General features: G+C 45.8%; 1 long non-coding RNA gene across 1 annotated transcript; it reads left to right on the top strand.

The window, feature by feature from the left end:
- The first annotated feature begins 35,681 nt into the window (after positions 1-35,681).
- LOC141989582 (uncharacterized) lies at positions 35,682-141,384 on the top strand. The gene is made up of 3 exons (XR_012640008.1): positions 35,682-35,828; positions 45,677-45,896; positions 140,830-141,384. It is a non-coding gene; the product is annotated as an uncharacterized LOC141989582 (long non-coding RNA).
- Positions 141,385-144,179: the final 2,795 nt, after the last annotated feature.

The raw sequence follows: 144,179 nt of genomic DNA, 5'->3' as shown, positions 1-144,179 counted from the left end.
CAGAGCCAGGAATCGCACCCAGATATCCTGCATCCCAGTACAATGCCTTAATCCAGTGGTTCTCAAACTTTTATACTGGTGACCTCTTTCCCATAACACACCTCTGAGTGTGACCCCCCCTTATAAATTAAAAACACTTTTTAATATATTTAACACCATTATAAATGTTGGATGCAAAGCGAGGTTTGGGGCTGACAGCTCGTGAACCCCCATGTAATAACCTCGTGACCCCCTAAGGGGTCCCGATCCCCAGTCTGAGAACCCCTGCCTTAATCCAAAGGCCATCATTGCTCGTGGGAAGTGTGCCATACCCCCATTTCTCACTCACTGCTGCTGGTTGGAAAAGGAGGAAAAAGTTGAAGGGAAAGTCCCTGCCCCCCATTTAAGGGATGGGTCCTGTGCAATGCTTTGAGGCAGTATAATATTTTGCCTATTTTTCTCTAACATGAATATATATTACACACACAAAAACTACATTAAAAGAACATTGTTGAGGTGCTAAGTCAAGCACCCAAGGTCCGGTAATGCCAAAATTCAGGATTTCTGTGCCGCCTTCATCCCCCCACTTGTGCATATGCATTCTGACAGTCTTTAATAACATGGCCACATACTATATTTTCCATCTCAGTACCCTCCCCATCTCTCCCCCTACTCCCCATGCCTCCCAGAGGCCAGCTCTTATCCCCTTTGCATTTGAATCAAGAAGTTCCTTATCTCTGGTACCTGGGCCTACCAGGGGGTCATTGATAGCACAGGAGTGCTTGGCTTGTTTAGCCTAACTAAAAGAAGGCTGAGGGGAGATATGATTGCTCTCTATAAATATAACAGAGGGATAAATACCGGAGAGAGAGAGGAATTATTTAAGCTCAGTACCAATGTGGCACAAGAACAAATGGATATAAACTGGCCACCAGGAAGTTTAGATTTGAAATTAGACGAAGGTTTCTAACCATCAGAGGAGTGAAGTTTTGGAATAGCCTTCCAAGGCAAGCAGTGGGGGCAAAAGATCTATCTGGCTTTAAGATTAAACTCGATAAGTTTATGGAGGAGATGGTATGAGGGGATAACATGATTTTGGTAATTAATTGATCTTTAAATATTCATGGTAAATAGGCCTAATGGCCTGTGATGGGATGTTAGATGGGGTGGGATCTGAGGGTATGTCTACACTACGGAATAAGGTCGAATTTATAGAAGTCGTTTTTTTAGAAATCGGTTTTATATATTCGAGTGTGTGTGTCCCCACAGAAAATGCTAAGTGCATTAACTCGGCGGAGTGCTTCCACAGTACCGAGGCTAGAGTCGACTTCTGGAGTGTTGCACTGTGGGTAGCTATCCCACAGTTCCCGCAGTCTCCGCTGCCCATTGGAATTCTGGGTTGAGATCCCAATGCCTGATGGGGCTAAAACATTGTCGCGGGTGGTTCTGGGTACATATCGTCAGGCCCCCCTTCCCTCCCTCCCTCCGTGAAAGCAAGGGCAGACAATCATTTCGCGCCTTTTTTCCTGAGTTACCTGTGCAGACGCCATACCATGGCAAGCATGGAGCCCGCTCAGGTAACCGTCACCGTATGTCTCCTGGGTGCTGGCAGACGCGGTACTGCATTGCTACACAGCAGCAGCAACCCATTGCCTTCTGGCAGCAGACAGTGCAATACGACTGGTAGCCGTCATCGTCGTGTCTGAGGTGCTCCTGGCCACGTCGGCTGGGAGCGCCTGGGCAGACATGGGCGCAGGGACTAAATTTGGAGTGACTTGACCAGGTCATTCTCTTTAGTCCTGCAGTCAGTCCTATTGAACCGTCTTGTGGTGAGCAGGCAGGCAATACGGATTGCTAGCAGTCGTATTGTACCATCTTCTGCCGGGCAGGCAAGAGATGAGGATGGCTAGCAGTCGTACTGTACCATCTTCTGCCGAGCAGCCATGAGATGTGGATCAAAACAAGAAATAGACCAGATTTGTTTTGTACTCATTTGCTTCCCCCCCTCCCCTGTCTAGGGGACTCATTCCTCTAGGTCACACTGTAGTCACTCACAGAGAAGGTGCAGCGAGGTAAATCTAGCCATGTATCAATCAGAGGCCAGGCTAACCTCCTTGTTCCAATAAGAACAATAACTTAGGTGCACCATTTCTTATTGGAACCCTCCGTGAAGTCCTGCCTGAAATACTCCTTGATGTAAAGCCACCCCCTTTGCTGATTTTAGCTCCCTGAAGCCAACCCTGTAAGCCATGTCGTCAGTCGCCCCTCCCTCCGTCAGAGCAACGGCAGACAATTGTTCCGCGCCTTTTTTCTGTGCGGACGCCATACCAAGGCAAGCATGGAGCCCGCTCAGCTCACTTTGGCAATTCGGAGCACATTAAACACCACACGCATTATCCAGCAGTATATGCAGCACCAGAACCTGGCAAAGCAATACCGGGCGAGGAGGCGACGTCAGCGCGGTCACGTGAGTGATCAGGACATGGACACAGATTTCTCTGAAAGCATGGGCCCTGCCAATGCATGCATCATGGTGCTAATGGGGTAGGTTCATGCTGTGGAACGCCGATTCTGGGCCCGGGAAACAAGCACAGACTGGTGGGACCGCATAGTGTTGCAGGTCTGGGACGATTCCCAGTGGCTGCGAAACTTTCGCATGTGTAAGGGCACTTTCATGGAACTTTGTGACTTGCTTTCCCCTGCCCTGAAGCGCATGAATACCAAGATGAGAGCAGCCCTCACAGTTGAGAAGCGAGTGGCGATAGCCCTGTGGAAGCTTGCAAAGCCAGACAGCTACCGGTCAGTTGGGAATCAATTTGGAGTGGGCAAATCTACTGTTGGGGCTACTGTGATGCAAGTAGCCCACGCAATCAAAGATCTGCTGATATCAAGGGTAGTGACCCTGGGAAATGTGCAGGTCATAGTGGATGGCTTTGCTGCAATGGGATTCCCTAACTGTGGTGGGGCCATAGACGGAACCCATATCCCTATCTTGGCACCGGAGCACCAAGCCGCCAAGTACATAAACCACAAGGGGTACTTTTCAATAGTGCTGCAAGCTCTGGTGGATCACAAGGGACGTATCACCAACATCAACTTGGGATGGCCGGGAAAGGTACACGACACTCGCATCTTCCGGAACTCTGGTCTGTTTCAAAAGCTGCAGGAAGGGACTTTATTCCCAGACCAGAAAATAACTGTTGGGGATGTTGAAATGCCTATATGTATCCTTGGGGACCCAGCCTACCCCTTAATTCCATGGCTCATGAAGCCATACACAGGCAGCCTGGACAGTAGTCAGGAGCTGTTCAACTACAGGCTGAGCAAGTGCAGAATGGTGGTAGAGTGTGCATTTGGACGTTTAAAGGCGCGCTGGCGCAGTTTACTGACTCGCTTAGACCTCAGTGAAACCAATATTCCCACTGTTATTACTGCTTGCTGTGTGCTCCACAATATCTGTGAGAGTAAGGGGGAGACGTTTATGGCGGGGTGGGAGGTTGAGGCAAATCGCTTGGCTGCTGGTTACGCGCAGCCAGACACCAGGGCGGTTAGAAGAGCACAGGAGGGCGCGGTACGCATCAGAGAAGCTTTGAAAACCAGTTTCATGACTGGCCAGGCTACGGTGTGAAAGTTCTGTTTGTTTCTCCTTCATGAAACCCCCCGCCCCTTGGTTCACTCTACTTCCCTGTAAGCTAACCATCCTCCCCTCCTCCTTTCGATCACCGCTTGCAGAGGCAATAAAGTCATTGTTGCTTCACATTCATGCATTCTTTATTCATTCATCACACAAATAGGGGGATGACTACCAAGGTAGCCCAGGAGGGGTGGTGGAGGAGGGAAGGAAAATGCCACACAGCACTTTAAAAGTTTACAACTTATTTACAATTTATTGAATGCCAGCCTTCTTTTTTTTGGGCAATCCTCTGTGGCGGAGTGGCTGGTTGGCCGGTGGCCCCCCCACCGCGTTCTTGGTCGTCTGGGTGTGGAGGCTATGGAACTTGGGGAGGAGGGCGGTTGGTTACACAGGGGCTGTAGTGGCAGTCTGTGCTCCAGCTGCCTTTGCTGCAACTCAACCATACACTGGAGCATACTGGTTTGGTCCTCCAGCAGCCTCAGCATTGAATCCTGCCTCCTCTCATCATGCTGCCGCCACATTTGAGCTTCAGCCCTGTCTTCAGCCCGCCACTTACTCTCTTCAGCCCGCCACTTACTCTCTTCAGCCCGCCACCTCTCCTCCCGGTCATTTTGTGCTTTCCTGCACTCTGACATTATTTGCCTCCATGCATTCATCTGTGCTCTGTCAGTGTGGGAGGACAGCATGAGCTCGGAGAACATTTCATCTCAAGTGCGTTTTTTTTTCTTTCTAATTTTCACTAGCCTCTGGGAAGGAGAAGATCCTGTGATCATTGAAACACATGCAGCTGGTGGAGAAAAAAAAAGGGACAGCGGTATTTAAAAAGACACATTTTATAAAACAGTGGCTACACTCTTTCAGGGTAAACCTTGCTGTTAACATTACATACATAGCACATGTGCTTTCGTTACAAGGTCACATTTTGCCTCCCCCCCACCGCATTTGGCTACCCCCTCAACCCTCCCCCCTCCCCGTGGCTAACAGCGGGGAACATTTCTGTTTAGCCACAGGCAAACAGCCCAGCAGGAATGGGCTCCTCTGAGTGTCCCCTGAAGAAAAGCACTCTATTTCAACCAGGTGACCATGAATTATATCTCACTCTCCTGAGGATAACACAGAGAGATAAAGAACGGATGTTGTTTGAACGCCAGCAAACATACACTGCAATGCTTTGTTGTACAATGATTCCCGAGTACGTGTTACTGGCCTGGAGTGGTAAAGTGTCCTACCATGAAGGACGCAATAAGGCTGCTCTCCCCAGAAATCTTTTGCAAAGGCTTTGGGAGTACATCCAGGAGAGCCGCGAATGCCAGGACAAAGTAATCCTTTCACATGCTTGCTTTTAAACCATGTACAGTATTTTAAAAGGTACACTCACCAGAGGTCCCTTCTCCGCCTGCCGGGTCCAGGAGGCAGCCTTGGGTGGTTTCAGGGGGCTTCAGGTCCAGGGTGAGAAACAGTTCCTGGCTGTCGGGAAAACCGGTTTCTCCGCTTGCTTGCTGTGAGCTATCTACAACCTCCTCCTCATCATCATCTTCTTCGTCCCCAAAACCTGCTTCCGTGTTGCCTCCATCTCCATTAAAGGAGTCAAACAACACGGCTGGGGTAGTGGTGGCTGAACCCCCTAAAATGGCATGCAGCTCATAGAAGCGGCATGTTTGGGGCTCTGACCCGGAGCGGCCATTCGCCTCTCTGGTTTTCTGGTAGGCTTGCCTCAGCTCCTTCAGTTTCACGTGGCACTGCTTCGGGTCCCTGTTACGGCCTCTGTCCTTCATGCCCTGGGAGATTTTGACAAAGGTTTTGGCATTTCGAAAACTGGAACGGAGTTCTGATAGCACGGATTCCTCTCCCCATACAGCGATCAGATCCCATACCTCCCGTTCGGTCCATGCTGGAGCTCTTTTGCGATTCTGGGACTCCATCATGGTCACCTCTGCTGATGAGCTCTGCATGGTCACCTGCAGCTTGCCACACTGTCCAAACAGGAAATGAGATTCAAAAGTTCGCGGTTCTTTTCCTGTCTACCTGGCCAGTGCATCTGAGTTGAGAGTGCTGTCCAGAGCGGTCACAATGGAGCACTCTGGGATAGCTCCCGGAGGCCAATACTGTTGAATTGTGTCCACAGTACCCCAAATTCGAGCCGGCAAGGCCGATTTAAGCGCTAATCCACTTGTCAGGGGTGGAGTAAGGAAATCAATTTTAAGAGCCCTTTAAGTCGAAATAAAGGGCTTCATCGTGTGGACGGGTGCAGGTTTACATCGATTTAACGCTGCTAAATTCGACCTAAAGTCCTAGTGTAGACCAGGGCTGAGTTACCCAGGAAAGAATTTTCTGTAGTAGCTGGCTGGTGAATCTTGCCCATATGCTCGGGGTTCAGCTGATCGCCATATTTGGGGTCGGGAAGGAATTTTCCTCCAGGGCAGATTGGAAGAGGCCCTGGAGGTTTTTCACCTTCCTTTGTAGCATGGGGCATGGGTTACTTACTGGAGGATTCTCTGCTCCTTGAAGTCTTTAAACCACGATTTGAGGACTTCAATAGCTCAGACATAGGTGAGAGGTTTTTCACAGGAGTGGGTGGGTGAGATTCGGTGGCCTGCGTTGTGCAGGAGGTCGGACTAGATGATCATAATGGTCCCTTCTGACCTTAGTATCTATGAATCTATGAATCAGTTCAGGTGTCTGTTCCTGCACCTGGCACAACACATAGCAGCTCAGAGCTACAGTTGCAGGGAAAGCCCTGCTCAGCCCCAAGCTGGAGCACGCTCAGTGTAGACAGAATCTTCCGGGAATTTAAAATACAAGAAATCTCTACTGAGCATATGCAAATTGGAATTTTTGAAAGACTTATGGGAGCATCAGGCAACCTTACTAATAGGCCGTGCTAATACTGTTGCTCTATACATCTCAAAGGATTAATTATAATAATATGCCTCTGTCTCTGTTCCATCCATCGCCCCCACACATATATGCCGTCTCTCACTCCACTACAGATGTTTGGAGTAGTCTAGTTAAGCACAGCAATAAACCAAGCTGCTTGATTGTCCTCAAATCCCCAAAGTGTTCTTTGTATATCTAACCAATTAAATGTGGGAGGGACAGAACAAATGCTTTATGAACAGCCTCACATCCAGCAGAGATGTGGGTTTTTTTCCCTTCCCCAGTGAGAAATGATCACAGAATTACACCTTGTGTAAATAGAGAACTGATCAGGAAAAAGGGCTTGAGACGGTTTAGCAGAAGAGATGATCATATATTACTGAGGTACTCAGCTGATGCTGTATTTTCATACAGATACCATTTTAAAATAAAGCACTTAGTTTTTACATTGATGTCTTCATAGCATTTAGGTATTTTAAGGCTATTTTTTCAACTCCATTTACATTTCTACTGTTCAGAAGAATAAGTGAAGCTGTGTTCATATAATATTTTACGTAGAGCTGGTGGAAACTTGGAGCTTCTGTTCCACAGGAAATTCTGACATTAGGAAATTTGTTTTCATTCCAATTTGGACCGAAAACTAAACATTTCAAATTTTTATTTTGTGGAAAATTTTCAAATGTTCTGTTTGGATAAACTTGAAATGATTTGTTCCGATTTTAACCTTTTAAAATTTCATATTATAATTTGATAAAATGTACACTGACCTTCAAAGCGAAAGCTGTTTTGAAATGAAAAGTCAAAACATTTAGTTTCAATTTTTTTCTAAATTAAACTTTGAAATTGACAAGTTCCCGCAGCAAGTTTTAATTGTCAACAACACTGCATTTTCTGATGGAGAAACATGCCACCAGAATTTTTTGCTCGTTGTAACTTTACATTTAGAGCAGTGATACTCAGATTGAGGCTCGCGAGCCACAAGTGGCTCTTTCATGTGTCTCCTGCAGCTCTTTGCAGCACATGATATTAAATTATTAACCATTCAGGATGCTTTTATTATATTAGTAAATGAAACAATGACTTCACACTACTGTGGCTCTTTTGGGTAATGCTGATCACTAATTTGGCTCCTGAACCACTGAAGTCTGAGTATCACTGATTTAGAGCCTGATCCAAAGCCCCTTGAAATCAATGGGGGTGTCACCATTCAGTGGGTTTTGATCAGGTGCTTATGGAACTCCTTCCATCTAAAGAGCTCAAAACATGAATCAGTTAAACCACATGACAGATTGGTTGGTGGGTGGGGGGAGGTTACAATTGTTATCCTTGTTTTACAGATGGGAAAACAGACATCAAGTGACTTTTCCACAGTAACTCAGAAATCCCCGGCAAGGCTGGGAATGGAATTTAGATCTCCTAACTTGCAATCCCATCTTTTAGCCAGGGTGTCTTCCTCATCAAGTGGCCCCTCCCCAAAAGTGACCAGCAGTTTAATGACTCATTTTTACCAAGAAAAACAATAGCAGAAGGAAATATTGCTCCTTTAAAATCAGAGCCCCTTGGAAGATGTGGCCTGAGTGGGTCGTGCATTCTTTGGCTCATAAGACACGCATGGGTAAAGCCCTTTTGATGTAAGAATTTTGCTCCCTTTTGTGTTTTTGTTCTTTTTTTTTACATTTTGCAGCATTAACCCTTAGATTCTGCTGATAACTGTTCGGAATTGTAGTTACAAATAATAGTATTTAGCTCTTGTATAGCACTTGTCAGCAGTAGATCTCAAAGGGCTTTACAAAGGAGGTCAGTGGCATTACCCCATTTTACAGATGGGGAAACTGAGGCACGGAGTGGTGATGCTATTTGTCCACGGTCATCCAGCAGGCTAGTGGCAGAGTTGGGAATAGGACCCAGGTCTCTTGAGTCCCAGGCCAATGCTCTAAGCACTAGACCACATTGTGTCAAAAAGGGCCAGCAAACAGGTCCCTGGCATACTTAACCCTCTGTCGGTGCTCCAAATACCTGCTCTGACCATAGGTAAACCTAACAATGAAGGAATACTGGCCTTCTAAATCCTTATGCTGGTCTTGATCCTGTCCTGAACTCCAGGTGGGCAAACCCTGACACCCAGGTGGAGTCAAGTACAGGACAGAAGCCTCTGTTTGCAAAGAGCTGAGTCCATCTGGCACTGCGCAAGTGATTTTTAAAAGAGAGGCTAACATCAAAGCACGGGCCAGTTAGCACTGCCCAGTGCTGGGACATCCCACTGTCCATGGAGTAGTAGACTCAGCAATGTAGTTCAGGGGAGTAAAATCATAAACATGATTTGACCACCGGGAAGGGCATTCTTGTTGCATGCCCGGCAACGCGCAGGTAGCCATGTTTCACTAGTGGGCTGCGTTTACTATGATTTATCATGTGTATTACAGTAGGTCTAATAGCCCCAGCTTTGATCAGGACCCCAGTGTGCGAGGTGCTATACTTTCACCTAACAAGCAACAGGCCCTGCCCAGCAGGGTTATAAAGAAACAGTCCCCAGTGGCCATTGCCAAAGGCAAGGTGCCAGATTAGAAGGACCAGTACACCGATCTGATGTGGCTCAGGATGGCACTCACCAGTTTCTGTTTTCTTTCATTCATGCAGCATCAGCGTCATGGGCATTTAAGTCATTTTTTAAAGGATGACAATTTTGCTGCGTGTATATGTGAAATCTCCCACGTGCATGTGCTCACAGATAAACAGTCCAGGGCTTGTCACAGCTGGGAAGGAGATTTGTGCCAAATGCATCACACCGTGCTTAAAATCACAGCTTCTAGAAAAAGTGAATCTCGGCAGGGGAGCAGCAGGGAAAGGAGAAGGCAGAGATGCTAGGAGTGCCCAATTTGTCCGAGTAAGACTTGGCCTGCAAGGACCATAAGAGAGCTTGTTTGGGTGGAAGGCCCGAGAGAGAGAGAGAACATATCAGTGACTACATCACAGGTTGAATGCACGAGATCTGATGTCTCTGAGGAAAGAAAGGGAGCAACAGATGTGAAGGGGCTATGGCAGAGGTAGTCAATTATTTTTTGTCAAGGTCCAAATTTCTTGGTCAAGGTATAGTCAAGTTCCAGAGTAACTAATAAAAAACCCAACAATAATGATAGTATAGTAAAAGCTGTTATCTGGCACTTTATCAACCAGAAAGCTCTACTAACTGGCATTTCTGATATCTCCCAATACAAATCTTCAATCTAGTAACCGGGACTAGTATACTGCCCAGGAGGTTACGCAATTGGACATTCTGCAGTCTACTTTTAGGCAAAAGAGGCAGACGACAAGTAAACAAGCTGATATCAGGGATTTATTCAAAAAAGTAGCTCCCAGGGTGTGTCATAGGGTGATGACGGATTCAGCCCAATCTCCTACACCTTCTACAGCTACAGTGATAATTGATGTTGATAATGATGACCCTGAAGCACTGCAAGATCCTGAAGTGCCTTGTGAATCATCAAAGATTAAATTATGTTCAGCACAGTTTTAGTGTTAAGTGTATTTTTAGTGATCTGAGTGTACGCCATGCACTGCCCATAGTGATATGTAGCGTCATAATATAACCTACTTGTAGAAGCGTCCTCGCAGGGCCCTCCTGGCTCCTACCCCCGCTGGGCTGAGAAAGTCACACAGAGACCTTTAGGGGCAGTGCCCACCTGGTGCTTTTATTTACAGGCTGTGCTCCCTCCACCTTTCCACCACACACGTAGTCCCCTTCTTACAGTCCCCTGGCAGGAGAGAGGGCACAAGCAAGCTCTCTCTGCTGCCCCTCACTGCCTTTCCTCTACTGCAGCTTCCCTCTTTCCAGCTCCCCCTGGCTTCCTTCCCTGGGGCTCTTCCCTGATGAGGCAGCAGCTGTTCAAGCTTCCCCAATCAGGGCCAGGTGATCTACCCAGCTCCACTTCACCTCCCTTAATTGGAGCTGGAGCGATAGAGGGTTGGCTCAGCAGTTTTCTGCTTAGCACCTTGTCCTACTACTGTATTGAAAACTTTACCTGTCCACACCTAAGTGCTTCAAGAAACCAACCACTTTGCAGGGCAGTCCTACTACTGGATTGGTGAGTACCTGTTGACTACTTTATACTTTATTCATTTTATTGTATTCTAATTCTTTGAAAATTGGTATTCCATTGGTAAGTGTAACTCTCAGTTAATGGGAATTTTTGACTAACCAGCAACCCCCCCCCCCATTTCCCCAACATTCTGGAAAACAAAGCTTTTACTGTAATAAGTAAACAAAAAGATTTGGGGGTCTGTTCAAAAGCATCTGGTGGTCCGGATTTGACTTCCTCTGGGCTATGGGGTGAAATGAAGTTGACTGGAAGGGGAGGGAATGGGACTCATGAAAGGAAGGGGAAAGGAGGCAAGGAGAAGTGGAGAAACAATGAGAAAAGAGGGAGAGGGAAGAGAGAATCCAAAGGAAAGGATTCAGAGTAACAGCCGTGTTAGTCTGTATTCGCAAAAAGAAAAGGAGTACTTGTGGCACCTTAGAGACTAAACAATTTAAAGGAGAAAGACGAACCAATATTTTCATGACCAGTGACTTTGGGGGCGTAGGTGCCTAGCTGGAAACCCTCCTGAGAAGATGCTGCTGGACTTTGTGCTTGTGCTTCTTTGCCTTTTGCAAAAATCTGGACAGTTTTTTTTTTTCTTTCAAGTACAGCTTGTATTAAAAGATTGTGTTTCCTCTGTTATAAAGCAGGTGGTTAATCTAAAAAAACAGCGCCAGGCTCCCTGAGGGTCCTCCTGACATGCTGGGCATTCAGCAAGAATGTTGCCTCGTCCAATCCCCTTGGGAGCAACCTCAGGAACAAAAAGAGTGTTTCAACTGTGTGAGAATAATTAGGGGCAGGCATGCCCCCAGTTGGGGGCTGCATGCTACGGAATGGGCTAAACATTTGCTTGCAATATATTTGGGGCATGGTAAATGTTTGAGAAATAAATCCCTATTTGGGCAAGAGGCCTTACCAACAGCTGGGAAGCTTAAATGGAATATCCTGCGAAAAAGAAAAAAGAAAACAAAAAAACCTTTCCTTAACTACTAAAACGTACACACAGATTCCAGGAGTTATAGCCAATGGATTTCATCCCTGCTCAGAAAGTTCCCTTTCCAGATGCAAAATGTCATTAGGAGAGGAGTTTCATTATTACAGGAAAGAAAAGGTATGCATCCGATGAAGTGAGCTGTAGCTCACGAAAGCTTATGCTCAAATAAATTGGTTAGTCTCTAAGGTGCCACAAGTACTCCTTTTCTTTTTGCGAATACAGACTAACACGGCTGTTACTCTGAAACCTGTCATTATTACAGGAGTGACTGTAATGATGTTCTCTATATGGAGACTAGGTTCTTTCTTTACATACAACTTCCCTGCGCTGGAAAACACTAGGGTGTGTGATCTCAGGGAAGAATCATCTCCTTTCGGTTGTGAGAGCAAGAGCAGGCATTAAGGTTATAATTGCTGAAACAGCTGGATCGTAAATAACCCATGCAGAATTTATTTTAATTGTTCCCCTGCATAGGACGCTTCTGCGGATCTGACAATTATTCACAGTGATCCCTGTTTCTGTATAAATATTTTCAGATACATTCAAATAATTGGCTCTTGCTCTTTTCAAAACCTGAATCAGAAATTCGGGCTGGAGACTCAACATTTATTTAGTACCTGGGTATGAATGGCACGTATTGAAAAGGCGAAGTTACCGTGTGGTAAACATCTCTAGAAATCTGAGTTTGAAGGCCACAGCTGGGATTTCTTGAAAATATCCTTGCAGCTGTAATGGCATTTACTCTGCAGGGGAAAGGTTTTCCAGGTGATGCTGCTTTTATTGGCATTAGAAGCAATATGCATTAAGTGAAAAGGTTGGATCTAGCTTAAAGAAAACTTCCCTGATGTCCAGTTATGAGACTTAATATTTCCATAGAAGGTTCTCAAGAAGGCCTCTGGCTGCATGCAGTTACACCCTGTGTATGGATGGACAAACTGACACAGAGAGAGGTCACATCTGCAGAAGCGTCCGTCAGTTTTGGGTGCCCAACGTGAGACGATTGGGTTGAGTGGATAACCTGGGAAACCTCTCTCCACTGGACTACGGAGACCAAAAGCCTTTTGGTTATGGGCAGAAGAAAGCCACCCAGTAGGTGGAGAGGGCTAGAGGAAGGGAGCATGTGTAAGGAGCCCCTTCTCCTTGCTTCTCCACACCTCTGGGGGCTACCAGAGTCATAGATGAAGAGGTCTCTAGTGCAGTGCGGCATCAGTACTGGTAGCCCCAGAGTGAAATGGCTGAGCATATTATGACTTTGATAGGCAGAATACTTTGCGGGAGGGGCTGGAAAGTCCCCGCAAGACACACCTGTATAGAAAGTATAACCAGAGCTGCCTCTGACACAGTTATCCCCAACCCTGATTTTCTCATTGGGGCTGAGCACCCACAACTCCCGTTGACTTCACTGGGAGTTTGGCCTGAGATGGATTTGCTCCCCTTCCTCAGGCAGGGAGGGCCGAAAGAACTCACTTTGAACCCCATTTTTAAAAAAAGAGCTGAACACACCTGAGTTCCCGGGGATCTGGCAAGGCATGAGTTCTGGGCTGCTGTTTGGGGGTTCCTGTATTTCATTTCTCCGGGCATCCTAGAAAGAGAGGAAAGAGAATGACTTTCAAGCAAGAATCTCTGTAGCGTGCATGGCCCTGTCTTCCATTTGGTTAAAAAATATATGATGAAATGTCCCTTTCACATCAGTGGTTTTGAATTCAGCTCTTCAGGAAAAGTTTGAAAAAACTTTGAGAAGCCCTAAACTTTTCTTTAAAAATAGGAAGGGAGGTTTCACAAACCACCACCCAGGCTTTCCCAGCCCAAGCGAAAAGATCAGGAAGATATTCATGTCATCCTCAAAGGCAAACACTCGGAATTTCAAACGTAAAATACCGGCATGAATGTTAATGTGCCATTATATTTACATTAGCAAATACATTTAGCCTGGGGAAATAGTTAGCTAAGGGCTTGTTAATATTTTTGTCTCCCTGGCCTGGAGCTTGTTACCATTCTTGTCTGCTTCGGCCAGTAGTGCTGCTCTTCCTGTGTGACAAACGCGGTTATTATGCTTGACATTTGCTTTGCTTCTATGAGTATCAAAGTAACCCACCTGTCTAAAACAACCCTTATGCAATCTTCATAGTCCCTACTTCCTGATGGGGAAGGTAAGAGGAGGACGGCCCAGGACACGCTTTGCACTGGATTCGCTTCCTTGTCATTTAATTAAAGAAAGAGTGGGGGTGGAGAAGATTGAAATAACTGGGAGAGACAGGTATGGGCTAGTGCTAATTGTTAATAATGGAGATAGTGCTGTTGAATTACATGGTGCTTTATTAATGCAAGTGCAGATCTTGCTCTCAATAAAGTCAATGGCCAAAATTACTTTGGTTTGACCGACAGCTTGCCAGCTTTCCCGTTTCTGAGCTCTTGCCAGCTAAGGCGAGATCGATACTAGAAGAGGCTTGCTGGTATAGATTTCCCCTGCAATGGAACTGCAGCTGTTCCAATATCTCACTCTTACAGAGCGCTTTTCTCATTTGTCCAACTCAAAGCGCTTTACAAAGGAGGACAGCCTTGTTAGCTTCATGTTACAGATAGGGAAACCAAGGCACAGAAAGTCAATGGGACTTGCCCAAGGTCACCTAGCAGGCCAGGGCAGAGCTGGGAATAGAACTCAGGTTGCCTGAATCCCCATCTAGTGCTGCTAGGCCAACTGTTTCCCTAGGCTCATCAGGAACAGAGTTATACTGTGGGGGCCCAATACCCAGTAGTGGAAATGTCCCTCTGAGACCATACCCTGTGCAGGCGTCCGTCTGGCAAGTGAAGAACTAGTGTAGGGACCCTGCTCCAAGCCCTGCCATAGCTTTTGCATTCCAGCATTTCAGCCATTCTCTAATTCCCAGTGCCCACAGGTGCCCTGAAAGGCAAAGCATAAGTTAGAGCAGCCCTGGGACTGCTCCTATTTACACTAGGACATAGGTAAGACCCTAGCTGCCTCTTAAAGCTACATTCTCTCCTTGCTTTCCCCCTCAATCCTGTCCCAATATCAGGGCTGGGACAACTGAGAATTGGGGCATGTGTGTTCAGAACAGAATACAGGTTTCAGAGTAGTAGCCGTGTCAGTCTGTATCCACAAAAAGAAGATGAGGACTTGTGGCACCTTAGAGACTAACCAATTTATTGAGCATAAGCTTTTGTGAGCTACAGCTCACTTCATCGGATGCATTCTTGCATCCGATGAAGTGAGCTGTAGCTCACGAAAGCTTATGCTCAAATAAATTGGTTAGTCTCTAAGGTGCCACAAGTCCTCATTTTCTTAAAACAGAATAGCGAACACAGCATATAAACCAAACTGGCATAGGTGAATTAACAAGTGAAGTGAAGAGAGTGCTAAATAATCCTTTCAGGAAGATGTGATATTTTTACACTCCAATATTTTACTTTAAAAACCAGCTAATCAAGTCCACACAGGGGTTTTATATCCCACAGAGAAACTATCATGTTTGATTAGCCCATTAAGCTCCTGCTGAAACTAAATAAGGAGCAGTTAGAAAACGACCCTATCAGGAAGCGAAATGTAAGCCTTCTGAATGGAAGTTTTTAGATTTTGTGTATGATTTTTGGACTGAAAAGGCTACATTTTCCTTCCTAGTCTTTTTTTATTTATTTATGTTTTGCTCCCCTCATTCACTTTTGCGCTGGCAGCTGAGTGAAGTTAGAAATGTGGCCTGCGCCTGCATTACACACTCAAATATCCAAACACCTGTGCAAATATGATAGTTATACAGTTACTGTATGTACTTGTGTACGTGTGGGCTTATGGTGCATGCAGAGTGGGGATGTGCAAAATTGGATGCTGACTGCAAATTTGGTTCAAGGTGGCATTTGCTGTACATGAAAGTTTTGGGAAAGGAGAGGAAATGCTAAGTGGCCAAGAATACAAGCTATCATGAAGAGAAGATTAAAAAATGGAATATAGCACTTTGCCAGTGCCCCTCAGGGTCCTGTCCACACCTCACTATACTTGATTTTGCTATATCCTTCCTCTCCTTTGGTGACCTTACGTGGGTTCTGTTGTCATAATTCTGCCACCAGCTCCCCTGACATCTGGGCAAGTTCTCCACAGTTATTAATTGAATATTGATATGTGGCAAATGCTTTGCAGCAGGAGGGTCGTGCTGTGAGCCTCTGAATGACTGAATGTTGAAAAGAGTCAGACCTGAAATATCTTGTCAGACCACAGAGCAAAGTCCTTCCTCTGAGAGAAGGAAGGCCTTGAGACCAGCCTTCAGCCTGAGCCCAAATCACAGAGGTTTCTCTCCAGCTGTCTGAGATTTGGCAGGCCATCAGTGACCTGATTCTCTAACATGTTGAGCCATTCAGTGAGGGTCCAGGGCACTCAGTGCCTCAGAGGACTGGGAGTGGGATTTTCAAAAGTGCTCAGTGTCATGGACTTCTGACTGTACCAGATATGGACTGGCTACAGAGCTTACTTATACACACTAGATGTGTTCAGTGTAAGAGTCCGTAATGCTCGGCAAGGTATGGCTGAGGTGGCTGAACGGTATAATACAGATGAGCATTCTCCCCTTTAAAGTCTACGTTCCTACCATTTACAATATTTACACTATCACGTTGTCTTTGAAGTTCAGTATGTATCAGTCTGTTGTGTCTCTCCTTCACAGTGGTTTTCTAATTATATGACCCAAACGCGTAACAACTTGGTCATTAGGCTGTCTGTTAGTTGCAATGACTGGCTGTGGTCGGTTTGGTATCCTTGAGTCTTCGTTGTCGTCTTGTTCTGCATCCTCCATCTGTAGAGTTTGCTCTGTTGATTGTTCTTTCTGAGGAATAAACTGTAGATGTCAACGGTTTGTGCTGAGCTCTCCACTGTTGGCCTTGATCACATATAATCTGGGTGCTGAATTCTTTTTCTTTACGAGAGCTGGAGTTGTCCATTCTTTTTCTCCATCCAATTTGACATGAACACGGTCACCAGGTTCTAGACCCAGCAGTTCGCTGAGTGATGTTTGTTGTAAAAGTATCCATAAGCTACTCTCGTCATGTTTGGCCACTTTGAAAATAGATTCTTTTCCGAAGTTGGAACAGTAGTTCTGAGCTGTCTTCCCATTAGGAGTTGTGCTGGACTATATCCAGTACCTGCTATGGGTATTGATCTGTAACTCAGAAAAGTAAGTGTGATAAATGAAATGTGGGGGTAGCCCCCTTTTATGAACACTCAGCCAGCCAGTTAGCTGTAAAATCCCTCTTGGTGTCTGTTCTCTGCTTGCTTTACCTGTAAAGGGTTAACAAGTCCACAGGTGAAAGAAAAGGAGTGGGCACCTGACCAAAACAGCCAGTGGGAAGGCTAGAACTTTTAAATTTGGGAAAGAAACTTTCCCTTTGTCTCTTGTTCTCTGGAGAAAAAGACATGGGGAGCAACAATGCTATAAGCAGGAATTCTGTGTAAGGCTTGAACCAGGTATAAAACGTCATCTTCCATACCTAGAAGAAATTATTTGGATAGGGAATGTTTAGTTAGACACAATCAGGTTTATTTTTTATTTTGGCTTGTAGATCTCCTCTGTGCTACCCCCGATGCTTTTGTTTGCTTGTAACCTTTAAGCTGAACCCGCCAAGAAAGCTATTTTGGGTGCTTAATTTTTATAATTGTTTCTTTTAAGATCTAGCAAAAAGCCGAAGTTCCAGATGTGTATTTTTTCTTTTTGTTTTTAATAAAATTTACCTTTTTTTAAGAACAGGATTGGATTTTTCGTGTCCTAAGAGGTTTGTGCATGTTGTTTGATTAGCTGGTAGCCACAGCTAATTTCCTTTGTTTTCTTTCTCGGCTCTTCCCCGGAGGGGGTGTGTGTGAAAGGGTTTGAGGGTGCCCCACAGGGAGGAGTTCCTAAGTGTTCCTTCCTGGGCTCAAGGGGGGTTTTTTACATTTGGGTGGTGGCAGCATTTACCAAGCCAAGGTCAGAGAGAGGCTGTAACCTTGGGAGTTTAATACCAGCCTGGAGTGGCAAGTATTAATTTTTAGAACCCTTGCAGGCCCCTACCTTCTCCACTCAGAGTGCCAGAATGGGGCTTCAGCCTTGACAGCAAGGAATGGATCTTCCTGCTGTAGGATTTTCTTGGCCGTTTGTACAGCTCGCTCAGCCTCTCCATTCACTTGTGGGTAATGTGAGCTGCTAGTAATATGGTCAAAATCATATTTTGTTTGGAATGACTTAAATTCTGCTGCAGTGAATTGTGGTTCATAGTCCATCATTAGTTGTTCTGGGATACTGAAATGAGCAAAAGTGCACTTCAGTTTCTCAATAACACCACAACATGTTATGTCTTTCAAGTACATTATCTCTATATACTTGGAAAAAGAGTTCACAATGACCAGGTAATGTCCGCTGAAGTTGCATAAATCTGCAGATAGTCTCTTTCAGGGTCTCTCTGTTTGAGGTGTCTGTACACTGTATAGTTCAGCATTGTCTTTTAAGTCGATTTGTACTTGGTCTCCTTTTGAAAGACCAGTATAATCAAATCCTCCATTGAGTTCTTCCACTTTTCTCATTAAACCCATTGTGGCTACCACTCTGCAGCTGAGAAAGTTGTTGGTCTGTGGTCCTTTGATTACATACACTGAATGCATGGCTTTTGTCTTTGTAAGTTGTTTCTGGGGAGAACTGGCCCCAGAATACCTCCAGGCTAGTCAGAGCTGTGTCAGGTGACTTCAGATCTGGAAGGGGTTGAAGGTTATTGTAAGTCCCTTCTGAGATGACTGTGATGTCAGCTATGGAGTCAGTTTTAAAGTCCATAGTCTTGCCATGAATATTCTGTTTCACTCTCCAGGTAGGCTCTATATAATCAAACTTGATAGATCCCAGAAACAACAGCTCTTGATTGTCCGTAATATGAGTCAACTCCCTGACTGCTTGGGTATGTCAGACAGCTGCAAAATGTCCATATTTCATGCAATTATTACACCATGAGCCTCTGATTCACATACATCATCTCTTGGGATATGATTTTTTTTCTACATCTTGTGCATGTCACCTGGAATTTGTCTCTCTTAGCCCTGGTCTACACTGTAAACATATCGGTATAACTGTGGGCAAGTCTACACTACAGAAATACTTCATTATAACTATGTCACTCAGGGGTGTGAAAAATCCAAACCCCTAAGTGATGTAGTTATACTGACCTACATTGGTGTAGACAGTGCTCTGTCGACAGGAAAGCTTCTCCTGCTGACATAGCTACTGCCTCTCGTGAAGGTGGATTAACTACACTGATGGGAGAGCTCTTTCCCATCAGTGTAGAGTGTCTTCACTAAAGTTCTTACAGCCTTTTTAAGTGTAGACCTGCCATATGTCGGTAACGGGTGTAGAAAATCCACACCCCTGAGCAATGCAGTTATACCAACTGAACTCCCGGTGTAGACAGCGTTATGTCAACAGGAGAACTTCTTCCATCAGCATAGCTACCATCTCTCAGGGAGGTGGAGTACCTATGCCAAAGGGAGAAGCTCTCATGTCAGCATAGGTAGTATCTTCACTAAGCACTACAGCAGTGCAGCTGCAGCGCTGTAAGTGTAGACAAGCTCTTAGACTGGGAGATCTCTCTCCTTGCCTCAGGGGTTTTATGATAATGACTTTTAACACTTGTCTGTTTACAGCTTCTAAACTAGTTTCAGGTTTTTCAAGTTGCTCCTGTCTCTTGTTCTGTTGTTTGACTAATTCTTACTGCTTTCCTATCTCTATAGCTGTGGCTTGGGTTAAATCTCTCTTCAGTTGTAGCTGCTGTGAAAGGGCTTTACCTGTTAATCCAATAACTAGCCTGTCTCTGATATTTTTGTGTTTTGCATTCCCAAAATCACATTTTTCAGCCAATGTATGCAGAGCTCTTATAAAACATTTAACATTTTCCCCCTGGTTCTTGAATTCTCTGGTAAAAACATTCTCTTTGATAAACCACATGTCTCTGAGGTATAGTGTATGCATCAAAGATAGCCAGAACCCTTTCATAGTCATCTTTGTGACTATCTCCAGTAAAGTCAAAGGATTTAAATATATGCTCTGCCTCCTTCCCCATAGCGTAAATGAAAGAAGATACCTGTAGATCTCCAGTTTCTTTGTGGAGTTTGTTTGCTCTTTGAAATCTTGTGAAATCTTGCCCCCAGTCTGTCCATTGTGAAAGCTGAAGTTCTCTGGGGCATTGAAGAGAGGCATGCTGGTGGGATCCTGCAACATTTGTTGCTTTGTTCCTTCTGTCTGCAACCTTTGTTCCTTCTGTTTCTGTTCTTAGTTTACTCTTGACACCATGTCATGTACTTCTGTACCACATATGGACTGGTCACAGAACTTGCCTATACACATCACATGTATTCATGATAAGATCCTTTAATGTTCTGCCAGGTAGGGCTGAGGTTTGTTTAAATGAGGTATTTTATACACCTAGTGGCTGAAGAGTATAATACAGTTTAACAGTCAGGGTTGTCCTAACTCTGCTTCCATTGAAGACAGAGATTCATAGATTTCAAGGCCAGAAGGGACCATTATGGCTGACCTGCATCACACAGGCCACAGAATTCCACCTAGTACTTCCTGCAGTTGAGTCTATAACTTTTGGTTGAGTTTGGCTGCCTTTCTAAAAGAGATGCACTTTCTTCATTTAAAGCGATTAACAGAGAATCCATCACATCTTTAGCTTGGTTGTTCCCATGGTTTAATTACACTCCCTGTTAAAAATTTGTGCCTTATTTCCCAGTTGAATTTGTCTCCATTAAACTTCCAGACAATGGAACTTGTTATGCCTTTGTCTGGTTGTAGATTGAAGAGCCCTCTGCTATTAGAAATTTTCTTCTTGTGTAGGCATGTATAGACCACGAACAAGTCACCTCTTAACCTTCTCTTGGAAGGCTAGACAGATAGAGCTTCTTTCGTCCGTCACTATAAGGAATGCTTTCCAGGCCTTGAATCATTCTTGTAGCTCTTTCTGAACTCTTGACAATTTTTCAACATCCTTTTTGAAACATGGACACCAGAACATGACACTGGTGTCCAGTAATGGTCTCATCAATGCCATACACCACCCTGTTCCTTCTCAATATTCTCCCGTTTGTACATCCAAGGATCCCATTCACTCTCTTAGCCTGTACATGGCACTGGGAGCTCAAGTTAGTTGGATTTCATCTATGACCCCCAAGGCCTTTTTAGAGACACTGCTTTCCAGGATACAGTCCCTCAGTCTGTAACTGTGACCTATGCCCTAGACTCTCAAAGGTATTTAGGTGCCTAACTCCCATTGAAAATACCGGGAGTGAGGCCACTAAATACCTTTGAAGATCTGGACCTAAGTTCTTTGTTCTTAGATGTTCTTTGCGCTTGGCTGCATTAGAAGAAAAACTCCCATTGACCTCAACAGCAGCAAAGTTAGGCCAGCGCTTCACGCTTCTGAAAATCCCAGCCTGGGTTCATAATGCCACTTTACAGCGGCAACCCTAAAGCGGCGCTCTCAGCTGATCAGCAATGATGGCAACTGAGCTTACTCTGGAACTTGATTAATGAGAACATCCACGAAAGGCAAAATCCTCCACTGTTTGTCCTTCTTTTGTGAGGAGTCAGACAACCCCTGGCAATCCCTAGTGTCTGTTGCTCTGACAGCTGAGAGCAGGGCAGCTTTTTAATCTCCGTAGGATGAATGCATTCAGAAAATAGAAAAAATGAAATGGAAGAAGAAAGTGCAACTCCTGGGTGGAGTGAGAAAAATGAACTCTATCAGCAAGATTTCTCTCTGTGGCTAACTGGTGACTTCTAGCAGCTGATGTTAGCAGCATGTTTTTTATTCTCTAACACCTTCCTTCTTTACATATTAATTAAAATATTCTAATTTTACTTTCTCTGGTCCCCATTCAGGACAACACTCAGGGGTGTTCTTACACCCATGCTTATTCAGGACAGTGCTTAAGCATGTGCTTAAACCCCAGTAACTTTAATGGGATTGAAGCATATGCCTAAAACGGGGCTGCCACGCTCATTGAAAAGAGAGGACAAATTCTCTGTGGGCCAGCCGGGTTATAAATTCAGGACTGCACAGTGATGTCAGTAAGAGGTTTGCACAGAGATCCAGGGACAAATACGACCTTTATGCAGTAACTAAATGTTTCATTATTTATTACTTGTTCAGCGCTTTCTTGTTGCATTCATCGTTCAGTAAAAAAACCTGCTCCCCTTTAGGTCACTGCTGTCTCAGCCCTTATTTATCTTCCTTCCCCATCCTCCCTTCTGTTTCTCTCTCCTTTCCCCCTCTTTGTGAATTTCCTCTGTAATTTTCCCTGCATTCCCTTCCCTACAGTAGCTCCCCATTCCCGACCCAGTGGGTTTTAATTCTATTCTATTCTATTCTATTCAGGTGTTTGTACCATATTCATTGCCATAATATCTGAAGGCCTCCCAGTAGTGCATTAAGTCCTGCGTTGTTCGTTCTCTCATCCTCTCCCAGGAGGACAAGTGTCTCGTTTTGGTAGCATCTTTTATTTTTTAAATCTAAAGATAACTGATGCTCTGTGTTTTGTTTGTAACAGGATGGGTGGCCCCTTTAAGGGTGAGAGGCCTGGGTTATTAGTGACTAGTACGAGTTAGTTACTAGGTAGGCATGCCTGAGCTGGAATCAGCTGATTCCCCTATAGTGAGCCTCCCATCCTGGGTATAGAGGCTTGTGTTAGCTCGGCTTCAGCTAGCTTGCTGACCGTAGCAGTGGGGACGTTGCAGCTCCAGTGGAGACTCAGGCTAGCAAACCCAGCTCACATGCAGGAGGTTGGGTGGGCCAGAGAGCCTGATCTGTCTCCCAAGCTGTCACATCCATGCTGCTATTTTTAGCGCGTCAGCTTGAGCTGAACTAGCATGAGTCTGACTACCCAGGCTGGGAGGCTCTCTGCCAGGGGCAGTGTGTACACACCTGAAAAGAGCAGGAAGCTGCAGGGGTAGAGGAGGGGAGAGGTTCCTACAGGGAAGACCATGACATCAGGGGACTTTGGGGGCCTGAAGAGAGGAAAGGAGCTGGGACCCATCTCTGGGAAGGAGGGCTGGGGACTCCCTACCCAAGGGTAGAGAGACACTGAACTGGGATTGGGGCCTGTAGGGCCAGTGTGTGTGAGGACTAGGGTTGCAACCCATACGGTTTTTCCACGGACAGTCTGCTTTTGGGCTTCTGTGTCCGGGTGCCATTTAGGGTTGCCAGGTGCCTGTTTTTCGGGGACCTAGCAACCCTAAATGGCACCCGAAGCAAAAGTCCAGTTACCGCAGGACAGGGGGAGGTGCCGGGTCATTAACCTGTGCCAGCCCCTGCTCATCCAGGGCCGCCTCCTACCTGCAGTCAGGCTCCTTGAAACGATCCAGTGAGTGATGGGAGGAGGTGGGAGAGGAGCAAGCGACGGGGACCGGGCCTTGGGAGGAAGAGGTGGGTCAGGTCCTTGGGGGGAAGAGGCGGAGCAGGGGGCAGAGCCTTGGGGGAAGAGGCAGAGCAGAGGGCAGAGCCTCGAGGGTATGGTTACCAGCAATTAAAAAGGTAGCAATCCTAGTGAGGACTAAAGAAATTGGACCCCAGAAGGGGAGTGTCTTAATTATCTTTTGACTGTGATCTGAAGTTGTTGAGGCATCCAGGAGGGAAGTTGAGGCAAGGTGCCACAGAACCACCTCTGGATGCACGGCAGGCAGCCAACCCTGTTTCAGTATTAGAGAAGGCAAAATCAAAGAGTGCTTGGAGTGGAAAGTGGTGAGGTTTATGATTGTCCTTAGCTCTCGGGGACGTTCATTCCACAGTCTCGGGTTGCTGCTGGAGAAAGTTCTGTCTCCCCCACAGACTCACTTGACCCTTTGTGTTGAGAGTTCCATTGCGCCTGAGGCGTGGATTTGTCAGCTGCGTCTTAGCTCTGAAGCTTGAGATGATCTTTGAGGTACCCTGGATGCAGGCTGTGGAGCTCTTTGAAGATAAGGACCGAGACCTGGAACTGGATTTGAAATTTTATAGGAAGCCAGTGCAGAGAGCAGCGGACAGGTCTGATATGTTTGCAGCAGCCTATGTTGCTGAGGAGATGTGCTGCAGCATTTTGAATTAGTTGGAGTTTCTGAATTGGTGAAGACTTCATGCCCAGCTATAGCGCATTGTTGTGGTCCAGCTGAGAGGTGATGAAGGTGTGAATAACTGAGGCCAGGTCTTCATCTGCCAGGATGGGACACGTTTCTCGGTCAAGTGGAGATGGTAGAAAGCATTACCAGTGGTGGCTGTTATGTGAGACCTCCACATCAGTGAGGAATCCAAGAGTACTCCTAGACTTTGGACTGAATTGACCAACTATGGATGTGTATCTTTAACCAGCAGAGACTGCACCATGGCTGCAAGCTCTTAGAAATCTTGTCATCTGCCCACCAGCATCACCTCTTTCTTGTTTGGGTTCAGGTTCAGCTTCAGCCAGCTGTTCTTCAACCATGAAGCGATCTTATCCAAGCACTTGCCCATCTCGGTGGTAGTGATGTCATTGTACACTGTAAAGGACAGGTGGAGCTGTGTGTCACCTGCATATTGCTGGCACTTGAGTCCATGTTATCTGACCAGTTCACCTAATGGTTGTGCGTAGATGTTGTTGGAAAGGACTACAGAGAGAATTGATCCTTATGGAATTGCACAAGTGAGGATCTAGAGGTGGAGATGCAGTTTCCCATCACTACCCCCAGCTCCTGCTCCCCATTTCATCCTTTAAAATGATCAGTGGATAAAGAGTTTATGTTCAGACTGACCTATCATCATTGGCTTTACTTTTGATGCTCCAATCAGATTAATAGGGGACAGCTGAATCCAATCCTGTGAGTCATTATTTCAGGCTATCTGCACACTCAGGCAGACATCACCTCATCGGTTGCACTCAGTTCAGATTTGCAAGGTTGTCTTTGCAGTCATGAAGGATAGAAACATACTTTTTTTTATTTAAATAAAAGCTTAGATTCTGGAGACTCTGAATATGTCACACAGGTCACATAAGTACATCATGTGAAATGGATGCAGCTCAGGGGCCATATATTTAATAGATTCCTATGCATAGAGTCCAAGACCAGATAGGACCATAGTGATCATCTAGTCTGACCTTTTGTATAACACAGGCCACAGAACTTCCCCCAAATAATCCCTAGAGCAGGTCTTTTAGAAAACGTCCATTCTTGATTTAAAAATTGCCAGTGATGGAGAATCCACACGACCCTTGGTAAGTTGTTCCAATGGTTAATTAGCTTCACTGTTGAAAATGTATGTCTTATTTCCCGTCTGAATTTGTCTAGCGCCAACTTCCCACTATTGGATGATGATATATCTTTCTCTGCTAGACTGAAGAGCCCATTATTAAATATTTGTTCCCCATGTAGGTGCTTATAGACTGTAATCAAGTCACCCTTAACCTTCTCTTTGTTAAGCTAAATGGACTGAGCTCCTTGAGTCTCTCTCTCTTTCTCAGGCATGTTTTCTAATCCTTTAATCATTCTCATGGTTCTTCCTTGAATCATCTCCAATTGATCTTCTTAGATTGTGGGCACCAGAACTGGATGCAGTATTCCATCAGTGGTCACATCAGTGCCAAATACAGATGTAAAATAACCTCTCTATTCCTACCCAAGAGTCACCTGTTTATGCATCCAGTGGTCTCACTAGCCCTTTTGGCCATCATGTAGTGCTGTGAGCTCATGTTCAGCTGATTATCCACCATGACCCCAAAATCTTTTTCAGAGTCACTGCTTCCCACGATAGTTCCCCATCGTGTCTGTATGGCCTACATTCTTTGTTTCTAGATGTATACATTTACATTTAGCTCAGCTTACCGAATGATCTGGATCATTCTGTATCAGTGACCTGTCCTCTTCACTGTTTACCACTCCCCCAATTTTTGTGCCATCTGCAGACTTTATCAGTGATGATCTTATGTTTTCTTTCAGGTCATTAATAAAAATGTTAAATAGTGTAGTGCCAAGAACTGATCCTTGCAGGACACTAGAAACATGCCCATTTGGTGGTGATTCCCCATTTACAGTTACATTTTGGGACCTATCAGGTAGCCTGCTTTGAATCCAAATAATGTCTGCCATGTTATTTTTATATCGTTTTAGTTTTTTTAATAAAAATGGCATGTGGTACCAAGTCAAATGCCTTACGGTAGTCTAAATATATTACATCAACACTATTAATGTTATCAACCAAACTCTCATTTTAAAAAAAAAAAAAGATATCAAGTTAGTTTGACAGGATCTATTTTCCATAAGCCCATGTGGATTGGTATGAATTATATTATCTTCTTTTAATACTTGATTAATTGAGTCTGGTATCAGTCACTCCATTGTCTTGTCCAGGATTGGTGTGAGGCTAACAGGCCCATAATTACCTGGATCATCCTGTTTATTCTTTTTAAAATTGGCACAACATTGGCTTTCTTCTGGACTTTCTGGAACTTCCCCAGTGTTTCAAGACTCATTGAAAATCAACATTAATGGGCCACTGAGCTCATCAGCCAGCTCTTTTAAAACTCTTGTGTGCAAGTTATCTGGTCTTGCAGATTTAAAAATGTCTAACTTTAGTAGCTGCTGTTTAACATCCTCTTGAGATACTGGTGGAATGGAAGAGTGTTATCATATGATATGATGATATCATCTGTTTTCCCCCATATACAGAACGAAATATTTCTTGAACAATTATGCCTTTTTGCATGATTAATTCTACCATTTCCATCTAGTAAGGCCCAATACCATTGCTAGGATTCATTTTGTTCCGAATATACTTAAAAACCCCTCTTTCTTATCGTCCTTAACTCTGCTGACCATAGATTTTTTCCTTGTGTTTCTTTGCTTCCTTTATCTATTTTTTACAGTTCTTAGTTTCTGATTTATATTCATTACTATCAACTTCCCCTTTCTTCCATTTTATTTTTTTATTTATTTTATTGACACCTGGCTTAAGGTTGAGCACATGTTTAAGTGATATCCAGAGCATTCTGAATTGGGACTTTAGATGTACTTTTATGAAAGATAATATTAATCCAACAAATAAAACTGTTGCAGACTCATGTGAATATTCCCTGGGTCCTCTTCTATGCTATTTTTCACAGAACTCTGTATAGCTTTCAGGTAAGACACTCCCAGCTCTCTCCAAACAAGTCAGCATCAGAAATTAAGGTGGGTAGAAATGTTGGTCAGAATTGAACAGTTGTATGGAACATTGAAATATCCATAATACAAACTGTAGTTTAACTAAACAAAGCAACACTAAAACTACTCAGAGATTATTCAAGTTAATTTCTTTTTGATGAAAGGGTGGGATTCTTCAGTGAAAAGGTGTGTTTCTTACAGCGCATATGCCAAAAGGCCGTGTGTCACAGTGGATGAACTTAATGATGCAAGAGTTTTTCTGCAGTATGTGGTTATGTGTCCAAATTATACCAGCCAAAAAAATGTGAAAGAAGCTTATTTATACCATTTACCAGTAATATGTAAAGGCTAGTACTCTGAATAATTGACCACTCCCTGTGAGTGTTTCTATTACTATGTATAATTGTCTATAATAGTTATTCCTATAGGTCTTTGATGTATGGCTCCTCAGCTGGTGCACATTATTATAGCTTCATTGAAGGCAAGAGAGCTGTGACAATTCACACCAGCTGAGGATCTGCCCCTAGATGTCTTGTTGTTGTCACACCATTTATCAAGACTAGATAGCCATGTACTGAGAATGACACATGGCTGAGGTTTAGCCAACTGTGTACCTGTCAGTGTGAGCCAAAGGGATCCCCTGATGAAGATGATAGTTACTCCAACTGAAGACTTCCCAAAGAACTCAGTGACATCGAAACAGCTTCTCTCAAGGCAAAAGAATCAGCAAAGGGTTGGCTGCACGTTGCAGAAATACTCCCAATGGAGCCGGCTCGTGCTGGTGGCCCTTACCCTCTGCCACCCCTGCTGCCTGAGAAGCCATTCATGTGGGGAAGTCCTGGTGCAAAGGGAACTGCCTGGGCCTTTGAATATCAAGCAGAGAAACATTTCCCATAGTGTAGGAGCAGGGACCCAGTCCCTAGGGACCTACCACGTCCTACACCAAATACGACTGGCTAGCATACAGCTGTACACCAGAGTGCTAGGCAAGCTCTGCTGGGTTATCTGTCAAATGGATTTGTGGTGATTTGCCGCACTCGGGAATGGGCTCAGAATAAGGGGAAAGCCTCATGGTGGGGCCAATTGAGGCTAAAGCCTGAGATGCAACGTAAGCTTTTCCTGCTGCCTTGATTTCTTCCCCTTATTTTAAAATTTCTATTTTACTTCATTTCAGCATTCCATAAAACCAGGATATGGGAGCATGCTTGCTGGACAGGCTTAGTTTTCTTACAGCCCCACTCAGACGCTTGTCAGAAGTTATTTAGGTATTTAATAATATTTAATAGTATGTTTCCTGCAGTTACAGCTGCCCATTTCACTGGCAAAAGCCAAAGTCATTTAAAGATTAATATTTTTCCATTCTGGGAGTCAGACTGTGCTGCTTTATATGTATATATCTGACTGCTTGCAGGCTGGCAAGGTGAAAAAGGAAGATAAGGCTGAAAGAAATTCTGCATTTCATGACCCTTTGGCTTATATTCTGTGTTTCATACAGACACTTAACAATCATGACAGAGTGTCTTACATCTCCTTTAAAATAGCCACCATATTAAGCCACATATTCAATGTAAATGAATCTGAATTGTTTTTTTCTGGGTCACGGGACTCCTGAGTCACACTGTGTAACAATGGTTACATTGTGTGCAAGGATAAAAAGAGAGAGTTTGAGTCTAAACCATGACACTTATTGCTTCATATTTAGGAGGCCTTTAGCAAGAAGAATGGGCTTCATTTCTTATACTGGCATAAAATCAGTTTTTAAAAAAAGCTGTTCTAGAAGAGAAGAAGAGAGATTGGTTTGAGAACCGCTGCTATAAAGCACTGGGCTGGGAATCGGGAGACCTAATTCCCAGCTCTGCCACGATCAGTGGTGTGATTTTGGACACGTCACTTCACCTGTCTGTGCCTCCGTTTCACCTCCCACCCTTTGTCTGTCTTGGCTATTCAGACTGTAAGCTCTTTGGGGCAGAGATTGTATCTCACTCTGTGGTTGCGCAGTGCCTAGCACCATGAGGTTCTGATCTCAGTTGGGGCCTCTTATCACTGTTGGATATATAAATAGTAATTATACTAGGAAGTTGGGTCCCTCAAGTGAGCCATGTTGGTAGAAATGCTTGAGATCAGTGTAACTTGCTAAAGAAAGACAGGGCAATGTTTCTCAACTGTCCTTCATTACAGACCAAAAGCTGCTTCCTTCACAAGTCAGCATGGGCTTAGGTTCATAGCTCACTGGATGGAGATGGGGAAAGAGATGTTACAACATCAAGTATAGCTCCTCCTATGTATCTCCATTGCACGGTCAGGCTCTAGTCCTCTGACTGAGAACATGTCGGACCTCAAACCACTCGATTTTATTGTAATGTACTTACATCAAGGATGCTGAAGTCAGAAACTGACATTGTAGACCGGGATCCTAAAGTGGAACATAAAACCCGGCCTGTAGCTGCCGCCTTCCTATAACCGCAAGGTGAGCACAACTGCTGGCCTGTAACGGTGATGCACCAGCTCCTGTTCATCTGGCGAGAAGGTTACAGTTAAGGACAGTGTGACTGTGCCCATTTATCTAACCTAATAAATATATATTGCAAGTGCTTTGGGGCAGGATCATCTCTGAAAAATTTCGACAGTACCTAGCACAATGCGGCCCCAGCCCCATTGAGGCCATTAGCTGTTACCACAATCTAATAATAAATATGCAAATTTGGCTTGGCCATGTTGCTAGAATGACCCCATAGCAACTGCCAAAAATTGTGCTCTAAAAGAATGAGTGGAGAGAGAGGCCAGGGATGTCCAAGGAGACGATGGTGCCCCAATGGGCTCAAATGGTGGCTCAAAACAGATGTGGATGGAATTTGCTCATAACCTTGGCCATACCCACCTTTGGCATTGGAAAAAGAAGATGATGATGATGATGATGATGAAGAAATTAGGCGCAGCCACCTGACAAATGGCTGGGCAACCCTTGTGATATGTGGGTCCCCCTGCCACAGGCAAAGTTATTTATGCCTAAAAATTGTACCCCACCCGGCATCCCTCTTCTCTTCTCTTCTCTTCTCTTTGTGTTCCAGTTTGGATGTCACCTCTCCAACTTAGGCCTCTGTGGTTTGGGGTGTGGATTGGCTCAGAAGAGGGGCCAAGTTCTTTTGTCCAGGCTCGTGCTTCAGCGTGGCTGCAGTCTGAGCTTTACAAACGAAAGGGTTCAGCAAACAATGGGAGAGGTAGAGTCAGTCTGGAAGAGACCCGCGACGGCTTTTCTTTGTAGGACGGCTCACTTGCATTTCACAAAGCAACCTTGGCTCGGTCTGTATTGAGGAGCGTGGCAGGGCCAATTGCCTGGAACATCTGGGAGCTGGCTCTTTAAGACAATGGTAGGCACGAGACGAGAATGAGTGTGAATTGCCATTATGTCCTCCGTGGCTAGCGTGCTATCAGCATGTGCAGCTGAGAGATGCACACATGGCCCTTCAGAATACTGATGAGTCAGCGGCATTAGTATTCAATGCCAAGAGCTGGAGCTGTTAGTCTTAGAAGAATGGTGTGAAGTTGATAAATGATTAAGCTGTATTATAATACTGGCATCTCTGGTCCTGGCTTCCTTGTGTGGAGGATTTAGTAAATACAAATGTTGGTCCTTAACATCATAATGAAGCAATTGGAATATGCACATTTCAGGTGCTGCATGTCAACTGCTTTGTTGTCCGTGTATTTCCAGAAAGGGAAACACCCGATTGACAAGGCGTACAAAAAATAATAAAATCAGATCACGTGGCCCTGTACCTACTTACGAGACACTTAGTCTGCATACGGACCTGATTCAGCAATGCCAATGTCCATCCCTATGCAGGAAAGCACTTAAGCATATAATTACATTAAAATTAAGCACACGCTTTGGTGTTTTGCTGCACGGGAACCTAGATGCACGGTGGCTTGTAGTTCTGTGAAGTCTATCCTGCGTAGAGTCGGCTTGCTGGAAGTTTGGCACCTACTGTACCAGATTTCTAAAACTAAGGATGAAATTGCCCTTTCACCGTTCAGAATTGGGTTAAATCCCCAGGTGGTTACATAAGATTTAATATTGAATCAGGTGCACTGTACCTGCTGAAGGTTACCATGCAGGAGTGTCGTCTTCAATTGTGGAGAGCCGCAAGCAGGATCTAAAGCAAAATTGATTTAAACAGGTGAAATATTTGTTTTTGTTTATCCTCAAACATAGTCACTAATTTTATCCAGGCTTCTGGCTACACACCCACACAAAAGCATGTAGGTGAAACAGAACAAAGGTTTTGTTACATCTGGTTTTCAAGTAGAGCTTGTTATAAAATAGGGTGGAGGAAAATATTCATGAATAAATTATTTAGGTTTTTTTTTTAAAAAAAACAAAGTTTGCAACGAATAGTCTTCACCGTGGATTATCCAGCCAGCTGTTTCTGGGCAACTTTGGTAATAATTATACATGAGAAAAGCCCCTAATTTTCATGATTAGCAAAACCAGGTAGTGAACACTTCCCACACCAAGAGGTTTGGCTGAGGCTAAATTAATGAATATTCAGCACTTTGAGCTCTTGCTTGGAAGGATCTGTGTGAGGTCAAAGTCTTCGTATTTATAATAACGAAAAGAACTGCTGAGCCTTACTTGGATTGCAAAGCTAAAGAGACGTAGACGTCTGGGAGCTGGTTTATATAAACTAGGTGCTGTAGGTATAATGGGGACCAGGTGGGCTTAGAAACAGCTGATCTGGGCACTGTTGAAGGAGTAAGAGAAGTAATCAAATGGGAATACAAAAAACAGTCAGGCGCCCTTTCTTAGACAGTGTAATCTGCACTGCGGCAGCTTTCTTTTAGCCAGACACTTATTGATCATCTGGGTCGTCCGATACCTGAAGGACTCTGGTTATCAGTTACTTAAGAACATTATTCCCAGTATTGATTATTTTATTATTTCCCTGATGCATCCTTGTATTGACTGTCTAAGCCTGTCAGGGGAACACTGTCAGGGTGGCAGCGAATCATGGAAAATGTGAGGTCATCCATCATTTCCTTTCAGAAAGTGGGAGGTTTTCCTTGGTTTATCTTCTGCAGCACACATGGTTTGGAGCAACCTCCCCGCCCCCCAAGTCACGATTAACTCTTGCTGGTGTCATCTGGCTCTAATTTCAGCGTCAAAGTTTACGTGCAGAGTGGGAGGAGCAAGACATGGCTGTCCCATGCTGAGCTTGTCAGAGCCCTGAACAGATGGCTCCGCAGATCTGTGATATGGGATGTGACAACAAACACAAGTTTCCATTGTTTTCTTGTGTACCTTGGTAGCCACTTAATCTCAGAGAGATGTCTAATGCCCTCAATGGCCGGAGACAGTTTTAATTGAAGGAGGCCAGCTATTGAGCTGTTCAAGGTCCCAGCAAAGTAGATGGGTGATATGTAAGTGGCTAGAGAAAGTATTCTCTGGATCATGTTTGTGTAACAGCTTTTATTGAAATGATAGGATTATTTGCAAAGGAAACTATTGAGTTGCAGAGAAAACATTATGAAAGCAATAGTTATGTGTTGCAATAGGCTCTCCATGCTAGCAGTGCTTACGGAATTGTGGGTGCCTCCCCGGATCAGGCCACAAACACCTGGCAGCTTTTGCAGATGAGTCCGCATTCTTGAGGTCTGAACAGTAGGGGTTCTCAGAGAAAGGTCCCTGAATGTGAAACTGCTCCTACTGTTAGGTTTCAGAGTAAGAGCCGTGTTAGTCTGTATCCGTAAAAAGAAAAGGAGGACTTGTGGCACCTTAGAGACTAACAAATTTACTTGAGCGTAAGCTTTCATGAGCTACAGCTCACTTCATTGGATGCATCCGGACACATGCATCCGATGAAGTGAGCTGTAGCTCATGAAAGCTTACGCTCAAGTAAATTTGTTAGTCTCTAAGGTGCCACAAGTCCTCCTTTTCTTTTTGCTCCTACTGTTAGTCCATCTGAGCTCTTAGCTTTCCAAGCATGGAAGCTGCATTGATCTATTTTGACTGAGTTTTTGATGAATGGGTTTAAACGAGGGACTGGCATGAATCAGAACTCTGGGTCTAAATTTTGCAGTTGGCCTATGTCTTTATGATGGGTTGAACCCCAGAGCCAAACACCTCTGGGTGTTCTAAATCCATCAGTGAGTCGGGGCCCATCTCAAATCTGAACAAACCATTGTCTTTGTCCATATTTCTGTTTTGTTTTTATGGATGATGCATTCAGGTGTCTCAGCCGCAAGCATGAAATAAATGAATGAAACAAACAGATATGAGCTGTTGGCTGCTTTAGGGAATGTATTGTGCATTAAGGTTCATTGATAAAAAAGGGACACAGCTGAGACTTGGGGGTGGAATGTATAAAATTCCCCAGATATGCAAATTCCTTTCCCCAAGTACACTGAAATGGCAATCTTGCTTGCCTTCATCCCTAAATCTGGCTCACACCTCGAGGGTTGTTTTTCAGCTACACATCTATAACTTAAAATTTGAGATGGGCAAACTCACTTTGCCTAATTACACAATCATTACTATTAGAATGGATTCTATTATGGCATCACCCAGGGACCTCAGTCAGGATCAGGGCTGCATTGTACTAAGCATATAGTTGAGAGACAGTCCCAGACCCGAAGAGCTGATGCAGTTGTTTTTGTGTTGGAAAGTTAAAATTCAACTTAAACTTTACTTCCCGTTTCCCAGGGCAGCAAGTAAAAGATCCAGTAGGAGTAAAAAAACAGGGGTTGGAAATGGAGCAGAGAATGGGCAGAGTAAAAATCCCATACATGGTTTTTCTAAAAGATCTGCTCTAGGAATTATTTTGGGGAAGTCCCGTGCCCTGCGTTCTATGAGAGATCAGACTAGATGATCACAATGGTCCCTTCTGGCCTTGAAATTTATGCAGCTATGAATCAAACCCAGGGAGACTGTTAAGGAAAGGAGCAGAGATGGGAGGAGAGTGAGAAATGTTAATGAACAATATGTTGCACACAGCTCTGAACACTACAGGGTCCTTGCCCACAACTGGGGCTCCTAGATACTAGGATAATACAAATAATAAATAACAATAACACGTCAGTGTGCGCTATATACAGGGCCATCCATCTGTCCCAGCCAGGGGGATGAGACAGTTCATTGGGTTAAATTACAGCAGAAAAGCTTTGCAAACCCCAACAACAACATCATCAAAAATAGTTGGAGAGGTTTGAAACACTCTTGATTTCCTGGAGGTTCGCCCAGTCCTGTTTCAAGCACAAATTGCTCTGGCTGGGGTTCATTTAGTCCAGGGGTTCTCAAATGTTTGTACTGGTTCCCCCTTTCACAGAGCAAGCCTCTGAATGTGACCCCACCCCCACCCCCGTATCAGTTTAAAAACACTTTTGAAATATATTAAACTCTTTATAAATGCTGGAGGCAAAGTGGGGTTTGGGGTGGAGGCTGACAGCTCACGACCCCCATGTAATAACCTCACAACCCCCTGAGGGGTCACGACCCCCAGTTTGAGAACCCCACTCTATTCAGTGTTGACCGTCTTGTGGGTTTTCGTGCCTTTAAGCTGAGGTTTATTTTATTTAGTAATCACGCATGGCCAGCGATCCCTGCAGGACTCGGGAGATGGGGAGTTAGAACCGTGCAGCTCCGAGGCGCTCGGAACACTCCGATCCGATGCTAGCAGCCCGGTTGAAACGCAAAGGCAGGATGGCCGAAGCGACTCATTCTCAGTGCGCAGTGCAAGTGCGAGGGCTTGCACGCTGGCACAAAGGCCACGGCATGGAACGGATTCAGCTCCGTCGGCCCGTTTGCAGACAACGGACTAAACAGTCTACAGCAAAGCAATTATCTCCATAAAGATAATTCCAGCTCTGTTGGAGTGCTTTAAAAGAGTGCACAGAAACAAAATCATTTCGCACTAACTAAGTTTTGTAATTTTGTTTCTGGGGGTATCTATGAACTCACTAAGCGCTCGGATTGGAGTTTGCAGAATGGAAGGGTCTAGTAAGACGTAACTAGTAAATCGGAAGGAATAAGCAAACCTCCTTCCCCTTTGAATCACCGCTTATTATCTAGCTTGTTGGGCTAGCCCTCCCTGCTATTTTTTTTTGTCCTATGGGAATTTGCTGACTGAGTCACCACTTGCAGACCACCTTGAACCTCAGACAGCCACGCTGGGCTCTGAAGCAGTAATATAGACGGAGAGGGTATGTTCAATAGTGAATTAAACAGACCAGCCGAGTTTATTTGGCAACAGTCAAGGTCTAATGAGACACTTTCAGCATAATCCAAGCCCTAAAGAAACACAAATGATTTGCTCCAAAAAGGGCAATGTTTGAAACTGACGAGATTGGGGATTTGACACTGTTCTATGGTGTGAGTAGGGCACAGTCCATTTTGGTCAATTTCATGGTCATAAGATTTAAAAAATCGTAATTTTCATGATTTCAGATATTTAAATCTGAAATGTCAGTGTTGTCACTGTCTGGGTCCTGACCCTAAAGGGGGCTGTGGGAGGTTGCAAGGTGATTGTAGGGGGGGGTCACAATATTGCCACCCTTACTTCTGTGCTGTTGCCTTCAGTGCTGGGCCCTCAGCCAGCAGCCGCTACTCTCCGGCTACCCAGCTCTGAAAACAGCCCCAAAGTAAGGGTGGTAATGCTGTGATCCCCCTACAATAACCTTGCAACCCGCCTGCAATGCCCTTTTGGGTCAGAACCCCCAGTTTGAGAACGCTTGTCTCCCCTGTGAAATCTGGTCTTTTGTGTGCTTTTACTCTGTACTATTCAGATTTCACGGGGGTGAGGGGGGGCAGATTTCCCCGGGGTGGGGAGGGGCAGATTTCACAGTCTGTGACAGGTGTGTTTTTTTTTTTTTTTTTGGGAGGGCCGTGAATTTGGTAGAGTCCTAGGCATGAGGTACCTGTCTGCCTATGACCCTGTTTATTGCATTAACCTCATTATCCTTGTTAACCTTTAGGGAGTATTGCTCAGGAAATTTCATTGAGAACTTTATATTTGCTTTTCAGGGTATATTTAAAAGGACTTATTGATTGAAATGGGAGCTTAGACTGCACAGCGCCTCCCAGGATGGAGCCCTTTATCTGCAGTTCAGAGGTTGGTTCTTATTATTTATTATCCATATTGTGGGAGTGTCCAAAGGGCCAGTCAGAAGCTGAATACCATTATATTACAAGTTGCCTAAACACAAAAGACAGTCTTTGCCCCCCTAGAGTTTATATTCTGCCAGATCCCCTTTTGCCTTTCTGTGTGCTTGCCGGTTTACACATTAGTCTTTAGACATAGCTCAGCAGGGCAGGGATCATGTCTGATGGTAACATTTTTCAAGAGCAACTAAGTGACTTAAAAGCCTATGTTCCATCGACTTTCACTGAGATTTAGGATCCGTGGTTTCAATGGGAGTTCTTGACAATCCCTCTGGATGCCTTTCTGCAACTTTAAGCACCTAAAGACCTTTAAAAATCCAGCCCGAATTACCCACGTTACTTTTGAAAATGGACGTAGGCTCCGAAGTCACTCGGGCACTTGAAAATTTTACTCTGCATCTTGAAATAATATTGTATACATACTTATGATGCTAATACATTCCAGGCTTACAAGGCATTAGCACTCTTCAGCATGCAGCGTATTTCATGGCGAATATTACCGGCACTCGTCAAGGGGCCAAGCCACACCCTCTGATCAAAGCATCCTTCAGTTTTGGAAAAGTTTGGATCTGAACTTTGCATTAGGCCCCCATCTTTATAATGGGCCAAACCAAAAACCCGCGTCCAAGACTCCTCACCTTTTGAATAGTTGGGATTCCCACCCAAATGCTGCAGCTCAGGCCCAGCTGTCCTCTGCACGAGCTCTTGGTGTTTGTTCTTCTGAACTTCTCCGATAACCTGCAGTGCAACACACCTTCTCCCTCCACAGTCTCCTTAGGCTTGATATTCTGTGTGCCTCCCTGAGCCTGGGTGAATAAAGCGGGCCTCTGAGTGGTCCCAGTTATTGAGGTAAGATCTTGCCCACTTAGGGTCACATTTTCAAAGGGCCTGGCCTCTCAATTTGTGTCCAAAAATGCAAACAGGCAGCATTGCTCTAACAACGTTAGTGGCTGCTTGTAGAAATGTGGCCCTGAGAACAGGCAAGAGCTCTGCCTCTGTTATCCCCTTCCTGTGTTAGTTTGTGACGATAGCTCCATTGAACTCTAAGGGTCACATTTTTCTTTGGGTGTGCTTAGCACTCTTCAGCATGCAGTGAATATGCCCTGCGAACATTTCTGACGCTAGTCAAGGGGTCAAACCAAACCCTCTGATCAAAGCATCCTTAAGTTTTGGAAAAGTTTTGGGTGTGTTTACTTCTGCTTCCATGAAATGCAGCTGCCGTGTTTGCATGCAAAGCTGGTAACGGTGCTGTCGTGCCAGTTTGTACATGCAGTCCAGCAGGTAAGAACACAGTCTGTCATCTTGGACATGCACCTGTAGATTCTGGGCTTGCAGGGTCAACGTGCTCACAAATTCCCCCCCTCCCCCCAGCATAACTTTGTTGCTTTATTTGGCTTGCTGTTAATACCTGAGCTGTAATAATATTGGTCTGTCAAGAGACTTGCACTGTGCGCACTCTACAAGCTTTGTATGTTGTTCTTGGCCATGTAGTGAGGCTGCAGAAACTGAGTGTTTTGTGTTTCATATTTGTATTAGTAAATCATGTTAGAGGAATTTGTATTCTTTCCAAGTGCTACAAGGTGGCAGGAGAGCTATGTCCTGAACTGAGGAGGCCCCAGAGGAGAATAGCTCTCGAGTTTCCCTCCTGCACTCGCTGGTCTGTGAGGACAGACAGCAGGCGCGTTTGCTGCAGTGCCTTTGCCACTCAACTCAACCACTGCAGAGCCTGGGTTAGCAATCGCTGTGCAATGCCCTTGTCCATGGAAAGTCCTGCAGGCCTTCTGGACTGCTGGGGAGGAGAGAGAGCACTCAACCTGAACCTGCTCATCCAAAGCTCCAGGCTCACGCTGAAGAGAGTGGGTATACACCACCGAGGCCTTATCATGGGCAGCACATCCTGGGCTTCCACGTTGTCATAGCAAGAGACACGTTGTTGGTCCACCATAATTAATGTGGAATGAACTTCCACCGAAACTAAGGAGCACCACAGACCTGCTCACCTTCTGCTCTAAGGGCAAGATGCACCTCTTCAACCTGCCTTCTCCACCCATCGCTCACAGCTCTCTGGGTATTTACAAAAAAAGCTCCTACCAAAACAAAACGCTCCACTGCACACACAGTTCTCCCCCAAGGAAGAGGATGAGCGGGAGCGACGCACACGGGACAGATGTTAGTCACGTCGCTTCATGCATGACTGGAAAATGCTAGCTCCTGTGGTGATGAGGTGGGGAGAAGAATCTACGTGGAATAGACCGATATAGAATTTGCCATCAATTTGCAGAGCTAAAAAATTGCCATAAATGCATCAATTACTTTTGAATCCTGAATAAATCTGAGGAAGTTGCAATGCGCATGTGGATTTTCAATGGAAAGAAAAGGATAGCAAATTATTTGCTTCAGATGATTAAATCTGCTCTGGTTAATAATGCCGGGCTAGACTGTAACCAATATTTGAGGTTTTACTGGTAGTGCAGCACTAGAGGGCACGCATCCTTAGAAAAAAATATAGCCATGATACTATCTTTGGAAATCATAGAGAAGAGAACTCCTGAGTGTCTTTATTTTCCCTCTTGATTACTATATTGTAATTGTTAATTTTGTAAAATGCTCTTTTCTTTGATAAAACCAGTGTGATGCCAAAATCCTGGGAATTATATTCCAGCTCTTGGGCTCTGGGGACCATTCCTGTGTCATTCCTTTTCCAGTGTAGTTAAAATGCATCCATCATCTTTTTTTTTTCCCCAAAGAAAAATGTAATCTTTTGTTGACATATTATGGTTGTGTTTAATGGGTGAGATACAAAACATTCGCATTTGCTGCCTGCGGGGTCACTCTCTGGCTCGAACTGCTCTGAATGTCTCTGCTGAGTCTGGTGCCAATGGGATTATGTATTGGGAAGTTCTATACACAAATCACCTGTCAGGAATATTTGTTGAGAGACAGGCAGTGTGGTCTAGTGGTCAGAGCGGGACACTGTGAGACAGACCTGTGTTCTGTTCATGACTGCCATTGTCTCACCTGGGAAAGGACATAATTTCTGTGCACTTATTTCCTTATCTGTAAAACTGGGATCCATCTTTGTAAATTGCTTTGAGATTCTGAGACGAAATGTATTACAGAAGGGCAAAGAATTAGTCTCCTGCATTCTCCGCTCTCCTTTCAATCACTTTGTTACTGATTATTTCTTCTCTTCCTTTACTATCCCCACCTTCTTTCATTTCCTTTGGCCCCTCATCTTTGTCCTCCTCTGTTCCCCCCCCCACCTGTGTCGTGCATACCTGTCCAGGTGTCTGTCGCTATTTCGCTCATCTTCTTTTCCTCCTTCTGTTTTTACAGGTGTTATTGCAATTGCATCTGACACTATGCGGCCCCTTCGTTCTCCCCTACCTGCTTTCACTGCCAGGCAAATTGTTTGCTGTGGGACAGCAAGGGAAAGGGAGCCAAGTTTCAGGAGGACCGGCTTTCCTTTGGCCCTCTCATGCACACATAGAGCTAAATGAAATTTTTCTGCCAAAGCTTTTTTCCCCACTGGAAAATGCAGAATCAGGTAGATGGAAATATTTCATGAGTTTGTGCTGAATCCCCCAAGTTGAAACATTTTGGTTTGACCTTTTGAAATCAAAACATCTTTTCGTTTAGAAGTTTACTTCAATTTAAGTTTTAAAGAAGGGAATAAGAAAACAGCCCTGAAAACTAAACAAAACATTTAATCTTATGTTGCATTTCATTCAACCCAAAACAATTTTATTTTTCACTTTTTTGCTTCACCAATTTTTTTTAAGTTTCATTTTCGGTCAGCCCGAAACAATTGGTTTTTGGTTTGGCCGGTGAACTGGAAAATCAGTTATTTGCACAACTGTAGCTACCCACACAGGCTTTCTCTCGTGTTGGTGCCGATAGTCACAGCCATATCTTAAATAGATGACGAGAGCATTAAAAAACATCCTATCTATTCCTTGTTGGCCTGATTCCCCATTGCCCTGCACCAGGTGTTGCTAGTTACACTAATCTGATTTGGAAAAGTTTTCCACTCATAGCATTGCCAAACCCAAGCATTCAAAAATTGTCAGTCATTTGCCCCCAAAATCATGAGACTGACTTAAAGATCAAGACTTTTTTGTTTCTGAAGTTGGGTTCTTTTTCACCTTCAGGTTTCTGAGCCTGTAGGGTATGTTTGGGTCACATTTTCCAGCTTCTTCTCTGCTGCCATGAGCGTGAAACACTGACTGTTTTTTTAAAAGGAATGCTGAAATCCTCACATCATCACATGACTCTGGGAGCTGGGGGCTTTAACAAAAATACGGAATCTCTTTTCCTGCTAACACTAGTGCAGCCCTGTGAGTCGGAGCTCCCCAGCCCTACAGATTCTGCAAAGGCTAATGCATTTTGCAGCAAGTGAGGGAGGTGGAGAGAGTGCCTTGGCCCAGCAGGCTGCCTCCTGTCTTCGTTATCAAAGAGGCTGCCATCGGCCAAACATTTGCAGAGGTTTCCAGGGACTAATCATAATGATTCTTAATCCCTTTAGCTCCATGGTGAGCATGGCATGAACCACTGCTAGGGATGGGATGCATGATGTAGGGAAGTCCCGGCCAGAAGCTTATTTAAAAGAGCCCCTGGGGAGAAAGCAGCTTTCTGATAGGACAGTGAGGGGCTTAGAGCCAATCTGTTGGAATCCTGACATTTTTTTCTTACAGACACCCCAAACCCCTGCTGCCCGTTCTCTGCTACTTCCCTCTGCTCTCAGGATGTGCTCTGCTCTCACACCCTTCCCCTCCTGCCTGCCTGGCATTTCCGATATCCCCTTTCTAGCTCACCTGGCGGCCCCTACCCTTCTTGTGGAGTCCCCTTCTAGGCTCTCCTCCCGGATTTCTTTTGCAGCCTCTTCCTTCCCCTGCTGCCTGCCAGGTACTGTAAATACCTGGTACGCAAATGGCAATATAGGCCTCCGTCCTGCATGTGCATGGGTGGAACCCCAGGCGTTATAATGCACAAGCAACTGGAGAGGAATAGACAGTCTGCAAAGGCTAAGGCCATGGCTACCTGTCCAGCGCCACAGTGGCACAGCGGTACCGATGCAGCTGCTGCAGCACATCTGGTGAAGACGCTGTATGCCAACGGGAGAAAAAAACCACCCCTGCGAACGGCATAAGCAGAGGTGACAGTAACTTAAAGGACTTACCAGTATGCCGGAGTCCTGAGCGGCGGCGTGGCCTCAACCGGCAGAGGCGGGGCCTTTAAATCAAGACGTAAAGGCCCCGGGGCTCCGGCTGCGGCTGGGAGCCCCGGGGCCTTTAAATAACCCCCGGAGCTATCAGCTGCAGAAGTGGCTGGGGGCTCAGGGGCGATTTAAAGGGCCCGAGGCTCCGGCTGCTGCTATCGCAGCAGAGCTCCGGTCTTACTTTAAATCGCTGATGGAGCCCTGCCGCCACTACCCCGGGGCTCTGGCAGCGGGGCTCAGGAGGCGATTTAAAGGGCCTGGGGCTCCGGCCACTGCAGGGAGCCCCGGGCCCTTTAAATCGCCAGCCTAGGGAAGCTGGTCCAGTACTCCGTACCAGACCGTGCCGGCTTACTTTCACCTCTGGGCATAAGCTATGTCGGCAGGAGAAGCTCTCCTGCCAACATAGCGCTGTGCACACTAGCGCTTCTGTCAGTGTAACTTCCGTGGCTCAGGGAGTGGAATATTCACATAAGATGCTTTGGAAGAAGGTGCAAGAACTTGCATAACAGACATGTATGGAATAATCTGCTTATGGAAGAAGCTTCTTCGTACCCCCACACAGTCTGGGCCTGTTTCTATCCCCAGGAAAGCCAATGAGAGTTTTGCCACTGATTTCTGTAGGCACAGGAGCAGGGTCCATGTTACTTATAAATTAGATGGTATCCAATGGAGATGACAGGAGCAAACGCAAAGCTCGGGGGCTGCCTGATCCATGCTGTGATGGCTTCCTTTTTTCTTTTTTTTCTTTGTGCATCATTCTTTAGCTGTGCCAAAACACCAGGTTTTGGCTTATCTTGCAAACCCAGTTCACTCGGCTCTAAAGTTACTTAAAGCCCTTGGTTTCCTAGACTGAGTTCAGCAGTCTTCTCAATCTGCTAGCCTGCTTTATTTTCTTGTTGAATTTGACTAAACTCCAGGCTGTGATAAGACAACAAAGAGTGAAATCAGCAACCCTTCGAATATTCAAATCGGCTCCAGTTTGTTTGGTTTGGGGCTCAATTTGGAGTGGGAAAACCAGAGCTTGGAGGTGCTATTTGGAATGGGAAAATATAGTTGTCTTTCATCTTGGCTCCATCCCCTGTGGCTATGAGAGCTTTCTGCTCCCAGCTGGCCTAACAGCCCTCCTCCCTTTTGGGAGGGGCTGTTTCATCACTATGTCTGGGGAGGAACATTTTAGCAGGGACCATATGACATGGAGCAAAAGTCGAGGGAACAGATGTTTCTCTCTCAAGGTGTGTGCAAAGAACCCCCCTTCCCCGGTCACACAAAGTGTTGAAAAGGGTATAAAATGCCTTTCAATATTTTAAAATCAAAGCCTGGAACAGCTTTTGTTTTTTTGTTTGTTTTTTTTTTTTGGTCGTTGACCACAATGTTAACCTGCTGACAACTACACACACACACACACACACACGTGCGAGCAGAGCTGCTTCTGGCTATTTGTGGGTGGTTTCATGCAACTTTCATAACCATAGACATTTGATTTTTGGCCTTGGAGTAATTCTGGGCCAAATTGGGGGTGTAAACTCCATGTTAAGTGGTGGTGGAACCTCCACTGACTTGCCTGAGTTTCTCCCATTTGTACTAGCAGAGAATTTACCCTCAATTTCACTTCTTTCCTAACCCAGAGCCCCTCCCTAGAACACAGCAGGAATGGTTATTGGTATGAAACCTTGGTGACTTCCATTAGCGAGTTGCCCTGTTAACTAATGGTGATACTCTCCCATCCCTGAGCCTTTCACTGATTTCCCTTGTCCTGATTACTTTTATTTATGGGGTGTCTTTCTAGTGATAAGCATTTTGTTTCACACAATCTCCCTCTCCAAACCCTTACTTCTCCCAGATTGCTTCAGTTTCTTTTATAAAACTTTGTTTTCTTCTCTTTTTCTGCCTTCTTTTCATTCACAGCTCTTTCAAAATAGCATTTCTGGTTTGCTTAATACTGTATTTTAGAATGCAGATCTGCCACAGACTGGCGGTTGGACTCTCTCCTGCAGATGTATGTTACTCTTAGCTAGTGGCTGACATACGCTTAGCCCAGTGGTCTCAGATTTTCATCCATTTTTAGTGTTTTTCCTCCAGATATATGCCAAATTCCTCAGTTGATTTTTCTCGCAGTCTCTGCTGAATTACAGCTTCAGATCATGCACAAACTGGTCCCCAAGAAGAGGACATTGACTGTTCTTTAAAGTCTCACTCTCCAGCTACAAATTCAGCTGTTCTACACGCAGATTCCATCTCAGCCGTATTAAGGGTTTGATCCTGCAAGATGCTGAGTAACTTCTGGAGGTGCAGAATACTCTCATTTCCCAGTGAAGTCAGTTGATCCTAAGTTTCCATCTCTTCACAGTCATTCAAAACTTAAGTTGTTCTCGTTTTTTAGCTACTAATAAGCTCTTTCTCCTCTGGTCCCCTTTTGTGTCTTGCATCTCTAAGAGGTTATCCACAATGTGCCTGGAATTTGCTTTAACAATGTTAGTCTAATCCACACTGAGCAGCCAAACTGTGTTAGCTGAACTGGGTATCTCTGTTTGTCTAGTCTGAGTGGGGCTGGAGGTCAAACTGCTTCATCCAAATGTGGAAGGTGCTCTAGACTCTGCCTGTGTTTGTAGTAGACTTCTGTTTTCTTACCTTTACCCTCTCTCTCTCCCTCCAGACTATGGTTCCTATAGACATCTGTTTTCCTTCATTCCCTACAAGCCTTCCCCTCTGCTTCATCAGAGCTAAGATGCTCTTTCATATCCTTATTGAGACCAGACTGTATTTGTATACTTCCACCATATAAAGCTGCACTAACTCACTGAGCTTGAGTAATTTTATTTGAATCAATTTTGGGGTGAAATTTTTCTTTATGGGGCACAGGCGTTCTGGAACATGGTCCCCCACTTTTTAATAGCCGTAAGAGCGAGCGACGGGAAGGGGGGAGAAAGGAGTGAATGGGGGGTGGGATCTTGTGGGGAAGAGGTAGCGTAGGAGTGAGGCCCTGGTGTGGGGGCAGGGTCTCAAGGGAAGGGGCAATGCGAGGGAGTGGGCTTGGGGAGAAGGGGTGGTGCGGGGGGTGGCACGGTGGGGGGCAGGGCCATGATTTGGGCACCTGTAGCCCCCCTCACTTTCAGGGCGCTTCTGGTGCTCCTGCTGGGGCTCCTTTCATGAATGCGGGTTGCAAACTGGCCAATTTCTTAGCAAGCTGCGAATGGCAAGCTATGCCAGGCTCCTTATTACTCATATTACAACAGTACTGAGAGACCCCAACTGAGATCGGGGCCCCGTTGCGCTCAGGGTTGTACAAACGCAGAGTAAAAGACAGTCTCCGTCCTGAAGAGCTTCCAGTCTAAGGAGACAGAACAGGCAAGGGGGAGAAGAAATGAAACGTTCTCTCCATTCTATAGATGGGGAACTAAGCCCTGGTCTACACTAGGGACGGGGGGGAGATCGATCTAAGTTATGCAACTTCAGCTACGTGAATAACGTAGCTGAAGTCGATGTACTTAGATCGACTTACCGTGGTGTCTTCACCGCGGTGAGTCGACTGCTGCCGCTCCCCCGCCGACTCCGCCCACGCCTCTTGCTGCGGTGGAGTACAGGAGTCGATGGGAGAGCGTTCGGGGGGGTCGATTTATCGCGTCTAGTCTAGACGCGATAAATTGATCCCCGCTGGATCGATTGCTGCCCGCCCATCCGGCGGGTAGTGAAGACATACCCTGAGACATAGAGAGATTAAGACCCAGATCTTCCAAGAAGGTTAGGTGCATAAGTCCCCTTGACATCAATGAGAGTTAGGCACCTAAACACCTTTGACAATCTGGGTCTCTGTGACTTGTTTAAGGTCACAGAGGAATTATATGATCGAGTCAGAGCCTTGAACCCTTTTATCTCATGAGTCCTATGAGGCCATCCTCCCTCGGCCTCAGCCAGCCCACTAACATTGGAATATTCCACATGATCTCAGCTAATTTGCAATGCTCTTGTTTGGATTTACTCCTAGTCACTGGAGACAATGAACTTCACTTGTTAGGGTCAAGCAGAGGCAGGCCTAGGACAGTGTTCTCCTGAGCAGATCGGCCCAGTGGTTTTTTTCAAAACCTGAACTTTTTCAAACATCACGAAAACTTTAGTGGTTTACAGTGCTGCAACAAAGAGAGCTAGTACTCTGGAGAAGGAGGTCAGTTAATAGCACTGATAGTTCATATATATATAATGTGAATTCATTTTGTTTTGAAGGACCGGGTTAGAAAATGTAAAGGTTTCTAACATGGAAAAAGAACAGGAGGACTTGTGGCACCTTAGAGACTAACCAATTTCTTTGAGCATAAGCTTTCGTGAGCTACAGCTCACTTCATCGGATGCTGTAGCTCACAAAAGCTTATGCTCAAATAAATTGGTTAGTCTCTAAGGTGCCACAAGTCCTCCTGTTCTTTTTGCTGCTACAGACTAACATGGCTGCTACTCTGAAACCTGTCATTATATTAACATGGAAAAAGCTTTGTTGCAATGTCAGTCTTTGGCTAGTAAGCTAAATAGCTTTAAGTACACGCTGAAGAGTTTTGCTAAAGTTAGGAACTTCTTGGCACTTTCTTTTTCAGCATGTTTAGGAAATCCGATCTGCACAGCAGTTTGTCTTTGCTCCTGGTGTCTTGGACACGAACGTCAGTTGCATTCCTTGCTCCTTTCCATGCTGCTGGCGGAGGCGTTATTGTGGCAGAGGCAGACACAGATGTGGAAACTCCTTCTCTGCTCCATCCCCTCCAGCACCTGAAGAGAGACAGTGAGAATCAGGACTCTCCCTAGGGCAGTAAAAAGCAGGTAAGAGTGTGAGAGTGAGAAGAGGAGCTTGACTATCAAGCATAGGCACTGACTCCGTGGGTGCTCTGGAACTGGAGCACCCATGGGAAAAAAAGTGGGTGCTCAGCACCCACCAGCAGCCCTGCTGATCAGCTCCTCTCCCACCCCTCCAGCTCTCCCGCCCGCCGGCGGGCCCCTCTGATCAGCGCCTCCCCCTCCCTCCCAGCACCTCCCACCTGCCACAATCAGCAGTTCAGCGGCATTCAAGAGGCGCTGAGGGGGAGGAGCGGGGACAGGAAGAGGTGGGGAGGGGGCGGAATGGGGCAGGAAGAGGTGGGGCAGGGGTAGGGCCTTGAGGGAAGGGGCGGAGAGGGGCCTGGGGCAGAGCGAGGGTGGAGCACCCCCCTGGGAACGGGGGAAGTTGGCACCTCTGCTATCAAGTACTGCCTGTGGGTTTCCCCTCATTCAGCTTTGAGGATCACCCCTGTCCCTTGCTTTCACTCTACACCCCTCTTACTAGTCACTGCCCCTGCCCTTCAGGTTGAGGAGCGCTGGCTGGAATGCTCTTTAGCACTCAGCTGCTCCCTGGGATTTAGCAGGTGGCGTTTTCTATTTGGGTGGAGCTGCCAAGTGAGTCCAGCCTATGCTGAGATTTCGGGGCACGCCCTGTCCGGCCTGCCTTTGAAGTGCTTTTGGGGAAAGCGCAGGTCATAAAACGTAAGGGCGATTCGCCGCACGGAAGGTCGTAAAACGGGGGATGAAACCCTTCCTGCAGCTGCATCAGCACAGTCCCATTTCATACGCGCCTCGAAAAGCTCTCTGAGGGGACACGGGCATTCCTGGCAATGTGCACACCGCCTCTCAAGGGTACTGGCACAAGCAGGAAGTGAGAGGTAGGGGCTGGAGGGGATAGCGAGGAAACGTGCTCAGCGAGGTAGATCAGCGCGGCAACTTTAAGAACTGAAGCGCAGATCCTCAAAGGTATTTAGGCTCCTAACTTCAATTGAAATGAACGAGTTAGGGGCATATAGACCTTTGAGGATCTGGGCCTGACTGCTTAGTTGAACTGTCAATCAACAGTATAACTTCTGATTGGATGGGAAGCTCTGCTGCTGATCCCCAGTCGCTGATCAGAGCAGACATAAGCAGTAATGTCAGCCCCATGCATTCAAATATCATGATATTGGTTTAAAATAATGAGATTTTTTTAAAAAGAATCCTTTTTGGGTTCTCTTGATTTGCCTTCTGTTTTTTGAGACTTTAGGGTTTGTAATTCCACGCTTTTCTTTGCAACCATGAGGGTTAGCAACTTTTTGTACAAATACAGTGAAAGCTGAGAGTCTTATGAAATCACATGACTCCAGCAGCTCTGGCTTCAAGCAAAAGCACCAAATACAGTGAGATTTTCTTTCTTAGAAGCTGTGTTACTTCTCTCTAGTTTGCAGTTTTGTTGTAGCCATGTCGGTCCCAGGATATTAGAGAGACAAGGTGGGTGAGGGAATATCTTTTTATTGGACCAAGTTCTGTTGATGAAAGAGACAAGCTTTTGAGCTTACACAGGTCTGGGAAACTTAATCAGAGTGTCACAGCTAAATAAATAAATTGATAAACTTCCCAGACCGGAAGAAGAGCTCTATGTTAGCTTGAAAGCTTGTCCCTCTCAGAAACAGAACTTGGTCCAATAAAAGGTATTCCCTCACCCACCTTGTCTCTCTTAACATTAATATTAGAAAGCCACCTTTTTAGATGCTGAAGGACAGCTTTGGAGTTACGTCAAGATCTGTCTTCGGTACCTGCATGCCACTGTTACCGTAGTATCCGAATTCCTCACAATATCTAATGTATTTAACCTCACAACACCCCAGTGAGGCAGGGCACTACTATTAGCCCCATTGTACAGATGGGACTTGAGGCACACAGAGGCTAACTAACCTTCCCAAGGTCACAGAGGAAGTATATAGCAGAGCAGGATCTTGAACCCAGGTCTCCCAAGTTTAGACCATCCTTTCTCTCGTGCTGTGGTTATGATGAACGCGGTTGCAGCCAAGGAACAAATGAGAGGAAGGTCAGATTCCCAGGATTCAGAGACGCATCCATGGTTTTGGATGTTTATCAGAACTGAAACTGGTGGGTTTTGAGCCATGCTGATCCTGAACAGTTCACAAAATGAATGATGGCTGTTACTGGTGTCATTGGACAATGACTGGAACTGGTTCTGACTGTGATAAGAGTGTGACACACACAGTGCTTGAAAGAGACTGATCTTCATTTCCTGGACTCAGACACATGACCAGTAAAGCCTATGCCAGGGTGCTGGAGAGGAGGTTACACCTGTTAGTTGAACCTCAGATTGAGGAGGAACAATGTGGATTCCATCCCGGCCGTGGAACAATGGACCAGCTCTTTGCTGTCTTGCAGATACTCGAGGGGTCATGGAAGTTTGCTAATTTTGTTTTGTAGATCTGGAGAAGGCATATGACCATGTTCCCTGAGATGTCTTGTGGGAAGTGCTGTGGGAGTATGAGATGCTGGTGCTGTTTTTGCGTGCTGTCTGGTCCCTCTATTCTCAGAGTGAGATTTGCGTTCATATTCTTGGCATTAAGTCGAGTTCGTTCAAGCTGGGTGTTGGACTCTGCCAAGGGTGTGTCTTGTCCCCACTCCTGTTCGTGATTTTCATGGATAAGATATCAAGGTGCAGCCAAGCTGTGGAGTGCATCCGGTACAGGGACTCGGAGGTGGCATCTCTGCTGTTTGCAGATGATGTCCTTCTTGCTTCTTCAGACTGCAATCTCCGATGCACACTCAAATGTTTCACTGCTGAGTGTGAAGCGGCTGGGATGAGAATCAGCACCTCCAAATCGGAGATCATGGTCCGCTCCTGGAAGGAAGAGGACTGCTCTCTCCAGGTGAGGGAGGAGCAGCTGTTCTTATTGGATGAGTTCAAGTATCTAGGAGTCTTGTACGTGAGTGACTGGCGGATTGGTGCAGCAGTGATGCGGGCGCTGTACCCATGTCTGATGGTGAAGCAGGAGCTGAGTTCTCAGATGAAGCTCTCGATTTACAGGTCACTCTACGGCTCCATCCTCACCTATGGTCATGAACTTTGGGTAATAACCAAAAGGACGAGATTGTGGGTACAAGTGGCGGAAATGAGGTTTCTCCACAGGGTGGTTGGGCTTGCTCTCCGAGACAGAGTGAGAAGCTAGGCTATTCAGGAGGGCCTCAGAGTAGATACTCCGGCTTGAGAGGAGTCAGTGGAGGTGGTTTCGGCACCTGATAAGGATGCCCCAGGGAGGCTTCTGTTGGAACTATACCAGGCATGTCCCACTGGGAGGAGGCCTGAGGCCGACCCAAGACACACTGGAGGGATTATATCCCCCAGCTGGCCTGGGAATACTGGGGAATCCCCCAGGAGGAGCTGGAACCTATTGCAGAGGAAAAGGAGGTCTGGTTCTCCCTACTCTCCATGCTGCCGCTGTGACCCTCACCAGGAAAAGCAGCACAAAAGAAAAAGAAGAAGAAGAAAGTCACAAGGCCAGGGTCAGCACGTCAGAAGATGCATACCTCGGTCACATCCCATTGCAATAACTGGAGCTACAGCAAATGTACATCTTGGAAAGTCCACATTACATACAGTGTAGATCTCCATGCCCTTCACTGACAATGTCACTTCGGGCAGTGTGTTTCCCCCTGGAACTATTCAGCATAAATCTTGCAAGAACTTGGGCCTGATAACTGCAGTCTCCAGAGAAATCTCAGCAGATGCCTCTCTCCCCAAGGTAGGGATGTGCTTCTCCCACGTGGGAGTCACTGGACGGTCTGAAAAATGATCAGAGTACAGTCTCCTTCCAGCGTGCCTGAAGGGCTGAGGAATCCTGGCTGTCAGGCCCTTTCCTTTCCCCTGCTGAGGAAGGAGTAGGAAGATCTCTGGAGTAGAGAGAGAGGGTAATTCACTGAAGAGCTTCTGTGTATTCTGACTCAAACGGGTTTAAAAATCTTAATGGAATTTTCAGCTGCTTATACAAAAATGACAAGAGACTGCACTGAAAATTCCCACAGCTGGCATGCATCATCACGTCTGCAGGTCTGTCAATTAGACAGCTTATTAGTGGGAATTCTGCCGCTGCTTAGAAAGTAAAGTTGAAAGACAAGTAAAGAACACCTAGTATCTTGTTAATAAGCACTGCAACAGACTGGTGAAAGACAATGGGTGATATACTGGCCCAGTGGTAGTTCTGCCAATTGACTTCTCTGGGCCCAGGATTTCCCTTCACGTATCTGCTCTGAAGAATTTACGATCTAAGTCTCTGCTTCTGCCGAGGCTTATGCAGGTACCTTCAAGTACCTGACCGGTTCTATCAAACTGTTAATATTTGCTACCTGTTACAGTGCTTATGACTGAGAGCTGCTCCATTGAGGCCAGTAAACACTATGCCTCATAGGAAACACAGGCAGGATTGGGTTTAAATGAACACTTCAGGGGATCTCTCATGGCAGCTGGGAGGGTGCTTCCCAGTGTGGGTAGACAGACGCGCTCGAGTCTGTGCTGAAAAACTGCAGTGTAGCAGAGGTGGCCGCTTGAACTAGCCCCCTGACTACAGCCCCTCCTGGAAAAGAGCTGTGTACATATTCGTGCAGTTCGTCTGAGCCGTTGCCTGTACTACCTCTGGCTATTTTTAGCGTACTAGCTTGAGCAGAGCTAGCACGTGTCTGTCTACCTGTGCGTGGAAGCACTCTCCCAACTGTGGTGTACGTATCCTTCCTGTTTGACCTCACCTCCGCGTGCCTGTGATGGCCCACGGCCATGCACTTTTATAAACACCAGCCATCCATGTCTGTACGGGGGTTGGGGAACTTGCAAAAAAGATTTGCATTGCTACTTCCACCAGGCAAGGCTGTTCAGTACATGTCCTGTGAAACCATCTCCCACCTGGTGGTTTCAGAACCCGTATTTCAAGCTGCATTCTGGGGATAAAGTATTCCTCTCTGTGGCCATGGCCATAGTAGCACAATTGTCGCCTTTTAGGTCAACAGCGGCACTAGCAAAGAAATAACTGTCAGCAGTACAGCCCCGTTGGCTGGGAGGCCACATCTCCCACTGCTTCAGACTGTAAGGTGCATGTCAAGGCTAAGGGCTGATGGTTCGGCAGCCAGCAGGCACCACGGCAGGTAATTCATCGTTGTGATACGCACCACTGAAATCAGCCGAAAACGCCATTAACAGCGTCCACTCTCTGAGCCTGCAGGTTTGCTGCTGTGCCTTCAATCTGAGCTGGACCTTTGTCAGAAGCCAAGTCTGCAAACCATTCGAGGCATTCACATCATTGAGGTTACGCTGATAATTTATCAGAGAAATGTAAAACACACTTGCAGCACATCTGTGTTGAGGCCATTTTAAATTCATATAATGGTGGAAATTTCTCCAGTGTACAAGGGGCCTTAGTACATCCATGAATTACAGGATTACAGTCATGGCATAAATTCTGCCACACAGTAACTATCCTCTTATTGACAGCTTCTTTGCACACAACTTGTCAGCTCGAATGTGCCTGACGGGCACGGGACATGCCTGTTTGCTGCTGAGAAATGCTTTCTTTTGACAACGTTTTGGTTTGGGGCTTGTAGTGGGGCAGCTGCCCTACTCTGATAAGCAGGGGTTAAAAGCAGTCAAGCTAGGCTGATTGGGAAAGCAGCCACAGGTGTGGCCAGCTCAATCAGGGCCCAGCTGGCCCCTATAAGAGGGCTGTGGGCCAGAAGTTGGAGTCTCACTCTAGCCCTGGAGTGGGAAGGGCTAGCTGCCTGAGGGGACGGTGAGCAGGGGAAGAGCAGGGCAGGGGAAGAGCAAGAGGAGCTGGGGAGCTCCAGCCTGGTAACTTCCCAGGCTGAAGGCCTTGTTGAAGAGAGACAGCCTGGGAATAAGCAGAGGCAACTGGTCCTAACCCCTTTCCAATGATGCGTGGCCTTTACAGACTGCAGTCTGCCCCAGTGAGTGGGGGCTAGATGATGACTGGCAGTAGCCACTGAGGCAAGGTGGGTTTAGAGGGTTGGGGGTTCCCCTGGGAGGGGAGACCCAGAGTAAGGGGGTACTGCTGGGGGCAGAACCCTGAGGTAAAGAGGCACCGGGGTCTGGGAGGGACACAGGGCCAGTGGCAGGCGAGACACTGGCTTGCAGAGGGCACGCCATATGCTGGAATAGAGCTAATTCCCAGATGACCAGCAGGAGGCGCTGCACCGGTGGGTTGTCGCTTTGCTACAGGGCTGTTCATTGAACCACCCCCTTCTAGGGTGACCAGATGTCCCGATAATATTGGGACTGTCCCGATTTTTAGGTCTTTGTTCCGTGTCCTGACCGATGCACGGTCGGGATGCCATTTGTCCCGATATTGTGGGTTTGGCTGCTCCAGCTTTTCTTTTTTTTCTTTTTTTTTCTTTTTTTTTGCTTCCCCCATGTGTCCTGATAATTTCTCCCTTACATCTGGTCACCCTACCCCCTTCCCCCCCAATTTTTGCTGTAGGAACAGTCTTCTGGCAAATGCATCTCTTCACAGCACCCTTTTAGTGTTAATGTAATAAAGCTCCTAGCAGGTAAATGATTTTGCCCTCCCTAGTCATTACCAGGCACTTGCATTGAGTCTCCTTCGGTGGCCGTCGAAGCACTGCAAGCCTGTCGCGTAAATTACCTTTGAAGCAGTAGTATTTTCAATGGGCGATTCTGTCACTAGACTAGAAATCCATTCACATTTCAAGGAGCCACCAGCCACAGCACAGATCTGTGTCTATCAGTGGCAGCCCAAAGGCCATTGTAAATTCGTTAGCCTCCTCTCTGTAACTAACTGTGTATTATAGTGGGCTTTCCCTATACACTGGAGTTAAATTACCAACACTAACGTAGGGTGAGATTAAGGATTTCAAGCACTGCCCTGGAATCCTATGAGAGCTATTTAGTTCTTGGCTCCTTTCTGGGTCACTGGGTCTAAGGTGCCACAAGTACTCCTTTCTTTTCTGCGTCACTGTTGACTCTCGATGTAACGCCCAATTCCCTGTAGCCAGTTGTCAATCCTAAAACCCCTCTTGAGCAGTGGCTGATAATGACTTTGGCCACCAACTGGCTGCACTGATTGATGCTTTCCACCACCCTCCCTTTGGAAATCAAAGGCCTAGCATAGAGATAATGCAAAACCCAGCCAGGCTTTCATCTCAGAGCTCCCTAATGATGTGCTCCTAATGAGTAGACCTTTGCTATGCAGATTCACACATTGTCCTTCTCTATATTGTTGTATGCAACCTTGTTGTGGCCTGCGGGTCCCAGGATATTAGAGAGACAAGGTGATATCTTTTATTGGACTAACTTTGGTTGGTGAGCGAGACAAGCTGTCCAGCTACACAGAGCTCTTCTTTGGGCCTGAGACAGCTAAATACAAGGAGGAGCTGATTGTTTAGCATAAGTAGTTACCACAGATTTCAAGGGACTGTTCCATTCACCTCACCCACTTTGTCTCTCTGTATTGTTGTAGCAGCTCTGGGTGGGGGGAGTGTGGGTCCCTTAGCATATGAAAGCTGCCTCTTGCACAGGAGTACAAGCACGGCACATTTCAGCCAGCCTGAGCCACAAGCTTCTGCCAAGTCATGATGTATGAGGCATGAAGGTCAAAAGTTCAATTTGACAATCCGCAAGGTTAGCTGATGGTCACTTCATTTGTGGTTGTTTGTCCCCAAATTGTCAAGCCAGCGTTTAGGTTTTGGTGATGGATCTGACTCCTCAATTAAAGCCTGACATTTGCCCCTTTTGTTTCTATTTCTAGAGGGCCCGATCCAGAGCCCAGTGAAATCTTCCCATGAACTCCAATGGGTTTTGGATCCATCCTACAAGGAATATGTAGCTTTCTAGAGCCTGCTTTTCTGTGTTTGGTGTTATGACTATCTTACAGTTCCATGGGATGCTGCTGTTGCTGGGGAGTGCTTATGCTCCAGAGCACAGTCTGAAATGTATGTGTCCTGTTTCTCGTTTACATCTCAGGTTCCTTTCCCTCGTCCCCACACAATATTTACAACAGAGCTTCTTTGGATGGCAGATTGGAACAAATCTGCGTTGTACCAAACGTATTCAGAGTCTGATGTTTCATAATCCCTTCTTTTAGCTTATCCAAACAAATATATAGCTAATACTTCTTGTGAGGCAGTCTGCTTCCTTGATAACGCTGTCCTTATCCAAACAAAAACCTCTTTTAAATATTTCACTGTTTTTTTTCCAGGGGCAGAGGGAGAGAGTTATTCATCCAAGGGCTTGATCTTGCAGGATACTCAGCTGTCAGGGTCCAATCCAGAAAAGCAATTAAACATGAACGTCGCCCCATAGAAGTCAATGGGACTATGTGGATGCCTGAATTACACACATGCTCATGTGGTGTGCTGGGTCAGGGCCAGCGGGCTCAGCACCTAGCAGGATGAAGCCCTGGGTGAATAACTTTTTAATGGCCAATGAATGGAGTTTATTTGGTGAGATTTGGCTAATCTGATTAAATGCCAGTTTGTCCCCTCTGAGGTCTGCTCTACGCACAGTTTTTGAACCAGTGTAAATATTTCAGTTGGGGGGGTGATTTAAAAAAACCCAACAAAATAGTTACATTGCTACAACTGCTAGTGTTATCCCTCCCCACACCTCCTGACTGCTGCCACCAAGGAGCACGTGTGTGTGTGTGTGTGTCTCAAAGATTCTGTCTCTCCCTCAGCCTTCTTGCTGCTGTGAGGGGGTGTCTCCATTATTCTACTCCTGTCCCAGTTCCCAGTCTTTACCCCTCCTCCCCAGTGAACAGCTCCAGCACCTGCCTTTCATGCTGCTCCTGAATTTCCCAAGGAGAAATAGAGTGAAACTGACAATCCGTTTCATGGCTGCCCATAGGGTTCTGGACAGCAGCAGTGAAAATGGACAGGACTGGTCAGTTTTCACTTAGCAGAGTTCTGAGCAGCAGCAGAGACACAGCAGCTGTCTGCCTGCAGACTCAGGATGGCAGCACTGCAATGATCTAAAGACAGATCCCATTTTTGCTAGTGCAGGGGTCTCCGCTATACAAAGCATTAATTCTTTATGAGCTCTTCTATGGTATGCATGAATCTAGTAGCTGCCTGCGCCACAACGCCCCTGCGAAGTAGGGAAATACTATCGCTCCCATTTTACAGGTCCAAGTTGAAGCAGAGAGAAATAAGAGCCTCATTTATGGAAGTCACTAGTAGCTGTGGGTTCCCAACAACTTTTGCTGAAGGTCAAACAGGGAGCCTGTGGCAAGGCCAGGAATAGATTCTAGAGCCACTGTGTCCCAGGGGAGTGTTTTAAGCACAGGGACACCCCCTCTCACTGCAGGGGGATTTAAGGCTGCTCAGCACCTGAGAAAGTCAAGCCCAGAAGGGCTGGTTCAGTAGAAATGATACGGAGCCTTTCCTGGCGACCTACAAATGGAGCCACAATAGGCTCTGGCAAATTTGGACTTTGCAGAGGCAAGATAGCCCTGCAAGTTGCAGAAATATATTTTAAAGCCCGTTTCCTGGGGCTTTCTGCAGAGAGCTGCGAGGGGACTGAAATTTCATTAGTGAACATCTCTGCTCGACTCACCGCTAATCTTGACCCCCCCGCCCAGAGGCAAAATTTCAGTGTAACATGGATAGAAATGCTGTTTTCCCCTGGACGGCGGTGAAACTGGGAGGCAGAGTAGAGATTGCTGCTCTCCTTAACTCTAGATGTAGCAGTTTAGGGCTATGTGATTCCTTAATGTTTCTCCCTGCCTTAAAAGCAGCACGGTTTCTGGGCATACACGGCATGGGATATTGTCTTCCAAGGTTGTGGCACAGGATATTTCTACCTTTATGGAAACTATACTGGCATAGCTACCCGGGCATAGACCCGTAGTGTGGACGCAGCCTATGCTGACAGAAGGAATTTTTCTGCGGAGGTAGGAACGCTGCCTCCCCAAATGACATTAGCTATGTTGACAGAAGCACTCTTCCCTCCACGTGGTTGTCAGTTTAGCTACATTGGTCAGGAGCGATGTCCGCTTGCTAAAAGTGGGGAGGCCACTGGTGCCTGAACTGTGGCCTCGCCCCCATGCCATCCCTTCTCCCTGAGGCTCTGCCCCCGCTTGCTCCTCTCCACCCCATTCCCACTGTCGCTCACCCTTACGGCTGGTAAAAAGTGATGGGGCCCTGGTCCACCCCGTTCCACCGCCCCTGACATTGGTCAGGGATGTGGATTTTTCATGGCCCTGACAGACCAAGTTATGTTGATATAACTTTCAGGGGTAGCCCAAAATCTGTGTGTTAAATTAGCCATAGACTCCCTGAAAAGATGGCTGGGGAGAAAGGATGATGATGTGGTCTGCAAATCGGATCTGGGTTCCACTAAACCTCCTCTCCTGTGTGTCCGTTGGCAAGTTACCCCACCTCCCAGTGGCTCCATCCTCCAGTTGTAAAATGGGGGTGATGATGCGGACCTACTTGTTCTGCAAGCATGCAGAATAGCTGGCTGCAGCCCAGGGAATCAGCCACACCAAACTGAAACTGGAATGGACGTGATTTTTCTCTAGGGAAGCAAATAAACTGTTTCCATGCTTTGTCCGCATGTCACATATTTTGGGCTATGTTGCCTGTGCATATTTTCTCCTTCCCCTCTTCCTCAGAGTTTGTGCTGAAGGCCTCTGAGCTGCAGCAGAAGGAATTGTGGGGGTTAGGGATTGCCGGGCCCATTATTACCTTGGGTCCAAATGTTTGAGGCTGCAGCGAGTGGCTTGTATGCTCCCAACTGTTACTGTTTTCTAGAAGGTTCCCCAAGCTTAGCAGGGCTGTGAATGTGCAGCAGAAACACCTTCAAAGGTCTGCAGCTACTGTTAAGTAACTTCTCTTGATTATGAAGTCTTTAGCAGTTAGCACTATATTTGTCCAGCCACTTAGACTTATTTACTGTTCATTTCCTTTCCCCATCTTAGCCTCATGTTGTCAATATTTCCATGTAGTTCTGTAGACTGATGTGTTCCACAAAATGATTTTATTTTTTTGCAGGCAGCCTGATTATCTTGCCATTTCCTTGGTGCCAGAAATTCTGGAGGTAGAAAAACAGGCTTCTCATATTTTCTTGCTGATACAATTTTGTTTGCAAAGTCATAAAGATGTGAGAGCTGTAATGAAATGTGTCCAACCACAGAATACTATGTACAAGAAATAAGATAATCAGATCTCCCATTAAAATCATGAAAGCACAGATAGGCAGATTGTAATGTCTGCAGGACAGTATTGGCAATGTCCGGCTGGGTCAGAGGAAGGAAATGAACCAACAAATCTTCCTAGAGGAAAGATATAATGCTAGTCGCACTCTTCCCTGCACTGAGTCCCAGTGGAAAAGAAAAATTAGCAGTTTTCACAGGCTACTCTTGCAAAACAAAATTCAGAACCAAATGCTGCAGGGAATCGTTTTCATTCTTCTGGAAAAGTTCCAAATTGAAAAACCTCTGGACTCATGTGAGAAAATTGATGAAAGACATAGCAAAGGGATAGAGTTCCCAAATCACTGTTGGCATGGTGGAAAGGAACTGTCCTGGTTTGTTGAAATTAAAGACAGATACTTGTTCTGAATCTTTGTGACTGCAGCCAATACATATGTTATTCCTATGGTAGCAAAAAAGCATCCCCAACCAAATACTTGCTAAAAAGAACATGGGTCACAAAAAAAAGAGAAACGGACAAGCTTACTGCCTTTATAAGGGCAAACTACTGAACTACTGGAGGAGAAATAGAGCATACTAATGCTCTCCATACTTACTGTAACCTTTGCTGTATTCAATTAGTCGACCTTCTGGCCCACTCAAGTAAATAGGCATTGCAAAATGTGACTTGCCTGCCTGGTGCGAAGGTTGCAGATCACTCGAGACATCTAGATAGACTTATGTGTAGTGCTAGGTGGTCGTGGTACATGTATGTACCAATGACACAGGGAGGGATAGGGGAGAGGTCCTGGAGGCCAAATTTAGGCTGCTAGGTAAGAGCGTGAAATCCAGGAAATCCATGGTAGTAGTCTCTGAGATGCTCCCAGTTCCACGCGTAGGGCCAGTTCGACAGGCAGAACTGCAGGATCTCAATGCGTGGATGAGATGGTGGTGTAGGGAGGAGGGGTTTAGATTTATTCGGAGCTGGGGAATCTTTTGGGAAAGGGGGAGCCTATACAGGAAGGATGGGCTCCACCTAAACCAAAATGGAACCAGATTGCTGGCACTTAAATTTAAAAAGGTCGTAGAGCAGTTTTTAAACTGAGGGCTGGGGGAAGGCCAACAGGTACGGAGGGGATGTGGTTCGGACAGAGACATCCCTGCGGGGAGGATCTACTAATGCAGATTGTCTATGTCCTAGTAAGGAGGAGAGGATGGAAGATGATAAAATACAGGTAGGATCTGATGAGAAACAGTCAAATGAAAAATGGTTTCAGAGTAGCAGCCGTGTTAGTCTGTATTCGCAAAAAGAAAATAAATTGGTTAGTCTCTAAGGTGCCACTAGTACTCCTTTTCTTTTTTCAAATGAAAAAGTCTCGTTCAATTATATCATGTAATGGGAGACAGCTAAAAAGTGACAAGTTTTTAAAGTGCTTAAATACCAATGCTCGATGTCTAAATAATAAGATGGGTGAACTTGAGTGCCTCCTATTAAATGAGGATGTTGATATAATAGGTATCACAGAAACTTGGTGGAATGAGGATAATCAATGGAACACAGTAATACCAGGGTATAAAATATATTGGAAGGACAGAACAGGTCATGCTGGTGGGGGAGTGTCACTATATGTGGAAAAAAAGCGTAGAATCAAATAAAGTAAAAGTCTTAAATGAACCAAACTGTACCATAGAATTTCTATGTCTAGTAATTCCATGCTCGAATAATACGATTATAGCAGTATGAATATATTACCGACCACCTGACCAGGATGGTGATAGTGACTGTGAAATGCCCAGGGAGATTACAGAGGCTATTAAAATAAAAAACTCAATAATAATGGGGGATTTCAACTATCCCCATATTGACTGGGTACATAGCACTTCAGGATGGGATGCAAAGATAAAGTTTCTTGACACCTTACATGACTGCTTCTTGGAGCAGCTAGTCCAGGAACCCACAAGAGGAGAGGCAATTCTTGATTTAGTTCTAAGTGGAGCATAGAGGCTTAACTTATATGTATATGCCAAATTAAAAAACATAGTAAGAGAATCAAAAAAGAGCCACTGTGGTTAAACAACAAAGTAAAAGAAGCAATGAGAGGCAAAAAGGTATCTTTTAAAAAGTGGAAGTTAAATACAAGTGAGGAAAATAGAAAGGAGCATAAACTCTGGCAAGTGAAGTGTAAAAATATAATTAGGAAGGCCAAAAAAGAATTTGAAGAACAGCTAGCCAAAGTCTCAAAAAGTAATAGCAAAATTTGTTTTCAGTACATCAGAAGCAGTAAGCCTGCTAAACAACCAGTGGGGCCACTGGACAATCAAGATGCTAAAGGAGCACTCAAAGACGATAAGGCCATTGCGGAGAAACTAAATGAATTCTTTGCATCAGTCTTCATGGTTGAGGATGTGAGGGAGATTCCCACACCTGAGCCATTCTTTTTAGGTGACAAACCTGAGGAACTGTCCCAGATTGAGGTGTCATTAGAGGAGGTTTTGGAACAAACTGCTAAACAGTAGTAAGTCACCAGGACCAGATGGTATTCACCCAAGAGTTCTGAAGGAACTCAAATGTGAAACTGCAGGACTGCTAAATGTAGTCTGTAATCTATCATTTAAATCAGCTTCTGTATCAAATGACTGGAGGATAGCAAACGTGACGCCAATTTTATAAAGGGCTCCAGAGATGACCCCAACAATTACAGGTGGTACAGATGGTAAGCCTGATTTCAGTACCGGGCAAACTGGTTGAAACTATAGTAAAGAACAAAATTGTCAGACACATAGATTAACATAATTTGTTGGGGGAAGAGTCAACACGGTTTCTGTAAAGGGAAATCATGCCTCACCAATCTACTAGACTTCTTTGAGGGGGTCAACAAACATGTGGACAAGGGGGATCCAGTGGATATAATGTACTTAGATTTTTGGAAAGCCTTCGACAAGGTCTCTCACCAAAGGCTCTTAAGCAAAGTAAGCAGTCATGGGATAAGAGGGAAGGTCCTCTCATGGATTGGTAACTGGTTAAAAGATAGGAAACAAAGGGTAGGAATAAATGGTCCATTCTCAGAATGGAGACAGGTAAATAGTGATGTCCCCCAGGGGTCTGTACTGGGCCCAATTCAACATATTGATAAATGATTTGGAAAAAGAGGTAAACAGCGAGGTGGCAAAATTTGCAGATGATACAAAACTATTCAAGATAGTTAAGTCCCAGGCAGACTGTGAAGAGCTACAAAAGGATCTCTCAAAACTGGGTGACTGGGCAATAAAATGGCAGATGAAATTCTATGTTGATAAATGCAAAGTAATGCACATTAGAAAACATAACCCAACTATACGTATAAAATGATGGGGTCTAAATTAGCTGTTACCACTCAACAAAGAGATCTTGGAGTCATTGTGGAGAGTTCTCTGAAAAAATCCACTCAATGTGCAGCAGCAGTCAAAAAAACTAACAGAATGTTGGGAATCATTAAGAAAGGGATAGATAATAAGACAGAAAATATCATATTGCCTCTATGTAAATCCCTGGTGTGCCCACATCTTGAATACTGCATGCAGATGTGGTTGCCCCATCTCAAAAAAGATATATTGGAATTGGAAAAGGTTCAGGAAAGGGCAACAAAAATGATTAGGGGTGTGGAGCATCTGCCATATGAGGAGAGATTAAAAAGGCTGGGACTTTTCAACTTGGAAAAAAGATAACTAAGGGGGTATATGATAGAGGTCTATTAAATCGTGACTGGTGTGGAGAAAGTAGATAAGGAAGTGTTATTTACTCCTCATAACACAAGAACTAGGGGTCACCAAATGAAATTAATAGGCAGCAGGTTTAAAACAAACAAAAGGAAGTATTTTTTCACACAACGCACAGTCAACCTGTGGAACTCCTTGCCAGAGAATGTTGTGAAGGCCAAAATTATAACAGGGCTCAAAAAAGAACTAGATAAGTTCATGGAGGATGGGTCCATCAATGGCTATTAGCCAGGATGGGCAGGGATGGTGTCCCTAGCCTCTGTTTGCCAGAAGCTGGGAATGGGTGACAGGGGATGGATCACTTGATGATTACCTGTTCTGTTCATTCCCTCTGGGGCACCTGGCAGTGGCCACTGTCGGAAGACAGGATACTGGGCTAGATGGACCTTTGGTCTGACCCAGTATGGCTGTTCTTATGCGTTTGCACCATGTGGCTAGAGTACAGAATCCTTCCACCACCTCCACTGGAATGCCATTGGAGATGCTCCCCCCACAGCTGCTATACCAGTTCCACTACGTAAAGACAGGGTCAGCTGGTAGATCCATGGAGCTGTGGTATACACTGGTCATTGCCCCACACCTGCCAACTTCCTCTGCATTGCCCTGGCTGGAACCCAGGAGTTCAGCACCATGCTGTGCCTGGGTACAGAACCTGCTTCATGGGTGCTCCTTGGCTTTCCCACCCTTGTAATGGTGGAATCACACGTTCTGCTGCTTTTTGTGTTGGTGGGTTGGAGTGTTTGCTATTTTATACATCAGTCTCTCTCCTGAAACAACAAAATACTGTGTGGGGTCAGTTTGGTTCTGTTTTCCTCTAATTAAAACTGGTGCACATGTGCCAGTTACAGCCATCCAGGGGTTTTTACTTATCACAAAATGGCAATGTATTGTTTCCTCCAAGCGGCAGAATCTTGAAGCATCATTTTCCAGGCTCCCGCAGGGCCTAGCTTTCAATGACAGCTCTACGCTCTGCCAAGAAAAATCAGTCTGCAGAAAACTCTCCGCAGAATGGAGCTTTTCCCAAGGATTCAGCTGCCCCCGGTGGCCCTGGGGAGCATGTCTCAGAGCAGACAAAAGAGAAAAGAATACCTGCCTCTCTGCCATCATGTCTGTGGGGGATGGTTTGCAGATGTGAGCTGTGCAAGGTCAGAGGTTAATAGAGATAAGTACTGTCCCTCTTGCCACTCAGCAGAGGAACACCCGACTTAGCGAGTGGCAAACTCTCCCTACGGAGCAGTATGCAGCTCTGCAAGAAAGGGCTTAATGGTTGGTGATGGGCATCCTGTATGTGAGGTTTCAAAGGGGTTCTGCTGCAGTGCTTCCTCCTCCTCGATGAATGGCTGACTTTCACTCTGTCTCTCTGCTGTATCCAGTGTGAAATGGCTAGGCTAGGCCACTGCAGTGGGCTGGGCCGCTCTTCCCTGCTGGTTTGTGTTTAGGTCAGACCTGCTTCCCAGGAACGCGGGCTCTGATCCAGCACTGCTGCAGGGCACAAGCACCGTTTTGTCTCTAAGCATCTTGTCTGCATCTGGGAAGAGAAGGAAATTTCTGTACATGAGCCTTTCATCTGTGCTGAAAGGGGCTTTGCGGCATGTTGACATAATAGAAGGTGGTTATTTACATAATGGGAAAAGGGGTTGAAAAACCTCACAGGATTCTGGGGTTTTCTGGGGGGAAGATGGATCCGGAGGGTTATTTTTAAAATGACGGTCCCTTGTTTTTCAGACATTTTGGGCTGATTTATACCAGCTGAGAATCTGGCCTTTTCTATTAACAGATCTATGGCCTGGGCGTTTGTGTGCCTATAATACCATGTCGGATTAGCCAGGCATGTGTGACAGAGCTGAGTTTTCACACGTTTTTCATTTGATTTTTATCACCTGCTTGAGCACAGAAATTTCCGTGCAATTAATCAGATGATGACACATATTTACTAGCAGCCAATGATTAATTCACTCATGGTTCTGATTATGCTGATGGCAAATGTATCCATTGCACGTGTAAAACTGAGCAAAAATGAGATGGAACAAGAGCTGAATTTCCTACTGACGTGACTGTCAGAAGCACATAGATCATCTGTCTGTATAGAATGCCCAGGGTACAACCTTGTCCCAAATTTTATAGTAATACATAGCTGCTTCGTTAGCCCCTAAAACTGAAATAAAAGTTATAGATAATTAAAAGCAATAACCAGTCCTAAAGTATAAATGTGCTAAGCCAGACCCTTTATTATTTTTTGTTCATTCGTTCATTCATTCATATTATGGTAGGATCTAGGAGTCCCAGTCAAGAAATGGGGCCCCATTTTGCTAGATGCTGTAGACAAGTAGGAAAAGAGACTGTCTCTGCCCCAGACAGCTCTCAGTCTAAATGTCAGGCAGCACTCACGCAGACACACACACATGGACCCCCCAGTCTCCTTCTGATCCCCATACTGTGGAAATGTAAGACCTGCAAAGAAGCCTCCACTTTTCCAAACAAAGGCAAGACAAACACAGGAAACTGAAGTCTAGAAGAGAACTTGACGTCACTGTGGCCAACCCAACAATTAGAATTTAAAATCCCTGGAGCGGAGATGGAATCAAGACGCAATCGGCCCCTATGAATAAAAACGTACAGTTGTGGCATGCTTTGAGCATCCTTTGTGGATCATCGTGGAAGGTGATTTATGCTAAATACAAAATGCTTCTCTGCTCTTCCCACCTGAAATTGCCAGAACTGAACTCTAATTATTTCGCTGACTGCTGCAGTGAAAATACAGCAATTTTGCTGGGAGAGAAGCTTTGGTTTTCTAGCAGTCCCTTCCTACTATAAATCAACAATAGGCAGCTGCATCCACTTGCTCCTTGGGATAGAAAAATATACCCTGCTGCTAGACAGCAACATAGGCTCCAAAAACATCATGGGATCAAAGGGCACTGAGACTTATCCCAAGCATAATCAAAACAAGCCCACCAGCTCTCCTGAACAGTTTGTTTGTTTTAGCCGTGGCCATCCGTGTCTGTCCCAGCTGCAGGTGATGGATTTAACGGCATCATTTGTTCCATATCTTAGTTCATCATTAAAGTCTCTTCTTCATACATGAGCACCCTGATTGCAGGTATCTTCCTATAAATCTGTATATAGCGTGACTGCGGGGATCAAAGTTTCAGATGTAATGCAAAGACAGCTCTAATCTATTTTCTGAACATGCTGGGGTCCATCTGGTCTATTTCATATGGGATGAAAGTGTAACCTTTCATTTCCTCTTTATCTACCCACGAGGCCCTTCTTAAGGAACATCTATAGTGTTGCCCAAAATATCAGTTTCCGGATGTACCAACAGCTGGGAATAGTCTTGATGAAAAAGTGTTTGGGTTTTTTTCACTCCGCTTAGACTCACTCCTCAGCAGAAAAAAGTGTGTCCCTGATCTGTCCCGCTATTTTCTTCTATTGGCAATGCTTTATCCAGTGTATGAATTGCTCCTCATACTTCCTAGAATTAGATTACGCTTTCTTTGGAAGCAGAGCGTGAATGCTATGCTTGTCTCCAGGAGGTCAAACATCATTCCGGCTTCCCAGGAACAATCTGCAAAGCTGCCAAGTCGATTGTTTTTCCATATAGTTTGTAGACTTTTGGCCTATTCTACAGGGGAATGTACTGTTGTTTTCTGATGCTGCAAGCTCCAGGCTCAGAGCAGGGAGATTTCATGGGATCTCAGAAAGTGACTGGTGTGTGGGAAGAAATAGCCTCAGCACTTGATTCTTGTTCTTTTGACTGTATTTCTGTTATACGAAAGTAACCTGCAGCTTTTTATATGTTGGTTACATAGTAACTGACTAATAGGCCCATGCTAACTCTAACACAACCAAAACAATATTTCCCAAATGTGTCATAGAGCAAAGTTTCTGTCCATCAAAAAGCGAAACTCTGATGATGGTTTTTACCATTGATGTTTAGCTCCAAATACTCACAGGGCCCAGTTCTGCACTTAAGCTATTAATTGACCTGGGTATGAATGGGAAACCTATTTAAAAACCCCCATGTCAATTTCACTGAACAAGACCTTAATTGAGATGTGAATCATGAAAACACACGCACACACAGAGTCCTTACACAACCATTAATAATCACAGGTTAGCTTACAGCATCCTAATGGAGCTGACTTGCACTCTTCGTGTCTAAATTTCATGGTACATTTTGGAAAGACAACTGTAGGCAAGCCCCGTCTCCTCAGTGCCATCGGCTCCAGGGCTCAGCAGTCCTCTTTGCTGGACTTACAAAAAGAATACAGCTAAGTGAGGAGGCTTTTGCATGAATTTTATTTCCCATTTCATTGATATATTGAATTTTTATGGGCTGCAGTGTGGCGTGGTGTGGTCTGAGCCACCAATGACTAGTTAAAGAAACAGCACTGACCATGGGTAATATTGATTCTGGGTTTTTTGACTTGATGCCTAAAGACTGTAAAAACTCTGGGTCAAAATCAGTGCTAGCATAAGTGGGCAGAACATCCGGACTTCCATGGGAACAGCGTCTATGTCCCACTGATGAGATGAATGTTGTATGCAGGCTGAGCTAGTAGAGGATAACAGCCTACTATTGTTACTAGTTAGGAAAACTGCTCCTTTGGCCAAAGGGTTATGCTTCCTTGATGAAGGCTGTAGGTTCAAACCCTCCTGATGTCTATAGTGGGGCATTGTTACACACCCACTTAGGCCAGCAGTGAATTTTCTCAAGAGGCAAGATGACCATTTGGCTTTGATTGTCCAAGACTTTGTTTTGTAACTTCTTGATCTAATGCAGCACTGTCCTTTTGTAATCAAAGCAGCGGACAACTGTTTATCAGATATAAACTCTATTGCTATGAATTATTAGTATTACAATTGTGCAGCGAGGACACACACCACGTTAGCACTCCATTGTGCTTGGTGTTATGTACACGCCCCATGACCGAGTACACAGTAAGAGACAGTCCCTGCCCCCAAGAGTTTGCAGTCTTAGTAGACAAGCCAGACAAAGGATTGATTGATTAATCCCATACGACAGATGGGAAAATGAGGGACACAGGGATTAGGTGAGTTGCCAAGGACACACAGGAAGTCTGTGACAGTGCCAGGAATTGAATCTAAAGTCTCGAGTCTCAGCACTAGTAGACGAACGACTCTAGTCTCGCTTCAAAATAAATCTTCGCTCAGGTCTCTGGTCATCACAATAGTAACAAATGATTTCTTTCTTTGGGGCACTCCTTGGGCCAAGAGAGGAAAGTGCAGTTTCCGTTGATGTAACTGACCTCGCTCGGGGTGACAGTTGGGTTTGAACCCTGGGACCTACAGAAGTGAAAATGTGAACCTCACCTGCTCAGGCTAAAAGCTTAAGCCCATTACTTTGTAGGCCGGTTCCTGTGGACCTGCCGGAGAGGAGGACCTATAATACAGTTTATAAGTGGTTTACACATCATCATGGGAGGAAGTACAGCATGGTGGTTGAGGTGCTGGCCTAGGAGTCCCAGGTTTGAGTCCCTGCTTTGCCATAGACTTCCTGTGTGAGTATAGGCCTCAGTTTCCCCCTCTGTAAAAATGGGGTTCCTGGAAAGGAGAGGGGCAAAGTTAGGCTAAAACCCACTAGTTGAAATGATGCCCTCATAACTGAGTTGGCCATGGGGTGTCTACACAGTTGTTACTCTGCTGCTGGAGAGATCTGACGTTTCAAGGAGATGCAGTGAAGAGCAAAGCAAGGAAATTCCTTCAGGCTACTTCTTTATAGCTGGCCCCCCATTGGTCCTTGCTCTCTCTGGTCAGCAGCAGCCATGCATACTTTAACAAACAATTTCTAAATTTTCAGTTAGCTGAATATTTTGAGCGTATGTGTTTAAGAGGAACGAGAAGGGTCATGTTAGCATCTCTCTGTTCAATACAGATACTGTTCAGCCATCTCTCGCTTTTCTTATGGTGGTTATGGCGAATACATGAATTTCAAATGTGACTGTGTAAGATGTAATGGATCAGAGCCAGTATTTCAATACTGCAACGAGTTCTCCCTCCTGGAATCTCTATTGCCTGGCTTTGTAGAAAGCCACAGGTAGAATATTTCATAAACAGCTGCTCCAGAAGCTTCTAACATGACTATGTAATAGTTATTATAGCAAATCAAAAGCAATTTCCGATTCTCAACGCATAAATGTGGTGAATGAGGCCCTAGATAATCTTTAGCTTGTTCAGATCCAAACCCTGGGAGCACTCTGAGGTGTGCACACTGTGTAAGACAGAAAGCCTTCCTTTATCTGAGCCTTAGCGCGGCAGGAAACAGGAGCGTAGCAATTCAATCTCATGTTGCTGCAGCAAGCACAATACAATTAGAAATCCCTGCTGCAGGATGGATCCAGCGTCAATCAGCTAATGCAAATAAAAACCTGCATGCAGCTGCAGCAGGCTGTGCGCGTCCTTGGGAGACCTTCCTGAAAGGTGATTGTGCTAAATGGAATACTTTGCTGGTCCCCACCTGAGCTATAATCATTTCACCAACTGCAAGTGAAAATAAGGCAGTTTTATTGTTAGAACATCTTTGGTTTATTACTGCTCATTTCCTTGTCTAAATCAGCCATAGGCAGCTGTAGAGTGGTCAGATTTAGGGGGACACTGTCTCTTATCTTAACCACACATGTGCTCACAGAAGCCTTTCTTTAACCCTTGAAAATGCTTCTCAGACCTCTGCTGTGTTGTTGAATGATGTCTTGATGGTGGTGATTTGGAGCCACCTGTTGGAAAGGGGGTACACGTGGACTATGCAGTCTGGGACACCCTAGCAGCTGCCATGCCTTGGTTCCCCAGGGGAAGAGCTAGTCTCTTCCATTTGCAGCTGTGTACGCTGTATAGAATTGGGATGAATTGTTTGAGCTTTGTTTGATTTCCCCATTTTTCCCCCTGCGTGGGGCAGTGCCATGCTTGTTCCAATGGCAGGACCACTAATGCAGCTGCATCCGCTTGCTTTGTGGATAGAAAAATATGCCCTACTGATAGCATAGGAATTAAGATACTGACATCAGAGGTTAGTGGCAATTTATTCCAGGAATTAAGATATTTGCATTAGGTACATGGGAACCATATTTCATTTTGCTAACAGCACTGATACCCACTTCCCCAGAGATTGACCCGAGATCACCAGCATGCTCCACGGCAAAGCTCCTGTGGGAGGGCATGGGGAGATGTGTTTGTACAGTGCTTGGTGGAATGGAACTCTGATCAGGAGTGGGGTTTCTCGGCACTGCTGGAGCGTAAGTAACAAGAATGTTCCCTGTTCCTGACATTTGTACTGGAGGGTCTGATGCTTTGATTTACAGAAGCTCAGAGCAGAAAATAGAAAAAAAAATCCCTTAAATTAATCAGGAAAGGGGATAAAAAGGCAGGATGAGACTTTAATAAAAGCTAGCTGAAGCCTGTGTTATGAAGACTGTCAATTTCCAGTAGCTACCAATAATGCTAGGATGAGGAAGGATGGTTAGGGCACTACTCGAGGCCTTAGAAGACCTGGGTTCAAGTCCTTGCTTGCATCATAGACTTCCTGGGTGACCTTGGGGAAGTTTCTGTGCCTCAGTTTCCGTCTGTCAAATGACAATAATGGCATTGCCCTAACTCAGAGGGGTGTTATGAGAATATACACATCATAGATCGTGAGGCACCCAGATACTCTAGTGATGGGGATACATAGGTAGCTAGAAGGCTGAGTTCAGGTTTTAGCCCCAGGTTTTAGCAGCAGTCTAGTTACTGAGACAGCTTCCTGAGCCCCATGGCCAAAGCCAGGCATGCAATCTCTGGGAAATAAATCATAGTATCTGTTTTAGCTGATGGGCCTTGATTTTTGCTATTTTTGATTTGTGTAAATGAAGCTGAGGAGCTGTCAGAGACACAGGCTGAGTTTTCAGTTGGGCCAGGAGACAGGTCAGGCGTGGAGAGGTAGATCTGGGAGTCATCTGAATAGCAATGGTAATTGAATTTGTGTTGGTGGATGAGATTACCCAGAGCTAAGGTACAGAGGGAGAAGAGAATGGCCATTTCAGAGGAGTGCTAGGGCCGGATGCTGATGGGAGAGGGTCGAGGTGGAATTGGGGGAGAGGAATGCCAGACAATGATGGTGAACCGTGCATGCAAGGCCCTCAGAGGTGAAAGGGAGATGGGAGATGAGGCACTAGCTGAAGAGGCAAGTGGGTGCTTTATTTTTCAGATGGGAGAGACTTGTATTGTGAGTATAAGAGGGTGTCCAGCCCCGGTCCACAGGTTTTGGTAGAGCTGCTCGCGCTGGCGCTCTGAAAATAGCTGTGTGAACGTCGCTTTGACATGTTGGCTCAGGCTCTCAAATACTCCCCCCGCCCCAGGCTTCAGAGCCCAAGCTGCAGCCAGAGCCACCATATTGACACAGCCATTTTTAGGGTACTGACACAAGCCCCGGTGGCACAAGTCTGTGGAACTGGGTGGCAGACTCGCTCCCAGATCCAACGAAGGCATGTCCGTAAGGGCCAGGAGGTCTGGGGCTAGCCCTGCCCTGTTTAATCAGCCCCATCTGCTCTGTAATGAGAAGGCAGGACTAAGGGGGACGGTGGTCAGGTGTTAGTATTGCAAACACCTGGGCCTCATAATAAAAAGGCTGCAGAGAAAACAGTTGAGGAGGAAGCTGTGGTAGAGGCTGCAGAGAGCTGGAGGCTTCTGCAGGGAAAGAACCTACAGGGAGCAGCTGAAGCTCCTGTGGGAGTCCCTGGGCGAGGGCCTGTAAAAAGCTAGCTCAGAAGGGACAAGAGCTGAGGCCAGATGGTGGGCTGAAGAATAGCCAAAGAGAGGGAGAAGCATGGCTTGTTGGGTTGGACTTTTGATACCCCAGAAGGGGACTGAACGTGAAGTGTGACCTGGCCAGAGGGCTGAGTCCCTCAGAAGAGACCGCTGCAGAACCCAATCGGCCGACGGAAAGAGCACGGGAGTGGGAAGAAACCCTGCAATGCTGCGTCTTGACCCGAGGGGGCGCTGGGGTGAGCATGGCCCATTGCAGAAAGGGGAACAGTAAAGGAAGGAATGAGAGTGGGCACAAGGGAGATCAGGAGACGGGATGGGATGGAGTGAATGGAGGAAAGGGAGGAGTCAGAGGAGAGCAGGTGAGACACTTCCACGGCTGTGATGGGGGGGGGGGGAGAGAAGAGAGTTGTAGGAGGGGAAGGGAAGGCGAGCCAAGGGGAGGGGCAATGTCCTGTTGTATTTTGTCAAGTATCCAGTTTAGCAAATGGGTGAGATCCTGTGGAGGGAGGAGGAACGGAGGGTTTGAGCAGTGAGTCTAAGGTGGTGAGAAGGCAGCTGGGACTGCAGAGAGATGGGACTGAACAGAATTGGAGGTAGCGCTGTTTAGCGAGGAAGAGGGCCGGACTGATGGAGGAGAGGATGAATGCGCAGCAGAGGAAGTTGGCCTGGTCACAGGATTTTCCGCTTGTAGTGTACAAGCAGGAATGGAGGAATTGAAGGGGGTGGGGGGAGCCAGAGCTGGGAGTTGGCAGGGCCTTGTGATGGGAGAGAGGGGCAGAAGACTCAAGGGTGGCAGAGAATGAAGCATGGAGAGAATCAACAACTGGATCAATAGAAGAAAGGGAGGGGAAGGCGGAGAGCAGATAGGATGTCCTCAATGCTGATAGACTGCAAATCCTGGAAAGGCCAAGGGACAGGGTGTGGGGGAGTGATGGTGCTGCTGAAAGAGAGACCAGGTGCTGGTTGGGAGGGGGAACTCACCGACAGAGATCAGAGACAGCGGTGCTTTGTGAAGACCCAATCAAGTGAGCGGTCCTTTTGATGAGTGAGCAAGTTGAACCAGGGTGTCTGGCTGAATGGAGAGGTGCGGGCGAGGGAACGTGCAGCTAAGAGGTTGGATGAGCCATCGACATGGAAGCTGAAGTCACTCAGGATGAGTGTGGCAGACGGTGAGTCAGGGCTGGCCCTAGCTATTTCAACGTGTAGGGCGGAAACCATTTCTGGCCCCCGCTTTCCCCCACAAAGGTGCAAACAAACAAACATAGAAGTCAAGCAAAACTGTTGTGCAACCTCCCCCCTGAAATAAACAGTGGTGGTCACCCCCAAATGTTGGCGCCCAGCCTGGCCGCGCTGATCACCAGCCCCTCAGGCCGGCCCTGTTGTGAGGTGAGGAAGAGAGAGAGCCAGGAGACTAGATCAGGTCAGAGGAAGGCTGATGGGGAGGAATTGAGTGGCTGGCAGAGGGGGAGAGAAGAGAAGAGCTGGTGTGGTGCTGGTGTGGTGCTGAGGACAAAAAGTGGGGAGGGGGAGGAAGGTGGGCTGGAAGTGGCAGGGTGGAAAGAGGAGAAGCCCAACACCTCCTTCATGGTCTGATCCAGGCCGGGGAATGCGAGAGGAGGGCCCCCACGAGAGAGGGGTGCTGGACCGGCCGTGTCAGACAAAGGGATCAGGCTCTCTCTGAGGGCCAGGACCGGGAGGGGACCGTTGCAGATAGCTGTGCTGTTTGAGAGATGAGGTGGGCATTCCAGAGACAGCAAGAGAAGGGGAGTGGGGAAAGAGGGGGCTGGGCATGAGGCTAAGGATGGTATCATGAGAGGGTCAGAGGTGATGGTGGGGACGGAGGTGGGAGGGAGAGAGGGTGGGGAGGACCAGGGTTGGGGCGAATGTCACCAGAAGTGAGGAGGAAGGTATGAGATCTGGATTTGAGCTGGTGGGAGGAGGGGAGAGATGGGAGGGGAAGGGGGTAGGTAGAGCTGGTGGGTACTATCGTGGGGTAAGGCTAACCAGGAGGGGGGAATTCTACCAGTGGGGGGAAGGGAGGAGGAAGAAGGAGGCGGATGGATGCTATGATGCAGAAGAGGGTGTGGTGAGGGCCATGGGTGAGTGGCAGATGGACAAATACTCAAGCCTGTGCCCCTGTAACACAGAGGAGGTTGATACCTCTCCCAGCATTCACTGGACACTCCCTTTGATGCGACTCTCCTGACTTCTGCAAGCTGGGCTTTCAGGAGAGCAAAGCATCTCAAAATAGATTTCAGGCCTTATGCAGTGTCTTCTTACTGGTATATTGCATCAAGATGGCCCAAGTGTATCCTATAGGAAGGAGGACATCATCTTAAAGGTAGCAGCCTCTGCTTGGGCTAGGGTTTCCTTTCACTATATTGCACTGTACCCTTTTATCCTTAGTGATGCAAGTTGTCCCACATCTTAGCGTAGCCGGTGCAGTACCTCTCCGAGCTCACTGCTCAGCTCCCCACTTAGGAGGTGACGTATGTTTACTATGGAAAGCTTGGATCGGATGCCGCATGTTTTTCAGCCTGGGCCTCCTTTTTCCATCTGGGTTTCATTGTGGCATAAAGAAGTACAATGGCTCCTTTTGTGAAGCCAAGGTAACACCCCTGGAAATTAGTACCAAAAAGCCTCCTCGCTCCCAGCCCGCTGCTCTAACCACTGAAGCACACAGCCTCCTTAAACGTGGGTCGTGACAAGAAAACACTCTCTGGCATAGTGGAGCCTATAGCCGTTCCTGTGCTAAACTGCAGATGCTCATGCAACCAACCAAACCCGGGTTTGAGGGCCCGTGCTCTGGCTGCGTCTGTTGTTGCTACCTGTACTGCCCAAGCCCTGAACATCAGCCTGGGGACAGAGACGACGGGCAATGCGCGAAAACCACTGGTTCCCTTGCACAGCACAAAGGGCTGCCTCATTCAGCCTCCTCTGCTGTACCCTGGGAAAGGATCAAGCAGGCCTAAGGAGCGCGTGCTTGTTCTGCGGAGATGCTGGGTGTGCGTGGGTGTGTTTTTGCCAAAACCCGTCTCCCACCCAGCGGTGAAGGGAGCGGCAGACGGTGAGTCAGCGTCAGGAGGGACAAGGAAGCGCTGGGTCAAGCCTTCTGCCTGTGGAGCAGGATTAATGGGCTCGCCCTCTCTGTGCAACAGCTCCCGCCCCTCCGCTTTGGGAATGCTGCAGCTGGCCAGAGGCTGAATGCAAAATCAGACACATGTGCGTCGGCTGGGTCTGTGTGCTTCTCCTGAGCCAGCTGTGGCGTGTGTCACATGCTGCTGGCTTTACAGTGCCTCGGATGGGCTGGAGGTAGGGCCTCGGAGGGCAGTGAAGAAACATGTCTTGCCCTCTCACAGCTCTCCTTCCCCTCCCCCCCCCCCTTCCCACATGCTGTGGCAGCGCTGCTAAATGCTGATGAGGCAATCTTTGGCCTCCCTCCAATCTGTCATTTTGGGGATAATTATTTCAGGTTCTGAACAACGGACCGGCATTTTTGTGGGAAACGTTGGGGGCTCTGAGAGCTCGGAGCCTGGCTCGGTCTCTCTCTTTGCAAGAAGGACTAGGATCATTCCCTCCCACAACCTCCCTTTCCCTTTTGCCCTTTCTCCACCAGTGGGGAGATGGGGGAGGGGTGGCGATCTGTCCAAAATCAAAGAAAAATAAAATCGAGGACCCCCCCCCAACTTCCTGCCTATTTCTAAATACTCCCCCCCTCCCCTCCCAGCAAATGCAGAGAAAATCCCCCCTACTCTTTCTTGGCAGACAGAGCAATAAGCTCTAGCTAATCAAATAAGCGCTAGAGGGCTTTGCCTCTGAGCAGGACCGTGTGCTTATTTCTCAGAGCTTTCCTTACAAGATGCTAGCACAGTCTCCTCTCATGCCTGCCCTGAGCAACTCCCATCATCCCATGCGCAAAAGCTGCTGTGGTAAACTTCAGTTGAGAAGCCCAACCCCCTCTCCCGCCATTGTACGCCTGACATTGGTTTCACGCGGCATCAAGGGCATATGGCTTGCCAAGACCTCGTCAGCGTCTGCCGGAATGCTAGCTGGTGAAGCAATTTTGAGAGCAAGCTGACAAAGAAAGGAAGCGAATGACCATTAGTTATATGGATTCGCCATAAAGCGTTTTCCATGGTACGGTTCTTAATAAGACACGTGGGGCCAGGTTTCCAGGAGGGCTCCGCTCCCTCTGTGACTCAGTATCTAGTGAATACTGAGCTCTTTTGAAACTCTGTCTCTCAAGGCTGATCCTGTATGTTGACTTTGATGCACATTCTAGCACTTCTCTATACTTATATAGCCCCCCATTACCACAGTATAAGAGCATCTCACAGTCTCTACCGTATTTATCCTTACTGCACTCCTGTGAGGAAGGGAAGTGCTATTATACCCATTTTACAGGTGGAGAACAGAGGCACAGGGGAGACTAAGGCCCAGATTCTCAAAGGTATGTAGGCACCAAACTCCCATAGATGCTGGAACTAGGGGTGCAGCTGCACCCCCTGGCTTCAAGTGGTTTTCATCATATACAGGGTTTACAGTTTAGTTCAATGGCTCTCAGCACTCCCACCATACAAATTGTTCCTGCAACCTCCTATTGAAACAAGGGGAGCTAGGCACCAAAACACTTTTGAGGATCTAGGCCTAAGCCTCTTGTCCAAGGTCACACAGGCAGTCTGTAGCATAGCAAGGAATCAAACCTGGTTATCCCCAAATCCTAGACTAGTACCTCACCACTGGACTATGCTTCCTCTCCTACATGTAACTCCCACTAAACAGGCTCTCCTGATGGAGTAATACAGGGATGCTGTGGTTTGGTCTGTTAAGGCATGATTTTAACCAGGGCTGCCCAGTGACATTTTCATGCAGCCCTGCAAAGCGGCCAATGCCAAGATGCTGGAATGGTCAACGCTCTGGAAATAATGAACATCAGTGGTACAAAATACAATTTTCTAAGGTCTTCCAGCTTTGATGAATGTATCAATCCCTTCCTAGCACAGGGGCTGCCCCAAGAGAAAAGCCAGTTTGTCACCCGTGATAACTTTAAGGCTGAGGTCAAATGTGGCACAAAATACAGGTTTAACAAACACAAGGCTTGATCTCTCCTAATCTGCTGGTCTCTCGGCTCTTTTCCCTCTCCTGCTGGCCATGCCCCCTTGGCTATGGGGATCTGAGCGCCTGTGTATGGGCTAGTGGCAGCTGTGTGCAGTGATAGCACCTCTCTGAGTGACCCAGAAGTGACCATCCCCTGGGGGACTGGCTGGGGCCTTTCTGTTCCCCCATGGTGAGCAAGGAGAGGGGGATCACCTGGTGCCATCCTAGGGGTTGGGGGTGGGGTAAGACCGCAAAGGCTGGAGTAGTGTGAGGGTTGGAGCAGGGCTATGCAATGAGCAGAGAGGCTGGGACATTGCGAGCACTTAGCAAATAATACTGATCCTAGTCAGAAGGCTGAGTGTGCTTTGGGGGAGTGTTTTGGAGACCACAGTGCATACTTCAGCTCTAGCCCATGGCCGCCACAGCTAATTCCAGTAAGAAGGGTCTGATTTGTGAGCTGTTTCCCTGAGGGTAAAAGCTTGAGGTCAAAAAATCTGGAAGCTGTTAGTTTATAAGGTCTTTCATCAGTGTGCATCGATCATACCCTGCACGGTAGGGATTTGCAGACCTGAGACTCTCCTGAATGCAGGGGCTGCTCCCTCCGAGTGCCTCCCAGGCTGCTAGACATCCAGTAGGGGAGGGGAAAAAGCAAAGCCATGGCCTTATCCAGCTGCAGAGCCTAGTGCAAGCTGCACCCTACTAAGGGCTGATGCAGCCGTGCGCTCCTGGGAGCTCCCAGAGGCGCTGTGCCAGGGCAGCTTGAAATATAATACCTCCTGGAGGTCACCCTGGGGCAATCCAGCTTTGCACCATCCCCCTAGCAGGCCTGTGTCTCTCATGCAAAATCCGGCCCATTGTGGTTGCAGAGGTCTCCACTAGTGGTGTTCAGGTCTGGTGTCTGGAAGCCTCTCCCCTAAACTTCCTGTGCTGGGAGTGCTGTTTCCTCTGGGTCTCTTGGAATAACAAGAACATCTTTTTTTACTGGGGTGAAAGAGTAATTTTCTCATTGTGAATTGCATTCCTGCTAAACCAGCTAAAGCAGAGAAACTGAGCGAGAGCCTCCTGACATGATCCTGCATTATAGGAACCAATCTCTTGAGCTGCATAACTGGTAACCCTCTCCCTTTTGGGACCAACATTCATCCTCAAACAGTGATGAGAATTTCCTTAAACTACTCCGATGACACAGCCTTTCAACAGGATAACTGACTGTCAGGTAGTGCCCAGAATTTCCATGGGATTAGACTTAAGGTAATGTCTGCTCTTCCATTATAAAATGCCTCTCCTCCTCTCTCCCCACCCTAAGGACCACAAGAAATTGACCTAGGATTGCAATTGGATATTTAAAGTTTTGGTCTCATGGTTTCCACACCAAATTAAAGGCCAAGTTAAACAGGGCGATGGTACTTGCCAATGAGAGTGGATAACAAAAAGAGATTGGAAGCTGCCCATCACAGAGGGCTGAGGAAAACACTACACGTTTCCTGGGAAGACAAAACATATGCAAGGCTAAGGGAGCGGACACAGAAGGACACGTTAAATATCATCAGAGAAAGAAGGCTTAGGTGGTTGGGACATGTATACCATACAGAAGGTGGGAGACATGCTAAGCAGGCGTTAAACTGGGTGTCTGAGGTGGGAAAGAGAAAGCAAGGAAGGCCAAAACCAGCAGAAGACAGTGACAGAGGATACAAAACGTGCTGGCATCCCCTGGGAAGAAGTACCACAACTAGTGAGCGACTGTAATCAGAGGAGGAACTGGACTGACTGACATGGCGGTGGCACAGAAGGAGCTAAGGTCTCATCAGTGTTTTGAAGTACGTTTTCTAGAAAAGAAACAAGCTGGTTTATCTGGAAGTTCTGTATGACTAATAATGGAAATGTGGCCTGTTCTTCTGTGAGAGAGAGAAGCCCTCCGGAGACCTGGGATGTAAGAGAGAAACAGCTTTTTACTGTTACGTTTTAATGCTTGTGGAAGGCACTGAGCTGCCCTTTTGTAGGCAGGAATCCGCTCTTTAACTCCAGGAGAGGTCCATCACTTGCACAGGATCAGGCAAGTTGGGGGTCTAGGCACCTCCTACATAGTTGGCCCTGCCCCTCCTTGGAGGTTTCAGAGTAAAGATTTAAAAGGGTAATTTACACCTCTTGGAACTGTTGTCCTGGTCTATGGTGGGATCCTAGGTGCTACCACAATACAAACAAATAGTAATATTGTATCTGGCTCGCTGCAGACTCAGGCATCTTTTATACTCATGTCACATTTTCAAGTTTTATTTTGCAAGAAGGCTCAAAATGTATCTTTTTAAAATGACAGTTGAGACTCAGACCTCATCACATGACTCCAGAAGCTAGGGCCTTAATCACAGGCCTATGCCTTAATCTGGCCCTGACTCAGCGGTGTCCATGTAAACAGATGACGTGCAAGCAGCAGTGCACTGGCACTGGGCCTCAGCTCTGGCCTCAAAGGACCAACAATTGGATCAGCCACTGCACCAGCTCAGTCCTTCACCTCTCTGCTGAGCTGACTGACATAGATATCAGCTGGCACAATGGTTCTGTGCCCGTGCCTGATCCAAATGCCCCCTGACTTCAGTGGGCTTTGGATCAAGCCCATAAGGAGCTGAGACACCCACTCTTTTTGTATAGGCCAAACAGCCATCAGATGGTGGTGACTTGCAGTCACTTGCTTCCAACTGAGGCTATGTGCAAACTGGTGACCTGGAGGTGAAGGGCTCTGCACATTATAACCAGTCCCCTGAGTCTTCCACCCCCAGTACAGGAGAATCCCAATTTCACAAAAGCCTTGGGGGGACACCCAACCCTTTTCTAAAGGGGGGGAAATGCCCAATAATTAATTTTTTGGACCAGGGAGGGGAGAGACACACTAGCATTTTTGACTCAATTTAGCTTTGTTAAATGGGTTTACACAGGGGGAGTAAGGCAAATCTGGGGGCTGTAGGCACAGCATGACATACCCCCATGTTCCCAGACCTGTACCATGGCCCTACTCCTTTTTCTGGAGCGGCAGGGGCCTCCTCTCTCTGACAGGCAGCCACAGGGGACTTTCCTATAACCCCCAGGAAAGGTAGCAGGACTCCTTCCTCCACCGGGGAGCAACAGGGTTTTCCCTCCCCCCCACCTCCTCAACAAATAGAGATGGGAGCGGGGGATTCTGGAACACTTACTTCTGACTGCTGAGGTATCTACTGGGGTAGGTGGGCTCAGCCCACTTCCCTCTTCTCCTGCTACGCTCCTAGGCTGCTGTTGGTGGGGACCCCTCAAAGCGATGCCTCTTGGCGTTAACACCCCATTGAGATAAATGGGGCTCTTGACGCGTCTCGGAGCGATTGTTTCAGGCTGTCTGCAGACTCAGGCAGACACCGCTGTATCGCTTACACTCAAGTCACACATTCAAGCTTTTCTGTGCTCTCCTGTGGGCTAGAAACCTCCTCCTTTTTTAAAACAAAATGAAAACTAAGATTCTGCCCATGTTGCGTGATTCCAGGAAGTAGGGCTTAAGCACAAATTTTTTGTACCTATGGCTTAATTTGGCCCTGGCTGTAGCTAAAAATATATTCAGCAGAAGCTGAATCGCTTGAACGTATGCTGGCAAGCAGAGGGCATCCGTTCTACAATGAATGCCTCGTTTCCATCACTATAACCCATGCAAAGGTGTGTGCACTAGCAAGCATGGCGCAGGATACAGAGGGACTTCTGATTAATTTATACATGGTTACTGTTGCCCGGGAAACCACCTCTAAACCACACCTTTTAATTTCACGTGCCATCTCAATGCTACACGATAACGGGCCTCTTCTGGAACAACACGGAATCCAGAGGCGTGTCGAAAGAATTTATTATGATAGTTGCCCGGCAGATAGAAACACCCCGCGGAGGAAATCACCTTTGTAGCTGGTGGTTGTATGTTTGGCCTACACCTCTTGTTCTGAATTCAGGCTTCAGAGCGACATAGCTGCGCTTGAACAAGGAATAAACAGCTAAAACAATCCCTAAAGAAACTGAAAGCATTAAGCTCTGGCTAACCTATGCTGAGGGCTTTTATTTAGTTTGAGGAGGGGATTATTAGGAAAAATATTAGAAATTTGGGTCTGGGTGGAATGTAAAGTCAATTTGTTTCCTACTGTATCAAGTGTCTATACAGATATGCTGAAGTGGACCAAAAATCCTTCAAGTCGGGGGGAAATTCAGCAGAAACTTAGCTGTGATTGGAAGTTTCACCAATACCAGATCATGTCAGGGCATCTTCTTCTGAAAAATGATCTGCTAGATTTAAGGTTCTGTGGAAAGAAAGTCTCAGTGTAGTAAGCATGTAAAGATGATGTGTCATGGGTCCTGCAAGCTGAAAAGAGCTAGTGGAACAAACCAGTAGTTGAGTGCCAAAAAAACAAAGCAAAACAGGCTTAAATGAAAGAGAACGTGCTGATGAAGTTTCTTTTTCCACAAGGATCCAGTGGGCTCTCTCTTTGGAAAGGTCTTGGCTCTGTAGCAATCCTCTACATTATTGTCCCTTAAATAGAAAATATTCCAGGTTTCTGACAAGTTTGGTGACTATTGGGTTGGATGGTTACAGGCGTTTTCTGAATTACAGTCCTTTGGGTAGGGTTGCCAACTTTCTAATTGCACAAAACTGAACACCCCTATCCCGCCCCCTGCCTCACCCCTTCCCTGATGCCCCGCCCCTTCTCCAAGGCCCTGCCCCCACTCACTCCATCCCCCCTCCCTCCGTCGCTCGCTCTGCCCCACCCTCACTCACTTTCACTGGGCTGGGACAGGGGGTTGAGGTGAGGGCTTTGGCTGGGGGTGTGGGCTCTGGGTTGGGGCTGAGAATGAGGGGTTTGGAGTGAAGGAGGGGACTCTGGGCTGGGGGTTGGGGTGTGGGAGAGCGTTCAGGGTGCAGGGTCCCGGTGGCACTTACTGCGGCTCCCAGGAAGCGGCCGCTAGGTCCCTGCAGCCCCTAGGCACATTGGCAGCCACGGAGGCTCCGCACACTGCCTTCACGACCACAGGTGCCGCTCCCGCAGCTCCCATTGGTCGCAGTTCCCGGCCAATGGGAGCTGTGGAGCTGGCCCTAGAGGTGGGGCAACGTGTGAAGCATCCCTGGCTACCTATGTGTCTAGGGACTGCAATGATCTGGCAGCCACTTTCAGGAGCTACACGGAGCTAGGGCAGGCAGGGAGCCTGCCTTAGCCCTGGGCCCCCGCTGCGCCACTGACCAGACTTTTAATGGCAGTGCTGACCGGAGCCACCAGGGTCCCTTTTCATGTGGGTGTTCCAGTCGAAAACCAGATGCCTGGCAATCCTATTGGTGGGTCAGAGTAAATTCTGAGTTCCCTGTAGCAGACACAGGTTCCCTTAAATGGTAAGATTAATGTTGGCTAACTGAACGTTCTAGCTGTTTATAACCAATGTCCATATCAGCATGTAATGTTTTCCCTACCTTGCGAGATGGTAGGCACCAAACTAGAACATACGGAAAACGAACTAGAAGCATTAACTCATGGTTTCTGATTGCAAGAGCATTGTAATTTGGGGGGATAAGGTTGCATTTAACATGCCTTGCCAACGTAGTGTGGGTGAGATTGTGATCTTATTGCAGCCAGTGGAATTACTTTAGGTTTACACCCAATATCAGTATTGGGTTTATACCAATATCAATATTAGATCAGTATTGGGCCAAACTGGGCCATACAGGATTTAAGTCCCAATCAAAGCCAGTCATTTAGTGTCATATTTATAGTAAACATTTGTTCATAACGATCCCAAACGATGCAGCTCTGCTTGGCACATGCTCGAGTTCATGCAGCCGTAGAAACAATCTGTAGCACCTATAGAAAAGCAGCTGTAGGAAAGAATGCTTGTTGCAGGTCAGAACTGAAATCTGCTGGCACAGCACACTTGCAGTTCACTCCCCTGCATTGGCCAGACATAGCCTGTAATTGCTGATCTTCTCGTTTAGGGTTTTGTGGTGGTCTGCATTGGATGGGTTTGATGAGGTGGAAAGTGAGACTTTTCAATGCTGTTGGCCAGTTTCGGTGCGTTTTCATGTTCTGGGGGTTAGGTTGCCTGCTGGAGTTGTATCTTTATTGTATTAAACGCTGTCGGGGTATTTAGAGCCCAGGATAGATGCTCTTAAAAGATACATGTCTACATCAGAATAAATAAAATGACGAAGTGGATGAATGCACCAGATTTTGTCTGCTGGAGACTTGAAGAGCAAAAGTGCATGGGGCAGTGTTGTTCTAGAGTCAAGCCTAAGTCTGTTCCCATCACTAAATGAAGGCACAGTTTGGCATAATTCACTAGGACATCCAATGAAGTGAGCTGTAGCTCACGAAAGCTTATGCTCAAATAAATTGGTTAGTCGCTAAGGTGCCACAAGTACTCCTTTTCTTTTTGCGAATACAGACTAACACGGCTGTTACTCTGAAATCTGTCACTAGGACCAACAGTCTCTGCTGAGACGATACCGTGCATTGGACCGGCAGGGCTGTTGCAGGGGAGGATTTCGCTGCACTGGGACACTTGTGCTGTGCCTGCTCATCATGCACATGGCACTAGTCATTGCTATCAGTCCCTTACTTTCATAGTCACCAGAGTCACCTTCCCATAAAACTAAAACGGAGTGTGAGCTGAGGCCATAAAATCAGTCACCCAAGCCCATTCCTGGTACTCTATATACAAATTTTAATTAACTCAAGGCATAGACTTGGAAACTATGCATAGAAAAGGTCTCCTAGGGCATCGAGTCCTTCCCTTTGTATTAGTACAGGATTGTTCCTCCCACTGTGCTCCTAAGAGCCTTATTGGTGGTACTTATTTGGACAGGGTGACAGTCACGCAACACAGCTGCCAACATCAATCACGAGCTGATTACTTGACAGGGCTGATTCTTGGCAGATATAGTATTGGACTTTTCTCTCTGGGACACCAGTTTAATTCAAGCCAGGTCCTAAGTGAGCTGCATTTAGATTTTTTTTTTTTTTACCTAATTCCATGAAATTTTTGCTTTTTTTTTTTTTTTTAAGATCAAGAGAGGCTGAGAAGGAGACTCCCACCCTCTACAACAGAACTCCCACTGATGTTGTCATAGAATATCAGGGTTGGAAGGGACCTCAGGAGGTCATCTAGTCCAACCTCCTGCTCAAAGCAGGACCAATCCCCAACTAAATCATCCCAGCCAGGGCTTTGTCATCAGAGCATATGGCCTGATCCAACGTGCTTGATGATAAAGAAAAGAGGCCCAATTGTCTTCCGTGGCAGCTGGATCAAATCCATAATGCAGAGAGAGTGAATCTATTAATTAAAATCAGCAGACTTTAGGCCTATGAACTTCAGCTTATGCTAGCAACATGTCCACATATCGTCACTGAGAGTGTTAGTATTTCAGTGATCAAGATTTCTTGTTCTTTCTTCCATTTCATAATGGTGTTGACAATTATGGAGGAAAAAGTCCTAGACCCCATTCTGAAAACCATTCTAGCCATTTATAAAGCCAGCATCCCCTTATGAGCCACAAACTATATATATGATGCTCTCCACTTCATAGCTTGGTCCTGAAAGCTGCTCCCTCATGAATAAACACCTGTGTCTATCTGAGGGGCCATCTCTGAGGATCAATTTGCTGGATCAGGACTGATAAGGGGCTGATCAGTCAGCTATAAAAGAGTTTTCTTTTTAAAGAAAGAAGTTAGAAAATAAGAACAATTTTACCATGGAGTAGTTAAGGGGGAATGGCCCTATATTCACTTGCTATGTATGTGCCCAAATATTCCCTGAATCAGGCACAGGAACTGTGGAGCTGATCAGCAAACCCAGTCATTGTCCATTTCTGGAACTGGTTTAGGGAAATAACCCACATCAGCAGTTGAGGAAATGCAGGAGTAAGAGGCCAAGCTCCAAAGGAAACTGGAGCAAATGCTTTGATTTTTTTTCTTTTAATGATGAAAATATCAATAAAGGGAGCAGGAAGGACAGAAGGTAACATGGGAAAGGAGTTAAGATACCCCAATAACAGGGGCCAGATAAATACCTGATATACTGAGCCTCCTTCCTGGTTGATATACTGAGCCTCCTTCCTGGTTCCTAAGTATATTCAAAAGCTTGTCTGAAACTGCTCTGAAGTTATATCCTTATCCGGGATGCGGTCATGTGGGTACAGTACACACAATGCTAGGGTTACATTCAAAGTGTCCTATGTCATTCTGGCCACATTATCACCAGTGCCCTTGTCGTTCAGTGTCTGGCCACAGTGCACATTTTTCATGTACACTTGTTGTTGGTAGTCCATCGCTGACAATGATGACAATATTGTCGCAATTCTCATCTATGGTTATGCATATGACTCCGAAGTCCAAACCCTGATGCACAGAGTCGGTCGCACGGAGGGCATGGGAAATCCATATCTATGGTGTTTGATGATGCAGCTCTGTGGTGCCTTTCATGTGCAGTCTGGAGATGATTTCGTCGATCCCGCTCAAACCTGTTACATGCTGATCTTGTAAGAGACCGCCAGTGAATCCTGTTCTGAGCCATTTGCTCAAGGTCTTTGAGATTGACGCCAGCCCACTGGAGACTGCTCTTCAGGTTATCTCTGAAGCGGTAATACGGACAACTCTTCTTTCTTTTGCCCTGACTCAGCTCTCCTTACAAGATCTGTTTTGGGTGGCGGTGGTCCTCCAATCCACACAACCAGCATTGAGGAAATGCTACTGAGAGCACAACATAGGTGGACCGGATATGTCATGCTCTCAGTAGCATTTCCTCAATGCTGGTTGTGTTTGCCCTCTCAAGGGCTTTAATATTGGTCACTCTGTCCTGCCAGTGAATGCTCATTATTGAGTGGAGGGAGCACATGTGAAATTGCTAAAACTGTTCAATATGCTGTTTATAGAGAGTCCATGTCTCAGATCCATACAGGAGAGATGTTAGAACCACTGCACTGTAGATCTTCAATTTGGTGGACAGACAAATGTTGAGCTGGTTAAGGACTTTTGTTCGGAGTTGACCTGGGCCATGATATCACCTGATCCAAGTCCTTTCTGGAATGGATGAGGACACAGGCAAAGAACAAATTGAACAGCACTGGAGCAAGTGTACAGCCTTGCTTCACTCGATTTGAGATTTCCAGTGCATTAGAAGAGTCATCACTGGAGAGCACTTGCACTGTCATGTGGTCATCGAACAGACGGATGGTTTGTATGAACCTTCTTTGGCAGCCCAGTTTATGCCCATAGACCCTCTCTGTTGATTGTATCAAAAGCTTTGGTCAAGTCGATGAAAACTGCATACAGGTTCATGCTGTGCTCTAAACATTTTTCCTGGACCTGCCTTACAACAAAGATCATGTCCATACTACTACAACCTGGTCTGAAACTACACTGTGCTTCTGGAAGATTCTTCTCACATATGTTTGCAGTGAGTCTGTTCGGTAGAATGTGAGCTAGTATTTTCCCTGCTGTGCAGAGGACAGAAATGCCTGTGTAGTTTCCGCAGTCAGCTTTGCTGCCTTTGTTTTTGAACAGTGATACAATAATAGCATCTTTGAAGTCTTGTGGCATTTCTTCTTCCTTCCAAATGCTACTCAAGATGTCATGAAACACTTTAATAATGTTTGGGCCTTCTACTTTGTACAATTCTGCTGGAATACCATACTTTCTGCACGCTTTGCCAGAGTTTAATTGTCTGATGGCTTTCATGATTTCTTCAACTGTTGGAGGGAGGTCGAGATCCTCTTTGATGGGTTTCTTGGGTAATTGATCAAGCCATGCTGATCTACTATGGATGCCCTATTGACTAGACTATTGAAGTGTTCAGTCCATTTTCATGTACACCAACAAACTACAATCCAACAATTCATGTGCATCGCCTTACAATCTCCTTTGGAGCAATCCATACTCCATCGCAGAGTAGATCTGGACAAGACACACAACCACTGATTTTAGGCTTTTTCTCCTGAGGAGCAGTGAGAGCTGGGTGGGAAAGAGCAGGCAAATTGCAAATATTTGACAGGAAATCCAGCAAGATTAGAATAACATACACATTCCAGTGGTTATTCTACACTCTAACTGGAGGATGGGTGGCACAGTGGTTAGGGTACTAGCCTTGAATCTGGGTTCAGGTCTCCCTTTTGCCAAAGACCCCGATGTGAACTTGGGTAAGTCACTTAAGGTAACATTTTCAAAGGTGCCTAAGTGACTTAGGAGCCTAAGTTCCATTTCAAAAGTGGCACTTAAGGCTCAGATCTTCAAAGGTATTTGGGTGCCTAGCTCCTATACCTTTCAGTTCTGGGCCTTTGGAGCCTCAATCCCATTGGCTTTCAATGAGATGTATGCTTCTAAGTGTCTAAGGGCCAGATTTGTAAAGGTCCTAAAGATGCAGGTAGGTTCCTGGTGAGACGCACAAAAATGCCTTGGCACCTAACTCCCATTGAAACCAATGGTAGTTAGGCACCTAGATGCTTTGAAAAACCCACTATGGTGCCTATATAGCTTTTTAAAATTTGGCCCTACATCACTGTCAAATGGAACTCAGGGTCCTAAGTCACTTAGGCATGTTTGGAAATTCCACCCTAGTGTCTCTCTCTGCCACAGTTTACCAGCCATAAAATGTGCAGATAAATGTATAGTAAAGATAACGAGTCACTCAGATACCACAATAATGTGGGGCTCTGCGGGTACCATAGATAGCTAAAGACGATTTGCTGTGATTCCCACTTCAAACCTTAACAAACTTCATGGTGGGTGAGCATTTCCAAAACTAACAAACCATTCCACAATCCCTATGCCTTCCATCACATACTTGTGTACAGATCTAGCCCTGACAAGATGAAGGGTCAAACGTGGGCCTGATTTATACCTGTTGCAACCCTGTTGTAGTCCGTCAGGATGGAATCTGGCACTAAGTGTAAGTGAAGAATTTATGCAATGGTGACACAGCTAAAATAGAGAGACATCTTGGAAATAGGAAAAACGCTACTGTGAAATACAGTATTGTTTGGGAGAAAGGAGCCGAGATAGTCAAATGACGTTTACCTTTACTGGCTAGTTATATACCAGAGGCTACAGCTGCTTGACAAGTCATTTTATTGGTTGTCCACTACTTTGTTGTGAAGCAGTGACACAGCTAGATAATAAGCTAGAAGCAGCACATGAAGGCTCAAGGGACACCAGATTTACTCCAGCAGCTCTGCCTATTCTCTCAGTACAACTTCTCTTTGGGAGTGATGCTATTCTACGTTATCACTTGCACCAAAGTTTGGCTAACTTTTCTTCCAACACTGTGAATGTCTACCAAGCAAAGCAATAGAATCAGCATAGGGAGTTCTTATTTAGGCTGATGTTTACTGATGTCTCTTGTTATAGATTGGCAACATTAGTTAACAAATGAATTTATCTGCTAGCTCATTCCAAGAATTATATTAACTTCAACTCCTGCCCTTACCAAGAAGTCTCTTGCAATGTAATTGGTCATCACAGTATAACTGATACCAAAACTTTACATGGTCAACACACTGGGGAACATTCAGGCCCAGATCATGTTCTCTTACATAGACGTAATCAATTTTAAGGCCAGAAGGGACTGTTACGATCATGTAGGCTGACCCCCTGTGTGATACAAGCCATAGAATTTCATCCAGTGATTCCTGCATCAAATCCAACAACTTGTCATTGAGCTGGAGCATATCTTTTTGAAAGGCATCCCATCTTTTGTACATATTTGCACAGAACTCCAGCTCCGATCCAGGTCGTGCAATGTAAAGGAGACGGTTGTCTTGCTGAGCTCTGTGTAGAATCTGCCTCTCAAGTTGATTTCAAAGCGTAACTGAAGAGCAAGCGTATAATTTAGCTTTCCAAGTTTTGTTAGGCCCTTCACTCAGATTTCAAATAATGCCAGCACGGGGCCTTTCTCCCACTATGTCGTCATTCTACAGAGTATTTCTATTGTTAGTAATGATGTGTGGTGACACTGATTAAATGATGGACACACGTAATCTCTTCTAAAGAAACACTCTGCTAATGGTTGATGTCAGTTTTCTAAACAACACTGATTTGAACTTGGTTTGAATTGCATCCTGACCTAGAAATGATTCCAAAAGCTTTCTGGGATGCTGTTGCTGGAAAATCATGCCTGTGGCTACTATTGTGTCAGATTTTTAATCCATCTTTTCATAAACTGGAAATGAAGAACTGAGTGTGGAATTCATCAAATGGTGTGTTGTATCGCTGGGGATCTGCGTGGTAGAGCCAAAGCTCAACGCAGCTGTTGGAGCTGCTGCCTGTGTTTCAATTTCACCAAAATATTGACAAATGTGCCCATCGTGGAAGGCATTTTAGTTTCATGTTTGTATTGGCAATTCCTTCATTATTGATATGAAGGCTCCAGAAAAAGCACAGTGAGCTCACCCGCCTCAGCTTGATAAAAGGAGGTTGGAAACCGTTCCGTCAATGCCCACAACAACACTGAGTCTCCAGGCAGTTCATGTTGATCATCTGTTCTCCATAGAAAAGGGGGAGAGTTATTACAAGAGAATAATTAAACCAGCTGAGAAGAGAAAAGTGTTGGCAGGCTGCAACCCCCTTGCACAGACCACACAACCGCTTGCTGAAATCAGCAAAAAAAAAAAAAAAAAAAAAAAAACCATGGCAGAGATGTGGAGACTGAGGGGGGTAAATATTACAAGGAATTTGTCACCCGCTCACTTCTCTCCGCTTTCATGTAGCGAATGAGGAGGGATGAAGCAAGAGAGATAGTCAGTGAACACTACATGCAAAGTGCTTTTAAAAATGGTGGTCATGACTCACCTGGGCATCTGTCCCGTTTGCTTGTTAGGCTACTACGAGGGGTGTCGCCATGGTGTCAGAAATGGCCAATCAGATTGCCCCATTTGAGTGGCATGTCTCACAACTTAATGTCATAGGCTGTATTCTCTCTTTCTTCCTTTGTTCATCTGTTGTACCAATAAATTAAAAACCAGCAGGATCTTATTAAAGGGAAAAAGGCAAAATACCACATTTATTGTGAATACAGAAAGAATCATAGTAAGCAGTTAGTTACAGCTGTAACATTCCATTCAATCTCATCTTTATTCACTCATTCATTCATACAAACACACACACACACACACACAGGTTCTGCAAGGTTGTTATCATAGTAAGCAGTTAGTTATAGCTATAACATTCCATTCAATCTCATATTTATTCACACATTCACACACACACACACACACACACACACACACACACACAGGTTCTGCAAGGTTGTCATCATAGTTACCAGCCTTAGAGTTGCTCATGCCAAGCCACTGGCCAGGTGGCCTGGACATGAGGAGGGAGCAGGGCCTTGTCAGATGCTCATCTGATGCTCCTGGAAGTTGGTTTGCAGAATCAGACCCCAAAGTTCTCACTTTTTAAGAGTCTATTTTTATAGGAATTTCTTCCTATGCCAGTCTATGGGAATTGCTTCATCATGCTGTTGCTGAATCAATCAGCAGATAGCACATTCCTGACGGCTCCAAGAAGTTATCTTGTTCTTTGGTTCTCCCATTCTTGAGGCTGTTGGGTGGATTCCAGTCTGCCCTCCGGGGGTCCTCTGGTTATTTCCACTTGACGCCTTCTTCAGCCGATGGACACTGGATTCTTAGGCTGGCACCTCCCTGATCATTCAGTTGTTATCCACACCAAGCATCCGTCCACATACATCCTCTATCTCTATTTTAATCACAATTGTTAATACAACAAAAGGGCGGGGAGTCTCTGGGTGCTGTTTCTGTTGTTAGAGTATTGCTTTGAGTCTCTGTGAATTGCTTTGAGAACAGATTCTGTCTTAGAATGTACTAACACAATTAGCAGCTTGCAAGTTTCACACATAGAGGGAGAGAAACAGTACCAAAACCCAAGAGACCTCTTAATTAGTAATACCCTGGAATTTAAACTATGGGGAATCAAACTCATTTGTGATTTTAATACAGAACTTCTTTAATATGATCCAACACATCTTGTTCATAGATTTTAAGGCCAGGAGGGACCATTAAACTATCTAGTCTAATTTATTGTGTATCGCAGGCCATTACATTTCACCCAGTTGGTGCTGAATGGAGTCCAATAACTAGTGTTTGACCCAAGCATAGGGTGACCAGAGAGCAACTGTGAAAAAACGGGACGGGGGTAAGGGGTAATAGGTGCCTATATAAGAAAAAGTCCCCCAAAATGGGACTGTGCCTATAAAAATGGGACATCTGGTCACCCTACCCAAGCATGTCTTCCAGAAAGGCATCCGGTCTTGATCTGAAGTCGTTAAGAGATGGAGAATCCATCCCTTTCCTTGGCAGTTTGTTCCACTGGTTAATCGCCCTCACTTAAAAATGTGTGTCTCATTTCTAATTCAAATTTGGCTGGCTTTAACTTCCAGCCGTTGGTTCTTTCTGTATATTTCTCCACTAAATTAAAGAGCCCTTTCCTATCCAGAATTTTCTCCCCGTTAAGGTACTTAGGTACCAGATTCTCAAAGGTAGTTAGGCACCTAACTCCCATTGAATTGAAGAATTAGGTGCCTAAATACCTTTGAGGATCTAGACCTTATTAATCATGATCAAGTCACCTCTTAACAGATGTAGTTCCTCTTTCTCTAACTTTTGTTTTCTTTTCTCATCTGCCCCAAACCTTTTATTCCCTTTCTCATCTCTTCCTTTCCCACTCCTTTCTCCTGTCTTATGCTGTTCCATTTCTCCCTTTGGTTTTCTTCCCCAAAATTCATTGTGTTATAATTTTCAGCCAAAGTTTTGGTCCTGCGGCTGCCAAGCCACCTCTGCCCCCTTGCTGCTCTCTCCCATTCAGAAGCACCACTTGCTGATCATCATTCGAGAGCGGAGAAATTCAGTGCCATACAATTCTGAAAAATAGGTTATTGGAAGAGAACTGCAGCCCATAGCAACTAGTGGGGTACAGAACCAGAGTCAAGATTGAGGAAGTCTGAAAGGGAAAAAGGGGTCTCCAACATCTCATCTGACACTCATTCGCCCCTTCAGCAGCCCTGCACAAATGGAGACCTACAGCGGGTCTTCCAGGCCACCAGTGGATGCTGTGGCACTTGTGCTTTGCTGGCAGCTCCGCAGCCACTTTGCCTCCCTTTTCACTGCGCCCCCTGCAGGGTCCCAGTAGACATGAGCCGCTGGCAGCGGTGTCTGCAGTGGGAGGGACAGAAGAGGAGGAGGGCTCAATACTGATCACACCTTTCCCCTCAATCTTGACCCTCCCCCCCGCCGACACCTTCCAGGACCCACTTATCTCAGCACCCCTCCATTGCTCCGGCCACAGCTGCCTGTTTTTGTGCAGCTTCCGTTCCTGCACCAGCTGCTGCCTGAGTCAGGCTGTGCTGACTGCAAACTCTATATGCAAATTTTTTGCACCTGTGTAATGGAGCACATTGACTGTTTTGCATAACGTCACCCATGGAGCTGCACCAAATGTAGCAGCTATGGATGGGGGCAGAAATAGGGTCCCACCCTGTGCCAAAGCCCCCCGCTGATCTCTTCCTTTCTCCCACGCGGGAGGAGTCCTGACTCAACTTTCCACAAAGCTGTTCCTAGCCAGACTAGACACTACTCCATAGCTTCCCCCGGGCAGGGTAGCAGAGACCTACAACTAAAGCAGCACACAGGGAATTAATTCCCTCCTCGTCCTGCTTGATTCCCATCCGTGAAGCTGTAGGTAGGCTTGTGAACTTAATTAGGGTTACTGATTGGGGGAAAGGACTCGACTTGTGACTCAATTAAGTGCTAGCACTCTGCTGCAGCTGCAGAGAGGTGCATGGAAATGCCGAGCAGCAGGGGAGCAGATGCTAAAGGCACGAAAAGCCAGCTGTTTGTTTGGGGTTTTGTATTTCCTTTAAGTCAGCGTTGTCCTGGGTCGCTTTGATGATCGTACCACACGTGAGGGCTGAGCGGCTACTGGTGCCCCTTCCAGGTTGCCCGGTGTTTTGTGGCTTCAGCTGTGTTGCTGCTGCACAAAATGCAGAGACAAAAGAGAGGCCGTGCTGGAAGGGTTTCTAAGGAGCCAACCGTTCCCAGAGTCAGGACTTTGGTATCTCTGTGGCTCTAATACAGTAGGCTTTCCAGAGCACGTCATGATACCTTGGCTAGTCCCTTAACCATCCCATGGATGTGAAAGGGAACCAGAAATGTCCTCTGTGGATGAGGAAAGTATGAGGGAAGGGATGCATTCAGTCCTTTAATTTTATGTGGTAGTAAATGGGGCCCTCCCAGCCCTCTCAAGGCGTCTCGGATTGATTGCACGCCCTGCTCAAATGCCAAGCTCGTAGGAGGCCCCTAGTTCTCCTGTGCTATTGGTTCATAAAGCATTCAGATTAAAAGGCTGGTTTTTTGCATCCACAGCATTGTATCCTTCCCTGCTAATTCTTCACTAGCAGGCCAGCTGCCATAGGCTCCCACAGTGGGCCCCATGATGTTGGAAAGGACAGTCTTGTAAACGCATTCCAGTCTTCATGTGTATGGACTTCTGGTAGTGGGTGGAGGGGAGGGGGAACCTGGACTGTCTTCCTCTCCTACTAATGGAGACCTTTACAGCGATCTTGGGATCTGATAGTCAAAGGACAGTCTGAAGAAATGAGATTGTAAGCTCTATGGCTGGGACCATGTTTTCCTCTGTGTTTGTGCACTGCATAGTGCAGTGGGCTCCTAATCCTGAGTGGGACCTTTGAAGCTTACCCATGATACAAATTAAAATATTTAATGAGGCCACAGCCATGTAGCCAGCTGATGTGACCATGTGTTGTAAGCCAGAGTCATGAGGCAAGCTCACGTCAAAATGAGAACCTGCCCATTTCTTTTTCTAGCGGTGTCATCTGTATTCTCAGCCCCAATTTCACTGGCGAAATGGAGGCACAGAAAAGCTAAGCAATTTGCTCAAGTTCACAGGCTGAGTCAGGAGACGCCCCCAGCTCTTCTGACTTCCAGTCGAGTTCTCAATTTGCTAGCCCAAAACTCTCTAGTACACTGTACCCAGTGGTGTAGCAAAACCGTAACTTTCCTAATAATTTTTCTTATGAACTATAGAACCTTTTGTCTCATTTTAGCTAGTGTTGGTAAATACTTCTGAAGGCTCCCAGATTGTTTAAAGATACAAAACTCCTTGCTCTACAGCAATCTATGATCCTGCTGGTAGAGAGAAATTCCCAGGTGTTGAAACACACACACACAAAGGAGGACTGGTATTAATAAAAACACATCCTGCTAGGGTGACCAGATAGCAAGCGTGAAAAATCAGGACAGGGGGTGGGGTAATAGGAGCCTACAAAAGAAAAAAGCCCCAAATATCGGGACTGTCCCTATAAAATTGGGACATCCGGTCACCCTACGTCCCGCAAATATAAAACCAAAATTAATGGTGGAAGGAAGCGAGGCCTGCGTCAGCAGGTGGGGAAAACAACCGAGGTTCCCCTTATGCCTGGAGGAGACACTGGGGCCCTGATTCTTGTTGACGATCAAGACCTCTTTAAGATTTTCTGGCAGTGTAAAAGAGCCTTAAAGATGGTGTAGATATAACTTACTCAAGTAGCTGTGGTGTAAATGTGAATTAGCCACCAGGTTTGCTTCTCCAGTCACGGTCACCAGTATGAATTGGGAGTATGGTAATGGAGCTCTGCGGTGTAAGTCTGAGACAAGCTGGGGCCGTTACCGTTTGCTTTTATCTCTCGCTGCAGCATCTTATTTCCCCTCCCCCATTTATTTCTGTAGCTCACAGGCTGACACGGCAGCATAATGGCTACTATATCCGTCATTATGGGGAGGAGAGAGCAGATCAAGGAGAGTGTAGGCGATAGCCTCCTTAAGAAGGTCATTCAATTAGTAAAGGTTTAATCCTACAAAGAGAGGGGCTATCCATTTTTTCCCCAAAAGGATTTTGATAGAACACGTGTAAACTGCTTCTTATCTTCATTCTAGTGCTGTCTCCAATGAAAAGAGAGCCTGAATTTAAGACCATGAGAAACAGAAAGTTCCCTGGCAAGTTGGCAAACACGCTGCATTAATGCCCCCCCCCACACACACACCCCCTACCCCCCAGTGAAATGGGTAGTGATGCCAAGGTTTTATAAACTTATGCATGAAAACACGATACTAGTAAGATAATCTCCGGTATAGCTGTGACCCTGGAGAATGTGATTTGGTAGGTGTATATCAAATGCAATAGCTAACCACATGCTAGAAAGTTTTTCTGAAGAGCGCTAGAGCTGGTCACATCTTCTGCAGTGGGTGTTGTGTGAAGGTTTTACTTCCCGACAATAACCAAATGAGGAGATGCACAATTTCAGTTAGGTGGGTGTTTATTGGTGTTGTGGGAGTGTTTAGAAGCCCCGTTCAGGGTCCCAGTGCGCTCCGCATACATAATGAAAAGACAGGTCCTGCCCCAAATAGGTTACAATCTGCAGTTAGCTGACTATCCATCTCCCACTTGTTACCTTTTGAAACACGCTCCTTTGTACTCTCTCCACGCTGCCCTTCATGCTTCAGAGGGGCTCCCAAAACACACAGAACTAATTCATTATCCTCCTTCAAAACATTCCTTTGCTGTGATGCCTTTTGAAAAACCAAACAAACAAAAAACTTGACCCTGGTTAGGCTGTTGGTGTGCTCAAACCACTGCTGATCATTGACACTACTGTGTCATTGTATGCCCAACCCCCTGCCCCGGTGTCTACCAGTGTCCATCTATTGTCTCTTGTTCCTTACTTTGGTAAGATAAATAGTAGATTGTAAGTTCTTTGAGACAGGTATTGTCTATTTGTTCTGTGTTTGTACAGCGCCTAGCACAAACAGTGCCTGGCCCTCAACTGGGGCTTCTACAAGTGACAACTATAAACATAATAAATAAGGCACATCATCCTTGTGAGGGGTTGCTCTACTTACTGCTGGATGGTGCCACCTCCTGGTGGTACTGGGGGATTAGCTTGGTCAGGCCAACGCCCCTTCCAGTGGTTACAGCCTGTGAGTTTCTCCTCTGTGGCTTCTCTTGCTCGCAGAAGCCATAGCTGTCCTCTTTGTGATGCAGCCTTCCGGCTAGGTCACTATTGTGATATCCCCTTCCGTGGTGGGAGTGTATCAAGGTTCCTGTTCTCCAGCAGCATCAGGCAGTCTTCTGCTTCACTGCCTCACGGTGCCACTCGTGCAGCGGCTGGCAGGAGAAGCCAGGCCCATCCTCTACTCCAGGTTCCAGCTCAGGGACACTCTAGTCAGTAGTCAAGGTCCATTCCCTGCACATTGCTGCCTTTCCCTCAGCCTCTTCCATACCTCATGGCCTTCCCCATTCCTTAGGGTTTGCCAGTCTCTTCACTCCCTCCTCCCAGGAAGTAACTTTAGGCAACTTGTCTCTGCAGCCCCCAAAACACTCCTCCTTCTTCCCAGGGAGCGACTGCAGCCTTTCCCAGCAGCCCCTTCTGTTGCCAGCTTCCTGCCTTATATATAGGGTTACCATATGTCCAGGTTTTCCAGGACATGACCTCTCTTTTGGTCCTCTGATCTCCATCTGGGCCCGTTTTTGAAACATGAACAAATGTCCGTGATTTTTCCTTGCTTGTCCTTTTTCCAACATTTGATTCTGGTAGAAGTGCAATTTCCGGCGTGCCCTAACAGCGGCGTGCATGTTTACTGGTTTCCCCTCTTACTTCTGCGCTCCTGGTGGTGGTGGCAGCACTGCCTTCAGAGCTGGGCGGCCGGAGAGCAGTGGCTGCTGGCTGGCCGCCAAGCTCTGAAGGCAGCGCCGCTTCCAGCAGCAGTGAAGAAGTAAGGGTGGTATGGCATTGACTGTCGAGTAGCTGGAAGGGATCCAGCTTGTACAGTGCAACTTCAGGCATGCGTCTTGCAAAGACTTTCATGGCTCCTTGATGAGCAATCAGTCGCTGCTGAGAAAGAGAGGTTCTGCAGAGAAATATGCAGGGGCACAACAGGAAGAAGCACAGTAAGATAGAACTGACTGCAAGTAAAAAGGTACATTTACGTTTATTTTTGAGGCCATTGCACTTGTTTATAAATGTTAGAAATTCCAAGTAGAAAGAAACTGTACTCCCCTTCCCCCTCCACCTGGCAGTGTCCTCCACTTGGGAACTTGAAAGATGGTAACCCTACTTATATAGGCCCTGCCTGTTCGTGCACAGGTGACCACCTTCTTTAATTAGCTGCCTTCAGCCGAAAGCTCCCCTGTGTTTTCAGCTTAATCTGCTGATTGGGCCCGCCTAGCCCAATTCAGCTCTTGCAGGACCGGTGTGGGCAGCAGACTCCACCACAATCCTAGACATCTAATTTCCAGACACTCTGAACCCCACCCCAGTCCCTTTAGTACAGTCCATCTAGATGCACAATGAACTGTGGGCTCTGACCTTTTTTCCTGGGAAGGCACAAACATTCATCTGCACAGAAGAGGTAACACTGACCACTCCTGTCCAGTGGCCTATTGGCTGGGAGTCCAGACTTAGCTAGGTAAAGGTGCGTACCAGGCAAACACACTGACTGCTTAGTCAAGCTTCTGTCTCCCCGCATGCCAAGCAAAGGCCATTGCACCTTGTTTGAAAGTCTTCCAACGAAGGCAAAGTCCTATGGGAAGGATAATGTTATCTGAGTGATCTCATACACCATTGAACTGACAGAAATATCAAGAATTAGCATGAAATACCTTGTTTCCTTTCAGTGGAAGGGAGGCATGCCCAGGTGCTGTGCTATTGAATGAAGTCACTGACTGACAGATGTTGAACTTATTTAGATGTAAGCAGAGTCAGGATGAGCTCTAACGTGACATCTGGTGGCGTGTCATGGTGGGTTGTGGAAAAGAACTTCAGGGGCTGATCTCATTTGCATAGGCACACCCAGCCTTCCTAGATGGTCACTTTGGCTGCTGTAGGAGCCCCAGTTTTTCTGTTATAGGGGAGGAATAAACTGTTATTATCCTGATTATGTGAATCAAGGACAGTGGAACTGTACTTGGCCTTTTGTTATGATGGAGGGACTCACCATCAACTAAGGAGCACTCGCTAGGCAAGGGTCATGGGTTCCAAAACCCAGTGAAGGGGGAGAGGTTGGGGATAAGTATTAATACTTGCTGATATGGGCCCCCTGGTGAGGGCCTTACATGCTAATTGCACTTCCTCCTCTCTCTACTGTGGAATATCAGAGTTAATTTTGATTCCCTTAGGAGTCTAGTTACAGGCTGCCGAGCTGAATTCACTTTGGGCCAATGGTGCACCAGTACTGAGGCTCCCCTACTACAAGCTGAAATCACAAAAGAGCTAAACTTACTAAGAGCTGAAATCACTGAGTGTTGTGTTAAGTAGTGGGGGAGCCTGAAGATATATGACGGAGCAGTTTGCGGGATGGCGAGCAGAGCAGAGCGGCTGGTGGAGCATTGCAGTTTGCGGGACGGCTGGCAGAGCATTGCAGTTTGTGGGATGGCGAGCAGAGTGGCTGGTGGAGCAGAGCAGTTTGTTGGATGCCTGGAGCAGCTCATGGGGGCGGCTGGCAGAGCGGAGCCCCATGGAGAGGTGGGGCAATCGGCTTTGAACCACGTAAGGTGCCCCTTAAACCCCTCCTCCCCCCCATCTCCACCCAGGTTGGGAGGTAAAACTCTGCAGATAAGCTTTTGAACTTTGGGGCTACCTTGACCAGGGACAGAGACTTTTGGGTGTTGGACTTTTGGGACTTTGGGTTGCTGGACTCAAGAACCAAAGGGAAAGGACACGCCCCAATTTGCTTGGGGTGGGTTTTTTGCTCATGGGTTGTGTTATGAATCCTATTGGTGGTGTTTCCCCAACATAATGCCACATGGTTTCTCTCTGTTATTAAAAGGCTTTTTGCTATACTCAGACTATGTGCTTGCGAGAGGGGAAGTATTGCCTCTTGGAGGCGCCCAGCGGGGGTGGTATATGTTTGTCCCAGGTCACTGGGTGGGGGCTCGAGCCGGTTTTGCATTGTGTTATTGGAATGGAACCTCTAGATACTGAACCCGGCCCTTGTTGCTGCCAACTCTGACAGACAGAAGGGTTACATATATATTTTTGTTGGAACGTGAATAATGCAAATTCACTTCCGATAGCTTGATTTCCAAGATTTTTTTCTTTATTATTTACATGTGCTGTGATTTCACAATCTGGCCATCTGGGTTGTATGAAAGGCAGAGAAAGGTGTGTTCTATGCTCATACTGATGATAAAAGTAGGGCATTAGCTGCGGATTTAGCAAAGAATAAGGCCAAAGCATTAAAACAGTGAGCTGCTGTGGTGATTACCTGCTTACATAGAGCAGTGTGTGTGTGTGTAGGCGCGAAAACAGGAGACAGAGCAATGTAGGTAGGTGGAAAAGAGGCTTGTGAAAACAAAGCATATCAGATGTGCGGGGCATGGCATTTCTGTACTGGGAGCCTGTTGCTGTTTCAATGTTGAGGAAATCTAGTCTCTGCTAGCTACTGCCTAGAAATCTCTTCCCCACCCCCCCAAAAAACCCAAAGTGATTCAGACGCTTGTTTTTTCTTTTAAAGATTTAGTTTGAAATAAGAGATTATCTTAATATGTTTAGCATTTAACTGGTGCCTGCAAGCTAAGACTTTCAACAACTGGCAAGTGTGTTCTGCAACTAAAGCTTTTTCGTCTTTCCCTCTGTTAAATCAAAATGAAATTTTAGAAAACTGACTTTGCTGCTACTTCTCTGTTCCATGCTTTTTTTAAAAAAAAAGCCCAACAACAATTACCTGGCCTTATTCATCCTTGTCTTTTTATATCTAATGGATATTAATTGCCCAGGTTATTGTCGCACAAGACTAGAAATTCCAGCATGCTGATTGGCCAGCAGCCATAGCTGTATATTGGATACCTTTATTTTATGTCGTGATATCACCAAAACCATTAACTCATCTCCACTTACAAAGGCTATTGTCCAATCAGAACACAGGCATCCTCTGGTGTTTCACATTTTCTAACTATGTATTTTTCCCTGTACCATGAGCAAACCATGTACTTTTAGCCTGGATAACTTTATCTTACATTAAGGAAAACCACCACCAAAGAGAACAAGTGTAAGAATCTGAGTGAGAGCACAGTGTGGTGTTCCCACTAATGGCCATCTTGACTTGACTCAGTGTACTGCCCCCAGCAGATAGTCTGTACCAGTTTTCAAGGTTCAACGGTCTGGGGGTAAGAATAGGAGAGCTAGGAAAAACCTTAGGTTAACAACCCTTCTTTAGAGAGAGATCAGAGATCCATTCAACTGCAGAATCAAGGGAAAGAGGGAAACTTCTCTTAAGATGTAGAGAGCAAGTTCAAACAGGTTCTGGGGAAATATCCACCACACAGCTCCTCCAGCAAGCTACTATGTGACCAACCAATAAATCATAACTGAGAGGTATTATATCATCAGAACAAATACTTGTTGGTTAGTCCCACCTCACTCTCACGAGGCTTGTCTAGGAGCTCCTCGATGCTTCTGGCTCTACAAGTCGGTGGTTGCTGCCCAGAGCAGATGTATCTAGGCTAGGAAAACTCATGTATTTTTAGAATAGATCTGTTGCTCTCAATATATATGGTGGTACTATCCGGCACAAGAATATATCTTTTGTTTGTTTGTTTTCCTATAGAAAAAAACCCCAATTTTTCAGCTTTTCATATCTAAAAAACTTAGATTTGTACAGCCTATGTTGCAATCCCAGCAACATGTGACAGAGTGAGTCATGCTGTGACTCCACAGACACTTTGTCTCCAGCCTCGTGCCTACCGGTGTGCACAAGGCACAGTGACGTCCCAGCATGACATGCTCCCCCTGTCGTGTCTTATTGCATAAATATAGGTCAGCCAGACAGCATGGCTCCAGTCTGGAAAATCTCTTCCAGGAGTCAAGCTTCCAACCTCATAAACGTGGAATCTGTCAAGCCCGGGAACACAAGAACCCCAGGCCACTATTAGCCAATATGATGCCGATAAAAGACTCTATAAACCAAACCATGATAAATAATTTCACAAGTAAAGCAGCAGCATTGTAGTGCTTGGTTTGGAGTTGAAAGCCCCTGTAATGTGCTGCCAGAGGGTATTAAATACTATCACTGTGTTTGAGGCAGTCCCTTTTATAGCATTTCATTCTGCCTTTGGCATAGGGAGAGAAAGGGAGCTCTTTGTTCCTACACACCCAGACTGAAACTGGAAAGCTATCTCTGCACTGTTCTAGGACTGACTTTTTCTGAGCATGCCGCAGATTTTAGTGGTTTCTCTTTCTCATAAACGTGCCACACGCATTACATTATCTGTATTAAAGATCAGCTGTTGGCTAATCCTCACTATATGCTTACAAACACCATTTACATATAGCATGATAGTTAAGATCTTTACGTCCATGCCAGGCAACTAAATACTCTGCTGGATAAACTGCACGGAAAGGATATCAGAAGCTTCCCATTGAAATATGAAGAGGTGATTGTGACTGGTTTAACTCAAGCTCCCCCTACCCCATCCCCCTTTACACCACCATCAAAAGTATTTGTGATAAGAACATAAGAATGACCATATTGGGTCAGACCAATGATCCGTCTAGCCCAATGTCCTGTCTTCCAATAGTGGTCAGTGTTTCCCTCTTCAGAGAGAATGAACAGATCAATTATCGAGTGATTGAGTTATCCACTGTCATCCAGTCCACGCTTCTGGCAGTTGGAGGTTTAGGGACACCCAGAGCATAGGGTTGCATCTCTGACCATCTTAGCCACTGGTGGACCTATTAGCCATCTTCCATGAACGTATCTCCTTCTTCTTCTTTTTTAAGCCAGTTATACTTTTGGCCTTCACAATGTTCCCTGGCAATGAGTTCCACAGGTTGACAGTGCATTGTGTGAAGAAATGATCTGGGAGTTTACATCTGATTTAAATCCCCCAGTTACCAATGGTGGTTTAGGAGTATTTGAGTCTTGTACAAATCCTTTCCAGCCATCTCCACAGCCCCATTGTGGGACATGTGGAAAGAAGCTTGGTATCGCACAAGAAGTAATCATACTCTAACTGGTTATACAGAACAGAGACATTAGTGGAATAGTAGCTTTCAAACACTATTTTTCATTTTGTGGACCATTTCGTTAGGAACTGTTCCTCTTGTGGACTCATCTGCCCTTCTGATCTGTTGCAGCCAAATCATTGTGTGTTCTCAGAGCCACTGAATTATTGCTTAAGTTGGTCCTCCTTGGAGATATCCAAAACAACACTAATTATTAATTATTTTCATAATAAAAATGTATTTGCTATTTTTGTTTCCATAGTTATTATGGCTGGATTTTTTTTTTTTAAACATCCGGTTTCCTTTGGCAGAAATGTCTAAGTCTTCCTTTTGGCTTCTGCACTAGTGTCAGCTCTCACTGCTGTTCCAAAATGGGCTGTTATACAAAAAATCAGTGTCACAAGATTTATGACCCTCCCAGTTTAGAAACTAAGAGGGGTGTAAAATCAACAATTTTTCTGAAGAAGAGTGGATCCTTATCAGGCTTGGGACAACCCAGCTGATCATTTAAAGCTGTTGCCATTGGCTATAGAAACGTTTCTTGTCAAAACTGTCACTTCCAATTGATATTATACAGTTTACAGTGGAAAGTTAGGGTAACTTTAAAAATGGAAGGGCCTGATTCTGACCCTGAATTTGTGCATTACTCCAATTAAGAGGGCTTAGAGAGAAGACAATTCCCTTAGTTTAATAAAACAGTCCTTTAGGATGAAATTCACCTTGGTCCTCACCTAGCTCCAGGGAAGCTAATGGAAAGCCTTCTGTTGACTTAAATGGGAGTTGATCAGGTTTAAATGATGTATAGAGTCTTATAGGAATCTTCCACACTGGAATGTATGTCAACTGATTGAATTGGTCTATTCTGAGGTGCTTATTTAAATATTTGTCGTCTGAGCACCGGGTGGCTGGGGATATCATTGCATGCAATATTGCAAAAGGTCACCTATAACATTGACATACTAATAACATTCCAGATGAGATGACTACACTTCCAAGGTCAGAACTGGTTCTCCTAGGGCCAGAATGCAATACTATATCCTTATTTAAGTTGAATAGTTGGCACCTTACCACCTGAGAATCCCCATTGATCTTAATGGGACTACTCAAGGAGTAAAGTATTACTCAGCACAACTAAGGGTATTGCAATCAGATCCTGAATTAAGAGTTTGCATTATAAACTGGTCACATCTTAGTGTTCTCCTGGCTAAATGAAAGGCAGCAGCAATAAACCAACAGGAAAGAATGATCTGCCTCCAGTTCTATGAACGGCACGACCAGATTTCCTTTGCATTTAATAAAAAGGCGATTAAAACGCTTGACATTGAATGAAACGTTTCGTTTTGCATTGAATGAAATGTTTCGTTTTACCCAACACTATTTTTTCCCCAGTGATTGTTTTTTGTTTTTTTGTTTTGCCAAGAAAAAACAAAACCCTTTGCTTTTGGTTGATCCTAAATTACTTTTTTTTCCATTTTACTGGGCAAACCAAAAAATGGGGATGAATTCAGTCAGCTGCACAGCTCTGCTCCATACAGGGGTCTTGCCCGTGTGGAGCTGGTTACAAGACTAGGGCACGGTTGACTTTGGACAACCTACATGTGGTGTCTAGCCCTCAACTCCCACCTGATATGCAAGACGATACCCACCCCCTAACCCCCCGTCACCTTCCTCTAGTTTCTAACCTTCAGTTAGTTGTCTGCTACTTGATATTAGCTCAAAAGAGGTGTAGAACAGACATCCCCCAGGGTAGCCATGTAGTCTGGCACATGATACAGTAGGCAACAGTCTAGATGATACACGCCACGTTCACTTGCCAACTTGGAAAAGGACAAAATCCTTTTCCAGAAATGTAACTGCATGTGGTGATATTAGGCACTGTGAACTTGGTAAGCATGGGTGGATGGTGGAGAGGGATAAATGTGCCGTATAAAGCCACCTTCATGGCCCGCAGCTACCTATGGGAGCATTACAGGATTGGGGAGACTCCTTCAGAAGGAACCCCTCCCGGTCCTTTGAGTGAGGTTTGGGACTTCAGCTGCTTGAGTGGTTTGCAGTATGTGGCTGGCTGGGATGGGACTTGCTGCAATACATCGCTGGCACTGAGCCTTCTCTTTGGATTGGCTTTCAGTGGAGTTGCTTATTTGGGGAAGAATTAATGGTATAAAACTTGTCAGTGGGGCAAAAGATGTCAAAAAGCCATGCTAGTCTAATACCAGCCTGATATCCAGTGCTGAGGCAGTTGGGGGAGAGTTTCTCCGGGAGCTGGTGCCATGAGGGAAAAACGAGAGCCCTCCCTGGACATCCAGGGGTCACGAGGAGGGAAGGAAAAACGTCAGGATGTTGTATTAAAGCACATCTGTCTGCAGTCTGGAATGGCGAATACATTTTCAGGCACTCTTAATTAAGCTACAGTGTTTAATATTGAAGTAAATGGGAGCATGATTATTGACCCCAATGGGGCCAGGATTTCAGCCCTGATTTCTGACAGCTTTGGTGGTTTTGCATTCAACTCATCATGTTCTCTAAATACAGATTTATTTTATTTTATTTATTGACTTTCTTCTTATAGTTAAGGAAAAACATATTCCTTAACTGTGGATGGGAAAAGTTGTTGTTCAGATAAGTCATTCCAGTCTCCACAGGATAAATACATATTTTGACTTTTTAGTTTTGTTTTTCTTGCCTGAATACGTTTGAATGAGGATTATATCTGCTTTACTAGGCCATTTTTTGCCTGATGGGCTGCACTGAGGCAATAAGCACAAGGATCCATTATGTTAATTTCGTTGCCCACAGATGTGGAGTCACACCATGATGAATTGAATTTCACATGCAAAAAGAGTACAGATTTTCTGTTCCTGTAGTGGCTGATATATTAACCTCATTTTTTTTAATTTTTATTTTTTGTTCTGCTATCTCAAAGGCAATTCATAGAATATCAGGGTTGGAAGGGACCTCAGGAGGTCATCTAGTCCAAGCCCCTGCTCAAAGCAGGACCAATCCCCAACTAAATCATCCCAGCCAGGGCTTTGTCAAGCCTGACCTTAAAAACCTCAAAGGAAGGTTCCACCACCTCCCTAGGTAACCCATTCCAGTGCTTCACCACCCCTGTAGTGAAAAAGTTTTTCCTAATATCCAACCTAAACCTCCCCCACTGCAACTTGAGACCATTACTCCTTGTACTGTAATCTGCTACCACTGAGAATAGTCTAGAACCATCCTCTTTGGAACCCCCTTTCAGGTAGTTGAAAGCAGCTATCAAATTCCCCCTCATTCTTCTCTTCTGCAGACTAAACAATCCCAGTTCCCTCAGCCTCTCCTCGTAAGTCATGTGTTCCAGTCCCCTAATCATTTTTGTTGCCCTCCGCTGGACACTTTCCAATTTTTCCACATCCTTCTTGTAGTGTGGGGTCCAAAACTGGACACAGTACTCCAGATGAGGCCTCACCAATGTTGAATAGAGGGGAACGATCACGTCCCTCGATCTGCTGGCAATGCCCCTACTTATACAGCCCAAAATGCCATTGGCCTTCTTGGCAACAAGGGCACACTGTTGACTCATATCCAGCTTCTCGTCCACTGTAACAGCTAGGTCCTTTTCTGCAGAACTGCTGCCTAGCCATTCGGTCCCTAGTCTGTAGCAGTACATGGGATTCTTCATCCTAAGTGCAGGACTCTGCACTTGTCTTTGTTGAACCTCATCAGATTTCTTTTGGCCCAATCCTCTAATTTGTCTTGGTCCCTCTGTATCCTATCCCTACCCTCCAGCATATCTACCTCTCCTCCCAGTTTAGTGTCATCTGCAAACTTGCTGAGGGTGCAATCCATAATTCAACCATATTATGCAAAATTACCCCCAAAAATCTCCGTTTTAAACAAGATGAGCAATTAGTTAAGACTCAAGCAGGAGATCTCTGAAGGGATTCTCATTTGCATCTTCCAAAATCTCTCTCTCTTCCCCCTCCCCGCCGAAATAACCAAACCTTTCCCCTGCCCCCAACTCAACCTAGAGCTGAGGCCTTAATTTATCATTTGCTTTATCTTTTGAGGTGTTTGTCTAAAAGATCTGCTCTAGGAATAATTTTGGGGAAGTTCTATGGCTTGTGTTATACAGGAGGTTAGACTAGTTGATCACAATAGTCCCTTCTGGCCTTGGAATCTGTGAATCTGTTTCCAGCTAATGGAATGTCACTTGTTTGTATCACAAGGCTGGGGGCTTGGACAGCGGGTTTGAGTATGTTTCCAGAGACATCTTGCCAGCAACAGACCTGCCTTAGGTCCACTTCCAAGCTCCTCTGTGTTTTGGGGGATGTTTTTTGTCCCTGGGTGGCCCAGTCCACTTGGAGAGTTGGCCTTAGATACTCTTGTGCCCCAGTTGCAGCTGGATATAGTAGAAGGGCACAGATATGGCGGGAGGGGAATTTCTGGAGGCATTTTCACAATCCAAATGAAAGCTTTGGGATTTCATTTACCAGAAAATGAGCTGATACAAGTGTGTGTTCTCCCTGCTTCAGATATCATTGGTGTTCTAGGACAGGAGGAAGGTGAAGTAGTACAAAGATGTGGAATTGGGGAGGCAGTCTGGCCCATGATATTTTCTAAAGTAAAAAGAGAGCTATCAGTGAGAAAGGGCTTTAAAAAGACACCAATTATTTCTAACCTGTGTAACTGAAGTTAGGCTCCTAAATCCCTATTGAAGCACTTGTATAAAAATGGCTTGATTTCCCCCCCTCCCCCCTGAAGTGCTGAATACCCACAAAACTCACTAAAGTTCATGCAAACCACTGGAGTTCAGCAGTTTTGAAAATCAAGCCACTTTAATGCAGGTGCCTAAATATGGATTTCGGAGCCTAACTTTGGGTTAGAAAATGTTGCCCTGAGAATCTGTTCCTCATCAGTACTTGAGATGGAGGACTGACATGGGGAAAGACTTGTACGAGTGTTTATAGTAGGGATTGTGGGAGAGACTTTTACCCACCCATGTGGGAGACTGGAAGTAAAACTTCCAAAAAGAACCTAAGTCCCATGTTCAAAAGTGATGTAGACACTTAGGCGCCTAAGCGTATTTATAAAATGGGATTTAGATTCCTTAAGTCACTGAACATATGTTTACTCAGCAAAAAAAAAAGGGAACACCCCAAACCTGCAGCATCAAGTCTCAGAACCTGGGTCACTTGACTTGGGCATATGGGCCTCATGCTACTGGGCTAAAAATAGCAGTGTAGACATTTTGCTTGGTGCTGGGACTCTGAGACCCTTTGCCCTGAGGCAATGTGTGTGGGAGCATGCAGAGTCACACGCCCCCCCAGATTTGCTGCTTGGCTTGCACTGAGCATGCTCACACAGACTGAACATGCTCCGTAACACTGATGAAGTCTGCTGCCCTCACTTTGCTCCCCCCGGCCCCACACTATCAGCAGGCACGGGTTGTCTCTGCCCATCTCTTTGGGTTTCAGAGCATGGGTTCTAGCATGAGCCTGAACATTCACACTACTATCTTTAACCCTGTAGCACAAGTCCAAATCAGTTGCCCTGGGCTCTCGGACTCGCTGCTGTTGGGGGCGGGGTGTTCTGTGTAAATGTACCCTTGTGTGCTTTCGAAAATGTTACCCATGTTTTCTTAGAATGGCAGCCAAAGGAACTGTTTGAAATCTGTGCCAGATTTCCAAATATTGGGCTAGATTCTTAGCTGGTATAAATTGGCATAGCTGATGGAGCTGGTGCCTTGGATTAAAGAATGTTCCCAGTTTTTTCTTTTGCAAGCCTAATACTCTTCTCTGGAGCATGAACATGGGCGCCACTCCGGATCTGCTCTGTTATTGCTGTCTGACACCACTACATGTGTCTGAGAACAGTGCCTAGAAGACAGATTGCAAATGCCCTGGAGGAAATCACTGCTCTCAAGCTTCATAGATGACAAAATATCATGTTAGCTCTGCTTGGGAAAGAATGTTTTTTTCCACACCTTGGATCAGAAGCATAACACTGTAGGGGAATATTTGTATTTCTTTCTCATCTCAAACACTCTGAAATATAATTTCTCTGTAATTGCAGAGAGTCTGTCCAGATTTCTGTTTGCAATGTTAGATTTATGACTGCACACTGTATCTTCTGTAAAAAACAGTGAGTCATACCCACAGCTGATGTAAATCAGCATAGCTGCAGTGACTTCAATGGGGCTACACTGATTTGCACATAAAGACCTGAAGACCTTGCTAGGGTTTTTTAGTTACTTTCTAAAGGACATGAATGCTTGCTTTGATGGGTTCTGGTGTTAGGATGCTAGTCATGGCTCTCCTTTGTCCTCCATCTGTTCTGCTAGTAGACATATCCTTTTCCTTTATTTAAACGTGGGCGCACACAAGTCCCTAACTCCTGGCTGTCTTTCTCTAATAGATGTTGGACTTGTCTGGAGATGGTGCTGCAGGCATTGGTGTATGGCTTCTTCCCACTTCCTCTTTCAGGCTGGCTGAGGAAGGACAGTGAAGGTTCGTCCACACTGTTATCTGCTTCTCTCCATTCCATCTCCTCTTCACCTGAGAATCCCCTGGCAGGCCCCATTCATCCCTGTGTTCCAGGAGCGTCTGCTTGTATCAGTCAGGGAACGAGGCCGCTGGTGGCTGAAAGACCACCAGAGCGAAGCTTACAGTGGCACTTGCGCACGAACAGCATAACCTATAAAGCACTAGCTGAGGAGGGCACATGTCCAAGGCATTGCGCTGACTCCGCAGATCCTGGCTGCAGGCTCTGCCAGTGGCGTTTGTATGGAGCCCAAGGCAGAAACTAAAGCTGGTCTCCCCTAGCATGACCTCCCATGGAGGGCAGTGGTGCAAACACAGCCTGACCTCCTCTTTGTGGGTAAATCCCTGAGGTGCAGCTGGTCTAGCTGGAAGGGGGGTGGGTGCAACTTTCAGTTCTCTGCACCAGCTGGGCTGACCCTAGGCTGGCATCTGAGCCCAGCCAGCAGGAGGCAGAGTATCCCTTTGAGGCACTGCCTTGGCTATTGAGGGCATGTCTATGCTGCAGCTGTGATCATGCTTCCCCGTGCAGGTATAGGGACATGGGCTAGCTCTGCTCAAGCGAGTGCACTAAAAATACCACTGTACCTTGGGGGTAGTACAAGAGGCAGCTTGGGTTAGTCCAAACCCCCGAACCCTCCCGCACTCCCTGGGCACGTACTCGGGTGGCTAGTCTGAGCTGCTGCCGAGCTACCTGGGCTGCACCACTATTTAGAGCACTAGTTAGAGCAGAGCTAGCGCACGTCCGTCTACCTGGGCTGGGAAGCATGATCACAGCTGCAGTGTGGGCATACCCACAGTGTAAATGTCACTCAGCCATTGCTTGGGCTACACACTGCCACTAGTGGGACTCAGGGTGGGGGAAAGGATCCACTCATCTTGATCCCGTTGTAGGCTCGGGGCCTAAGAGAGTCCCTCTCCCCTGCGATCAAACTCACCTTATGGCTGCTACAGCAATGAAAACATGGAAGACCAAGCATTTGGCAGCCCAGCCCCCAGTTCTGGAACAGAACTTCTCCTGCAATGCGCTGCACACTCCAGCAGCTTTGCCTTCCAGTAAGATGAATTAATGCATTTTAAAAATTCTCTTTTCATTTTATGCTAAAGAGGTTTTTTTTTAAAGTCCTTGATGTGGCAATAAATGTAATATATGATTCTGGGTACATGGGCGGGGGAGTGGGGAAATAACTTCCATATTTCTCATTAACTTGCAGGAAGACTGGATTGATTTCTGCCCCCCCACCCCCGCACCCATGGGGAATGATTCCAGGCTACCGGTGCATATTTTTCTTTTATATTTAATAACACTATTTTACATTTATGTAGCACCTTTCGTCCAGAAGGATCCCAAGGTTCTTGACAAAGTACATATAGCACCACTGAAATGTAGCCACCTATGGGATGGAAGGTGGCACCTAGGTGAGCTCCTGGGGTTAGATCGTCACTGGTGCAAGCTGGCATAGCTCTCTGAACTTCGACGGAGCTACACCAACTAAAGATCTGGTCCTTGGTTCGTAGAGTGGTGTAGAACAGTGCAAAGAAGGGAAATGTAAATGTTTTAGGATCACTAGGAAATGAGATGCGAAAGGTGATTTATTATAACAAGGATCCTACAGAATTGGTTGTAGGTGTATGGTAAGAGCCGTGGACTCTTCATATCCTTGAGTGCTCTCATTCCTTGAGGTTGACAGTTAAACCTGTATCTGAATTTGTTCCTGTAAATTATTACAGACAGACTCCTAAGCCCCTGGGCATTCCCACATTCAGTTGTGTCTTTGCCAGCAAAACCAGAGCTTCTTTAATCTCTTCTTTCTTCATTAAATTCACAGCTTTGGTAATTTTACAGATATTGTAGAATTTGGCTATGTTCCATCCCATGGAATCACAAGGCAGCAACATTGTTTAAGCATCATATGGTTTTCGACAAAGTCAGGCTTCGGATCCAACCTAAACAGCTTAACATTATCAAAAAGCCCAAGCCGACTATAGCAATAACAATCTCTGCTTCCTTTCCATAAGTTGTATAACACGAGGAGGAAAGCTTTCAAACTGGGAAGGCTGCTGTGATCCTGAACAGGGGTTGCAGGGCTGAAGAAAGCCCTTTGTACACTCTCATTACTTTCTTAGGACAAGAAGCTTCCACCTGGGCCACAAAGGAAGTCCAAGGCCAGGTCTGGTTTCACTTAAGATGTCTAAGAATACAGAACAGGTTTTCTTCATATTGTTTCCATATAAGATTCATTTATTTGATACTTAGGATTTAATGAGGTCTTGCAGAGAATTCTACATGCCTTCAAGCTGGAAAGCACTTGATTGTCTCCATTATTCAGTGTATGTTGGCTTTTCCAAAGATTAAGTATTCCTGGCCCCACCTAACGTGATCCATGCAAACTTTATTGGAGTACAGTGAATATATTTGGCATGAGTGTTTTAGTAAGACAGGGAATGGGGAGGAGGGAGACAAGCCTTGCTGAGTGTACAGAGCAAGAGTAGAAAGATAGCAAATGAGTTTTGAACTCTCCCACTGAAATATATTATAAATTTCAACAGCTGATGAGTAACATTGCATGGAATGGCTTCCAAAATGAAGCAGGAGACTAGAGATAGTGTTTGTGACAGTGCCTTGTAGTGATCAGAAATGATTATCCTATTCCTGCTATGAATCTAACAGTTGGCCAAGGACTCTGTCCTGAGTAATAGCAATCAGCAGACCAAATGCTTCACACACATCTGCATTGCATTTGGATAACAACAATTAGACTGCTACAGCTGCATCCCTGTTGACAACAATAGAAACCTTAGACACAGAGGCTCTTGCTACTCCCTGTATCTTCCATTGAGAGAAGGGGTGGCAGAGAGGTGCTTGAAAGTAGCAAGATGACACTTGTTGAAGCCTTCACATCATCTCTTCTATTTACTTTACTTTTCTAGATTCACCATTTTGTAATGAAAGACTGTAACCTACAAAGACCTAATAAACAAGGTGTGTCTGATGTTGAGAATACTGGGATCCCAACTTACAGATCAACTCGCACTTTAAAAAATCAACATTGTCTGTTAGATGGGGAAGCACTGAGATACTGAAGTAAACAAAACAAAAAAGCCTAAAACTTTGCTCTACAAAAGCCTTGTTGACAACTTATTGGAAGATGAAAGTGTTCAGAGGTGCTAAGACTGTGTTCGTTTGCCATCCAGGACTAAATAAATCTTTTTTGCACATTACTTCTGCTAATGAAGTGACAAAACCACCCAGCTGCAGCATTTCCCACCAAGCTGCTAACTAGCATTTGATAGAGGGGAAGGCCATGTTAGGAAGAGAGAGAGCCAGGGGTGCTGGAACAATTTGTATTGTGGAGGTGCTGAGAGCCACTGAACCAAACTGTAAACCCTGTATATGATGGAAACCATTTTACATCAGGGTGCTGCCGCATCCCTTCCCCCCCCCCCCAGCACCCTTAGTTCCAACACCTATGGAGAGAGCTTGGTACTGAGGAGGGGGTTATCCCTGCAGATTGCCAATAGGTCAATCAACAAAGAGGCCCTTTACTTCAAAGCAGATCACAGAAACCTAACCTTGATCAAATGGGCTAGGTGAAGAAAGGTGGGGTGCTGAAGTGGATCTTTTTCATCGTTTCTGTATTGGAACATGTGTGCTGATTTTGAGGGGGAATGGGAGGGTTGTGCAAACTCTACGTTAGCACTGTGATAACAACGCTGACCCCTACAGGCAATGGTGGAAGCATTCTGCACTGTCAAACATGACATCCTTTGGGTGAGATGTGAATGAAATACCTTCTGTTCATTGTAGTCCAACTGACAACTGGAGATCATATGGGTTAGTTTAAAAAAAAGTTATGAGAGAACCTCAGTGCTAATGCCAAAGTTCCAAGCAAAATGTGTTCTGACCTCAAAGCTGTGTGTGAGGTGTCCACCATCACAAGTGCTGCATTGTTGTACTTATTTAAAGGTACGAAATGCCCATTCAGAGGCCTGGGGACTGTCCAATCACCAGACAAAGATCTCCCCCTGCCACCTGCACAAACTGATCCTGTTCTATCCACCCCAAAACTCTCCTCAGCTCTTCCACTCCCTCCACACCTGCCAGCCTCTGCATCTGAAGAAACCAGGGAAAACAGTAAGCTGTGTAATGTCCCTGTTAGGTTTCCAAATGCAGATGAATGGGTTGAACATGAGTATCAGAATCAAGGACTCCTCACCAAGGGATGTCTACCATATCCTTGAGCCTCCTCACCAAGGGATGTCTACCATATCCTTGAGCCTCAAGCTAATAGGCCCCTAGTTTCTTACCATACATCTACACTGCCAGCTGCAGTGTAGATGTATGGTAAGAAACTAGGGGCCTATTAGCTTGAGGCTCAGCCCGCCACAACTGTTGTAGTCTCTAAGGTAGCCAGAACGAATGCATTTAGGGCTTTATAGGTTAAAACCAACACCTTAGAGTCACTGGGATATTAACATGTAAGCGCTGCAGATTGTGGACTCGCTCTGGGAAATTAGTACTTAACAGGTGGGCACTTCTGCTTCAGTTGTAGTTTCCAAATGGTTTTAAGGTGTGTTAGATTTGCCTGACCTCAAGGTGACCAACACCCAAATAATTGTGGTGAGGTCCACATCCAAAAGAGACCAGTTCAGACTTCTCAACAAATGCAATGAGAATAAGAGATATGGTTGCCCAAGAACCATCTGAACATCAGAAGCAGCTGGGAATCCAGCATAACAAACAGTGGACATGCCTGCTTCATCATTGGGGTGAATATAATCTCTACCACTTCTCTTGATACTCACATAGAATCATAGGACTGGAAGGGACCTTGAGAGGTCATCTAGTCCAGTCCCCTGCACTAATGGCAGGACTAAGTGTTAGACCATCTCTGACAGGTGTTTGTCTAACCTGCTCTTAAAAAAAACCTCCAATGATGGAGTCCATGTCTAGTTGGCAGCCGGTGTCAAGTGGAGTGCCCCAGGGGTCGGTCCTGGGGCCGGTTTTGTTCAATATCTTCATAAATGATCTGGAGGATGGTGTGGATTGCACTCTCAGCAAATTTGCAGATGATACTAAACTGGGAGGAGTGGTAGATACGCTGGAGGGGAGGGATAGGATACAGAAGGACCTAGACAAATTGGAGGATTGGGCCAAAAGAAATCTGATGAGGTTCAATAAGGATAAGTGCAGGGTCCTGCACTTAGGATGGAAGAATCCAATGCACCGCTACAGACTAGGGACCGAATGGCTAGGCAGCAGTTCTGCGGAAAAGGACCTAGGGGTGACAGTGGACGAGAAGCTGGATATGAGTCAACAGTGTGCCCTTGTTGCCAAGAAGGCCAATGGCATTTTGGGATGTATAAGTAGGGGCATAGCGAGCAGATCGAGGGATGTGATCGTTCCCCTCTATTCGACACTGGTGAGGCCTCATCTGGAGTACTGTGTCCAGTTTTGGGCCCCACACTACAAGAAGGATGTGGATAAATTGGAGAGAGTCCAGCGAAGGGCAACAAAAATGATTAGGGGTCTAGAGCACATGACTTATGAAGAGAGGCTGAGGGAGCTGGGATTGTTTAGTCTGCAGAAGAGAAGAATGAGGGGGGATTTGATAGCTGCTTTCAACTACCTGAAAGGGGGTTCCAAAGAGGATGGCTCTAGACTGTTCTCAATGGTAGCAGATGACAGAACGAGGAGTAATGGTCTCAAGTTGCAATGGGGGAGGTTTAGATTGGATATTAGGAAAAACTTTTTCACTAAGAGGGTGGTGAAACACTGGAATGCGTTACCTAGGGAGGTGGTAGAATCTCCTTCCTTAGAGGTTTTTAAGGTCAGGCTTGACAAAGCCCTGGCTGGGATGATTTAACTGGGAATTGGTCCTGCTTCGAGCAGGGGGTTGGACTAGATGACCTTCTGGGGTCCCTTCCAACCCTGATATTCTATGATTCTATGAGTTTCCACAACCTCCGTAGGCAATTTATTCCAGTGCTTAACCACCCTTACAGTTAGGAAGCTTTTCCTAATGTCCATCCTAAAGAGCCCTTGCTTCAATTTAAGCCCTTTGCTTCTTGTCCTATCATCAGAGATTAACAAGAACATTTTTTTTTCTCCCTCCTCCTTGTAACAACATTTTATATACTGGAAAACTGTTATCATGTCCCCTCTCAGTCTTCTCTTCTCCAGACTAAACAAACCCAGTTTTTTTCAATCTTTCTTCATAGGTCATGTTTTCTAGATCTTTAATCATTTTTGTTGCTCTTCTCTGGGCTTTCTCAATTTTGTCTACTACTTTTCTGAAATGTGGTGCCCAGAACTGGACACAATACTCCAGGTGAGGCCTAATCAGCATGGAGTAGAACAGAAAAATTACTTCTCGTATCTTGCTTACAACACTTTGCTAATACATCCCAGGATGATGTTTGGTTTTTTTGCAACAGTGTTACACTGTTGACTCATATTTAGCTTGTGATCCACTATGACCCCCAGATCCCTTTCTGCAGTACTCCTTCTTAGGCAATCATTTCCCATTTTGTATGTGTGCAACCGATTGTTCTGTCTTAAGTGGAGTACTTTGCATTTGTCCTTATTGAATTTCATCCTGTTTTCATCGGACCATTTCTCCAGATCATTTTGAATTTTAATCCTATCCTCCAAAGCACTTGCAACCCCTCCCAGCTTGGTATCGTCCGCAAACTTTATAAGTGTACTCTCTATGCCATTATCTAAATCATTGATGAAGATATTGAACAGAACCGGACCCAGAACCGATCCCTGCGGGACCCCACTCATTATACCCTTCCATCATGACTGTGAACCACTGATAACTACTCTCTGGGAATGATTTTCCAACCAGTTATGCACCCACCTTATAGTAGCTCAATCTAGGTTGTATTTTCCTAGTTTGTTTTACGAGAAAGCCATGCGATACGGTATCAAAAGCCTTAATAAAGTCAAGATACACCACATCTACTGCTTCCCCGCATTCACAAGGCTTGTTACCCTGTCAAAGAAAGCTATCAGGTTGGTTTGACATGATTTGTTCTTGACAAATCCATGTTGACTGTTACTTTTCACCTTATTATCTTCTAGGTTTTTGCAAATTGATTGCTTAATTATTTGCTGCATTTTCTTTCCGGGTACAGAAGTTAAGATGACTCGTCTGTAATTCTCTGGGTTGTCCTTATTTCCCTTTTTATAGATGGGCACTATATTTATTCTTTTCCGGTCTTCTGGAATGTCTCCTGTCTTCCATGACTTTTCAAAGATAATTGCTAATGGCTCAGATATCTCCTCCATCAGTTCCTTGAATATTCAAGGTTGCATTTCATCAGGCCCTGGTGATTTGAAGACATCTAACTTGTCTAAGTAATTTTTGACTTGTTCTTTCCCTATTTTAGACTCTGATCCTATCTCATTTTCACTGGCATTCACCATGTTAGACGTCCAATCGCTACCGACCTTCTTGGTGAAAACCAAAACAAAGAAGTCATTAAGCACCTCTGCCATTTCCACATTTTCTGTTATTGTCTCCCCCCCGCCCCTTATTGAGTAACTAGTCTACTCTGTCCTGGGTCTTCCTCTTGCTTCTAATGTATTTGTAGAATGTTTTCTTGTTTTCTATTAGAAAAGGAGTACTTGTGGCACCTTAGAGACTAACCAATTTATTTGAGCATAAGCTTTCTTGAGCTACAGCTCACTTCATCGGATGCATACTGTGGAAAGTACAGAAGACGTTTTTATACACACAAACCATGAAAAAATGGGGGATTATCACTACAAAAGGTTTTCTCTCCCCCCACCCCACTCTCCTGCTGGTAATCACCCATTTTTTCATGCTTTGTGTGTATAAAAACATCTTCTGTACTTTCCACAGTATGCATCCGATGAAGTGAGCTGTAGCTCACGAAAGCTTATGCTCAAATAAATTGGTTAGTCTCTAAGGTGCCACAAGTACTCCTTTCCTTTTTGCAAATACAGACTAACATGGCTGTTACTCTGAAACTTGTTTTCTATTATGTCCCTAGCTAGTTTCATCTCTTTTAGTGCCTCGGCCTTTCTAATTTTGTCCCTACATACTTGTGTTATTTGTTTATATTCATCCTTTGTATTTTGACCAAGTTTCCATTTTCTGTAGGACTCTTTTTTTTGAGTTTTAGGTCATTGAAGATCTCCTGGTTAAGTCAGGGTGTTCTCTTGCCATACTTCCTATCTTTCCTACACAGTGGGATAGTTTGTTCTTGTGCCCTTAATAATGTCTCTTTTGAAAAGCTGCCAACTGTCTTCAATTGTTTTTCCCCTTAGACTTGCTTCCCATTGGATTTTACCTACCAACTCCCTGAGTTTGCTAAATCTGCCTTCTTGAAATCCATTATCTTTATTGTGCTGTTCTCCCTCCTACCATTCCTTAGAATCATGAACTCTATTTCATTATCACTTTCACCCAAGTTGCCTTCCACTTTCAAATTCTCAGCCAGTTCCTCCCTATTTGTCAAAGTCAAATCTAGAACAGCCTCCTCCCCCCCTCCCCCCAGCAGCTTTCTCCACCTTCTGAAATAAAAATTTGTCTCCAATACATTCCAATAACTTGTTGGATAATCTGTACCCCGCTGTGTTGTTTTCCCAACGGATGTCTGGGTAGTTGAAGTCCCCCATCACCACAAAGTCCTGTGCTATGGATGATTTTGTTAGTTGTTTAAAAAAAGCCTCATCTAACCAGGAAGAAGAGGTGGGTGGTCTGTAGTAGACCCCTACCATGACATCACCCTTGTTCTTTACCCCTTTTATCCTTACCCAGAGATTTTCAACAAGTCTGTCTCTTATTTCTATCTCAACCTCACTCCAAGTGTATACATTTTTAATACATAAGGCAACACCTCCTCCCTTTTTTCCCTGCCTGTCCTTCCTGAGCAAGCTGTACCCTTCTATACCAATATTCCAGTCATGTGTATTATCCCACCAAGTCTCCATGATGCCAACTATGTCATAGTTGTGTTTATTTATTAGCATTTTGAGTTCTTCCTGCTTATTCCCCATACTACTTGCATTAGTATACAGACATCTAAGATACTGATTTGATTTCTTCCTCCTTCCCCCCGTTGTGTCTCATCTCTCCCTTATTTCTGCTATAACATCCCATGCTCCCCCCAAATTCTGACCCTTTTCCCAGGTCTCCATGTTTTTGACTTACCTGTGGGCTTTGGTCACCTGCTAATAATCATTAATGACTGATGTCGCCTCAGTCAGCTCCTTAAGTAATTTTTTTTTTTTTTTTAGTTTCATATCATTGAAGAGCTCTTGATTAAGGCAGGGTGGTCTCTTGCCATGCTTCCTATCTTTCCTATGCAGTGGAGAGTTTGCTCTTGTGCCCTTAATAATATCTCACTGGAAAATTGCCAACTCTCTTGAACATCTACCACAGCAGCTTTTATAAAGCAGTTTAGGATTCTGCAAATTGAACTAAACCCCTTTGTTACATCGCTGCAACTTTAGTCAACATGTGTGACTCCAGTTATAACTGAGCGCAGAATCTGGCCCTTTGAATATTGAAAGCAAAGAAGGAAGGCAAATTTTATTCTGTATGTATTATTCATTTGATTTCCACTGTGGAAGAAGAGCTAATAAATGTGACTTAAATACACTTTAATTAGGTGTGTGCTTTAAAAGTTCATATTGCATTTTTCTGAACTCCTCATGCTGTCACCAGTCAATCTGGTTGGGTTGTATTAGGAACACATTACTAACACATTACTTACCACTATATTTTATGCTTGTTGCAGATGTTTGGCTTGAACACAGAGGGGCCCTTGTATCCTGGAAACAGCAGCCAGCCTCTAGTGCCAGCTGCATCGGTCTCCTGTTGGTGTGTAACTGCACTGCACGTGTATTGAGAAGTCCAATATTTGAGGATTAAATGTAGCTGCTTACAGCATCAGGGTTGGCCTCTCTCTGGTTTGGCTGCTAGAAAAGGAAGAGAGGCACTGGGACCAGTAGCCTCACATCAGATAATTTTGCATTTGCAAAGCAAATAGAGTCCTATGAAATCCAGCTGGGCCAGGGAATAAACCTCTCAATCGCTTCAGATACCTTATCTAGAAGGTATGCCTAGGTTAGAGCATGGGGGGGGGGAGGGGGGGCAGGGCAGGGGAGAGAGAGAGGGTTTCTGTCGCTAGGTGCTTTGAGTTCTATAGGTAGAAATAGTTATATAGGACGAGTGTTGTTCTTCTAAGATTGACAGCCTAGAGCACTTGGCCTCGAAGAACAGTGATGTTTGAGTGAGGATGCTCATGTACAGTTTGAATCATGCACAGTTAGACACAGCAATGAACATTCAGAAAGGTGGAATGGAATCTGGCTTAGGTTCAGACTTCAGGGAGAAACCCAGAGGAACCATGCGGAGCTCCTGCACGGCATTTCCTCCTGGAGGGAGCTTTCAGAGGCCCACTGAGCTTGAGAGGAAGAGGTCTCCCTACCTTTATGATCCAGGAGCTACCTGTGTGGACCTTCCCTCAGCCCCCTTCTTTCGGCAGCACAGTGCTTCCATAGCATGGAGCCTGAAGGAGTTTCTACTGTTTCCTAACTCCTGCTAGGATATCTGTGGCCTGTAGAGCACTTGAGTAAAGAGCCACATTCTTGCCAACCCTTCTTTGGAGCAGCTCTGGTGGAGAACGAGGGAGGGGAATGGCACTGTGGAAGGATCAACCAGTCCTCATAACAGTGCAGAAAGCACCCCCATGGGGATGCTTCCACCTAGTATAAGTTAATGCCTAATTAACAAAATAAACCATTTCTAGCTACACCCTGGCAGAGTTTTAATAACTCATTCATTCTGCTGCTAACTCAGTGCAGATATTGTTATTAGCATTTGACAGCAGGGAACAACCGAATGTCTTTCTACAACTGTACATTAAACCTGGGGATTATTTAGATGCTGGGGCCTTTTGTGTTTTGTTTTTCAACAGATGTGAGAAGCTCGGGGGTTGGATTTCAGTCCCAGTTGAGACTCATTTTAAGTGGTCACCAAATAAAAGTGCCCAGCGCACTATGGAACTCTGCTTCTCCACTGTGTCCTCACAGTGCCTACCGCTGCTCTGTTATCTTAGGGGCAGGAAATACGTTTGAATGGGTACTAGATATCCAAGTTACACCTGACTGGCTATAGGATGAATCTGGTCACCCCATTGCAGTACTCAGACAGCTGAGTGGCAGGTTGTGTATATGCAGTATACTGAACACTAAAAGAATGTCAAGTTTGCAAAGTCAAGCACTCAAAACATAGGGAATGCCAGAATCAAGGTTGCGCATTTAACCTTAACTTGGCCCCCTTGTGCATATGCACTCTTATACCATCTCCCCCACCCCCACCACATTTCTCATCTCTCTGTATTTGAGTTTGGGCTGTTCCTCTTTCTCCTCCTTGCTGCCTGGGTACTAGCAAGGAAGCATTGAGAGCACAGGAGGGACAACCTCCCTGGCCTCAGATTTGGTGCCTGGCACTATAGTGGCCAGGAGGAGCAATTGCTGGGAAATTCCTGCTGTGAGCCCCAACTGCCCTGGGTTGAGGCTTACTCAGTGCAGGTAGAATCTTAAGAGAATTTGGCAGCTAAATACTATCAAGTCTCTCCTAAGCATATGTAAGCTGAGAGAGGTTTTTTTTGTAAAGAGGATTTTAAACTTGGACAAATTTGGGGGAAACGTGAAGGGGATGGAAAAGACACATCCGTGACAAGTGTGATACCCCCACCCAAATTTCAAGCCCCAATCCAAAGCATGGAGAAGCTAGTATGGTTGTAAGAATTTTTCCACCTATTTTCCTCTTGCCTCAGTCTCAGAAATGGCTGAACCAGTGTAAGTGAAACATGCCCCCAAAATTCAACCTAAAGCAGACAATTGGGATAGAAAATTTCAGTGTTGATGGTTAAAGTTTGGAAAAATTCTAAGCAACTGAAAATAGGGACTTATAATGGAAAGAATTAGGCAACCTTAAATATAGGCAGAGCTACATGCTCCCCCCTGTAATCAGACTAATTTTAAGTGAGTGATACCACAATAAAACAAAATGTGGGCCCTGGTGGGGAAAGACCAATAGTGAGAGTGCATCTATCATATAAACTGCACTGAAGAGGCCATAAATAAGCTAGTAAAAAGCAATGTGTGTAAGTAGGTGAAGTGGTGCATGCTAGGGGGAACAATTCCCTGCATTTCTGTCCTAGCCCCTGTAACTTAACAGGCACGTCAGGCATTTTATTAGGTGGCTTGTGTTAAGCTAAACCCTTCACACTACAGTCACTTGGAGAAATGGAAAATGAGTGAGTTGTTCTCTCTATAATATACCCAATCATGTTATTGAAGACTTTCAGAAATAATGGAACAGGCAAATCTTCCACCAGACCAATTCTGCAGTTGTTTTCTGCTGAGAGCAGCACTAAGAAGCCAGTTGGGGGCCACAGGTCACTCCTTTTGCTTCTAGCGAGCTAGAGCAGCTACTAGACCTACAAAGGGGTGAGAGAGAGAATCAGCTGAAGTGTATACAGTGTCTAGGGCTGTGTGTACACTGCATACCTTACAGTGGCGCAGCCGTGCCACCGTAAAGTACGCTGTGTAGCCGCTCTTGCTGGCAGGAGCCGGCAAAATAAAACCATCCGCAACGAGAGGCAGTAGCTTTGTCAGTGGAAGAGCGTCTCCTCCCGACAAAGCACTGTCCACACGGGCACTTTTTGTCATTAAAACTTTTGTCAGTCAGGGTGTGTTTTTTTTTTTTTTTTTTTGGTTTTTCCTCCCACACCCCTGACTGACAAAAGTTTTAGCGACAAAAGTGCAGTGTAGAGAAAACCTAGATCTGGGTTGCCTGATTGCTCGCTTGAGGTAGGAGGGGGTTGGGAGGATACTGAACCTGGTTCCTAAACTGTAGATAAGGAGAAGGGGTAACTGCTGATATTCTTTCACACACATGGATGTCCTTGGGATCTGCCATTAAAATGTATCCAGCCCAAGCCTTCATGAAAATGGGACTGGGGTGGATCAAAAGTGGGGTAGTAACACCTACTGAGCTGGGTTCCTCGGGTTGGAATGGAGGTCATACAGAAGGCACTCTTGCCCAAATTGAAACTATTGGGAGTTAGGAAAAGGTGAAACTATTTGGAATAAATAAGATTTGACCCTAACCTTCAGCCCAAACGCCAATCAAACTTGAAACTTTTCTGAGAGTTCTAAAAGTTTGGCTGAGTTGACAGTTTTAATTTCCAGGCCTCTATCACAGGGTTCAGGGTGCAATTCAGACCACTGAGGGGTTGTTACCACTTGTCCTGAAGTCCCGGTTGCATTACAAAGCTTTGCAGCTCTAGCTCCCAGCCTGGGATGCTCACAGACAGCCTACAAACATGTAGGTCACACCCTGAGTGTCTGGATGCTAGACAGCCCTGGTTCAGAAAGAGCTTTGTCTAAGCAGGTTTCTCACTTATTCAGTTTCCAGAAACTCAAACCCCTGTTGGTTGAAGGACCCATCTTTCTCAGCTTGCAAGAGCTCTGGCTTCTTGTGTCCTTATAGTGAGGGATGCCAAAGATGGCTTCTGTCCTTGCTCATCTTCCAAAGTTCAGTGACCTTGCTTCAAGAGGCAAGATGACCTCAGGCTGGTTTTTGCTTCCTGTGGGCATCCCATCTGCCTATATGTAAATGGGTCTTCCACTGTTTTGATTCCACCATGCTTTAATTTACAAAGGAGACACAGGTAAGTAGCTGTGACATTCCATCCTGTCGAGGAGAGATCCGTTTCTCCCTTTGCTTGGACACAGACTGTAAGGCCTAAAATCAAAGTGTAGTGGTGCAGGTGGCCTACTCCAGCAGGGGCTGGAGGCTATGGAAACCTTCAGCTAATTAGGGCAAGACTTGTTAGGAGCCAGACAGGAGGCAGCTGCTGGGGCAGCCCAGATATAAGGAGCCGTAGTCCGGCAGAACAGAGGGGAGTCTCTCCCTGACAAGCAAGGGAGGAGGAGGGAGTGGCTCCTAGGGATAGCACATGAGATAGAACAGTGCTGGGCAGGCTCAGGGGAGCAGAGGGTGAGCTCTGGCCTGTTACCTGCTAGGCTGCAGGCTCCTGCCAGAAAGGGCCAAGAAGGTGCAAAGGCCAAGGGGAAGTGGCCCAGGGATGATAGGCAGACAAGGGGAGAGGAGGGTAGAGAGGCTTCTGCTAGAGGGTCCCTGGGTCAGGATCCAGAGTAGTGGGTGGGCCTGGGTCCCCGCCCCCTTGCACTGCACCTGGCTGCAGAGGAGCATGGCTAATACAGACTGCAACTTGCCCCTGAAGTGCGGGACTAGATTTTGGATTGTGGTTGGCCCCTGCGGTGAGTGCAAGCCAAAGGACTACTGTGACCCCCGGAAGGGGAGTGAGAAAGAAGTAGTGGGCACTGCCGGAGGGCACTGTCCTGAAGAGGACACCACTGAGTGGGGGAGCAATGTGGGTCTGAAACAGCAGAGTAGAGCAGACAATGGGCAAGATACCACCCACAGAGTGTGCTCCGGAGCTGGACTGAGCTAATTCCTGGAGCAACCAGCAGGAGGCACCAGCGGTGGTGAGTCTACACCATTACACAAAGATTATCCATAATTCCTGATAGTGTTAATAAATACATTTTATGATATTAATCACCAGCTTTCAGAAAGACCTTACTCTCTTTTTATAATACAGTAATATTGTATACAATGAGTTGATTCAATTGCTTATTGCTTGAGGTTCAGCCCCCTGTCTTTATAGACCAATAAACCTTTTCATTGTATTCTTTGAACAGTAAAACCCCCAGACCAAGTTTCTCTCTCCTGTCAGAGCATAGATGCCATGCTGCCTTTCCCCCACCCCCTTGTTAGCTTGATAGCTTTGTTTGCCTGATATGTGAATATACCTTCATTGTCTCTTGCTGATGATTGAGCTGGTTAGAGAAACAAATACACATTCCATTTACCAACTCCCCTGGCAGGCCTGGCTTAAACAGCTTTTAATCATCACTTCAGCACATATCCATAACTCTTATTACACACCCTGTACATACAACATGCAAGAATATTAATGATCGGTGAAAAGAAAAGGAGTACTTGTGGCACCTTAAAGACTAACAAATTTATTTGAGCATAAGCTTTCGTGAGCTACAGCTCACTTCATCGGATGCATTCAGTGAAAAATACAGTGGGGAGATTTATATACACAGAGAACATGAAACAATGAGTGTTACCATTCACGTGCCTTACAGTGTGTATGGTAACACCCATTGTTTCATGTTCTCTGTGTATATAAATCTCCCTGCTGTATTTTCCACTGCATGCATCTGATGAAGTGAGCTGTAGCTCACGAAAGCTTATGCTCAAATAAATTGGTTAGTCTCTAAGGTGCCACGAGTCCTCCTTTTCTTTTTGCGAATACAGACTAACACGGCTGCTACTCTGAAATGATCAGTGAGTTATTAGTTTTCAAATGATGCCTCCCAAGGCATATTCTGGACAAAGATTATTACAGTAACGTGTAGGCTGTGACTACCGGGGTGCTTAGGATCCCAGCCTCCCCTTTCCTAGTTTTGACTCTCTCTGAAATCACTGGGAGTTGAGGGCACTCAACACTTCACTGGAGACACTGCACCCTGAAGAGTCCGGCACATGGGGTGAAAGTATCCTACTTGCAGGTGGTCAGCCCCCGCACACACACTTTTTTGTCCCGTGAAATATTTGAAGGAACCTTGTGAAATGAAACCAATTCATTTTTTGTCTCATAATTGGAAAATTTTTTGTCCCCCCCCACCCAGTGTTTCAAAACTGAAATGAAAAGGGCCAGTTTGAAGCAAAACCAAAACTTTTGTGGAATTTAGTTTAGAAATTTCCTGTTTGAAAAGGTTTATTGAAAATGATGTTTTTCCCTGTAGGGAGGAAAAAAACTTGTTTTCAATAAAAACCCCATTTTTCAGCAAGCAAAATTTTTGGTTGAAAAACTTCAGCCAGCTCTAACTTAAACTTTTGGTGATAGACGGAACCTCTAGGACATGGCACTTGATGCAAACCCATTGAAGTAAATGGCAATTCCATGTCCTTTGAATCAGGCCCTATGCTGATTTACAGGACTGAAGCCTATTACGAAATGTCACATGGTGGAAGCTCGTATTGTTTTGGGCAATGTCACTGACAGAACTTTGCTTATTCTAAGAGCTACTAATGGTTTAGTGATTCTTCTCACAGCTCAGAGGATTATTCTTTGTAAATGAAGGCAGCGATATTTCAGTGATCTCACACTGGTTAGATGCCCCGGTGTTAACTGCTAGTTCTGAAAGCAGTTCACTTTTAACAGTAGGTGGATTGGATCAAACGCAAGGCCTCCTATTGTTACCAAGTAGATTATGAAAGCATTAACTGTGATCATATAATTGCATTGGAGATGCTGACAAGCTGAAGTGTGTTATGTACTATTTTCCCCTCTTAGTCCTTTTTTCTGTTGTCAAGGGCAGGTGTTTTTGTGTGGTACTCTTTAATGATATTTATGGAGGTATATTTTCAAGGTTTTTGTTTAACATTGTCCCCTTCCTCAGTCTATTCTGAAATTCAGCTGCATGTCTGGTGCATCATTTGTTCAATTATTTAAAAGCCTGAATGGAGGCTAACTTCGCTATGCAGCAGCATATTGTGGAACAGAAGCACATAAATCTGTCAGGCAATCAAGCGGGGGTGGGGGGAGATTTATTTAAAAGTGTATGGCAATTGCAGACAGAAACCTAGCTGTGACCATAATCCTTGGGAAGAACTAATGGAAAATTTTGCTATTATGGGTATTCCAGATCTTAGCTATCAGGAAGCACTGAGTGGTTGCTTTAGTCTGAGTGGTTTGGGAACAAGCACAGTAAGGCCATACCACCTCTTAAGATTGCTAAGAGCATGGTGTCAGAGGGTATGGCTACACTACAGAGCTTACCGATGCAGCTGCGCTGCGGTGGCGTTCCTAATGCAGACACTGTAAACCAATGGGGGAGAGCTCTCCCGTCGACTTAATTACTCCAGCCCCTGCGAGTGGCAGTAGCTGTGTTGGTGAGAGAAGCTCATCCACCAACATAGCGTTGTCCACACCGGCGCTTAGGTCGGTATAACTTATGTTACTTGCGGGTGGCTCATTCACATTCCTGAGTTCCATAACTTATACTGACTGAAGCTGTAGTGTTCCCATAGCCAGAGTGTGGATTTTTCTTGCAATGTCTGGCTGGTCCAGAGGGGTCTTGAAGATACAGCTGAGGCTTGCCATCTCTCCTTCCTTGCACTGTTTCTTAATGGCTACAAATGTGATATTTCTCCTAACGATAATGCAAATGCAGCCTCCCTGGAGGCTGAGGGAATGATGCCCTTTGACCGGAGCCAACTATGGATCAAATACTTCTTCCCTAGCCCTGAGTCATCAAGGGATCATTCCTTCAAAATGGCAGTGAGACACCCCCCCACCCCCAGGTGTGCGTCCCACCTGATCTCCAGCACCGATGCATGTGTAAAACACCGGTATGGTGGGCTGCATATACATCTAGTGCAGAGGTGGGCAAACTACGGCCCATGGGCCACATCTGGCCCACGGGACCATCCTGGCAGGCCCCTGAGCTCCTGGCTGGGGAAGCTTGTCCCCAGCCCCTCCCCCGCTGTTCCTCCTCCCTCGCAGCTATGCCGCTGCATGGGCAGTGCAGCTGGCACCCACACCCCCCCCCCCAGGCTTTCCAATAAGTCTGTCCTGCCACTCTGAGTGCCATTGGGGCGGGGGGGGGGAGAGTTGGATAAGGGGCAAGAGGTCCCCAGGGGAAGACAGGGGGCAGTTGGATGGGGCAGAGGTTTGGGTGGGGGGGCGGTCAGGAGACAGGGAGCAGGGGGGCTTGGATGGGGTTCTGGGGGGCAGTTTCGGATGGGGGTCCCGGGAGGGGGCGGTCAGGGAACAAGGGGGGGTGTTGGATGGGTTGGAGGTGGCGGGGGTGTGGATAGGGGTCAGGGTGGTCAGGGGACAAGGAGAAGGGGGGGTTAGATAGGGGGGTCAGGGGCAGGGGGGGTCAGGGGCAGGGGGGGGTCAGGGGACAAGGAGCGGGGGGGTTGGATGGGTGGGGCGTTCTGAGTGACAGGCAGTCAGGGGGCGGGAAGTGGGAGAAAGCAGATGGGGGTGGGGGCCAGGCTGTCTGGGGAGGCACAGCCTTCCCTACCCAGCCCTCCATACCATTTCGCAACCTCGATTTGGCCCTCGGGCCGAAAAGTTTGTCCACCCCGATCTAGTGGCTGGTCTGTCTACTGGGGGATAATAGCCTACCATAGCTACCAGCAGTCAGAGTCACTCCTTTAACTTATGTGGCAGAGGTCTATGCTATGCTGCTGCATGTCCTGGATTCAAATTCCACTGATAACCTATGCAGAAGGTTATTGCACATGGAGCACTACCATAAAGCCTCTGAGGTGGCAGAAATGGGACAACATGTTAGAATTTATTTTTTTCCCTTCTTCCCTGCAAGAATGTTTGGGCCCCCTGCAAGTACTAGATTAGCTCAGTAAGAACAATATTATCTATAGTGACATGCAAGGAATAACCTACAGGCTAAATTTCCAGGGAGTTCCACATTCGAGTTCTCTAACTGTAGCTTTCTGTGGGTTATCTGCTTATAACTCACCACATAGTGCCTTAGGCTAAAGGTATCACGGTAGTTCAATTTTACATTAGAGGCAATCGGGAACAAGAACCTCAATTTATATAGTGCAGTAAATGTACATGGCACATTACAGAACACTTAAGACTGGATTCCTGCCCAAGCTTTGAGCTAGAATTATTTGATTCATGTATGATGTAGACAGTAAATGGACAAAATACTCCAGTTTACCAAACTATTATGTGCCCGCCAATTAGTTACATTTATTGCCCTATGGTACAATATATTAAAAAAAAAATTAACTAGACTTAATTGGCAACGGGCTTAGTTGCCAACTGTGTCCACATATCTATTCAGGGGACACCATCGTAGGGCCTAATCACATCAGTCACACTATCAGAGGCTCGTTCACCTGCACATCTACCAATGTGATATATGCCATTATGTGCCAGCAATGCCTCTCTGCCATGTTCATTGGTCAGACTGGACAGTCTCTACATAAAACAATAAATGGACACAAATCAGATGTCAAGAATTATAACAGGTTTCAGAGTAACAGTCGTGTTAGTCTGTATTCGCAAAAAGAAAAGGAGTACTTGTGGCACCTTAGAGACTAACCAATTTATTTGAGCATAAGCTTTTGTGAGCTACAGAATTATAACATTCATAAACCAGTCGGAGAACACTTCAATCTCTCTGGTCACTCGATCTCTGACCTAAAAGACGCAATATTATAACAAAAAGACTTCAAAAACAGACTCCAAGGAGAGACTGCTGAATTGGAATTAATTTGCAAACTGGATACAATTAACTTAGGCTTGAATAGAGACTGGGAGTGGATGAGTCATTACACAAAGTAAAACTATTTCCCCATGTTTATTCCCCCTTCCCCCCCCGGCCCCCACTGTTCCTCAGACGTTCTTGTTAACTGCTGGAAATGGCCCACCTTGATTATCACTACAAAAGGTTTTCTTTCTCCTGCTGGTATTAGCTCATCTTAAGTGATCACTCTCCTTACAGTGTGTATGATAACACCCATTTTTTCATGTTCTGTGTGCATATAAATCTCCTCACTGTATTTTCCACTGAATGCATCCAATGAAGTGAGCTGTAGCTCACGAAAGCTTATGCTCAAATAAATTGGTTAGTCTCTAAGGTGCCACAAGTCCTCCTTTTCTTTTTGCGAATACAGACTAACACGGCTGCTACTCTGAAACTAAATTTTACGTTCTTTCTTTTAATCACCTAGAGGCGAATTGACTGTTGTATCCCATTAATCAGTTATAGTACCACATGCTCAAATGTCTCCATGTGCAAATGGTTAGCTATTAATTATTATATAGCCCTGTAACTATAGGTATAATATACTGGTTCAGTTTGTTACATGTTCCCTTCTGATGGCTGGCTCACAAATGAGGATAGGAGTCCATTAATGCTACTAGCTAATGGAGTGACTCCTTTAGCTGAACTGGTAGAGGCTCGTGCTGGAGGTCCCAGGTTCAGTCCCCACCAATGACCCATGGTAGGGGCAGGTGATCGTTACACAGACAGTCCTTTACAAATGTATTTGAAAAGGTCCCTGTTCTGAAGAGCTTACAATCAAAAAGATCACACAGAAAGGCAGGTGCAGACCATGCTGGGGAGCACTTCACCGCTTGCAGGCCAAGCAAAAGAAGTGAGTCTGAAGGTGGGGACAGGAAAGGAGCTTTGCTCACAGGAGGATGAGGCTGATCCAAGCATAAGGAGCAAGTATCTGTAGAGGAAAATGGCATGAAATCAGGCATGGGAGAAGGAGACAAAAGGAGGATTACAAGGAATGAGGGCAGAGAAACCAGATGGAGGGGGTGGGGGAAGCTGTGAAGGGTGATGTGTAACCAACCTGCTGGACTATGAATTAGTGTCTCACAAATATCTGACTTACCAGCAGCTACGTCAGGTACCAAAGAGCACCACTGTCTCTGACATCACTCCTGATATTACACAGTTTCCTGCCCGTGGTCGTTCCAGGAGCACCCTCCACCACATCTAATTACTGCAGTCTCTACAAACCCTCTGCTATCACGCTCCCCCAAGTCATTAGAGGGAGCGTGAGGAGCAGAGCTCTTTCCTTTTTCTGTGCTATGAATAGCTGATCTCTTTTGCATCTGGTGTCACAATGACACCAGTCAATCACTCCTCCCTCAATTTGCATCGTGCAGCCCCATTGGTTGAAATGAAATAAGTTAGGAGAGGACAGAGAAAGATGAACTTCTTAGCGTTCAAAAGACACTAGTTGACTTGGCTAGAAAAACAAGAGCTCTTTGCACACATAGAGGTTGTGGAGATTTTTCTGCATCCAGATCAGAGGCTAACTGCCTGAGTTCAAAGAAAATTCATTCAGGTGCACACAGGGGATAATGATCATGCAGATACCCAGATAACCCAATCCAAGATGGGGACCATGCCTTCCCATAGCCCTTCCTCTACCAATCTTGTGCTGCTTCAGTTCCCCAATTTCAACTGCTATTGGAGCCATCATTACCTATTGCCTGCTTTGTTGCTGCTGTACCCCTTGGCCTGTCTGTTCCCCTCTTTACTCTCCAGTACTGTTCTTCACACACTCCTGTCTTCTTTGCATTGTACTGCTTTGTCCATGCTCAGCTGCTGTCCTATCAACGGTTCAGGTCATTCTTAAGTAGGGGTATTTTGTGACGCCGAAGGTAACTCAGCCAATCACTACCTAGTCCTCTCCAGTTCATTTACATACTGCAATTGGATTGGCTGAAATGAGTCATTAAGAGGGCTTTACAGTCTGACATAGCTGAGGCCCCAGGACATTGTTTCATAGCACGTCGGCAGGTCACAGGCTTTCAAAGGACGACATTTCCATTGACATTGATGGAGAAAAAGCAGAGTCTTTCACCAGAAATTCATTCAGAGAAGTTTGAGAAACTATCAAATAGATGCTTTGAGCATGTGTAGTGCACTGGGCTAGAACACGTCCCCAAGATTTAATGGAAAAGTTGAGTTTGTGCCATTGTTGCCGAGGAAAGCCCTCCATCATTGCAGGTTAAGAGTGTAAAACAATCCCTTTAGAATAAACATAACGTATGGTTTCATCAACGCAAATGAAAAGCAATTAACCCAAATCATGCCCTTAATTTATAAGCAGTCAGTACATTTTGAGAAACTGAGATCTGATGTTGCCGTATCAAATTCCTGTGAATTCCACTGGGCATCGAGCACATAAGATTACACTATGCACAGAGCATGTCCTTATTAAATGTGCTGGCTACAACATTTTATTGCTCTCCTGGAGGTCTATTGCGTTTGCCTTTTACTGGAAGCGTAATGTTTTCCCAGGATCATTGGTATACTGGCCACACAAGTCTATCTTCAGCTGACAGACTTGTTAAGCTATATGTTTTGCTTACGTCCTTTGTCACCTTTTTGTTGATTGAGGTGCCAGTTAGGACACCATGCAGTTGTTGTATTTAATGAAATTATAAAATAAAGTGGATTTCTTAATCAGTAAGGACAGGAAACCACACCTAATTGTGCCTTGAGTGAGCCTTGCTGACATACTATTAATTAGGTTTTTAAATGTCCAAATAGTAGTGGTAGTATGATGATTATTACTTATCGGTGGTAGTGATGTCGATGTAATAGGTTCTTTCCAAACAATCAGGAAGAATAGGATGCTCCCTGCTCCGACATCCTCCTAGCCTAAGGGCATACAGACAAGTAGACAGAGTTATGGGGGGGGGGGGGGGAGACCAACAACAGGCAGTTGATATAGGCAGGGCAGCTCAACTCATTGTATGTAACGCAGCAGAAGGTGGCTTCAAGAGGGACCTGAACGCGACAAGGGTAGGAATCTTATGGATTGGCTTAGGGAGATTGTATGGTACATTGGGGCAAGAAGAGCTAGAAGAAGGGCTGGAGCTAGAAACATACAAAACAACCCCTCTGCACCCAGGAAAAAAATCTAATATGATACACGAATATAGGAATCGACAGACCGGATCAGACCCAAGGTCCATCTAGTCCCGTGTGACTCCAGAACCATGAACCATAAGAGAAAGAACCATGCAGTAATCAGATGTGGGGTAATTCACTCCCCCGTTCCCGTTAGGTCTCATCCTGCTCTCTAATAATTAGAGATTGGCTTAAACCTTGAAGCATGATGGCTAACATCCATTCCAGAATGATCATCATTAATCATGAATACTCTGTATATTCGTGATATCCATAAACCTGTTCAGTCCTTTTCTGAATCTTGCTTAATTCTTGGCCTCAGCGACTTCCTGTGGCCATGAGTTCCAAAGAGAGAATGCTGTATACCCTTTGCTTTGTTCTAAGAATGAACTGTGATCTATGCATTATGGGTTAGTTGTGCTGGTGGATTCTCCTTTGAAACATGTCCATTCAGAAACAGGGGAACTCTCAGTATATTTACAAGGTCAGTCATTTCTCTGAGGATTTGGAAGAACGATGGGGGGGGGGGGGCAAATTTTCAAGAATGGCTTCTACAATTGCATCCAGGATAATTTGCTGTCATAGTTGATTGCAGGCACAAAATGAGAGGCCACGTCTGAAAATTAAGCCTTTACAGGCTTAGCCTGCCTTATAGTAGCACCGGAGATGCATGGCAATTTGTGTTTAATTCTGGTGTGTGTAGTGGGAGATTGGGGGAACTGTCAATGATTTTTTTTTTTAACCCCTTTGATCATGTCTTGTGAGTGACAAACACCTACGGATATGGAGTTGCACTGATTTTGTGTCTGGAATCAGAATCTGGCCTATAGGCGTTGCCTGATGTACCCTCTCTGCAGTCTGAATTATGCCTAACACAACACAGGTGAAGCTGAACACTAGAGCTGTTTTGAAACTTTGAAAAGATTCTTCTTGTTATCAGTGGAAAATTGACTGGGCTGCAGAGTTTGATTTGACATTTGGGTGTTAATGTATTGGGAGAAGAAACCAAGATTTTTGTTTGTTTGTTGAAGCAACAAAGGGCATGTCTACACTGCAGCTGGCAGACAGCCTCCCAGCCAGGTAGATATACTTGTGCTAGTGGGGCTAAGAATAGCCGTGTGGACGTTGTAGTGCGGGAGCCGGCTTGGGCTAGCCACGTGAACTCAGACCCGGGGGTTGCGTGGACTTGAGTTCAGGGGGTTAGCCTGTGCCATTGCCAGTGCCACAATGTCCACACAGCTATTTTTAGCGAGTTAGCGTGAGCCCCACACCCTACCCAGGCTAGGAGACTCACTCCCAGCTGCAGTGTAGACATACCCTAAGTGATTTAGGTTCTCAATTAAAAAAGCCCTTAAAAAGCCCTGATTTATCAGAGCTGGGTGTGCAGCATTTTTGAAAACCAGGCCCCTTTTGAATGTGCCAAGGTGGGCACCCAAAATCACTAATGACTTCTGAAAATCTTGGCTAGTTTGTTTTCTTATCTTAGCCACACAGCAAACGAAACCTCACAGCAGCAAGTATCTGAGCGCTGGTCAACTGACTCAGACGCATGCTGCAGGGCTAAAAAGAGCAGTGTAGACATTCGAGCTTGGGCTCTGAAACCTCAAGGGGGGAGAGAATCTCAGTGGACCCAGGCTCTAAGATTTGCTGCCGCAAGGTCTTTTTTGCTGTGTAGATATACCCTTAAATCTGGTGATGGTGTCAGATGAGCTTCCTTGGGAAGGGCTTAATTCTAACAGTGTGTTTCAGCAGAGGCATGCTAGCCCTCTGAGAGAAATCTAAAACTCAGAGCCTTACTGTGCTTGTGTAGTTGTATTATATGGAGTCACAAAGCAAGCTGGATTATGGTTAAAAATTCTACTTTATCAAGGACAAGGTCAGGACAAGGTATGTTGGTCAGCCACATGTAGTGGGCCATGAGAGGCATAAAACTAAGCTATTTCCTACCTCTCTCTTTTTTTTTTTTTTTTTTTTTTTTTTTAAGAGCTTAAACTGAAAACCTCAGTGATTCTCTGCACACCATCTGGACTGCCCTGATTCTGTCAAATTAATCCCTATCATAAATATGGATCTGGTCTGGTTTTCTTTTTGTTTTTTTTGGTCAGATCTGCACTTCCGAAACACATGGTCAGTTTTCTGGCAACAGCCAACCTTCTCTCATGGGCTAAATGTAACTGTAGTTTGTCTATTTTTAAATTCAAAGTGCCTCATTTTGGGTACTAAACTCTCAGCAGGGTTTACTGGTCATCTCTCTGACTAAGGTTGTTAATATTGGAGCACTTTTTGCAAACCTTTGTTTCAAAAAGCAGAGATCAAGGTGAATATGCAAAAATGGCATGCACCCTAGCACTTGTGCAGGCAAATCGGTCCTTTGTATATCCCGTTGCAGGTATTTGTGTCCATGGCTGAAGAACTTGAGTTAGCGTTTCCTTGCCTTTACAGTTTAAAATCACAGACCTGACTTTTGACTTGACTTAAACTGTTTTGAAGGAGTAACTCCATTGAAAGCAGGGGAGTACCACTGCTGGAAAACAGGTGTTACTGCAAAATCGGGTTTGTCTGTGAACCTTATTTTTGTTCTAGAAGATCAGTCTCAACCTATGTCAGGGAAATCAGCGTATGTCACAATCTAAACAAGCTCCTCACATGTTGGATGGGCAATTTCTCTTCCAGTGCATTCAGTCAGGCATGGTGTTTGAAAGGTAACTAATGGAAAAATGCACTCCTTTTCCTTCTGTAACAATGCTGGTTCTGGTGGGACCCAACTGAGAGTGCCAATTCAGGAGAAATTGCTTCAAGCAGGGCAGTTACAGCCCAAGGCTGGGGTTTCTATGCACACCAAGGCAAACCAAACCAGCCAGACAGAGAAGACTTTGGTTTTACCCCACCGGCTAACCACAAATCATATAAGCAATTCCCTTAGACACTCCAGTTTCCCAGTATCGCCACCAGTGCCGCTCGTTATGGGGACAGATGGTTATGAAAACCAATACCCCAGTAAAAGAAAAAAGGTTCTCTCGATCCCAAAGGACCAAGCCCCAGACCCAGGTCAATATACAAATCAGATCTTACCCACAAATCACACTGTTGCCAATCCTTTAGAATCTAAAATCTAAAGGTTTATTCATAAAAGGAAAAAGATATAGATGAGAGCTAGAATTGGCTAAATGGAATCCATTACGTACAGTAATGGCAAAGTTCTTGGTTCAGGCTTGCAGCAGTGATGGAATAAACTGCAGGTTCAAATCAAGTCTCTGGAGTACATCCACAGCTGGGATGGGTCTTTCAGTCCTTGGTTCAAAGCTTCAGTGTAGCAAAGTCCCTCCAGAGGTAAGAAGCAGGATTGAAGACAAGATCGAGGAGCTGCAGCAGCTTTTCATATTCTCTTGCCATGTGGTCTGTCTTTCTTTCTTTGTTCCAAAGACAAGCTGTCCATCACATGGCCTGGAAAAACCTCAGAGTTCTGTCCATAGGCATGCCCCTGCATACCTTGCTGAGTCCCAAGGCGTGTCTGCTTTCTCTCAATGGGTCAATTGTATAGCTGATGGTCCTTAATGGGCCATCAAGCAGGCTAGGCAGAGCTGACACCAACTTGTCTGGAGTGTTCCCCAGAAGCATAGCACAAGTTTGAAATATAGACAGTATAGAGCCAATATTCATAACTTTAACTACAAAAATGATACACACATATAGACAGCATAATCATAACCAGCAAACCATAACCTTGTCTTAGACACCTCATTTGACCCCCTTCATACAAGATTTGTTGCCACTACAGGACCTTGGTTACAACAATGATTTATATGGTCCCAGTTTATGTCAATAACGTCACACCTTCTCTCAGAACTATGATGTTTTCACAGATGATCCTAGATTTATTCTTGTATATTTCTCAGATAATTCATGGCTGGGCAAGGTGCTTCTCATTTCCATTGCTTGGAAAGCTGCTGTGAAGAAGAGAGGAGTAAAACTGTACCCAAAGCAAATAATGCTGGAGCACCATTATATCTGGCACAGATGAAACTCCTTCCTCTCTTTCTGTAATGTGATTAATTCATTGCTGTATGGAACCAAAGCCCATTAGAGCATGTCAGAAATCCACATCGTGCTCTGGAGTGCTCCGCTTTGCCTGTGGATCTCCGGTTTAGCTGACAGATGTGGGAAAAGAAGAAAACACATGCAGCCAAAATACCCTCTAATGACTGCATGTGTGTGGCCGCGGAAGAACTGAATTGATTCCAGCTAAGAGTGGAAGTTTATTCCAGCTAAGATCAGCATTATTGTGTTCTTGATGCTTCTCCCACCCCCTGTTCCATGTTTTTTGGGTGGTATAATGTGGGTTGGTGTTCTAGTCTTATGCTTGGATCCTGCCACCTTTCAGGGGCTCTCCCAACCCCACTATCGATGGCTTATGGATCTAGAAATCTTCCCTTTGCTGCCGGACAGCATTGCACTTTCAGAGATTGAAATGAAAGCTGCTGTCAGGCTTTAAGTGTGTAAATGTTGCTGTCACAGTGCAGGGCAATGGCCCCTGTACTCAGGGGTGAAAGTAACTTAAAGGACTTACTGGTACGCCGGAGTCCTGAGCAGGGTGTGTGGCCTCAACCAGAAGAGGCAGGGCCTTTAAATACCTGGGCCCTTTAAATCAAGATATAAAGGCCCTGGGGTTCCAGCTGTGGCTGGGAGCCCCGGGCCTTTAAATCACCCCCGGAGCTACCAGCTGCAGAGGCGGCTGGGAGCCCTGGGACTCGGGCAGCGTTTTAAAAGGCCTGGGGCTCCCCGCAGCAGCTGGAACCAGAGCCCTGCTGCCGCTACCCCAGGGCTCTGGCAGCGGGGCTTGGGAGGCGGTTTAAAGGGCCCAGGGCTCTGGCTGCTGCAGGGAGCTCTGGGCCCTTTAAATCGTCAGCCTGGGGAAGCTGGTCTGGCACAGCATATTGGCTCTTGCCAGTACGCCGTACCAGACCGGCTTACTTTCACCTCCGTCTGTAGTCCCCCTCTGTGGACCAGCAGTGGCACCCACTCTAGGCTCCCAGCTCCTCTGCTGTCACCTCTCTTGGGTGGAGACCTGTATCTCTTGCCCTCCTGATCAGGGTTTTTCCAGGCTGCACAGTTCCCTGCCTAGTCTGTGTTATTCCCAGCAAGCCAGACTGCCTAACCAGGCAAGTGTCTGTGCTTTGTTAACTCTTCAAAGGCTATAAACAGCCTAAATGACTATAGTTATAGGTTTCCTCACAGCTCTTTCTAAGCAAGCACATTTTATTCTTAAGGTGAAAGCATTACAGAGAAAACATACTAAAAACCATATAAGTTCCTATATGAATGCTACCAGAGGTCACCATCTCTATGGGGTTTAGTAGGCGAAAGTCCTCCTAACTCTTCACAGGAAGGATTGGGGGGCCCTGTTGGACAGAAGGTCCTTTCCATTTGCTGGATCAGAAAGAAGGCCCGGAGGCAATTTAAACCGGGCTATTTATCCCAAAGTCCTTTCTTTGTCTGTTGGTCTCTGGAGAATCCAGTTTGAACTGCCCTATGCAAGCCTCTCCAGGCAGTGGTAGCTCTACAGAGATGTCACAGCCTGAGAGAATTTGCTAATCACCCTCCACTGTTCTTAGTTCCTGAGGCAGTGTGGTCACCGTCCCCCAGGCAAGGTGGGAGAAAATCCCTGTCTCACAAAGAAGCATAAACTTAATACAGGAAGATCTCCCAACAATGTAGCAGGAAATTGCCATATTTATCTCAGATGCCACATTCCAGATCAGTGGTGTCCAGGTCTAATTGTATCATATGAGCCTGGGTATACCATTTTACCCCCACTCTGGGAAAATTGTAGGAGTAGCAGAATGGCTCTATACAAAGGTCTCTCACTGTGCATCTTACCATACCTTGGGCCCAAATTTTCAAACCCAAGTATCTAAAATTAGTCTCCCATATCCACATTTAGGCATCTAAATAAAATCGGCCTGATTTTTAGGTTTGCTGAGTGCCCACAATTGCCATGGAATTTAGTGGGAAAAGCAGGCCACTCCTATCTAGCTACCTAAATGTCAATTTAGGAGCCTAACTTCAAACACAGAGGCTTGAAAATATTGCCCTAACAAGACAGAGGTTTCTTCTATTCTGGATGGATTCTTCTCCTCCCTTCATCACCGTGGGATCTGAACACCTGCCAGTACTGCTGTAAGTGCCATGACTCATCTGTAATGTGTGGCTAAGTCGCTCTTGTTCCTCCTCTTCCCAGGGGGAGAATTGGGTGTGTGCAGTATAGGGGTTTGGTTGAGTTGGTTGGGGTAGGGGGGCTAATGCACATGCTGCTCTGAGTTTAGGGATGGAGAAGGCAGGGCTCAGAGGTGCACCTTGTACTTGGGAGCAGAAGATGGACAGGTTTGTAAACCGTGAAAGCATTTCTTTAAAATATCGTGACAACACGCAAGTCCTCTTTATAGAAATCAAAATGACAAGAGCAGGAAGTGTAATGGATTGGATAGGTAACACTGTATACAAGACTGTCCCGGTGGGATAATATCCTCTTTCCCGTCATTAGTGAGATCCTGACATTACTCATGGAGCAGAGAGTGCTGAAGTAGAAGAGCCTTGCTCCTTCCTGTTTAATCTTGTGGGTTTTTCCCAGATTTGTTCAAGTGAATCTAATGGCTCAGCTGTTTGGCTTGGCAGACCTCTTGCCAGACCTCTGTTTGGCTGCCTTTGGCCCCGCGGGCCTTGCCCAGTTTGTTTTACTGAAGTGTCAGCACAAGACTGAGGCAAGCCAACTGTGCCGGTAACACCGACGGATGCACACCTCGGACAAACATGCTAATTACAGGGCTTGTGGGATGGACGGCAAGGAGGACGTTTTTGCTTGGCTGAAGCACGGAGCTTCTACTGCTCTTTATGTGGGAGGTGAAAACATCCCGGGTTACAGGATCTGTGCATTAGTGGAGAGGCCAATGTGCCATAATGAATGAGAAGCTCAGTAATTTGCCACAGAGTTGCTATAAATCAAAACTGAAGAGCTGTCCGGGCTGCTCTGGACAATTGTTTTGCAGACTCTCTGGAGTCTTTGAATTAATCTCCCACAACCATCACCACTGCCCACAAGCAGTATCTCTTATTTGGGCTGTTTTACTCTGAAATTAATAGATTAAATCTAATGGCTTCCACAGAGAGATGAAATCCTGGCTTCATTGAAATCAATGGCAAAGCTCCTATTGACTACAGTGGATCCAGTATTTCACACACACACCCCTCCTCCCCCCCCCCCCCAGCCTGTACCAGAGTTTTTTACATCCCTCACACAGTTCTGGCATGTGTCCTTCCACTCTTGGCCTGTGTTCTATTCTTCTTCCATTTCCAGAACTCCCACTAACAACAACAGGAGCTTGTGCACAGATCAAGACTAGAATATGGCCCATTGTCAGGGATTTCTGCTTAACTATTACCACTGACTCCAGATGTATTATTTGGGGGAGTTTGCAAATGCTTAAAGATATCCTGTTGAGTCAGCTCTGAAGTGGGCTCGGCTTCTGGCAAAGTGTATGAGCCCAAAAATGAGGAGCACCATTAAACTTCTGTATCAGCTATCACAGGGCTGCAACTTGAGAAGTTGGTTCCCTGTCACTGGGTTCTGTCCTAAATTAAGTTTCATGGGGCAAGCATCAGCAGTCACACTTCATATAAAGAACAGGAGTACTTGTGGCACCTTAGAGACTAACAAATTTATTAGAGCATAAGCTTTCATGGGCTACAGCCCACTTTATCGGATGCATAGAATGGAACATATAGTAAGAACAAATATACACACAGAGAGAAGGTGGAAGTTGCCATACAAACTGTAAGAGGCTAATTAATTAAGATGAGCTATTATTAGCAGGAGGAAAAAAAACTTTTGTAGTGATTGATAATCAAGATGGTCCATTTAGACAGTTAACAAGAAGGTGTGAGGATACTTAACATGGGGGAAAAAATTCAATATGTGTAATGACCCAGCCACTTGTCAACTGTCTAAATGGGCCATCTTGATTATCACTACAAAAGTCTTTTTTTTTCTCCTGTTGATAATAGCTCATCTTAATTAATTAGCCTCTTATAGTTTGAATGGCAACTTCCACCTGTGTGTATGTGTGTGTGTGTGTATATATATATATATATATATATATATATATATATATATATATATATACACACCCACCCACCCACACACAATCTTCTTACTATATGTTCCATTCTGTGCATCCGATTAAGTGGGCTGTAGGCCACGAAAGCTTATGCTCGAATAAATTTGTTTGTCTCTAAGGTGCCACAAGCACTCCTGTTCTTTTTGTGGATATAGACTACCACGGCTGCTACTCTGAAACTTCATATAAAGTGTTACCGTGACCCTAAGAACTCACTACCAGCTGGCAAAGGATTCACTGTTCTGTAACAGTGGCAAAGAGTCCTGTGGCACCTTTGCTGCTTTTACAGATCCAGACTAGCACGGTTACCCCTCTGATACTGTAATTCCTATTAGACCTGACAAGCTCATGACCCTTTACACACTGCTGTCATGGTATTTATCTATAAAGAATGTTTGAGCTCCTTAGTGAAAGCCGGGATCATGCTGGTGAAATGTACATATGATGATATTTAAAAAGTCATGCCTACATACTGAACATATGTTATACCAAGGTGTTACTCACCAGCGGAAGTGGAAAAACTGGTTTCCTGCCAGACCAGAGATGTTTATCCTTCTATCTGTTGAAATGTAAATTAAGTATTGTGAGCCAACACAATGGAAGCCAAATCTGTGCACACAGGAGTATGCACCTTGGAGCCAAAACACCACAGACTGAATGACAGGGTTATCCTGACTCTGAGCTGCAAAGACAGTGAACTTTGGGGATATAAGGGGAAGGCAAAAAGGAACCCCTTGTCCATCACTGAAGGAGCAAAAAAGAGTCCTTTTTGCCTCCATGAACATTGGATCCCAGCCATGTGGGTTGGCAGAGGCAACAGGGTGGGCTTCCAGGGTCACGTTCTCCTCCCCCCGTCCCCCAGATTTCTGCAAGAGCCGAGCTATCTTTGCAGGGCTTGCTCTGCCAGGGATGCTCCAGATTGCCGGCTCTGTGCAGCGCCATGCCTGTGAGAACCCAGCTGGGGAGGCAGCGGTGGCCCTGGTCCGGGGGTCTCTGGGAAAAATGCCAGGAGCAGGTTCCCTCAGCTCAGCCTGAGTGAGGGACATTGCCTGTGCCTCTCCCCCTGAGGTGTCCATGAGGGCGCAGAAGCTCCAGGATTGGTTGCCCTGGCCCAGGAAGGTGGGGCTGGAAGGTTCCTGTACCCAGAGATGACCATGGTGCAGTCACATGCCCCTCCCCCAACCTTTAAATTGTGGCCTGCCCTCCCCACTATCAACAGTTGTGTTGGCTCTGTGGGTTGGTGATGCTGGAAGATTGCTCTGGGTGAGAAACTACTTTAGACAAGGATTTTAGGCTATTTTAAGTTGTTTAGACTCTAAGAAGCGTGTTACATCTTTTGTTTTATATGTAACCTGTGGTGGTGGTTGCTCACTATCTCTTGAATCTTTATCTCTGTTAACAAACATTTTTGTTTGTTTTCACTACAAGTCAATTAGTGTGGCGCTCATAAAGGAGCGGGCCCTGAGTGGTACCAGTCATGTTGTATGTACTTGTTCCTTTGGGGCAGCTTACCTGCATAGGCGTAGTCTGACTTCTGTATTTGGGGGGGCAGCTCCAGTCAGGCCAATTCCATGCTTGCCTGAGGCTTGCAGTTTAGGGGGAGCAATGCCCCCCAACTACACCCCTGATTACCTGGTAATTTCTATGAGCATCCAGTGATAGGCTGCAATGCACCAGGAACTGAGGGGTTGGTTTGTGCCTGTTCCTAGCCAGATCTGGGGGGAACGAAGTCTGCAGAGGCGTGGAAAGCAATGTGTGTATGACTGGAGGCTGTTGGTTTCAAGGAGCTGAGCTACAGCAGGTACCAACAAGGCTGTTTCATGATGGACAGGTAGTGGCAAGGTGCCGCACAACCCCTGGGGAGCATCACAGTGACATAGGCCTATGCATCTGAAATCAAATACAGAGCTCTTATCAACTGCCATCTCCGTAGATCCAATATCGGGACTCGAACTCGTGACCTTTGGCACAGAAGCCTGCATAGGGAACCTTTACTAGAACAGGACTGAAATATTCCGCCTGGTAGAGGACAGCAGTACATAGGCATATGTAGACCAAGGCCCACTGTCTGGCACTTCGTATTGTAATTTACAGCTGTGCAGAGGCTGAAAAACGCTATCCAATCAGAACGGTGGTGCCTGGCACACACTTTGCCCAAGGGTAAATAACTACCCAAGGCGAAGGCCATGGAGCATCCAGTTATTACTATTATTAGTTATTATTAGTCTTAGGACCAGCAATTCAGAATAGAAAAGGCTTTTCAGAAGTAACATTATTAACCAGTCTCAGTTTCCTTGTTTGTTGCTTAGCATTTGTGCTATCACACAGGCCAAGAAGTTCCCACTGTTTCCAACTCTTGCAAATGTATCATAGGGCTCACTGGCATTTTGCTGAAAGCCCCAGCTGCTGGAGTCAAGTGATTATGTGAGTCTCTCAAGCTTTTGTTCAAAAAAGATAAACCCTTGTGGTTATTGAAAAGTTTGAAAAGAAAGTGGACCCTAAAGGCTCAAGCACCCAAAAGGCAAATAAAAAGGATCCAAAATATATTATTTCTTTTTAAAAAACACTCATGAATTTTAAGCCAATGTCATGATTATGGGCCCTGAGTCATGATTTCTGAATGCTTGAGGTTGGCAATACTACAGTACACTTCCAGAACTGGAGATCAAGGTAAAGTGGCTACTGATTTTATAAATGCCTTAACCTAATAAAGGATTCTCTAATGTATTTTTAGGAGATATCTTTTAACTGTAGAGGGAGTGATGGTTTCCCATTGCAGTGGCACTACTGTGGAGTACATTCCTTGTAGACTCATGCTGCCTTGTAGACTCATATTTGAGTTTCGGAATACCTTCCTCCCCCATTTCCCTGGGCTTTGACAGGAGTTGGTTTCTCTTTCCTTCTGCAGAGAAATTCCCTTAGTAACTGCTAGTCTGTAATATCCTAGTCTATAAAACAATTTATGGATTGTTTTCAGGCCTATGCGTCCTGGTTGTATTTGACATTTTGTCAAAACACTTCTACATTTTTTCCAAAGGTTAGCAGTAAAACTTTGCCTGGTGCACTAATTATCAGTGAAATAATAACTGTTCAGGGAAGGAAATGCACATCTGGATTAAGAGAATGTGTGTTATGTTTCTCTTCTTTCAGCACCGCTATTCACCCAAGTGCTTCATACCAAACATAGGTTTCCTTTTTCATTAACTTTAATTGAGCCGCTTAGAATTTCTTATTTGCAAACTCTAAATTCACAGGACCTGATTCTCATTTACTTCACTTCTGCACTTAAGGCAGGAACTGGGGTAGAAGAGGAGGGCATTCCAGGGCCAACCTGATCTTAGTGTAAGTTAAAGCAGCCTTGAGACTGCTTTATCTTATGCTCTGCTTCCTAGTACCTCCTGTGGGCCATGGCAATCAGAGAATAGCCATTGCACAGTGCTCTTTGGCCGGGGCGGCCTACAATATTTTGGCACCTGAGGTGGGGAGCTCAAATATCACCCCCACGTCACTTGGGCCAAAACTTTGAAACTCTGGGTCCTAGTGGTGCAGCCCCCTCACAGTCTGGCACCTGAGGCAGCCACCTCAGTTCGCCTCATGGTAAGGCCAGCCCTGCTCTTTGCCCACCTCCCTAATCAGCCCTCTGTGCCACGACATGGGAGCAGAGTTTGTGCAGAACCCTTACCCCAGTTCTGTGGTGGCTGGGAAAACCCCCTACAGAGGATATATTGGGGGGGGGACATTATGGTCTAATTTTGCCTCTTTTATGCTTCCAGATGATGGAAAGGGGTCAGATTGTAATTGAAGATGGGGGTCCAGTGTTTTTGATTTTGAATGGTCTTGCAGGTATTTCAGTGCTTGTCGGCAATGCTCAGACCCAGCCCAGATCTGGTGCCCTTTAGTCTGTTTGGAACAACCAAGCATCCACAGAAACTGTGAGCTGAGGTCTCTGCTGGAAGATGGTCCTGACACTCTCTCATGAGGCTTGATGGTAAGAGCCAGGAGAGCATCTGTAAGCTGGAGCTAAGCGTGCTGTTAGAAGACATGCTACTCAACTTGTATTTTCTGGACAATTTTATGATGTCACTTAAGAAAGGAGATGCCTGTTTCTGCACTCTGCGCCCTTGTCTGACCCAAGTTGCACTCACACTACTGCCAAATCGCAAGGCAGGGGTCACCGTGAGGAAAGAGAAAGCTCATACCATGAGCTAAATCTGATGGAAAGCAGGGACAGTGTGAATGCCAGGAGGAGTGTCCTGCTTTAGGGCACAATTAGTACTGGCTCATTGCACAGCCCAGCTCAGGAGGGGGCCACATTAGTCTAAAGTTCATTCTTAATGGGAAATGAGTCATTTAGCAGCTATTTCTCTAACTCTTCCACATCCAGCGATTAGCACAATACTCACCAAACTGGTACATACAATACAGAGCTGTCTCTGCCCCCTCCCCACCCCGAGACACTGAGGACTAGACTCACTATGGGCTACTACTAGATGTGACTTGGACTAAGGGCTGGTCTACACTATGAGTTTGTTGGATTTAGCAGCATTAAATCCGAATTAACCGTGCACCCGTCCACACAACGAAGCCATTTTTTTGACATAAAGGGCTCTTAAAACCAATTTCTGTACTCCTCCCCAACGAGGGGATTAGCGCTGAAATTGACATCGCCATTTCGAATTAGGGTTAGTGTGGACGCAATTCGAAGGTATTGGCCTCCGGGAGCTATCCCACAGTGCACCATTGCGACCGCTCTGGACAGCACTCTGAACTCAGATGCACTGGCCAGGTGTACAGGAAAAGCCCTGGGAACTTTTGAATCTCATTTCCTGTTTGGCCAGGCGAGCTCATCAGCACAGGTGACCATGCAGTCCCAGAATAGAAAAAGAGCTCCGGCATGAACCGAACGGGAGGTACTGGATCTGATCGCTGTATGGGGAGAGGAATCCGTGCTATCAGAACTACGTTCCAAAAGACGAAATGCCAAAACATTTCAAAAATTCTCAGAGGCCATGAGGGACAGAGGCTACATCAGGGACTCAACACAGTGCCATGTGAAACTTAAGAAGCTCGGACAAGCGTACCAGAAAACCAAAGAATCAAACAGACTCTCCGGGACAGAGCCCCAAACATGCCGCTTCTATGCTGAGCTGCATGCAATTCTAGGGGGGCCGCCACCACTATCCTACCCCTGTCCGTGGATGGGATACTCTGCCATGGCTGAGGATTTTGCAGATGGGGAAAATGAGGAGGAGGACGAGCTTGGGGAGAGCACGCAACACACCGTTTTCCCCGACAGCCAGGATCTTTTTATCACCCTGACTGAAATACCCTCCCAACCCAATGAAGCTGGAGAAGGGACCTCTCGTGAGTGTACCTTTTTAAATATAATACATGTTATAAAAGCAAGTGTTTTTTAATGATTAAGTAGCCCTGAGGACTTGGGGTACATTCGTGGCCAGTACTGCTCCTGGAAAAGTCTGTTAACGTGTCTGGGGATGGAGCAGAAATCTTCCAGGGAGGTAGATCCAGGTACATCTCCTGGAGGTACTCTAAAAGCCTTTGCAGAAGGTTTCTGGGGAGAGCAGCCTTATTACGTCCTCCATGGTAGGACACTTTACTTGCTACTAGCATGGCGGGGTAATCTGGTATCATTGCATGACAAAGCCTGGCAGCATATGGTCCCAGTGTTTGCTGGCATTCAAGCAACATCCGTTCTTTATCTCTCTGTGTTATCCTCAGGAGAGTGATATCGTTCATGGTAACCTGGTTGAAATAGGGGAAGTTGATTAAGAGGACATTCAGAGGTGACTGTTCCTACTGGGCTGTTTGCCTGTGGCTGAAAATAAATCCTCCCCGCAGTTAGCCACGCGTGGCGAGAGGGGGGAAGGGGGGCATTGGCACTGAGCTGTTCGCGTTTGGCTAGCAGGAATCTTACCTGATACCAGCCAGGCGGTGGAGGGAGGGGAAAAGCGATCATCCCAGAGAATTGGATGGAGGGAGGGGGTTAGTTTGGTTTCTGCTGCTGCACGTTAACAGGAAAACTGCAGCAGTAAATGGCCAGCTCAACGGGCTTTGCTTGGTATGGGAAAGGAGGGGGCTGCTGTTATGAAGGTTGCAGAAGCCGAAAGACTATGGCTTACCATGGCCGCCTGCAAGCCGAATTCTGTTGCCCGGCCCTGCGTGGGTGATCTGTAACACCAAAGCCGCAGGCACTCAATATAAGATGCAAAATGTGAACTTGTACCAAAATCTCATGTGCTATGTAATGTGAATAGTGTTGTTCACCGTGAAAGAATATAGCCATTGTTCTGTAAAATGTATCTTTTTAAATACCTCACTCCCTTTTTTTTCCTCCAGCAGCTGCAAATGATTCAAGCCTTCCTCCTCCGTCCCAGAGGCTATCTCAGATAAGGTGGTGAAAACAACGCACGCGCGATGACACGTTCTCTGAGCTCATGCAGTCGTCTGTCACTGACAGAGCTGTGTGGAGGGACACAACAGCAGACTACAAGACAGTGGTCGATGAACGTAAGGCGAGGTGGCAACAGGAAGATCAGAGGAGGCATGAGGAAATGCTGGGGATACTGCGGGATCAAACGGACATGCTCTGGCGTCTGGTGGAGGTTCATGATCGGCAGCAGGATCACAGACTGCTGCTGCAGCCCCTGCTTAACCGCCCTCTCTCCTCCCCAAGTGCCATAGCCTCCCCACTCAGACGCCCAAGAACGCGGGGGGAGGGGAGGCGAGGCTCCGGGCACCCAACCACTCCACCCCAGTGGACAGCCCAAGCATCAGAAGGCTGGCATTCAACAAGTTTTAAAGTAGCCTTTTCCTTCCCTCCTATCCTCCTCCCATACCCCAGCCGGGCTACCTTGTGAGTTATCTCCCTATTTTTGTAATCAGTTAATAAAGAATACATGCTTTTTAAACGATAGTGACTTTATTTCCTTTGCAAGCAAGCTGTGATCGAAGGTGGGAGGACGGGTGGCTTACAGGGAATTAGAGTCAACCAAGGGGGCAGGTTTTCATCAAGGAGAAACAAACAGAAGTGTCACACAGTACCCTGGCCAGTCATGAAACTGGTTTTCAAAGCTTCTCTGATGTGCACCGCTTCCTCCTGTGCTCTTCTAACTGCCCTGGTGTCTGGCTGTGCGTATTCAGCGGCCAGGCGATTTGCATCAACCTCCCACCCT

Source organism: Natator depressus, chromosome 6 (genome assembly GCF_965152275.1).
Source record: "Natator depressus isolate rNatDep1 chromosome 6, rNatDep2.hap1, whole genome shotgun sequence".
NCBI lineage: Eukaryota > Metazoa > Chordata > Testudines > Cheloniidae > Natator > Natator depressus.
Note: the sequence above shows the minus strand (reverse complement) of the source record. Positions and strands in the feature narration are given on the sequence as shown.